The 131,648-nt window shown below is 41.8% G+C and overlaps 5 protein-coding genes across 5 annotated transcripts; 1 reads left to right on the top strand and 4 right to left on the bottom strand.

The window, feature by feature from the left end:
* Positions 1 to 15,765: 15,765 nt before the first annotated feature.
* ACTA1 (actin alpha 1, skeletal muscle) lies at positions 15,766 to 18,114 on the bottom strand. The gene is made up of 7 exons (XM_083857779.1): positions 18,001 to 18,114; positions 17,778 to 17,920; positions 17,304 to 17,628; positions 17,000 to 17,161; positions 16,595 to 16,786; positions 16,295 to 16,476; positions 15,766 to 16,183 (listed from the first exon to the last, which is right to left on the bottom strand). Exons 2-7 carry the CDS (start codon positions 17,904 to 17,906, stop codon positions 16,040 to 16,042), a joined length of 1,134 nt encoding a protein of 377 aa, XP_083713905.1. The 5' UTR covers positions 17,907 to 17,920; positions 18,001 to 18,114; the 3' UTR covers positions 15,766 to 16,039.
* Positions 18,115 to 22,027: 3,913 nt separating this feature from the next.
* NUP133 (nucleoporin 133) lies at positions 22,028 to 52,099 on the bottom strand. The gene is made up of 26 exons (XM_083858179.1): positions 51,888 to 52,099; positions 50,637 to 50,755; positions 49,744 to 49,847; positions 48,619 to 48,726; positions 46,862 to 46,993; positions 46,282 to 46,452; positions 45,455 to 45,610; positions 45,294 to 45,364; positions 44,539 to 44,686; positions 44,105 to 44,252; positions 43,331 to 43,488; positions 42,512 to 42,603; positions 40,104 to 40,267; positions 38,660 to 38,754; positions 38,319 to 38,543; positions 37,189 to 37,311; positions 36,640 to 36,739; positions 35,422 to 35,664; positions 34,098 to 34,231; positions 32,313 to 32,471; positions 30,743 to 30,878; positions 28,467 to 28,585; positions 26,914 to 26,994; positions 25,800 to 25,864; positions 23,386 to 23,474; positions 22,028 to 22,379 (listed from the first exon to the last, which is right to left on the bottom strand). Exons 1-26 carry the CDS (start codon positions 52,070 to 52,072, stop codon positions 22,243 to 22,245), a joined length of 3,462 nt encoding a protein of 1,153 aa, XP_083714305.1. The 5' UTR covers positions 52,073 to 52,099; the 3' UTR covers positions 22,028 to 22,242.
* Positions 52,100 to 54,653: 2,554 nt separating this feature from the next.
* Positions 54,654 to 77,342, bottom strand: ABCB10 (ATP binding cassette subfamily B member 10). The gene is made up of 13 exons (XM_083857134.1): positions 76,971 to 77,342; positions 69,979 to 70,179; positions 69,426 to 69,628; positions 67,615 to 67,749; positions 66,091 to 66,237; positions 65,203 to 65,338; positions 62,917 to 63,012; positions 60,251 to 60,460; positions 59,908 to 59,987; positions 58,004 to 58,184; positions 57,719 to 57,762; positions 56,196 to 56,230; positions 54,654 to 55,582 (listed from the first exon to the last, which is right to left on the bottom strand). The coding sequence occupies exons 1-13, from the start codon at positions 77,302 to 77,304 to the stop codon at positions 55,291 to 55,293; spliced, it is 2,094 nt and encodes a 697-aa protein (XP_083713260.1). The 5' UTR covers positions 77,305 to 77,342; the 3' UTR covers positions 54,654 to 55,290.
* Positions 77,343 to 86,593: 9,251 nt separating this feature from the next.
* TAF5L (TATA-box binding protein associated factor 5 like) lies at positions 86,594 to 106,053 on the bottom strand. The gene is made up of 5 exons (XM_083857473.1): positions 106,010 to 106,053; positions 101,796 to 101,940; positions 97,130 to 97,234; positions 93,663 to 94,387; positions 86,594 to 88,601 (listed from the first exon to the last, which is right to left on the bottom strand). The coding sequence occupies exons 2-5, from the start codon at positions 101,935 to 101,937 to the stop codon at positions 87,804 to 87,806; spliced, it is 1,770 nt and encodes a 589-aa protein (XP_083713599.1). The 5' UTR covers positions 101,938 to 101,940; positions 106,010 to 106,053; the 3' UTR covers positions 86,594 to 87,803.
* Positions 106,054 to 106,610: 557 nt separating this feature from the next.
* Positions 106,611 to 123,337, top strand: URB2 (URB2 ribosome biogenesis homolog; the record flags this gene model as incomplete). Its single annotated transcript, XM_083858106.1, has 9 exons — positions 106,611 to 106,736; positions 107,928 to 108,104; positions 109,344 to 112,707; positions 114,104 to 114,264; positions 115,465 to 115,575; positions 116,334 to 116,576; positions 116,959 to 117,049; positions 118,623 to 118,762; positions 122,602 to 123,337. The coding sequence occupies 9 exons, from the start codon at positions 106,611 to 106,613 to the stop codon at positions 122,797 to 122,799; spliced, it is 4,611 nt and encodes a 1,536-aa protein (XP_083714232.1). The 3' UTR covers positions 122,800 to 123,337.
* Between the last annotated feature and the right edge of the window lie 8,311 nt (positions 123,338 to 131,648).

Genomic DNA, 131,648 nt, shown 5'->3' with positions numbered 1-131,648 from the left:
ACTTTTCCCCTGAGGATCTTATTTATGCCTCTTAATCCCTATTATTGCTCTTCTACACATAGCAAACCAGGTGGCCAGGTAGGTCACAAGTTTCTGACCAGTTCCATGACAGATGACTGATTGATGGCAAACCCCAGGAGTCCCAGTTCCCTCCACTACCCCCATTTGAACAGGAGCATTATTCCCAGCAGGAAGGACAGCAGCCTGGGCTGGGAAACAGCCTTATTTCTGTCTGAAATAACCATGGTGAAGTCAAGAGCAGAGAGACAACCTGAGTTTTATGCAAAATGTAGCAGGTAATGAAAAACGAGCATGGATGTTATTTTGCAGAGTATGGTCCAGAAAAACACTGGGTGATCACATGGGTAGTTTACACATGGTTTTGACTTGCAGTCTTTTTGCCGTTGCACCTCTCCTGAGCTCCAGGCAATAAGGGGAATAATGGACAGTTTATATGCAGTAGGAATGGAAAAATTACATGTCAACACATCTTTCAGACTGGCTTCCAGCTGAATCAGGAGCTGTCAGAGTCTGAAACTGGGCTGCTAAATTTGTTTGGGTAAAGTCTGGAGGAGAAAGAAACCTGGGAAAAATAAATAAGCTGCTCCTTAAAGAGAAATGCGTTTTAAAAGTATTTAACAGCATAAACTCCAAATCAGCAAGAAAATTTTGCCAGACAGGAAAAAACACAATCTTTCTAGACCTATAAACACTGCTTTCAGAGTTTACAGGTCTAGAAAGATCAGAGCGAATCTTTGCCAAATACTGGGGGTAAACTGTCCCAATTACCTCACAAAACAAGCTATCTGTTAATTGTGGCCTGGTTAATCCTGCAGATGCAGGTTCTTTGGTTTCATGGGCTATTATCCTTTTTGGGTCTACACCAGCTGCCCACAGGGTAACACTGTCATGGGAGAAGGATCAGAAGAGCTGGTTCAAATGCTCTTAGGGAAGGTTAGTCAGCATAGTGCACATGGCTGCAGAAGTCTCCCAGAACTGCCTGATTCTAGTGGGAAACTTGATCACAGCTGTTGTGAGTTCCAACCTGCTGGGGAAGCCCTGCAACCCATCTCTGGCAGCTCTGATCACAAATCCTGTTATTTGTGCAAGTCTCACATTTTCCTTAGAACAGCTTGAAGCTTTTTGCTGTTACACCTGAGTGGCTGTGTCCCCAAGCACCCACATCAGCAGAGCTCACAGCAACCTTAGCAGCTCCTCTGAGTGTCATCAAAGGTCCATGCTTTCCATCCACCTTGCTAAAAGATGAAAAGAGAGATGTAGCTCCTTGGGTTGTGTGGTAAGAATGTGGCCAGGAACAGGGAGAGGCATTTTCCACCCCTGAGTGTCTTCTGGCTTCTGCAGTCCTGTGTCTTGGACTAAGCAGCCAGAGAGGCTGGCTGTTCATACCACATGGTGTGACACACAGCTCAGCTCCCAGTTTTAAATTGTTACAGCAGCAAAGAATAAAGTCCATACTGCTATCAGCTCTTCTTTTCTCTTTTTTTTTTCTAGCCCCTTAAGGTTGCAAGGTTGCACACCACTGTTGACTGGTGAAGTGGGTCCCAGCAAGGGAGCAGATCTTACAGCCTGCAGCAACAGGGGCTTGTCCAGTCACTGCCCCCAGCAACATATTTGCAAGCTGCCTGCTCAGTCTGAGAAAAATCCAAGTTTACATGCCAGCTGAATAAAAGGTAGGAGAGCTGGGAGACATTTCCCTTTTTATCTCCTGCTGGAGCAGCCCCAGTGACAAGCAGGCTCACTGGTGACCCCTGGATCTCTGCTCAGCAGCTGCCTGTCCCATGGCCAAGGCAAGGAGCTGGCTTCCAGATGTGCAGCTCCACGGGCAGTGCAGGAACCCCACTCCCAGCTACAGCCTGAGTGTTTTCATGATGTATGTGAGTTTCCCACAGCTCTTTACAAGTAGTGGGGTGTGGGCACATGTGGACGTGACTGCTCACTAAATCTCTTTTTCCCAAGAAGCTAGTGAATGGGAAGTAAATCCAGAGTTGGCTGCTCTCTAAAAATCCACATGTATTCCCTCCAACCTAAAGGCTCTGCTAAAGGCTCAGGGCCACTGTGGGCACCTGCAGCCACCCCTCTCCTTCACCATGCTTAAAGGGGATGGCTCAAAACAAAGAAACCCAGCCTGAAAATGCAATCCAGTCTGAAAATGGGTTTTGAATGTGAGGAATAACTTGTATAATATATGAAGTTCCCCTGAAAGAAAGGATAAACAGGGGCTGAGGCAGTTCACCCTGTGGTGGGATCTTGCTCCCAAAAAGGTCATCAAGGCAGACCTGTATCATGCTCCAAGTGGCAGAGTCCAAAACAGTCACTTGCAATGTGCAAGAAGACATTGTTGAGTTCATGGTCTCAGTAGCACCTGCAGGATGCCACCTCCAGGAGTCAAGGCAGGAGGCAGCCTGAGGGTGGCCAGACAGGGAGAGACAGGCAATGGAGGAGTATCTGAGCCCACACATTTTCCTCCAGTCTTGTCTCAAGCTCATATGGCTGCCCAAAGCTGCTCTTGGCTCATATTCCCTTCCCTCTGGAGCTCTGGGGCAGCCATCTGGCCACTGGCCAGGATTACTTTTTTTGCTGTTGTTTCTGCTCATATTGCTTTTTCAATCCCAGGCACATCTTCCTCTCCTTCTTTTGGCCCTGGATGACACCCAAGAGGCTGGTACAGCATTTGCCACAAGCAAGGGATTTAAAATCTCCACCATTTAAAGGCTACATCTGAGAGCCCATCTGTCACTGAGAGAACATAAATTTTGGGGGCAAAACAGAGACAGCTGTGCTGTAACTTGCTCCCTATCCCACAGCAGTAAGGGAGTGCTGCTGAAATTATGAATTCTGAAAGATCAGTCCTTCAGACCATCACTGCTGGGCTAGAGCCAGCCTCTGGGTGATGGGGACAGAAGATATTTCTGTGGCTTTAGGACATTTCTTCCAGCACAGGAACCCACATGCCTCACAGTTCCCCATATGGTGGCCCAGTGCCAGTCCTGCATCTAACAGCAGCCTGCAGGGATGGATCAGTTTCCCAAGCAGTAAATTGATGGGTAATAACAAATGATCTGTAGAAAATAATCTAATGCTTGAAAAAAACTTCACAGAATTTGCAATGGGAAGGCTTGGGAACAAGGCTGGCTCAAGTTCATATTACTGAGTCTGGTTTTAAACATCAGAAACTATTGGGAGCTCAGTGCTGACTCTGGGCTGATTTCACTGTCAGTTTGTGAAATCTCTGTAACCTAATCTCTTTGTTCTGCCCCCTGGAAACCAGTGAGTCTTCAACACAAAAAAAACCTCATCCAAACATAAACTCCTTTTACGGATCCCAGTGCCGTGACCATGTGCTTTGAGATCATTCACTGAAGGTTGATCTCATTTTTTTCTGAAGCACCTCTAGCACCAGTTGAGAAAAACTAATGTTTTTGAAGTTCTTCCCCAGACCTCCTAGAGCAGCAGTCCCAAAAGCCCCTCCAGATCCTGATGAGCACATGGGGTGGAGGAGAATGCCACAATGGGAACAAGAGGAAAATCTATGCAGGGAGCTCCTGAGAGGTGTTTACCTGCCCTCAGCAGTACCCTGCAGATGAGCAGGAGTCCCAGCCTCTGGGTGGGGGCCTGCAAAATTTCATCCCAAATAAATCCAGTTGCATCAAGGGTTCAGCTCTGAACAAGGCTCAGCTGCTGAGATGAGTTTCTAAACACTTCCAGAATTGCACAGGGCCAGCAGAAAAAAAAGAAAAAAAAAGGAAATCGTTATGAGGAAGGCAAAGGCAAGCTGGAAAATCACAAGCAGTAGGCTGGGCACAGGCTGACACCTCCCCCTTCTCTCCCCACTGGCACCTTGGCTTGTCCTCACTTACACCCATGTGGGATGAGTGCTGGCTTGGAGGACAAGCAATGGGATCCTGTTGTCCTGGCCTCTCACCCCAAAGATGCTGCCTCTTTAAGACAGTGCAGGGGGAACCTTGCAGGGAGCCTTCCTACAGGGAATGTGGTGGAAACACGCAGTTCAGACTCAGAGAGAGGCATCCCTAATATGGTCTCAGCCACGCTGACTGGCTGGGGGCTCCTGGGGGAGGAATGGAGCCCCTTATAAAAGTACCCAGGTCCTCCCACAAAGGCAAACCTCCCTGGACTTCAGCAAAGCCACAGTGAAGCTTGCTTGATATGGGAATTTCATCCACCCTTTGGAGATTATCCAAGCTTTCTTGGGTTTCATATGGCATGAGGTGGTGGCCTGGTCTGTGCGTGACCTGGCGGGTGGCAGCAGAGAAAGCCCCTTTTCAAGCAGCACACGGCTCCTGCCAGCATCACTCTGGGAAGGAAACCTGCTGGTATCCCCCTGCCATGGGCTCCTGCCTTGCTCCCTGCTCCCCTATCCCTGCCAACACATCAGCAGGACATGCCTCAAAGGGTGCAGACCAGTGCCACCACACCAGCCCCCACTCTGCTCCACAGCAGAACCCGCAGCAGCACCTCTTTGCTTCTGCTTCTTCCAAATACGCTCAGGTGCCCCTTCATGTGCTATAACCACCCCATCCACACCCTAAGCAACCTCCTTGGCCCCAGGAGCCGCGTGTGGGAAGTTCCCTGACCTGCAGTGCCGACCAGGGCCGGACCCTCCCAGCACGCCCAGTACAAAGGTCAGACCCCTGCCAGCGGCTATAGGGAGGTGGCAGCACTGCCATTATATATATATATATATAATTCGTTTAGAGAGCAGCTCCCTGACTTGCTCGGATATATAAGCCCATTATCTGCTGGCTGTGTGTCGGGGCAGGAGCACCACACACATGCCAGCAATCACTGCAGTTGCTCGTTGGGAACAGGGCAGCCGGGGGCAAACCAGCCCTCCGAAATAGCACTGAAAGTGGGGAGCCAGCCCTGGGCTTAGGAAAGAGAAAGAGCCTTGAACAAAATGTCAGCACCACGAAGGCATTTGCTCAGGTCTCACGGGGGACTGTTAGGATGGAAATGCATGGCACACCTTTAAATGGACATAAAATGTGCCATCAGCGGGGTGGGATCTATTTTTAACCCCTTGGAGTCTGCAGATGTGCAAACCCCCTGAGAGCAGCTCTCGGCAGCTAGAAAAGCTTGTGATCATCCTTTTGGCTTGCGGGCTGGGAAATGCCACCGCAGTCAGGCTTCGTTTATCCCCCAGTGAGGAGGGAGATTAAAGTCTTATCGTGCCCCTTCCTTTGCCTCAATAGCAACCCCGGCCAGCAGCCTGAGCACACATACGTGCTAAGCACTACCCACCGCTCACCAGCTTTGCAGTTTTCTTTTTGGAAAAGGACTTTCTGGGTCTGGGTAAATAACCTCGGCATCCCCCCGGGTCTGCCCGTGGGAGAGACCTGGAAGAAATGCTGCTGCTCTCCATCCTAACCCACTCCAGCAAAGCAGCCTCCTCATGAGGACAGTCACCAAAAAGGCCAGCTGCAATCAAAAAGCAGCTGTGGATCTTGCAGCATCCCTACAAGAAGGGTACCTCAGTTCTGCTGTCACATGGCTTGACACTCAGATATCAGTTCTCAGAGGATGGGGAGCAAGCAAAACCTGTGCCCAGTGAGAGAAGCCCCAGCTTGAAACACAGCATCCCTCCGAGGCACCAGAAATTATCTTGAGAATGGTTTTGATAAATGGATGCTCTTGAAAAGAGCCTGTGCACCACTTGTGAGCTGCTCCCCAGAGAGTGCTGACATCTGCATATATTGTTTATAATGAATTATCCACTCAGCACAGGGAACCTGTTGGCTCTGGAGAGTGGTGTCAGGCTGGCTTTCATCTCCACAGCTTGCTGCTGGGAATCCAGCTTGAGCTTCCTGTGAGCCAGACTTCTCCCTGCAAAAATCCACTGTGGTGCCCTGACCTCCTTCTCCCTGCCACCCCACACAAAATGAGCTATCCATGTCCAGGAACACCACTCTAAGCATCAGCCGGGTTGCTTCTGGAAAATTGTGTGCTGATTTTGCCACTGAAGGGAGCCAAGGGTGTTGTAGGGGGCTGTTTCTGGAGTAGAAAAGGAGCTGGTTGTGGAAGTTGCCAGATCCTGCCCCAGCACTGACCTTCACCTGCTGCCCCGCTTGCCCTGGGTCAGAAATGATGGGCACTGTGAGGAAACTTGGGGGATACAGAACCCAAAAATCTTCACTAAGCCAAGCTCACAGGAGAAGCTTACTGAGCAGGGCATTTTTCTAGCAGTGGCTGATGATGTGGCTGGCTTTACTCCTGAGAGAGGAGACTGAGAGTTTGGGACTGTGGCCTGCGCTCCTGGCACTCCCACAGCTGTGTGGGCATCCTTGCCAACCCCACAGTCCTGCTCCCCATGCCCTGCAAGACCAGAGAAATATATTCCTCTGGTTCAAATGAATAAAACACTCCTTCCTTTGTAATTGTACAGCCCTATGTGACTGCTGCCAAATGCTGCCCCTGTGGTGCTCAGACCCATTGTCTGCTCCCAAATCTCTCTGGAGGAAGGCACTCAGGATAGGTGACTGAATACTATGGCAGTGCTGCCTTGCTGAGCTGGACAGGAAAGAGTCTGGCTTCCTGTGAAGTCCTTCAGAGCCAAACCATGTCCAGCAGAAAGCAGTTAGCTCCTGCACACAGAAAGAGGTGAACAGGAATAAAACCAGTTCCTTCAGTCCCTTAAAGTCTCAGAAACAGGAGGTGCTGTAACCTCACTGATCTGCTTTCCAAGGTGCTGATTTTGGCTGAGGTAGAGTTAATTTTCTTCACAGTGGCTGGTATGGGGCTGTGTTTTGGATTTGTGCAGAACACAGGGTTGATAATATCAAGATATTTTTGTTATTGCTGAGCAGGGCTTACACAGAGCCAAGACCTTTTCTGCTGTTTCTATTGCCCCTCTGGAGAGGAAGGTTGGGGAGAATGGGAGTCTGGGAGGAGACACAACCAGGACAGGTGACCCAAACTGACCAAAGGGATGGTCCAGACATATGACATTGTGTCATTATATAAACTGAGATGAAGGAGCAATGGAGGGACGTTGGCAGTGATGGCATTTGTCTCCCCAGGTAACCATTACATGTGATGGGGCCCTGCTTCTGCAAAGGCAGACTCAGGATGTACATGTGTCCCACATTCAGCCCTCATCTCTCATTTGCCCAGACATTTGGAGATAACCACAGTGGAAAAATGACTGACAGGGAAAAAATAAGATCATGCATGCATCCAAACCACTCTTCAAAAGCAATTTGCATGTGTTTGTCCCTCCTTGCCTGTTATCCGTGAAGAGGAGATGGACAAAAGAGGTCAGGACTCTTCCTTCTGCCTTTAGTGGCACCCCTTCTGTGCTTCCCAGTACAATTTCCATTGCATTCCTCATGTCCTTTTGCCTCATCTCCCCTGTCCTGCATCTACTTGATAACCACTATGTTATCAGCATTTGGAAACACGCTTTATTGCAGCTCCAGCTGGAGCCCTGGGGAGGAGGATGCAGCCCTGGAGATGTGTCCCTCCTGTCCTGCACATCTGAGCCCTGTCAGCACCGAGGCACCCCCTGGCCACAGCCAGCCAGGGGGCCGTGACCCGGAAAGGGCTCCCTGTGGGGCAGGGACCAGGGCAGATGCCAGCAGGGACCCCCACTGAGGCTCCACTCCATTCCACAGCTGCAGCAGCTCCCCAGCCTCCCTCCAGGCACTGTGCACAGGGAGAAAACCACTGGCTGTTGGGTTTGTCCCTGGAGTAACCTCCCCCTGCTCCTCCACACATCCTGGAACACCTGCAGGGGCTCGCCTCAGACAAACCTCCACTCTACTCTTCTTTCTCCACCTTCTATCCAGCAGACTGAAGCCATCCACACCTGCCTCCTGGACGTTTTCATGGTGGAAAAGTCTAGCAGCACATTTGCTGTGGTCTTCAGAGGGCAGTCAGCATGCAGTGATTTGTCCTGTCCTTTCTGACTTCCCTTACTCCTCCGAATTATTCCCTGGTTCCCACACTGTGCCACTAGAATCCCCTCCACAACTTGACAGGCTTATTTAGCCTTTAGTCAGATATAGCAAGGCATGACTTTATAAATAGAGAGGGGCATGGTTGGGGACTGTGCAACATGACTCACAAGTCAAACTGCCAGTGCAGAATTTATCAGACATTTGCTTGAAATCTTCATTTAGGAATACCAAGCTGTCCTTACAGTTACACCTACCATATAAAAACACCCTTCCCATAAGCAGTCAGTGTATTTATGTTACTTGCTCCAAAACTCTTCCAAAGCCACTTACCATTGTGCTGGTCAGAGATAAACCAGAGTCAGAAAGGAAAATACCTCCTTGGAGCTTGAGCCTGCCATTGCTTCCAGCACTGCAACTCAGAACTCTTTCCCAGAACAAAGTGAATGGCATAATGTTTATGTCATAAAACATTTTCTCTTTTAATGCTTCTTTTCCCACCCATGTATCTTATTCATCAAAACTACAGCTCCTACAGAACACCTGTGGTCCAGACTTGGGTCTTACTACTCTTCAGCTTTTTTCTATACCCTCATTTGCTCAACTGATCCTCAATTCAGACAGATTCTTCCACAGAAAAATGGAGAAAAATAGATGTGAATTACAAAATGAGCGATAAAATCTTTACAGAACAGGCAACTCATTCAATGCATGCATCTTATACATTCCATGGTCTCAAGCCATGCCAGGTTCCAGACCTAGAGCAGCAAAATTAATTACTCCTTCTTTCTTTTTTCCATTTCCTCTTGTGATTGCTTTTATTGCTGTGGCTTTTTTACTTAATCTGGGACCTGATCTTTCAAGCACTTAAAAATTAATCAAGTCTGCTGGTTCCCCCCTCAGCTTCAGTGGGGCTGAATCAACTCCAGCATGTTTGCATTGCAGCAGAGGGCATCTGAGACTGGGTACATGGACTGAAACTTGGCTGCAATGCTGAAATAGAGCCAATCTAACACGCACAAATAGAAATGAATACTGAGTGTAATGTCACTACTGCACCCCAGAGCCTTCTCCATTACTTCTGTGCTGCAGAACATCCCAGACACCTCCTCTTTACGTGGCTATGCCTCCATCCCAGTATTTGTGTTGTCCTTGCTCAAACCCCCCTGTGCAGGCACGAGCCCTTCCCCCGCCATCTGCTGACCTTGCAATATTTTCCGTGTTATTCTTTTCTCTCCCCTTTTTATTTTTAAACAGTGATGCACATTCAGCAGGTGCACTCCCTGGGCTGCCTGCAGTCCTGCCGCAGCCTTTGCCATGGGAAGCTGCAACTGGTGAAGAAACCAAGCACCTCCAGTTTGGGCAGAGCTACACCTGGTTTCTGGATGCTGATCAAGATTTTGTGACAGGAGTTGCACACCTTTCTGTCAAACAATTGCTCCTCCACTCAGGAACTTGTGCAGCATGCACTACTACTACTACTACTACTACTACTACTACTAATAATAATAATAATAATAATAATAATAAAGCAAGGTGTCAGCAGAAGCTAAGCACCTTAAGCACCTCAAGGATTAAATTACACCCTTTTTAAGATGACTTTGGAATTCAGCTCCAAGTTCCACTTAATACCATATTTTGCTGTCTAAGCAGAATTAATATTCTTTATTAACCTGTCTGGCATTCAGCCCATCAAATGTGAACAGAAGACTTCATAGCACCTTGACCATGCAGTCTTGGCCAGGATGGACTGTCTTCAGTGGACTGAGGAAAATCAAGGAAAGAGGGAATAAATCTCAGGGTAGAAGGTCTAAAATCAATCACCATGTTTCTCCTAAAAGATTTATCCCAAGAAAGATTTCACATATTCTCCCTGAGTAGACTGGTTTGAACACTGTAATTCTCTTAAATTTGCCACTTCTATTAGGTTTGAAGAACAGTCTTACCACAAAGGGCTCTTGGAGGCCCAATATAGAGGCATCACATCCAGAACACGGACAGAAATTGCTGCTGTTTTGGGTTGCTGGTGGGAACAGCTTGGGAGGGAGTGGGAGGTCTGGGCTCTCAGCAAGGCAAAGGACTTGCAGGAGGCACAGCCAGAGAGCCCCAGAGCCACCTGAGGCTACTGCAGCCTCCAGCTCATGGCTGCAATTGGAAAATGTTCAGATTTCAAGACTTTCTCTGGTATTTGTGCCAGGAAACTGGGCTGCATGACTTTCAGAGCTAAATTTAGGATCACAAGTATTTCACATTCCCCAAACACCTTCTATGACAACATCTCAAAACCCTTCATGAGCATTAGCTATTCCTCTTTATCTTCCTTTGAGATGGAAAATAGAATAGCCACTTTGCTGGGAACAAACAGAGCTATGAATGTTGACTTGCTCGTGGTCACAGAGGAAAGCTGTGATGAAGGCTTGGTACAGAAAGGAGAAAGGGGAAAGGAGAAAGGGGAAAGGAGAAAGAAAACCAACTTTCCAATGTGAACTGTTTGGTTCCTGCAGTCACAGAAACACGGCCTGTCACCTGCTGCAGTGCTTCTGGGATTACATAAGAATAATGCCATCATTACTTCAAAATTATTGGCATAAGGAATTTCTGGTAGCTCTTGATTGATTTGTATTTTTTTTTTTTTTTTTTAATTTTTCTACTGTTGAGGATAGGGGTTCCAGGACAAGAAATTCTTAAAGAGAAAATACCCTGCCTTTGGAAAACTGCCTCAGTCCCTCCACACCACTCCAAAGAACTTGTGGCAAGAAAGTGGGCAGCTTTAGCACCTGGACCTCCTAATTTTCCAGGCAGAATGTACTGCAGGACAGGCAGAGCTCCCCACGGTGCCCTTTGGTTGTGCTCTGTAGGCAGGCTCGCACAATGCTAGCAAACTCAAACCTATTTGGACTCTTATGCTTCTGTTATTGTAACTATTTTTTGTGATTATTGCTGCTAAAGGGAATTTAAGAGCTTTACAGAAGCAGATGCAGTTGCCCTGGGAAACCCTGTGGGCTTCTTTTGTGTTGATCTGCTTCAGATCTCCTCCTGCTTGCATGGTCCCGTCCTTCCCTCTGAGGCAGCCTTCTCCCTGCAGCACAGGGAGGTTTGGGAAGGGCAGGACTGTTCTGTCACTGTCTGCTCCCTCAGCATGGCTGGCAGTGCTGTGGTTCTTGCATTGCTCCTGCCTCCAGCCCTTCCCCCTCTCTGTGGCTGTCCCCTTCCCAACGCTGACCTACCCAACACAACATCAGCAGCCCAGCCCCAGCCACCATAAACGGCAGTGTAACTTCATTTTACATTCAAATAGATTAGATGATGTCTGTGTGCAGGGGGTTTGAGGAACCAGTGGTGTGAGATGAGGGGTGACTCTCCTGTGACCACCAACCTGCCCTGGGAGCACCCTTGTCCCTGCCTGCATGCACCAGGCACCAGGGCAGCTCTTCCCCTGGGGAAAGAACAGAGCTGCAGCCATCCAGAGATCTCCCTACACACCTGCACCTGAAGCCTTACAGCACCTCTGCTTTGGAAAGAAGACAGCCCAGAAGAAGTGTGACAAGGCATGACTGCCATTGCAAATACAGCCCAGGTCCTCGTGCCTTTGTGGGCCAGGCTCAAGGGCTGATGCCTGCTGATGCTGACTTTGGGCTGCTCATCTCTGAGCATGTGTGAGAGTCTTCTCACAAGGCGATCTTCCCCCTTTTCCCTCCTCCCTCCAGCAGTAGATTTCTCAACTTTAAAGCCTTGTTTACCCTGGAAGAGAGAGAAGCTGCTGGAAGCCAAGCAGTGAGGGCACAGGGGAGCAGAGAGTGTTTGTTTGGAGCGAGTTATGGTGGGAGTGATGTGCCAAGGAAGAAAACTGCTTCCAGGGATCTATATATATGCAGCTCCCTGAGGTGGGGTTACATAGAGGCTCATTCCCGGGCTGCCTGTGGCACTCCCTGAACATCAACAGCCAGAACTGCCTCCAAGCTGCAGCTTTATTTTCAGAGCATGGCCTTGAGCAGCCAAGACAAGACGGGGTTTGGCTGCGGTCCCTGCAGGCACAAAGGATGAGCTGCCCAGAGTCCCACAGTGCAGGGTTTTGCACACTGCTGGCCCCAGCTCTGCACAGGGCAGTGTAGTTTTGAGGCTGAGAGAGTGCCCTGGAGGGGGGAAGAAGGAGACAAGTGGGGAAATGAAAGATTTCTCCAACATCTGCTCATCCCCATCACACAGAGCACACAGCCCTAGTGGGAGCCAGCAATGCTCCAGCTTTCCCTGCTGCACAGCAATCAGCAGCTGCTTTATTTTTCAGATCCCAGACAATGAAAAACAGAATCTCTGCAAGCTGCAAATACAACTACTCCCCAAAGCCTGCAGCCAGAACCTTTTGGTCCCTCCAGAATATGTTCTGGCCATGAGGGTCTGGAGAGGATCCCCAAAAGTCCCAGCAATTCCCAGGAAAGTGTGTGAGGCTGGGGAATATTCTGAATGGTCCTGTTGCTAAAGCAGCCCACACTGACTGGCATCTGTCCCACGTGGGAGCCCTGCACACCAGCACTGCCTGCAGTTATCCACTGGCTGATCAATAGGTTACAGTCACCCTCATGAACTCCATTTTCCAGCCCCAGGAGATGAACCATGAAAATCTAAAATCTATACAACTACATAACTCTTTTTTTTTCTTTTTTCTTTTTTCTTTTTTTTTATGCCTGTTTGATTCAAAAATATATAAATAAACAAAAAAAACCCCTAACAAGATATGTTCTATTCATTTTTTTTTTCTTGTGGATTATTGAAATAGACGCAGCACAAAATTTTCCTAGAAAATAAAGTTGTTTGAATCTTTGGTCTTCATTTCAATGCCTCACTTTCAGAAATAAGGATTGCCATAGGACTTTTTGCTTAGGAGTTTCCTGTGAAAAGTGATGATAATTTTCAAGGGGCCTCTATTTTGTCCCTTTAGTAAAACACACTGAATAAATATTACTGGTCAAATGTCCATGGGGGACGCACAGTCAGCACAGTACAGAGTGAGGCTGTTCTGATGTCAGGTCTGAGGGGGTGTTCAGGTCCTCTCAACAAAGCCAAGCCCAGTAAATACTGTGGGTCAAAGTGCTTTTTGTTTCTGCAATTTTGGAACATAAGGGGTGAAAAATATTAGGGTGCCAGTTGCTTTTGCACAAAACCATCACCTTTGTGGGAGGGTAGCCCATCCTGGGCCACATTCTGCTCTCTGTGCAAATGCAGATTTCCACTTTAGCAAAATATGTATTAAAATAGAATTAGGAAACCCCTCCAGCGTGCTCATCTCCTCCAGGATTTCCTTTGCTCTTTTGTTCAGAGGCTCCCTCAAGACTTTCTCTCAGAGCCCAGGTTTTCCCATAACTCCTTATATCATTAAGGTAATGGCCCAGGCATCTGCAGCTCTGGGGGAAGCTTACATCAAAACCCACTCATGACTGTGCCTCCCAAGCTCATCTAAACAGCCCCATATAATTTTTGTCCTTTCAAGGATTCCTCCTCTCCCAAGGATTTTACATCCCTCGGCGATATTTGGACAAAGGGCAGCTTCTTGTATTGCCCACTGGATGTAGAGTTAAGTTATGGAGGGTTGTCCAGAACTGCTTCAGCCCTGGATTCAGATGGCTGTGGAGCAAGCAGTGAGCTACAGCCCCAGAGGATGATTTTGGTGCAGGCAAGAGCCATTCCCCTTCATTACCTTCCCTCCCACGGTATGTGAGTGTCCTGCATCCTTCCTTCTATCACCTTTATTTTATTTATCCCTTTGCCTTTCTCAAAATAGAGGATGCTGGTCTTGGGGATCCTTTGGGTCTTGGGGATCCTTTGGGTCCTGAGGATCCTTTGCCTGCTGCCGACAGCACTGTTAGAGGTGCAAGGAGGGTAATGAAATTATTGAGAACTGCACAACAAAGACCAAACCCACGCTGCTGTGCACGAGCAAAATTTTCCAAAACACCGTCCCAACAATGGGGCTTGTGAGCCATATGAAAATCCAACTCACCTGTTTCCAAACAATTTGTGCCTTCAATTGCTAAAAATATTAAGGAAAACCCGAAGCTCAAATAAAAGGCTGGTTTCAGAATGAAGAGAGTGTTTAAGTTTGAAATTAATATCTGAACAGGGTGGTTTCATAGGCTTAAGACTCAGGGCATCCTTGTTCACTGATAAAGCAACAAAAACAACAAACTAATCATTTTTTTCAGCTGTAAGAATGTCCTTTAGGGCATTTGTCTTCAGCTGGATGAAATTGGCACTGAGGCTGTTGAGAATACCTGATGCTGTGGGTTAGAGTCAGACCAAATTCTGCTGTTAAAGGCAGCAGACAATGATGTGCCAGTGGCAGCATCAGCCTCTCACTGAAAGGCAGTGCTTGTGCAACACCCAGACTGCTGAAGGACTCACCTCTGCCCACAGCTGTGCTCATGAGGGGTCCTAAACACAAGTTTGGTACTGCACAATATAGATCTTTGTTCAGAAGGTGTATCTCCTGATCCCTTCTATTTTGATCAGGCTGGAGAGAGTGGCTGGCTCAGCATCACTTCCCCTTTCAAAAATCAGCCTGTTCTATTGTGGGTTTAAGACCATAAATTAATATTTCAGGTGAGAAAGTGGAGCTTGTGAATGCTGTTTAACTCATAAGGCTGCTATCCTAAGCTAACTAAAACAGTCTTTTAATTAAATAACAGAAGCAGGTCCTAAAATCCATCTCATAACACCACCTAAGCTGCAACTGAACCTGAGATCAGGGGTCAAGTACTAAGGACTTAATGTTAAGCACCTCCCAAAATCCCAGTAGGGAGCTGACTGATGGAGTATGTGCCACTACACAAATGGCAATAGAAGTTTGTTTGCTTTTTGAGAGGCAACTGTTTTTTGAGAAGCAACTATTTTCCAGTCCATCCCCAGTCACTGAGAGCCCTTAGGGATGCTCTGTGACCCTCCCTGCCCTCAGATACCAAGGAAGGACCAGGGCAGCTCCTCCCACAGGCTTTTGCTTTGGAATAGCGCTAAACAAAAAAAGTGAACTCATGTGTGGCTCTCACTTTACTGCAAGTAAAACCAGCCAAAACACGGGGGGACGATGTACGTGAATGCTGGAAATAAAGGGGGGTCCCCGGAGCCCTCTCGCCCCAGTAAGTGAGAGATGAGACAGGCCAGGAGCATCTTTCCCTCCTCCCGTTCTGCTCTGCCTCCCCATCGGCAAACAGGGCAGGCAAAGGCCGGCCGCAAGGGGAAGCCCCTGGGATTTTCCTTGGGGCTCCTCGGGAGTTCCTGAGTACAGGATGTGATCCCGGGAGGGGCTGGGTGGTTCAGGGGGGCAGAGGAGGGGGTGGTCCATCTGAAGGCAGCTCCTGATGCGTGACCACTGCCAAGGGCAAGCGTGTCAGGCAGGGTGAGGAAGTGGCCCTGGCTGCCCTCAGCCCTCCAGGGACAACACCATGGCAGGTGGGTTTCCCATAAGTGGAGTGGAAAGCTCTTTATTTAACCTGCACCCGCCACCTGCCCTCAGCCCCAGCCTTGCCTTCCTCGGGAGCATGCCAGGGCTACTTTTTTGGCAGGCTGAGCCAAAAGAAATATTTTGCAAGCAAAGGCTCCAGGTAACCCTTTCCCGGCTGGGACCAGCACACTGCAGAGTGTCAGGGCAGCCCCTGCAGCAGCGTGATGCAACACACAGCCACCCTCGAGCAGCCTGCACCCCAGGGGAGTCACAGAGCTGGCTGGGGTCCTGTCCCCTCCCCAGCACCCCTCCTATCTGGAGATTTCATCCCCACCACCCACTGCCCCCAAACTACGTCCCCAAGTGATGGAAGAACCGAGCAAATGACGACAGACAACAGCATTAGGGGTGTGACAGAATGACTGGTGATTTAATGCTTCTTGAAGTTTTTTGTTTCCTTCCACAGGGCATTGGTTTTAAAAACAAACAAAACGAGATAAAATAAATTAATTTATGTACACTTTACATACACTGTGTCACATGGAGCTTTGCAGCAACAGTAACCAGAAATTGTTACAAAATAGAAAGTTACATGGCTGTTGCAGGCCCTCGGCCGCCTGCAACCTCGAAGGTTGTCATCCTGAGCGTGGTTGGCAAAGTGATCATGTAAACATGTTTAGAAGCATTTACGGTGGACAATGGATGGGCCAGCTTCATCGTATTCCTGCTTTGTGATCCACATCTGCTGGAAGGTGGACAGGGAGGCCAGGATGGAGCCACCGATCCAGACAGAGTACTTACGCTCAGGTGGGGCAATGATCTGGAAAACACCAAGAGAGCTGAGATCAGTAAACACGACTCACCTGCGGGTGGCAGGCACGGGGGCTGTGCCTAGCCCCACACTCCCAGGACCTTCGTGCTCCAGCCTTACCTTGATCTTCATCGTGCTGGGGGCCAGGGCTGTGATCTCCTTTTGCATGCGGTCAGCAATACCTGGGTACATGGTGGTACCCCCAGACATGACGTTGTTGGCGTACAGGTCCTTCCTGATGTCAATGTCGCACTTCATGATGCTGTTGTAGGTGGTCTCATGGATACCTGCAGACTCCATACCTGGAGGCAGTGGGGGGAAACAGGCAGGAACAAGTTTAGTGCAAAGCAAGAGCTCCACGCAAGACTCTGGAGAGAGGGGAGAGCTGCCAAGGGAAGAGAGAGGGAGGGGGGCACACACCAATGAAGGAAGGCTGGAAGAGGGTTTCTGGGCAGCGGAAACGCTCGTTGCCGATGGTGATGACCTGCCCATCAGGCAGCTCGTAGCTCTTTTCCAGGGAGGAGGAAGAGGCAGCGGTGGCCATCTCATTCTCAAAGTCCAGAGCCACATAGCACAGCTTCTCCTTGATGTCACGGACAATCTCACGTTCAGCTGTCAGAGGGAAGCAAAGGCATAAGTGTTTGCAGAGGAGGAACAGGGAGCTCTTGCACCACCTCCATAGGTCTACTGGGACTCCAGACCCCCAGCCACACATAAGCTCCCACTGGGGACTGTTTTTGAGGCTCGCAAAGAGGTGAGAGCATCTCTAGAAGTGCGAGGGTTGGAAGCGAGAGGGAACTTTTTGGAGGAGGGAATAGTGCTTACCTGTGGTGACAAAGGAGTAGCCACGCTCAGTCAGGATCTTCATCAGGTAGTCTGTGAGGTCCCGGCCGGCCAGATCCAAGCGCATGATGGCGTGGGGCAGGGCATACCCTTCATAGATGGGGACGTTGTGTGTCACACCATCACCAGAGTCCAGCACGATACCTGCGGGGACAAGAAGCAGCCATCTGAGAGATGTGGCCCACACAGGGTCCTGCCCCGGGGGGCAGAGTGCTTGTCAGATGTAGGGGACCAGCTCTGGGCATCCTTGCTTGGGGAAGAGGGGCCAGCAGGACTCTGCACTCACCAGTGGTACGGCCAGAGGCGTACAGGGACAGCACAGCCTGGATGGCCACGTACATGGCAGGGACGTTGAAGGTCTCAAACATGATTTGGGTCATCTTTTCACGGTTGGCTTTGGGGTTAAGGGGGGCCTCAGTGAGCAGGGTGGGGTGCTCCTCTGGGGCGACACGCAGCTCATTGTAGAAGGTGTGGTGCCAGATCTTCTCCATGTCGTCCCAGTTTGTGATGATGCCATGTTCAATGGGGTACTTCAGGGTCAGGATACCTCTCTTGCTCTGGGCTTCATCTCCTACGTAGGAGTCCTTCTGACCCATACCCACCATGACGCCCTGCAGGGGAGGAAAGCAGGGGCTCAGCACCCTCTCCACGGGGCTCCCCAGCGAGACGGGAGGATGCAGAGGGCCGGGAGGCAGCCGGGATCCGCAGCCCCGGCTGTGCCTGGACGTGCGGGGAGGCTGGAAGGGGGAGCGCTCCGTACCTGATGGCGGGGGCGGCCAACGATGGAGGGGAACACGGCCCTGGGGGCATCGTCCCCGGCGAAGCCAGCCTTCACCAGGCCGGAGCCGTTGTCGCACACGAGCGCGGTGGTCTCGTCCTCGTCACACATGGTCTCGGTTGTGTCTGCGGGGGCACAGGGCACCGGGGCTGAGCCTCAGGGCCGCCCGGCAGCCGCGGGCGGTGGCGGCGGGGCCGGGGCTTACCTGGGCTGGCTGCGGGCTCCGCGAATCGGGCAGAGAGAGAGGCTCCCGCTCCTCGCCGGGTCACTCGTGGCCGCCGCGGCCGCCGCGGAGCCTTTTATCCCGGCGGGTGGAGGCAGCGACCGGCCCCCAGGAATGCGGCCCCGGCCGTCCCCATATTTGGGCGTCGGGCCCGGCGCGGCCCCGGCCCGGCGGTGCCCAAAGAAGGCGCTCCTGGCCCCGGCCCAGGTGAGCCGGGCCCGGCCGTATAAGGCGCGTCTGCCGAGCCCCCCCCCCGCCACCGCCCGCGGCCGGGGCCGAAATAATCCCCCGGCAGCACCGGCCCCGTTAAGGGCAAAGCAGGTGCGGGCGGCGGGAGCCCCGCGGGGCTCGGCGGGGCCGGGGGCGAGCGGCCATCGGGCCCGGGCCACCACGTGCCACGGCTCGGGGCTGCCCAGGGAAACGCGCCTCTCCCGGGTCCTTCCCGTGGCTATGGGTGAGCCCAGCGGAGAAAGGGAACTGGGAGAGAAGTGACAAAGTAGATCCCTGGTTTGCAGGGCCCGTGCAAAACCCACAACTTTACACATCGAGTTGAGCCGCGCATCCTTTCCTGGCTGTGATTTAAAAATGGAAAATAAATGCATAGGATAACTAACATCTGTCAGACAAATGCCCAAAGAGAAGTCCGGTAAAGGATTAATCCTGGTCTGATCCCAGGAGCCTGACGTAGTGGTGAATGCTGGTGTCATTACAAGTGCCCATTGCTGGGCGCTGAGCTGGGCCAGGTAACACAGGAACCCTTCAGCCATCCCTGTGGCTCATCCTTCCCAAAAGGAGAAAGGTCTCACAGGCAAGTCATCTCTGACGAGCTGAAGGTACTATGCAAGCGAAAAGGAACAGTTCATCTCCTTCAGCTATGGGTATTTAAGCAGAGATTCCATGTGGGACACTTGGAAGATTTCGTAGGTACTTGGTTTCCAACAGAAAGAGGAGGGAATAGCTCAAGTAGACTTGCAGCCCTGACACTATGTTGATGCAAACCAACTTTCAAGATCTTCTCTGAAGGCACAATTGGTCAAGCGTAAATCTTCTGAAAATTTAGGGAGTCAGGCAAGAGGGAAGAGGAATGGTAGGCTGGAAGCACTGTGCTGTGAGGAGTCTCCTGAAAGTGAAGGTATTTCTGCAGGTGGTTTCGTCTGCTGCAAGGCAGAGAAGACAGCTCAACAGAGAAGCAGACAACTTTTCTTCTCTGTTTAACTTCTGCATCCTCCAGGTTGGCAGCATTCCTCTTCACCTCTGGCAGCCATCTAATTCCTTCTGCTATAGATTTTGAATTTTTGTCAAGTTATTGTGTTAAAATGTGCTCTTCTCTTGCCCCGTTCCTCAACTCATATTATTCTTCAGTTCTGTCATCAACAACTGGCAGTACAAAAATCGGAAGCCTGAAAGCACTTAAAGGCATCACAGCCACTAAATCTATTTACAGAACCGTAGTGCTTCATTGTGGTTTCCAAAATCAGTCGGTTGTGTTGAATCAGAAATCTAGTAACAGAAACCCTGACGTCGCTGAAAGATAAACATCCTTAATCCTGCAATGAAACATGATGCAAGCATAAACCCACTCTATCCCTTCTGTTCCCTTTTACTTTCTCTCTACCCCAATCTAGTTTACAGCAAAGTGCCCAAATGGCAATGGTAAATTCTCCCACTTCTGAGTAAAATATCATTTTCTGCAGGTAGATCTGATGCTTATCTGGATTCACGAAATGAATGTGGTTTCTGTCTCAAGTCAGAAAGCAGTTGGAGTTAGTTTCCAGTGCAGAGCACAAAGAACTCATTATCCACCATAGCATAGCTTTTGAAATTGATCATAAATGACAACTGATAAACTTTCCTGCTGCTCTGGTGACAACAAAGAATGCAAATGTGTACCTCCCCTACTTTGTGTGCTTTCCACACAAAGAAAAAATAACTATTTAAGAAACAATGTATACTCTTATTCAAGAGGAGCTATCCATCCCCCTTGGACAGTTTTAATCTTCATCTTTTTGTCACAAGTTTGTTTTTGTTACACTTAGAAACAACCTAGAGCTGTGGCATTTGCCACCTTCCATCTGCAGTGGTAAATGAAGGCATCCTCCTGGAGCAGTAATCTGAGACAGGAGTTCTGCACCAGCACAGTTTATTACATAATGAAGCAGAGGGCAGAGAGGAGAAATAGCCCTGAATCCCAGACTCTTCAAACTTTCCAACAGAATAGAGAACCAGTTCAACATTACTAGTACAAGAACATTAAACATCTGTTTAGACATGGAAGTTATTTTAATGAGGCTTTGTTTAAGTAAACTCATTGCAAGTAGCCTTCTGTTTTGGCAATAGTCAGATGGAAAGCCATTGTATAAATGCCAGCTGCCTCCCAACCCAGCAGTAGAGTAGAACAGTTGAAAACCCTACACAACTCATCCTTTCCCAAAACCCAGAATGCTTTTACACCAACCATGATAAACATGACCCAGCCAAGAGGCCAGGCACTTTGAAATGATCAGAGTGATCAGAACTGCTTGCACCTGGAGCAAGCTTTCCAGGGCTTGCCCTGCCGCTCCTGACAGAATACAGAGATCTGGCCAACAGTCTAGGAAGATATGAGATATCCCCGAAGTGATTTATGGTGGACAGTCAGTTAGAGATTCCTCCTCAAGCAAAATTTAAGAGTCTAGGAAAAGTTAAGGCAGAACATACTTTGGGAGGGGCCAGCAATCATTTATTCCATTGGTCCCTTTCTTCCAAAACCCTGCTAAAGTTTCTCAATGTGAAACCACCCTCAAAGTGACATTCAGGCGAACACGTGGAATTCCTTCAAGGCTTTAAATGAGCGACTCCTTTGAAGCCGGAGCTGGGAGTTACACTCACACTTCTCAGCCATGCAAGACTGCAGAAGAGCAAAGTTCGCTGCTCAGAACAATCTTAGAAGATGACTGCTAGTGCATTTCTTTCCCATATTAGTTTGAACCTCTCTACATAAATCTATTCTTCCAAACATGTTCAGACTCTCAGCCCAGCTTACTGTATTAGTACAGGGAGGAGGGAAAGCCACGGAAGGAGAGCTGTGCTTTTAAAACTAGAAACTGGATTCTCTTCAACCAATTTAACTTCTGACCTTCTCAGCTGTTAGATCAAGTTGTTGCAGCAGGCATGGAGCCAGACAAGTAAAACATAAGGGCGTGCAAGTTCCCCTGCAGTCAGTTTCTGGCTCTTGAGCCACATGCAAAAGAAAGGTGCAACACATCAGATTGCAGTAACTTTTATTGAAAGACTAAATGGTCCTGTTAATCAGAATAATTGAGAAATTGATTTATTATTATTCTCATGTCAGAGACAACTATCTGGGGGCAGTGCAGTTAAAAAGGAAAGAAGTAGTGTCTACCAGTAGAGGCCAAGGCATGGAAGTAAGGAAGATCATGCTGTACTCCCACACTTCCATAACTGCTTTCGAGGTTTCTTCTGAGCCTAGCACAAGCAGTTGCTGTGAATGACTGCAGGGTGAGCTGCTAATCCCATTTTACATGTATGCTAGAAATAGCTTAAAGGGAAGTCAAATGGATACAATACTAAAATGTTTGGGAAAAGTTTAACAGATATGAACTGAAAGAATGGAGTATTTACTGGACCAGAAGGCTCTGAATGAGAGCTGCACTTTATTCCTCTGTCAGACAAGCTGAGTGATCAGTGACAAGCCAGTTATCCTTTTTGTGCAAGTAACCTTTGATGCAAAACTGAAATTACCTGGTTTCTACAGCAGTAAGTGTTGTACAAGGAAAGAGTGGAGTTACTGACAGAATAACCTGTTGCTGCCTAAGTAATGTACACAGTCCCCCCACATTAAATGTGTTCAGTATTTTCTCTGAACTGAAACCACAGCTCCAGTGGTAACAACATAAATTTCCCACCCTCTGCAGTGGGTCCCTGCATTTCACCCTGCATGTCTGTGTGTCCTTGAGTCTCAGATAGGACACATTCTAATCAAGATACAGAACAAAACAACAAGTTTATGAAAGGCACAGAAAATGAAAACTTTATTTTTACTTCGCCTGTAAACACAACTCTGCATCCTCTGACTAAAGCATCAATGTTTATGCATTTAAGACCAAGTATATTACTCATACAGACTTTATCACAAATTTTCAGCAAAAAAACAAACAGAATATAAAAAAGTAAACATGAATTCAAAAGTTCTTTAGAAAAAATATTCAAAAATCCCAGTAAGAATCATGCTTGTCCCTGAACGTAGAGTTCATAGTTTGCTTTTAACACAAATTCAAAGTAAGAGTTGTGTTTCAAGCTGCCGAGTTCGTTTGCTTGAAGCAAGTCTTTCACCTCTGGTAAATACTCACTTAACTGGACTCCTACAAAACAAAACCATTTATTACAACCCTGATTAAAGTACTTTGCATCAGCAGTTAACACTATTTTTAAGTACACACCTGTGCCTGCCTAACAGCTAAATTACTCTTTTGGAACTGGGAAGCTCTGATTTCTATTGAGAAATACAATAAAGCTTAAATAGCCTGTAAAACAGAGTTAATTTTTTTTTTTTTATCCAGAATTCAGCAATTTAATGATTAAGCCAAAAATCCAAGTCTTTATGTAACCCTTCACCAAAATAAAAATAAAAATAAATAATAAATAAAGGAAACAAAAAAGAAAGCTCAGTCATACAATAACTATACATCAGTTGCAACAGTTCCAGCATAGGGAGTGGAAGTCTTATAAATGCAAGGAAATTGACACAAAACTGAAATTGTTCTGAAGAACTTAAGTTTTGTCTTTTTCACATGAAGCCTTATATGTTCTGCAAAACGTTCCTATGAAGTAATATTTAAAACAGGCTTTGACTCTCAGTTGCTTCCTTTCTCTCTCTCCCTTCTCCAGCTGTAAATTCCATGGCCGTAACTTCCTATAGTCAAGTTTAAGTGAAGAATGGGAAGTGTATATTTTTGTTTTAGCTTTTGGAGAGGGGAAACAAAAGCAAAAAAAATTTTGCTAAAATAGATTAAGTTCTACTGAACGACAGTCAATTAGCTATTATCCTGTATTTTACAGGAGACATATTTACCTCCAGAAGACCTACTTTACTGTACAGTAAGCAACTGCTAAAAATCTGTTGAGTGCCTTACTCAGCAAATAACTTAAAGATACTAAGACCATAATCAAGAAATCTGTTCATCTCTTATCCCTCTGAACATTTTACAGAGATAGAATTAGCCCCAGATGATTTTAACTGCCTAGTGGAATGAATTCTTTATTACTCTGAGAATTTAATAATGCTACTTTTTACATATTAGTATTGATCTTAAGCAGCTTTTGAAACAACCATTTCAAGATATTAAATTATATTTAACTACACTTTACCTTCTTTCAATAGCTTTTGTAGTATTTTCACAAATATACTATCTTTAGATGCTTCAATTGGATCATCACTACCATCTGAACAGGACCATCTGCAAATCAAAGAATAATTTTGGGAAAGAATTACACAGACAAAATAATAGGAAAACTAACAAGTAAAAAAACCACACGGGAAAATTAGATAAATTATCAAAGGTAACTAATGCATGTCCATATGTAAGTATTAAGTGCTTTGTTACAGCTCAAAGTAAGAGTTTTTTTGCTATCCTGTGTTAATTAGTCTTTATTCCGAGAGTAAAACCGGAATCAAACTGCACTACTATAATGTGATCTAGTTAGGAGGAAAATAAAAATGCTTCCCATCTTCTAAACCATTAAGAATCCCAACCAAACAACATCATTTCTTTGATAAAAGTATTATCCATTGAGATAAGAACTACCTATTCTCCATAATTCTATTTTACAAGTGAGGTGATGAAAGTGTAGATTTATTTTTTTGGTAGAATAAAGCAAGAGAAGCAATTCTCTAATGTGAAAAAAAAAATCAAAACAAAACAAATTAAATATGAAGAAATGAGGAAAAAAAATTGCAAAATCTAAGTTGCAGGCCTGTAACAGCACACACAGTCACAAAACAAATACTAAGTTTATCTACTTTGTGATTAAATGCGAAGACTCATGAATACCAGTTTCATCTGTGGTAACAATCACAAGCAGATTTTTCTAAGAGGAAGATTGTTTTAAATGACAATTTTTCATCCCTGAAGAGCTTTATATGCACCAGTTTGAAGTCAACAGCAACCTAACTTGTTTTGCTGTGGTTCTAACCTTTCAGTTGTTAAAATTTCCTGTTGCATGTGCTAAGCTGTCAGACAAAACTGGTTCTCATATCACTCTTTAAACTACCATGGGCTCGTGGGACATGCTTGTAACAGATCTGGACCTGGATCCAGAAGCTATTATTGACAAATCCTCTGTACTTCACTGGTTTTACCCTGGGTGTCTCTTCAGCTCCTGAATGTCTAGGATTACATCTTTAATTCCACGGGGAAGAATGTGAGGAAAGGAGGGAGGGAAGGGGGATTTTCTCCCCTTGGGCACAGAGGAGGATAGTGCATCAGGAACACACTCAGCAAGACTCTTCATATTACCCAGCAACCTTACCACCATTGGTGGCCCTCAAGTTAGAAACCACAGGCCATCATTAAAACTAGGTACTGTCACATCTCAAATGTTTACTTTGCACACAGATGGAAGTTAACACCGCCTCTCTGTAAGCCTTTGTGAGCCTTGCTGGACTGGAAACTCAGCTGGGACATCAAGTTTTCTACCCTGGTTAGCTGCCAGAGTGGCCAAAATCTTGTCAGCATTGTACATGTTTGAACTGTTAAAATACCACATTCAAAACTCTGTGCTTGTCCAGGGTAGATAGAACATAAACCAATAACTGGACTGGCGCCACGCAGGAGTTCTGAATTCTTCTGTCTTTAAAATAACAGGAAAGGAAAACACTTGGAATAGTGTGAACCTCTTTCTGCTTATTTGTGTTATATGTGGACATAACTTAGTCATGCAATTAGGAATTATTTCCTAGACACCACTGCCCTTTGGAATCTATCCTATGCATAAGTGTGATCCAAATGCTGCTTATTTCCATTTTAATTACAAATGGCACAGTGCATTTGGAATATATTCTCTCCTCATCTTTTCTTTCTTAGGTCCCTCTTGGAACATAGGTGGGAGTTAGGAAAGTAGGAAGACTTCTGAAAGTTAGAAAGGAGAGGGAGGAAATGCTATTTGTGTTATTTAACCTGGGAGAGAACTGTACCACTGTTTGATGAGAAGGTTCTTGTGGCCAACTGGACTCTGCCTGTATATGGTTTTGAACACCCCTGAGACTGACTTTTCTAAGCACTATTTAGGCTTTGATCTCCTACAGTCAAGAATGTAGTATTAAATCAAAAGGTCATGAAATTGCCAGTGTGGTTCAATGGCAAAACCCAAGTGAAATAAAAGCTTGCAGGAGTGACCTCTGCCTACGTTATCATATTAAAAAGCTTCTGTTTGAGATGCTTCAAAGGACAAAAGGAAAAAAAAAAAAAAGGTTAGAAAGGTTCAGCATTGGTCACTTCTTTTACCTCAGGAAAGGGTGCAAGAACAAAAGCTACATGGGTTCATTTCTGTGTCAGGTGCCAGGACTGCACAGTAGATTGTCAAGTGAGATAAACCAACAAAGTACTGCAGATTTTTTTTTGCCATGGTTTCACTTTACCAATAAGAATACGTGTTCTGATTTGACACATTATACTTTACTAACCTTATCCTGTGAAATTAAATCTTTTTGGTAAATTAGAGAATAGTACACTAAAATATAGCTCTGGAAAAGCTGTGTCTCAGTAACTTATATTTATACTTACCCATCTCTTTGGAGAGCCTTACAGAGAATTTTAAGTTTAAGATCATTTACATCTACTTCTTCTTCCTTCAATTCATATGAGGAGAAAAGACAGGCAAATTAAAATTTTGGGGTTTTTTTACAAAGAAATAATCACTCTGTCACATAGATTGCACTGATGAATTAGATTCTTCAATCACCAAGCATCATTTTTAACATATGCTGTTTTACCAGATGATCTGATCGGATTGTTGATATACCAAACACTGTTTCCATTTGAAATCATGGATTCAGACTTTCTACATCACCACTTGACTACTGAAGACCAACTAACACAGTTTGGAAAAGGCACATTTTAAAATACCAATTTGTAAAACATTGTATTCTAGGCAAATTTTATTTTTACCATGTGCTAAATGATGAGCGGAGTCAAAGCTCTTTTTCCAGTATGGTCAAGTTAACTTGACCATTAGTGTCCACATTAGGATATATGTTTTATTAATATATTAGTAAATGTTTTCAGAGATACACATTTGATCTGAAAAGGGCAGTTTCTTCATTGCACAGAAACCACCACCACTGATTTGTGCTGAATGGTTCTACACAACTTGTTAGAAACGTTAATATCTGTGGGAAAAAAAAAGTTTTGAAATTGCATGGGTTTAGAGTAACAGTTATTTTACTGAGATGACAAAAAATACAGTTGGAAAAAAAGCAGGTGGCAAATCTGTGGTTCAAAGCTATTTATACATGTTAGAAAGTGGTGACTATCCTACATTACTTCATGACAATCAGTGAAACTGTTAAGAGGGAAGACATAAGAACTAAACTACTAAAACCAGTTCATCTTTGTCCTGTTTGGAGACAGCCTGTAGGGAGGCAAGGCTCTAAAAAGAAACTATAGACTATAAATGGGAAGTGAAGATGAAGAGTGTAATTTTTCTTAAGTTATCTACACCACATTTGGCATTATGTCTCCAGTGGCTTGAAAACAAACCAAAAAAAACATATCAGGGGTTGCTTTAATTACCATACATTAAGTTAATATGTAAATTAACTACAGATGCACCACCCTATCTTAAATAAGAATAATAAAAAAGTCTCTAGGTTAGAAAACCTTTAAAAAGTTTTCCTACCTCATCAATATATTCCAGCAGATCAAGTGCTTTCTTGAAGTCATATTCATTTGCTCTTCTGTTCTCATCACATATGAACATCTACGAAATCAGAGAGAATTAACATGGAGAATTATTTTTAGCCTACAAAGTAACGTAACCGGTATCAGGGACAACCCAGTGCAGGAAGACCACCACGTATTTTCTACTTGCATGACCTTCTCATGAAAATATGTCTTGATTCAAGTGCGGGTATTTTTATAGTAAGGAATATACTTAAGGTTTTAGAGCAGCATTCCATCTACGTGACAATGGTCTGTGGACAAATGATACTGGATACAAGGCTGCTGGGTTTCAAATTTAAGTGCCATTTAAGGCTGTAACATTCCTGGACTACTGTAGCCAGAGCTCAGCTCCACAAATAAGCTCTCTGAATTATTTTGGTAATTAAGCTCAAAGCAGTACTTCAGCACATGTGCTGCCTTTCACCCCTTAAAAACAAGTTCCCCTCAGTATTTCATATCCCCCAATTATAAATAAGTACTTCAAATAAAAATTCACATCAACACTCTTTTAATTTACACTGAGTTTCATTTTTGCATTGCAAGTAGCAAGCATTAACACTAGTTTAACAATAAGAGAATTCAGAAGGAAAACTGTTGTGGTGCCAGCACTTGCCAAGTCCTGACTGACAGTTCCCACCCCTCCCTAATCCCACAGATGGCCTTACTTAAAGACACAGGTAAGGGCTTCACAATCTGGTATTAGCACAGTTCTAAGAAAATAACAAGAATGTAAACAAGCATATTTGTATACATGCTAACTTTTGAATTTTCCACAGGATTACAGAAAACCACAGAAAAATTGACACCCAGATACAAATGATTTACAATGTGTTGCTGCTATTCATGCAGTATTTTTTGTGTGCATCACTGGATGGTAAAAAAATGTGGCAAACAAGGCAGAATCAGTAAGGCTAATGGTTCCTGGCTGATAGCAGAAAGGAGTGTGAAAAAGGACTCAGCACTATTACTTATCCCAGCACTGGAACATTTCAAATTTTTGTTTCACTATGGGTTGGATTTTTGTAAAAGAAAACAAAAGCAGAAAGACTTATGGTGCCTCTTTGCAACAAGTGGCCAAAAGCCTCTTCCTACTTCTAACACTTCCTTTTTCTAGCTTGTAGCATCCTTCTCCACTGAGGTAGAACTGTTTGTTCATTCTGCCTTCCAAGTTCTGCCTTACCAAGAATGTAAAGCAAGGTAAAAACTGTCTCACATCCAAAACCTGGTTTAGACCAGTAAATCAACTTCTGATGCTGATCTGATTTGCTTTTTCTCCTAGCAGCACTCCAAGGCACACATTCAACAGAAAAAACTAGGACTAAACTCATCATTCTGATGTCTGCTGGCAGAAAAACTAAGCGAAGTTAAACTAATCCATACATCAGATCTTTAGGTGCTTAGCAAGTCATATAAGGGATAAAGGCAGCTGTGACCTCCTCATTTATCACAGAGGGGCAGGAAACATACTGGAAGTTTTCCTGTGTAATGAAGAAAACATGAGACACTTACATCAATGAGCTGAGATGCAGACAGCACTGGCATATCGTTGAGGTTCAACTGTTTCTCTGCCAGGAGTTGTTCGGGAAGTGTCTCCTGATGTAACAAAAAGCGCTCCTGCTCTGATATTTCTTGTAGTCATTTAAGGAAATGAATGTTTCATGTTATTAAGATGTAACAATAAATTCTGTGGCACAACAATAACTGTCAAGTCACAATATTATTCAAGCCTACAAGCGTTTGTTATGAAGCATTCTATTTGGACTCTCATACATGTTCCCAAAGCACAGAAATGCTCCCACTTCAATACTGCCATCCCAGGGAACTAGTCCTTACTTTCTACTCATGTTCCCAGTGTAATTGTCCTGGGTTGACAGTGCTCTCTATCCCATAATCCCATATCGTGGACACCCTTGTTATGTCTAAGAGAGGTGTTCCGTCCCCTTTAGGGGGGGGCGGGCACTGGCCTGGGGGCTGGCTCCACTCTGGCTTTTGGCTTCCCTGCTTCTAGTCGCTTCTAGTCGCTCGCTGTATCGCAAATTTTTCTGCTAGTTTCTTGCCCTTTCGTTCTTTTGTTTTTTCTTCCTTTCTTTCTGCCGCCTCTGTGCTCTGTTTGTTTTTTTTCCTTTTCCTCTTCTCCTCCCTCCCCCCCCCCCCCCCCTCTTTAAGATTTAGGACCGGCACCCGGAGCTGATCTGGCTGGAGGAGTCCGAAGATCGCCGGGGCTTGTAAAAGACGCTGCGCGCCCCTCCCCTCACAGTAACCCGAGCTTTTTCTGTTCTTTTTTTTTCCCTTGTGTCGGGGGGTGTTTATTCATTTGTTAATAAACCGGTTTTTTCCACTTTGTGTTCAAGAGATTCCTTCCCAAACCCAGGGTTGGGGGGAGGGGTGGTAGAGGTTTTGTTATTAGGGGATTCCTTGGAGGGTTTCCCCTAATTCAACCCAAACCAGAACAGTAATGAAAATGCATAACGCTAATTTTGTCTCAAAATTTCAAAACTAATACGGAAGATTGGATGGAAGCTGTTGCACTGTGCAGGAAAATGAGCTGGCTGCAACTTTAAGGAGCTGTGCCATGGATACATTCCATCTCACAAACTGTTCAATTTTTGACTCTTTTATACTTGCCAGTATGGGCTGCTTTAGGATGAGAAACTTGCTAGTCTGAGACATTCAAAATGGAATAATATCAACCACCTATATGAACCCTGTCCTTCCCACCAATTTCCACTGCATGCTAGAATAGGGAAAATAATTCTGTGGAGCATTTCATCTGTTTAGAGGAAAACCCAAAATGTGGCAGAAATAATTAAGTCTTTCTTTATCAAAAGGAAAGTGATACACTTTCCTTTTAGAGTTTAAGTTTTAACAACTACATCATGTGTCACACAGAAACGTGTAGCAGAATCAAGTCCAGAATAAATTTTGAGAGTCCTCTACCCATTGAAATAAAGCTTTGATTATCTCATTTGTAATTTTAAAATTTTTAAATTCTCTGATGTGAGATTCCTCACATCAGCATAAACATTTTCACAGTGGTAAAAAAATGAATTTAAACTTCAAGATTTCATGCAATGCTATGCAACTTAAAAGGCAGATAATACATTATTATTATGAGCTAAAAATAATTTTTGAAGCCTACTTAGTTAATGTAATTACTACCAGGCTTTTTCAACAAGATTTAAGAACTATTAATTACACAGATGGATAAATACTCAGATAAACACAAGTAAGCTTGAGCAGCAACCCAGAGTCATATTCCAAAGCTTCCCCCTGGTGGCCAGAATCCTTTAACCAGTAGTGCAAAATTGCTTTTTCTCAAACTCTGTGCTGCACATGTGCTGCACAAACAGTATTTTCCAAAGAGATAGGAATGGCAGAGCAGTGGAACCATTGCATTTGGTAATGAATTTTCCTGTTCACATCATTTCAGATAGAGTACGATGAAACACTGTCATGGTAACCTTTCTAGATACAGAGCACAAAAGCCTGAGAAAGCACTTCTTGATCACAACTGTATGTATCTGCAATTGTATTACTGCACTACAACACAGTTACAGGATTTCCTTGCACAGACTAAGAGCCTCAGGACTTGAGAAGAATTCAAAAGTGAAAGCCATTCTATAAAACAGGCTCTAAAAAATGAGCAAAATCATCAGCCCATTTATCCTTACCACACTAAGTCAGCACCCTCAACAGGAAAAATCAATAATCTCCAAAATTAATGAGATTCTAATTCAGTAATTTACTAAGTCTTTTCTTCACTTTGCCCTGTTTTTATTTCTTACCTTCTATTTTCTCCTGTAGTATGTCTTCTGAGAAGTCCGATGCTAGGGCAGCTAATTTACTCAAGCCAAGAAGTGTTTTCTTCTTTGCAAAATATCGTGTCTCCATATTTGCTAAAGTCTGCAATGTTCTGTGAGCCTACAATTAATAAAGATGTTAGAAATAGTTTTGTAAATTAGGATCAGAAGGCTAACAGACAAGAATTTTACCTGAACAGATGTCTCACAGCTATTTATTGTTTGTAATACTATAACCCTTAATTTTAAAAGTTGTACAGTTTGCACAGTGAAACTCTGCATTACAGTCTTCAAGAAGAGGCTCTCTCCTTCAACAATATATTTAAAAATATTTTCACTGCTAATAAAAAAAACCTACCTCATTCTGAAAGGATAAATTGCAACTTCACACATTGTATCTCTATGATCTAATTCAATACTTTGCAATAAAAGCCAGGCAAATACGTTTTGACAGAACACTTTTGCATGCACTGATTTACCTGTTAATTTGGGAATTTGAAAAAACAGAATTGTGTATAACTGCTGCAGTAACCAAATACAAAGGCAAGAATTTGTTTATCAGATAAAAGAAACAGTTTCTGAGCACTTACTCAAAAATAAACTATCTATACTGAATTAACTGTATCTTTTAGAATCTTTATCCCCTCTTCAAAGTGCTTTGCAATGACATGGAAAACCTCAATTGACACAAATGGAATATTACAGTATTCTCAGAATAGTTTTTCTTTGTTTTGGTGGGAGCTGTTCAGTAGGACTTTTCTGTTTGTTTAAGAGGGATTTGGCATTATGAACCTAGAATTTGGAGTAGGATAAATATTTCCATGGTTTTTATGCTTAACATAAAACAAACCATTGAGATGGTTTGAAATTGAATTGGATTGAAACAAACCATTTTTGATTTGAAATACTTTTAACTGCTAAATGAAGTGCATTTTTAAGTCTAGCAGAAGGATGAAAAGACTGACCAGCAAGAAGAGCAGATGTAACTGGAAAGCCCAGAAGGCAACAAAAGATCATGTCTAAAAACAATGTCACATTAATCTATCCACCTGCACATTTCCTATTAAAAATACTTTAAATTATGAATATAAGTGATTAAAGTAATCAATAGCTGTTTTACTTTCATAATATCTCCAAATTCCTTAGCTTTAATATGTTAAGTCTTGAAAGAGAAGTTGTAGTTTTCCCCTGGCTGGATAATATTATATTGCTATTGATATTCACTATACATTTCCAATTCCACTGAAGTAGTGATCACATAGCCAAACCAAACTTCCTCAGTAGGAAGTACCAGCTACCGGTCAGGGATGAAAACCAGCCCTTATTTGCATTACATGGTGCAGTGGCTTACATGAGATACCAGATGGTGCATGAAGGGAGGCTTCTGGTACTCCAAAAGTACCCTATTAATTATCTGCAATCCTTCCCCTAACTCATATGGATAAGTTGTCTTTGGATGGGGAGGAGTCATAACTTGGTAAATTACCTACTTGAACATGTACCTGACCTGTTCACCACATGGTATTTCCATTTGGCTGTATTTAAGAAACCCTACCTTTTGGAAATCCTGGCTATTGATGTCATGTAACCAGCTCAGATGTTCATGTGCTTGCAGGAAACTGGCCAGCTGTCCATGCTGAGCAATAGGCTGAGATAACAGCTTTCCTCGCTTTCCTTTTTCCAGGTACCAGCGAAACAGGAAATCTGAAAAGTTCTGAACAGAACAGAAATAGGAACAAATTTTAAAAGTTACATTTCAGTATCTGCTTTGCCTTCGAAGTGCTTTATAAAACACAATTGGTAAGAAAATAGTAAGAACCTGCTTGATAAAGCCAGACACACACACAAGACATAAAATACAGTGTTGATAAAAATCCCCGTAAGAGTCCTGATAGAAAGTGTTTAAGCATTCATGATGCTGATAAACACAGAATCCTTCAATTAAAGCGATGGAAGTACCAAAAGTAAATTCTTCACATTAATATACAAAAATAGAAACAGATATCACATCAATCACAATTCTTCTCATCTTGTTTTCATACCTGTTCCTTTGTCCCCCTTGAAATTCCATGCTTACTATTTCCTTTCATAAACAAGTTTACTTCAGCTGTCACTGTTTTTTAAGCATTCCCTCCTACCGACAAGTTAACCTGCAATTCTCCTTCTCTCAAGCACTGTTTAAAAAAACCCTGTCATTTTAAGAGAAAAAACACCCTATTTTACCCTCAAAAACTTCAATGTGAAATAACTAATCAGGATTTCTGTTCAAGATTTAATTTAGTCTTTTCAGGAAAATATTAGACTAACACTAAAATTCAATTCTATTAACAATTTAAAAATGAAGTCTGAGGAGGCCATCAGTCTGATAGTCTATCCATTAGACATATCTGTGCAGCTCTACATTTGCCACAGTAACAACTTTTCAGGAAGTTTTACATTTCCCCTTTAAAATAAAGCAAGTGAAGAGGGAAAAAAAAGGTAATTTATCCCCTTTGACAGTCAGGCTGAGTATTTAAGATTCACTACTTAAAAAATTTGCTATGACTTCTGTCTATTACTGATACTTCTGGTTTTTTGTTATTAGAACAATCTTTATGTAAGAAACTTTCTAGGAAACATGTAGACTGCAGGATTTCTCTTTCTCCAGTAGTTGTGGAAAGCTAGACAAATTCATCTCACCAATTCTCACATTAAGTCCCTTTTGTTTCAGCTGCACACATTTCAAGTATCTCTACCACCTCTTCCTTAAGCTTTCTAATATTTTAGCAGATATTTTTACACTAGATTTTAACAGACAGTGGAAAAGCTGTCCAACAAATATGTAGCAGAACAATGCAAAAAACCCCAAAGCAACAGCCCTATCTTCCCATTCTTCCTAACTACTTTTATAGTTATACATGAATTACTTTTCTATTTATACATTTAACAACTTCATCTCTTTTGAAAATTATCTCCATTTTATATTTTGTTGGTTTAATAAAACAACAGTGTAATGACAACAGCACCTGGGTGAAAAACAAGTCAGAAAAAGCTGAAAAATGTTAAAAGTGAGAAAACATGTCTGGGCCACAAAAAGGTCCCATGAAAAGGCACTGCCCATACAGGTAGTACCTTTATTTCTGCTGGCTAGCTTTCTCTTCCCAATGTAAAATACTCCACTGAATATTTTACAGTGAATATCGACTTCAATTTTCCACATTACCCCTGTCTGTATACATAATTACATACACATTAAAAAAAACAGGAAAAGAAACCCCAAAAAGAAATAATAAATTTTGCAACAACATTTAATTGCAAGCTTATTATGAAACACTAGCTAAAGGAAATAGAAGAGACTTGCCTGATCTGCAAACTGAGTCATGTAGCGTTGTAATCTGGCCTGGTTGTCTGTCTGCTCACACATTTGCACCAGGATGTCAAAGTCGCAGTACTTCTCTGCTAAAGCAGCTGCCAACTGGTACTGTCCCAGGGAAACTAAGTAACAAAAAAAAAGAAGCTTTATCAAACAAGCTCACCTTTGTCTGAGACCAGAAAAATGAAAACAAGTTTCAAGTTTCTCATCGAGGAGATAGCCACACATTCCCAAAGGAACATTCCCCTCCTGCATACATCTCCTGTGCACACGTGTGCTCACAGACCTACCATGTCTGTCACACAGCACAAGAGGGGAAAAGGGAATACTAAATGGCACCATGTTTTCTACTTCCTCTGGAAGTAAGTATCATCTGCTATTTGCACTGGGGGAGAGAATTCCACCCATGAATGAACATCTACAGTAACAGCCACTTAAATGCACAAAGCAAAAAAGCAGCAGCCATAGGCTTTTGAAAATGAACAAGACAAATAAGGACAATTGGGCTTGCATTAAAGAGAAACTACTTAGAATCTTTCTTTTCATTCAGTTAAATATGTAAGAGTTGGCAGAAGACTTAGTTTTGTCTGTAAGGAAATATGAACCTTAGATTTAACATAATGATATAAAATGTATTTATAAGCTAACAGAGCCCATGAATGTCAGGAAAATGGACAATGATAACTTTATGAAGCTTTTTCTAAGAATGCTCAAAAATTATCATTAGATTGTTCTACTTATATAATTTACTTCAGTGAAAAAAATTAAACTTTCCAAAGTTACTAAAATGCATTTACAACTTATTTCCATTTTAAAAGGGAGCTTTCCTATGGCTTACTCATTCAGGACTTGACCACATCCAACACATTAAACAATGGGCACGATTATTAAATAATTTGTATTCAAAAAGTAACTATTCACTGATTAAACACCAAACAAGCTTTCAGGCACATAGGTTTATCTCAACTTGCAACAATATAAACATTTAGAATCCATTTACAGGTTACTTTCTGCCAGGCAGCCCAAGATAAAAAAAATCCTGCCAGAAAATGTAACAAGCAGAAGACAAACATTCAAGCACCCAGGCATCTAATAAGAGGTACACACATGGAGTGCAGTCCTGGATGCTGACTTGTAATCTGCTTATATTTTGTAATTATCTCATTAAATCATAAACCAGCCATTTGTACTCTGAAAGCAACTGTGTAAAGCAAGCAGAATACACACCCAGATGCCATTTACTCTATGAAATCAGTGCCATTTCCTCATGGACCATACACCCTTCATGTTCAAGAACACAGAGAGCACTCACGGAGCGGGGACAGGAGCTCGGATCTTTTCTGCACATATTCCATTTCCACGCTGCTGTAGCGCTCCTGATCAGCCAGACGATCCACAGACTTCAGCTGAGCAACGTAGCCATCCAGGAAGCAGTCCAGGAGTGCCACCAGCTGCTCAGTCACGACGCTGCGGAGGTTGCTGTCCACCTGGGGATACACCACCTTCAGGATGATCCCGTGCTGACGCGCTATGGCCGCGCGGAGGCCGCTGGAGGCTTGGGAAAACAACACGGGGAACATCAAAGCAATAATCCAATCACCACAGCAATCCACACCACAGCAAAGCATGAGAAAAACATTACTATGTATAATTAAAAAAAAAATAAGGAAAAGAAGGTAATAAATGTTTTTATTTTGAAAATTGAAGTAATAGCATCACCACTCCACCTCCACAATAAACAACTACTCCCATCTACTTTTACATATTAAACCAGGCGAAGACGTGGTAAACAAAAAGCTTGAACTAGGCAGATCTATGCTGCCAACTACCAACATCAGCTCTTTTTCCAGAAGAAAAGAATTACTTGCACTATTTCTAAGCAAAGTAAGAGAATATACACAAGGAAAAGGCAACTTCTCTTAACTTGATTTAAATACTTTGATATAGTGATTAAAACACAAGATCAAAAGAGTTTCCATGGGTCCTGCTTTTGTGAAGAGGAATATGGATTGCAAGACTTTTGCCTTCGAAGCACTAAACAAGTGTTTTTACATGTAGAAGCTACAAGAAACTTAAGCACCAACTGGAAAGTGCTTGCTTGTGGTAACATTGTTCTGATAGTTTTTCACACTATTAAACCATCAAAACAAAACACATTTATGCAAGTAGAGAATCATCAGTCCCTTTAAAACAGCTACAGATCATATTTTGTGATTTATTTTAATGTTATGTACCCTACAGATCTGCCAACCAGAACCAATGCATCAAAAAAATTATAAAAATTATAAAATTAGTTTTGTTTCCCAAACTTGTGGTTTTATAGCTAAATTTGCAGTGCAAGTTTTAAAAAAACATCATCATTACTACTGGACAAATTAACTGTTCATTGATTCATCCCATCTCATTCCCCAAATGAGAACTTCATTTTCCACTTACTGACAACCTTGTAGCAGCTTTAACAGTAAGTTTAAAATTTAGACTGAATTTCATGTGTTCTGAAACTTACTAACTTGTAATAGTATTTTCTCACCTGTCCATGGAATATATTCAGGTTCTCTTTCTGGAAGTTCTCCTGTTTTATATAAAGAGGCTCTAGACTGACGATACTGACAGGCAGCTTGTAGCATATCCTATTGAAAGGCAAGGATGTGAGTACTTTCAAGTCTACTTCACTATACATAGACCACAAATGATGTTGTCTTTTGTAATTCTGAAATGTTCTTTTAATATTCGCTTTCTTTCTACACCACTTTCTCAGCTGGACAGAAAGACTGACTGAGCAAGAAACCCCAGTGCTCAAACACAAGCTCTTTACTCTTTGCTACGTATTCATGACTTCACAACTTCCAACAAAGCTGCAGCTTCTCAAATTATCTTTAACAGTGGCTCAGGAGGAAAAGGAAAATCCCTAATTCTGCCCAAGGCTGCCTTTTCCTTCCTACTCTATTTGGCCACGTGAAAAGCACATTCACTTTTCTTCTCATGTCAGTAACTCGGATGTGCTTCACTCAACTTGCTCTGTGCTCTTCAATGTTTATCTTGCCCTCCCACAAACATCTTGGTTAAGGCAGTTCTGTACCTTAATGATGTTGTTCACATTGACAACTATCTGGGCCCACTCAATTGATTCAATTGGCATATCTTTCAGGATTTGTTCCTCCTCTTCTAGTAAGGATTCAAAGATGGAATCTATCTGGGATACCTTGAAGACAGAAAGAAAAGTTACACTGAACAAAGCATGTCCACTGTCAGCCAATACCTGAAAGCCAGGAGTTGTATAGAAAAATAAGTACATTAGTATAAACCAATAAACCATATAAATAGCCAAAAATATTAAAAGGTATCAACTACCCTAATGCAAAATGAGATCACCAGCTTATGGGTCATACAATACTTAAAACTACAAAAAATACTCTCCTTCTGGACTTCAATCTGAAAGGAAAAGAAAAACATCGTCATTTCTGAAGACAACTCCATACACTTCCATTAAGCATAGTCCTCCACGATCTTCTGAAATATTTGGCAGCAGAATCTTTGTTAGATAAAGTATACTGGATAACATATCTGCTTTAAAATAGCAGACTATTATTTCTGTTTTCTTTTATATTTATTTTTCTCCCTTAGCAACTATTGTTCTCTGCAGTAAAAAACTTCCTAAGAATAAATGTTTTGTGCATAGTTCTTCTCAAGAAGGAAGAAAGAAATAAAGACAGAGCACTTGACTGGAATGCAGCATACACTGAGAACTAACTTAGCTTGACTAATCTTAGAGAGGACAAAAATTATAAGTGACTGAATTAATATAATTCCATCCAGGACAGCTCATCAAAGCAGCTCTCCTAGCTGGAAAGCTTCATAATCTTCAATTCATCCCTTAAAACTTATAATTTAGCATGCACTTTCTTATCTGTCAGAGAATTTCAGTTGTCTTTTTCATTGCTTATCCATATTGGGTAGTTGGAAATTGTAACAATTTTACTTCTGCTACATCAAATTTGTCACAATTCATGTTTCAGCCGCAGACACAAAATATCCATATACTAAAGTGAGGAAAATAATACCACATTATCCCTATTTAAATGGTAGTTGTGTAAGGTTGAATTTATTTTTACAGTTTCACAGGGGAAAGTTTCAAAGTACATTTCAAAGCACTGTGACGTTTACTACATGCAAGGCTATACAGTAATTCAGGAATAACAGGTTTCTTACCTCCCTGAAGAACACATCAGCAGGGGTAAGGCTTGCTGGAACATCACATTCCCTCTTGTTTAATGTCATCAGTATAGCAGCATTCACCAGCTCAGGCAGCCTAGAGTGGTGATTCTTGAGAACAATAGCTGCTGCCAGTTTCTCTGCATGCTCACAGAGCAACAGTCGAGTGGCCATCGGCATCCCTCGCACTGGAAAACTGCCCAGACGTTCAAACACACCAACCTTTTATTAAGAAAAACCAAAACAAAACACCCCATGCACTTTAAACAGTGTTCTAGAGGAATCAAGACAAAGTAATAAACTGTGTGTGCTGATAACAAGAGAACAGTAGGACTTACCTGATGAAGAAACTCAACGAAGAAGGAGTGTGCTTTTGTCTTATCCTCTAGCTGATGAAGAAGAATGAGAGATGTGTTGCTGAAACCAGCTGCTTCTAAAAAAAGCAAAATCTTAGGTCAGAGCACCTGATATCTTCATTTCTGAATAACTATGTTTTTTCCCTCTGAGGTAAACTGATCTGTCAATTTTTATAGTGGTGCCACACTGGTACTTTTTACACTCTATGCACACATTTATATACTGCTTATCATGCTATTTTTAACCTGTTTTTTTCAACTCTATCATGGCTGAAGTAAAACTTTTAGAAGAAATAAAGTATCCTTAGATCAGTACTAGTCCAAAACTCATTATGCTGCTAAAATAGCAGCTCACGAGCATATTCTAGTTTCAGTAGGATTCAGACTAATATTTTTATCCTCATGGTGGACTAGCTATTGCTAAATTTATTATGCCCTAGACCAGAGCAACCAAAAACTTCAGTGTTAACAGGGATTCAGATCTAATTGACTCTGCATCCAGATTTTTTGTATAAACTATGTGTGTGTATAATATCAAGCTAAAAAACTTGGAAGAGCTATCACTGAGCAGAATTAGCCATATGATTTCCAAGAAGCTATCAATTTTCATTTCTGGCTTTAGTCAGGAATAAACATAGACAGGCTGCCAAATTAAAAATAAAGTTGAATCAGAAAATAGTAAGGATCTGAGGCCTGACAATTTCCAACTGGCTGCGCCACACAGCAACAGGAAACATCATCCATCTGGAACTATTTATATGAACTTCCAGATTAGGCCTCTACTCTGTAAGTGGCAACTACCACCTAGAGGTTTGAGGCCACTTTGAAATTAAAACCTGTAAGAGGCATCAAAGCAAGAACAAAGAAGTTTCTTGCTGAAAACATGTTTGCTTTAATTCTTTATGTACAACAAATATTTGTAAGCCAATTTCTCTTGTCCTCCTTCAGGCAGACATAAATACCAAAGCCCCAGAGGAATACAAACTCACTCTACCCAGGATCCAAGGTGATCAGAAGCTGTGCAGTCACACTGACAAAAGAAATGGCTAAGAATGAAAAAATAAGCTTTGTCTTTTAACACATCTATTTTTTTGGAAAATTATTCAAAACTACACAAGGAGTCATGGAAATACTAAAGCACCTGATCCTTGCACTAAGTACCCTTCTCAGAAATGTATTTTTCTTGCTGTTTGTGTTTACTGTATGAAGTCAAGAACTAATCACAGGAGACTGCAAGTTTATCTGGTAATATCAAAAGATGCATCTTTAAGTCTTTCTGGAAGTGTATCTAGTGGTGACAGAGGGCAAGGAACACCTAACCTTAAAGTATAATGTTATCTAGAATATTACAGATATTGTTTCCAAACAAAAAAACAATAAAACTCAAACAAACTAAACAGCTCAAACCCCAACACATTACATTTACCTTCAGGTACAGATTCTGCCCATCTTGGATCAGAGGCAGGGTAATCATCCATTAAGTCCACACTGATCTGAGTCACTGCTCTATCCAGTTCAACATCAGAATCCAGATCTGTATTACTTGGAAAGAGCTCAATTACCAGGCTTTGTGCATTGACTATATCTTTCCTGAAATAAAGAAACAAAGTATTTTAAATAAAATCAACCAATAGTATTATAGAAAAAAGAACCCCTCAGTTGACAGGATTTTTTTATACACTTTTCGTGAAGTGCTTTAGATTATATACATCAGGCATTTTTGCACTCTCTCTAAACTAACTGTGGATAAAAAGTATTCCAATTCTTTAAAAACAAGTAGGCAGTACAAGTTATAAATCAAAAAAGCACAAGCCAGGAGTCAAGGCACACTTTTCTATTACCTCTATTATTATTTAATAGAAAAGACTCATCACACAGAGCTAAGCCTGGATGTATCTGGTAGTTAAGTCACCAAATTTCTATTGCTTGCTTTAAAATTTTTTCATTTTCTCAATCACTCCCACTAATGGCAATAGAGGGAAAGCTTATTAAAGCTCTCAGGAAAATGCTTCAGCAAATATAATGCATTATTTTTATTTCCTGTAATTTCAAATAATCTTCTCTTATTCATATCAATAAGTAAAAGAACAAGAAGCAACCAAACACAGACTCCAAAGTATGAAGTTGGTATGAAGTTGTACTTCCGTATAAGGAACTATGCAACATACACAAAACCCAGGGATTTGATTTTGTGACTAAAAAATTGTAGTATTCTGAATGAAAAGGGACATTGTGAGTCCCATACTAGAAGTACTTACACTTTTCATGAAACTTTCAGTCTGAACACTCACATGATCAAGATGTCTACAATTTTTTTTAAAAAAACAACCCAGCAGTGCATCCAGAAATTGCACAAAGGTAAACTAAAGCAAAGGATACTTTTGAAAAACCAGAATATACTGCATCTTCTATTAAAAAAGAAAGTCCCATCTTTATTACCCAGCAGGATGTGTTTCTAAGGAAATCGCATGGGACTTTATTAGCTCCTTCAAATCATGAAGTGCCTCAGAAAGGGTCAACTTGATCTTTCCATAGAACTTCCTATCCCCTCTAAAGATCACTAGGTCTGTAAAGCTGCCAGAGCTCACTGTACAGCTGGAACACTTTACACTTCCAGTGGTTGCACAACCTTCATTATTTGGTCTGCATCAACTCAATGGCCATCTGGACAGGCCACTGCGACTTCTGTTCTGTGGAAGACTGCTCCATTCATTTTACTAGACTATTTTTTTTTAATTCAGAGTAACTATTATATACACAAATTATTATTTTCTTCTAGTTTCATAAATTTTATCCAGATTTTATTGAAACAACTTCCAATACTGTTTCACAGTATTTTCCTTACTAGCTCCCACTTCCCTCTGTTTCCAACTCCCTTGTACATATCCTCAATGACATCATGTTTGTTAACCATGCTCTCAGACCACAGCTATTCCAGCCTTCTTCAGCAGCACTTCTGTTTAATACACTTCTGAACACATGCAGAATTTGTCTAAATTCTGTGCCTGTTAACAGATCTTGTATTGGTATCCCTTATTCTCTGTGCCTAATCCCCTTCATTATCTTCTACCTCACATGAAGTTCTATGCAAAAGCACTCCTACCTCTGGTTATCTTTCCAAGTTTTAAGACTCTTTAAGGAGATTAGTCCTTAGAGGGTTTGTGGGTTGTTTTTTAAACACATAAATATTGAAAACAATCCCCTCTAAATATAATTAATCTAAGCCTACAGATCTGTTTATCTTCTTTTCCTCCTCTGTTTACATCATTCATCTCAACATCAATCCTTTCAGGAACACTGCATGCCTCCCCACAATCCAACTGTTTTAATCAGGATAGTTTGACAAACAGGGTATTTTTTCCCACTCATTCTTCCATATCAGCCAATCTGAAAAAAATGTCATCCTGCCCAAAGTCTGCCACACCAGTTAATTTTCATGGCCATAAGTATATTCAAAAGTATTACTGAAAACAGCCAGGCAAATAAAAATGAGGATGAATAAGTTTTTTCAACAACAAAACACTACTTACTAAAGAATAAAGAAGTGAAAATGCAAAGCTGAAAGTTGTTTCACTGGCACAAACATACCCATAGAATTTACAGAGAGTAAGTGACAATCGATTGAGATTACAGAACTCTGCTCCTTTCTAGCACGCATCCCTTCTTCACTAGCCCAAGGCATACTTAATGCTTTCCTAATAAAGATGTGTGTCATTTAAATAGCTACAACTAAAATAGCACAGGAATATCCTAACCAAGGGAACCTCTTACTCAAATACCAGAGTGCCTTCAAAAACAGCAAACAAAGTCTCAAAAACAAAGTGCAATTTCTACCTGCAGTACTGTAGAAAAGCAGCTTTCAGTAATTTGGTTTTATCTTCTTGAGCTATAATTTCTAGCCTACCAGTTGCATCAAACGCAGGACTCTGAAAATGCAAAATAAAAACTTCAGCTGAAAGACAAATATGAATCTTCATCATGACATGAAAACAAAAATTTTAAGTAGTAATGCCACGGATTTAAAATAAAATTATCACCTTGAAGCAGTTGTGTTAATTAAGTCAAGCATAAACCTCTAAGATACATTACAATGAACATCACACACGTTTGACCAAAACACCATCTGCAAAGGAACTTAGACCAACTTACTCTGTCCACCAGATTTTTTAATGACAATTATTTGAAGATTCAAACCCACCATTTTTGGCTGGATTTAAAAGGTATTCCTGAGTACTGTCATGCATAGAAACAGTTTAACTGTAGATAAACTTAACTAGAAACTAGTTTGTTAAGAAAAACACAGTTTCATCTGGGCAATCACACCATTCCTTCCACTAAAATACTAGTTAATAATAACAACTGACTATAGTGTTTATGGGCCTAGTGATAGACAGCAACACACCTACAAGGAAAAAATGAAAATTTCATGGAAACCTCAACTGTGAAACAAGGGGGGAAAAAATAGCCACCCAAACTGGCAGATGTAAAAATTTTTGTTCTGAAAATTGCCTTCATTACAAGCATTGGAGTCGCTATTTAAAAAACCTTTAAAATCCAAACAAGCCAGGATTTCCACTGTGAAAATTCAAAAGTGACATAAAAAACCACTTTGTTTGTACCCTGTTTTCAACCAGGCAAGCAAATAACCATTACCTCACTTCTTGGTCCAGCAATAGAAGAGGACAGGGCATCTTCAAGGTCTTCAGGAAGCACAGAAATATTTTCCCTGGACAAGATAGTGAGAAGTCCACTTTTTTTGGCAAAGAAGATGGGAAGGCTATTACAGGAACCTGCTCCTAAAATACTATCTCCTAAAATAAGGAGAAGAAAAAAAAAAAAGTAAGAACATAGACACCACTTTATTTTAAAACCAAAACATAAGAGTTTCATAGACAATTACTGACTTTTGTCATTAGTCAACCCACAGTAATTGATAACTGCCTCTAACTTAGAAAAATTAGAAAAATTGTGGAACTATTTGCTACTCTAGATGTAGCTTCCAGATACTGCAAGTGTTTAAAAAAAAAAAAAAGGAAGAAAAGAAGAAAAAAAAATCAAAACACCTTTGAAAGTCATGAATGACATACTTAAAGACATCTGGCACTGAGTTAACTTCAGGGAAAAAAAAATCAACCCACAGTGAATGTTAGGAAAGAGAAAAACCAAGGAAAAAGCCTCACAAGCAAAACCCCCATGGCTTTCATATACCAAAAACTGGGATCTGCTTAATTTTCATTTGAAACACTGCAGAGTAACAATACTGCATGTCACATCAGCACTTCTCCATATACTCATGAGAAATCCCCAACTTGAAACATTTAATAAAGAAGCACAAGTATGACACTGCTCTCTGAGATATCTAAATACTGTAAAAATATTGAATTAGGAGGTACCAACAAAATGTGATTTCCCTCTATAGCAAGTTACCTTGTATGCCAAATATGATTTTTTCCTGTGGTAAGGAAATTCTTCCAGTTCCAGTGGAACAAGCAAACACTTCATCTTCCTTATAAAGGTAAGCAGCGTGGCTGAAGTAATCTGGGACTACCAGGCAGCACAACACTTCATCTTCTGACTGGAAGTGTTGAATACAAACAATATCACATACACAATCAATCCCTTCAACATGCTAATCCATGCTGCCTGAACTTTTTTTAATTTTTAACAATGAGGTATGAATGTAACTTACAGCCTAAAAACCCAAATAAAATCACTTTTAATTTACCCTAGAATTTTAGATCCTGGGTTTTTTCCCCTTCCATATGCATTATATTCTTGCTAATTTCACATGGAGAGGTAAGTAAACAGATCAGTTATTCAACAGTTTTCTTAAGTTGGTATCAGAACCTCCATTAGCATACCTGAAAAGTTGGATTATACTGTGTGACCTCCACAACAACATCATCAGACATCTGATAGCCTTTATCCTCTACAGTTATCAGAGTGTAGTAGACAAGACATGGACAATCTCCAGGATGCCATGCTGCAGCAAGTATGACCAGTCCATCACTGTTCAACAACAGATATCACACCATTGAGAGATGATTATTACATATTTTACTTGCACAAACACTATCAATTAAAAAAACAAAAAAAAAAACAAAAAAAAAAACAAGTAACTAACTACAATCCTACAATCTCAACTAGATATTGTTCAATCTTTTATTCCTTTACAAAGAAAAACTATTCTATTTGTTCTTCCAAGTTACTTTATTAACAGCATTCATGTTGCAGTATGAGACTGAACCAAGGCAGTTTTAATTTCATGCAATTAAATCAAATGCAAGAAATACTAAATTCTCTGCATCTGCTGGAACAAGTTACAGCTGTTTATTTTTTGTCTTTGTAAAATCAAGACAAAACAAATACACAATTCTGATAAAATGACACTAAAAAAAGTAGAGGGAATTATTATCAGGTAAAGGATCTGTAATGCTAAAATTATGATAGCATAAAATGTAGGATAACTTTATTACCTAATATAAGGTGCTTATTTTATCAACAGTTCCACTCCAGTAAAATTAAATTGCAATTACTTAATGAAGTTTTTGCAGGAAAACAGAACAGATTTATCTCATTATTGAAGGTCTTACCAGATGCAAGTGTACTTCCTTACCGATTGTGTTGCAAATCCATGTATTGTATATTTACTCCTCCTTTAATATCTTCATAGTTACTTTCAGATCCCTAAAAAAAGAAATACATCTTTTGTGTAGCTGTATATAAACAGGCTATCAATTAAACACACTAACTCTGTCCAGCTGGGCTGGCTCTTACCCAAATTGCATCTGTAACATGTTCTTTCAGGATTCTGTTGATATCCCAGCTGAGAATGTAACGTTCTGACAAATCATCAATCTCCCATTTGTTTAGATTTGAACTTGTTAGCATGTAAAAGCTTGATCTCTCTCTATCCCAAAGAACATTAGAAATCTGCATTTAAAAAATGAAAAAGCTGAAAAGGTTAAAGGAAAAGGAAAGCCTGAATATTTGGGTAGAATAATCTAAACCACCCTCAGTCCACAAAAAGAATCACTTCCTTGGGCAATCTACAAAAGTTGCATTCCAGATGGGCATTATGATAACTTCCAAGAGAAGTCCTATTTTACAGATGAAAGAACATCTATACTAAATACTAAATAATGTACATTTCTTGTACTTCCTACCAACTTCTGTGGAGTTTATTGACAAAACTCAACCCAATCATCAATCCCTCTGATTTAGCAGTGCTAAATCAGAAAAGAAGAATTACAGGCTGGTTTCTTCAATTAGTAATGAGGCTATCACTAGAAAGGGGCAGGACGTGCAATCACTGCATATTCCCCTATATATTGCATATATAGGAAGCATTATTATTCCAAAGTTTCCTTTTATTCGGAGCTGAAGAGTAAGCCAGCATTTGCCTTCACAAAACATACAGATTTATTTGGTTTCTGTCTTTGTTTCAAATGTCAAAGAAATATAAGTTACATAAATGAGCTGAGTGAGTCTTGTCCTTTTCTGATGTCACACATCCTTATACAATCTCTTCTTTTTCTTTTCTTAAAACACAGGCTAGAAATTACAAAGAGAAAGTAAAGAAGATGAATGTTTCTCAGGCTTACCACAGCATCACTTCCAGGAGACAATATACCCAGGAGAGAAGAAACCTTTCTACCAATTCCAGAAAACATGCCCTGCCCCTGTGGCAGAGCATGTTGATGAATCTTGCCAGAACCATCAGGTATCAACCGGATTAGTTGACCTCTGGAAGAGGATAAAATAAAGCTTCCTCCCTAACAAAAAGAGAAAGCAGCTCCATTAATAAAAAAAATAAAAACAAAAAAACTTTAAAAATCACATTCCAGAAAACTCTACTGTCATCTAAAATTCTTTATGCTAGCTCATATGGGTAAACACTGAACAGACACAAGGCATTTTTAGAAAAAGACCAACATCTCACGGGTACTTAGCACTGGCAGAAACTAATTTTCTTAACTTTATGTGACATTTTTATCCATGAAACTCAATTTCAGTTAAACAACAGAACTAAACTCTCACATAATCCTTGGAATCTAATGACAAAAAAATAGTGTTACCTTCAGGACATTTATTACAGATTTAAGACTAATAAAGTCGAACATATTTTTCCATCTTTAGATTAGGAATGAACCCAGTATTTTAATATAAATCATATTGTTTTACCTTTACTGCTGTGAGGAAACTGCACAGAGAGCCTCCAAAGTCTGTGAAAGTGTCTGTATAGGATCCTTCATGTGCAAGATTGGGCCAGTAGCGCACAGAACCTTCACTGGTAGCAACCATTATTGCCAGAGACTTGAAGTGAAAAAGTAATTAAGAGAACAGGCAAGATGATGATGATGATAATAATAATACTAAATCAGATTGCAGGTTTAACTAAAACACGTTATTTTACATATCAAGATTGTGGGTGACAAAGACACGAGAAAGTAGCAAATACATATGGATGCACACTGACAAACATGCAACTGAATCACAAAAACATTCTGCAGCACAACTTAATTCGTGCAGGGAATGCTATAGTCATTTATTTTCCTAATGAATATTTTCTACTGGTTCTTGATCCTGATAATTCAGGGTCTGCTGCTGAAATGCAAACAAAACTTAGGGTTGCAAAACAGGGAAGAGCCTGTGGAGAATTTCAGATGCCAAGCTACTATGGAAGACTTCAAACGCAGACTGTAATCTAACTAAGAAACTGCTCTACTGTCTTTAAGAGAAATATCAAATCACATGGTGGCTCTTCTCTTCAAAGGCATAGGCATATGGCATAACCTAGGAAATCACAGATACCAAATTAATAGTGTGAAGCAAGAGGCTGTTCAGGTAGAGATTTAGAGAAAAGCGTTCTATTTAATTTATTAGTTGTTTAAAAAAAAGAAAAGTAAAAATCAAAGAACAATAGATCTGTTACTGGGAGTTGTTATCGAGCTCCTTGGAATTTTCTAACTGAATTTTTACGAGACACTGACTTTCAGTTCACAAGCTAAAGATCTATGAAATTTAAAAACACAGTAAATAAAGTATTAGGGTTAGGTGCATAACTTCTGCTTAAACATCTTCGGATATGACTAAGTCAGAATATTTCGGGTTTCATGAGATAATCCCAAAATACTAAGATTGCTTTTTTTCATCTGGAAGAGTAGAACAACAACAAATCAAAAGAAAAGATGGTATTACATATTCTGTGCTGCTTACTTCCAAGACAGCTTCTTAGCCAGTTTTATCAGAGCATCAAATAGATTAACTGAAATCTAAGCTGAAGAGAGATTCTTTTCATGAATGATAGTAACAGGCACATTAACACACTTTCAGAACAAAACTGATCTTCTCACCCTCTAGCACAGTAACTTACAAAACGCCACTCAGGAAACCATCAGTCAAGACAGATTAAGTCTGTCCTTGCATAGTCAGCTTCCTTACAAAGACCAGCCAAGGGAGGGTGCTGGGGTTTGCCTCTCATCTATGGATACTGGGAATTATCCACTTTATTAAGCAATGCTTTCAGCCAGCACTTAAACTGCACTTGGTCAGATCCCATTTTTCCCTGCCCTGGTGTTTGTTAACACAAAACCTCTTAGTTTACTGTAGTTTTGTTTGTTACAAAAGCATGTCAACTAATCCTTAGAAAAACTATTATTTAATTTGATCCTGTAAGATGCACATGGTGCAATTTAAAGGGACAAGCAGAAGTTTGTTTACTTCAAAGGTATTTACTGCTATCAATCCTGACTTTTTGAATTAATGCTATACCACCAAATGTTTTCAAATCCTTTGAATTTTTTATTATATTATGAATATATTATTGTATTTTGAATATATTATTATATTATGAATTACATTACCTTTTTGATAAAAAAAGGATATTTCAAAGTTATTCTTAAGGCTCTTTTAAACACTAAAATTTAAAATTTGATTACCTGAAGAGAAGATGCTTCACCTGAAGAACTGAGACAAGATATAGCTGCTAAATTAGAACTCCATGGGAAGTCACTGGGTGGCAGCTGCAATTCCTTGCACAGAGATAACTGGAAGAAAGAAAGACATGTCAGAATAAATATAAGACTGGAAGAATTTATTCCTCTGCCACAAAATCTTTAGACTTTTTGACCCTAATAAAAATTACGTTTCAACTAACCCAGACACTGTGCAAGGGAACCAAAAAAAGGTCACGAAAAAATTTCAACAAGGTTATCACAGCCAGCAAACAGCTAAAAAACACCTTCAAATTTTCAAATATCACTGGTTTCCTTTAGTTATTTCCGAGTGTTTCTCACAACATCACAATACTGGAGATTATTTGACCATTCCTTAATACAATATTCTAAAAAAGTTAAACTAGAAACACTTGAGAAAACTTATTAGGTACTAATAGGGTAGAGAGGGGAAACACTCCTCAGTCCCCTGCACCCTTCAAGTTAAACAACCAGAAAAATTTTCATCTCTTGAAAAATCTCTCCAAGTGCCAGAATGTGTCTACTTGACACTCCCCTGTAGATGCAGGACCTGTATAATTAACATACATTGTCCTGATTGAAAGAAACTGATTTTGTAACTACAGTTTTTCTCACAGCATCAATGAAATGATGCTGGAAGAAACACTGTCCAGAGGGGATATAAAAACTCTTGAGCTAAGAAATCTAGGTGAAACATATGTTCAGTACCTCTCAAATTACCCATGTTTTTGGGGTTTGTTGCAAGTTGAATATTGGTCCCAGAATAGTCTAAACCAACCTGTAACATATCAACTAGATTTTGACAATTAAAATAAGTTTTATCAAGACTATCTAACCTAAGAGCCACACCCATTAAAATGTGAAGAATTAACCTTAGTGTCAAGGTGACAATTAAAACTGAAGAGAGAAATACAAAAAGTATAAGCTCTCTCAAAAGCTTGAGTTTCAGTTACTGTTGTTAGCATGACTTCATATCAATCCTGCTGCTTTTGGGGGAAACCAGACAAACTCCAGTTGAAGAAAACCCCAACTCCATAACCAGTTCAAACAGAAAAAAACACAGACTTTCCATCTTGACCCTTCAGTTACCTTAGCTACTGCAGACTGGCCAATCTTCCAAATAATCAGCCTCTCCTTATGAACCAGCCAGGCCCATCCACTTTCATCCACTTGAACGCTCAGCTGGTCATCAGCTACACAAAAAAAGTAACTTTCTTAAAGCATTCAGATTTTTAAAACACTGCAAAGTAACCTTTAAACCAATAAACTTTCATTCTTCTATGAAAATAAGAAATATTTTCTATTAAATTAGTTTCCATGTTAGAATTTCCAACAATTTGATCAACATAGCGAATTACTACATCTAGTTTAAAAGTCCATTTGATAAACCCTTAACCTGTAAGAATGAAGAGACACCCCTAAAACTCATTTCCATGTATTTACAGCAGATTATAATAGCTTTGTAAATCACTCAGCAATTTTAACATTATTCTGAAATACATATTTGGTTCCTCTTGTATCTACTATAAAGGGAAAACTTATCCACAGAGAAAAAATTGCTTAGGAGGACAATTTCTTGAACTCAGGGAAAGGTTTGTATCACTAGAGCTTTTGGAAGAGATAACAAATGGGAATTGAAATTTAAAAAAAAATTAGGCATTCACTCTAGGACACAGCAAAATCAAAACAAGAAAAAAGATGAGAAAGAACCAATAAGTAAAAGTTACTAAAAACCTACTATTAGCTTTCTTTATACCCTTGGCTTTTTAAAATTAATTGCATAAGCAGCACCAGGACACTTCCATGCATTCACACTCACGTGGGTATTATTATAATTACTGTTACATAGATAATCAGGCTGGATTCAAAGCAAGGCACAGACATTTTAGCTTCCTCTGCAAATTCAGCCTTTCAGTGGCATCAACATAATAAGAATTTCTCACCTATCAATTTTCATGGAGAAAAAAAACATCAATTCTTACCATCAGCCTTCTTCAGAGCTTCCATAACCTTAACAGGCAGAGAGGATCCAAAAGCCTTAACATCATAGTTAATAGTCTCAGTTGCTGTAGGAAGCTGGATAACTCTGGTAGGAGTCGCTCTTAAACAAAATAAAGCTACAGTTAACTTTTTATTGCTTTTTTATCAGTTTCAGCAGACATTTACTTCCAGAGTATTTATTTAGAAACAGATTTATGTAAAATAAACATGCTTCCTCTGGGAACACCACCTAAAGCAATAATTTGGTGGCTTCCTTGCAAGGTGCTAGCTGTCATCAAATCCTTTAAAGAGCTGACTTTGAATGTGCATTATTCCACCAGCAACAAACTCACAGCTCAACCTCTCTGTACTCTGGTTATCTACAGGTAAAGACAATCACAATTGTCTCAGCAGAAGCTCTTCCCTGACTGCAGGGCCTAGTTCCATCCCTGGCTCTGGTACTGCTGGGCAGTACACACTGTGCAACACTTTTAACACCCATGACAGCCTGGATCCAACAGTGCTTCTACCATCCTTAGTTTGCTGTGCAGACTGCATTCCCTACCTGTTTCATAATATAATTTATAAAAGCTGCTTTGCATCTTTCCCCACTTTCTCCCTCGGGAACAGCACAGCTCTGTGTTGTCTTTTGAACACAATTAGGTGGGCAAATTTGCTTATAGAAGTTAATGCCCTCTTTTTATTTCTACTCACAAGTGGAATGATGGCTCTGATCGCCCCGTGTGAAATGGAAAAAGCTGATCCATAGCTAATATAAGACAATTCTGACATCCAGTGTGCAAAAACTGTTAAGCAGACTTAAAGCAAAAGTTCCCCAGAACTGAACACGGGCAATCCTCTTTACCTCAACAACACAACAAACAGCTGCTCTGAGAAAAGAGATTATGAAGCCTGAAACTGATCCCGGGCTCGTGCTGTATCTCAGTTTTGATCCACATGGAAGAGAGAAGAAAGGGGAAGAAGCTGGGGAGAGGGGTGGGTGTGAAATGCCTGAACTCTATTTTATTTTCTTTCAAACACGGGAGCTCTTATTATTTTCATAACTCATACTTGTATCACACAGGGATACATTTGAGGAACCCGCGGATTCAAAACCCATTAGGAGGCACTCCTAACTGTGAGCACGCGGTACCGATTATTTACGGCTTTAATGTACAGTAATGCCACCTGTAACCCTGTAACCGGCCCGAGCACCCACACCGAGGCCGCTCTGGGGCAGGGGCGGCACTCACCGCGCCGAGAGGGAGCCGCTCCTGCGCGCCGCCGGCGAGAACAGCACCGGGGAGGCGGCCGCCGCCACCACGGGCAGGCCCTTCTTGCCGCCCGGCCGGGACAGGGGGCTGGGGGCGGCGCTGCCGAGGGTCCTGCGGGCCGACCCGCCCGGGGTCCGCGGGGAGGCGGGAGCGGACGGGAACATGGCTCTGGATGCGGGAGCGCCGCCGGCCCCGCGCTCCCGCCGGGCGCCCGCTGAGCGCGTCACCGCGGGGCGGGGCCGCGCGGGAACTGCCGGAAGCCGAACGGCGCCGAGCGTGACCGGGTGGAGCCGAACGGAGCCGAGCGGAACCGAACAGAGCCGAGCGGAACCGAGCGCGGCGCGGCCCCTGCCGGGGAGCAGAGGAAACCCCACGGCAGGCGGGGTGCCCGTCCCGGCCTCAGGGGGGAAATGGGACCGTGGGTTCCCCCTCAGCCCCAAACTGGAACACGGTGCTCCCGCTCAGATGTTCCTGAAGCTGTGCTTGGTCCTTAGGGACGTTCCCAGGAGGATTCACAAGGGAGGGTTTGGGTACAAATCCTCTCTGAGTTCATGCAATTAGCTGGCAGTAACCAGCTGGAGCAGGGAAGGCTGGATATGATCAAAAAGTGGCTGTTCAAAGACCATTTGGAAGGACGTATTTTCCACTAAGAGCTGCCTTATCTTTTAAATAGCCTGTGCATACCTGTGTTTGTCCCCAAATTTCTAATTAAGTAAATAAAACCACAAACGCATATTCCATGCAAACCTTGCACGTTTCCCATCTTATGGTAAATAACAACCGTGCACTACAACTATTCCAAGGTATAGCAATAGATTTTAACCCTAAAGGGGGACTAAATGCTCAATGGCATCGGTTTGCATGAAAAAGCTTTTAGAAGGTAAATATGTACCACCCACGTGGGGAAGAAGTTGAATTGAATGTATATTACCAACCAAGCAAACCAGTTAAGATAAAATTAACTAAAAATAGAATATTTTAAAAAAATCACATAACTTTTCAAAACCGTATTCTTTCATAATAGATTTAGGGCTGTTAGGTTTTCTATGTGGATTGTGGTCCCGTATGGCTGAACCCAAATCCAGAAGAGAAAAGCTTGAGATGGTTCATCTGGCAGGACTGAAGTATGAGGCACCTGTCAGTGTTAGTGCTTTGTCTTTTTCATTCAAGAAAGCTCTTTTGGCTTTTATTTTATGCAAAAAGCAAAATACCAAAATTTAGTGGAGCATCACTATATTTACAATAATATAGTATCCTTCTATATAGCCTTCTTTGTACATATGATGGTAAATCATCATGTTACTGTCACTTCATCAGGAAAAACAAACTAAACCAAACAAGGAAATGCACACACAAACAAGCAAACACAGAAAAATCTGGAAGAAAATTCAGGCTGACGTTTACATTTCCCAACGTTCATGATTGGTGGCATCCAAATTATTTTAAAAACTGAAAGCTCCTCTTCACAGCTCATTCCTAAAATATTTAAAATGATGCAGCATGAACGGTTGTTCTTTTGCTGACCGAACCCTATCTGTATGCAGCTACACTTCCTCAGGGAATTAGTCGGCTTCCTTTTGCTGTCCCAGCCCTCTAAGAGCTCCATCTTCAGGAGAGAGATACAATTCAACATTCAAATCTCATTTTCGACACAGAAATAATTTGTACTGATACCAGTTAGAGACTTAACCAGTTCTTGACTGTCCCATAAATATCCCAAGGAGTTTTTTGAGTGGTTCTACTTCGAATAAAATCTGCTAACCAATATGTTATGACAAACATTTGCCTTTTGGTGGACTAGAGCTTTTGTGTAGCTTTTCATACTTCTCTGTCACACACACGTGCCAGGACAACTAATGAACAAAAGACATGAAACACTCATTTGGTTCAGCTGCAAGTAATTCCTGTAACCCGTGTAAATACAGGAATAAAGGGGCTTGTTGGATCCCAGGTAAAGAGAAATTACATGAGTGAGGATTAAAGATGCAAACCTGACTAAATACATTAACTAATAGTCAACTTTGAAATGAAACTTTTAAAGTCAGGAGTATTTTTTGCATATCTTTAGTACAACATATGCTTCTAGGCAAATTTTATCTGAAGATAAAATCACATCTGGTTGTAATTTTATTTTCATTCTCTAATATTTTGACTATATTTCACAAGGTGCCATTAATGGGATTTACGCACAACATTTTAAGCTTGCTCAGCACTAGGTATTTCAGCTATTGCCATAAGGTCTTCAGCAACAAATCTTCCTAGCATGGATGAGTTTTAATGTGACCTGGAAAGTTTCTAGCTTTTTAAAATCTACATGTGGGGTTTTGCATCTTCAGAGATTCTATTGAAAGACACTCTTCAATCAGAAACATGAGGCGAACTCTTCACTGCCAAACACATCCCTCTGCAGTTATTCTAATTAATGTGATGCTGCTATTTTACTAGTTGTCCTTGAGAAAGTTGTTTACTAGTTTTTTCTATAAAGTAGTTAGGCAAAAGTCATGATTTCTATCACTGAAATTTTAATTAACAATACAAAACTTACATATGCCTTTAAGAAGGACAAAAACATATATGGGAGGGCATGTTCTTTTGCATGTCAACTTAGAAAAGAAGTGAAACTAAAGAAATGGGAAAATAGAAAAGGGAAGAAAATGCATGCAAATTTTAAATTTTCCTATGTGATTTCATATAGTAATACACTTCCTTTATCCTTATGTAAAGTCAGTTTTATGTTTGGTTGCCTTTTTTTTTTCCCCATTGGGTTGTTTGTTTTATTAAAAAACTTTCCTCCAACTCATGCTTTCATACTCTCTAACATGTGTTTTAATATGTAATTCTCTACAGGAACTGTAGATGGAGATCGCAGTCAAGTTCAGAACACATGATCACATTTTGGAACAAACAGTAGCTGGAAGGACAGTGCAGTGGAAGTCAGAACTTTCCGTGTGTGTTACTGTCATGCATTTTCCACCATTTCCAGCAAATTCCAGAATTTTAAGACTACTGACAAGCACAAAACACTAAAGTTCCTTGGAAAGAGAGAGACAATGATATGAAAATGATGATTGTCATTTAATTACCTTTAAAATACTGAACTTACTTGAGAATGGAGCACACCTTCATACAGTGCATTACAGCAAACAAGATTCTAGACAGTCTCAAACTAACACACAGAGAAAAATCTATGCACTGAAATTATCTCAGTGCGACAGATAATTTTAAAAGTTACAATAGTTATTAAAAAGCTTTCAATAAAAAGTTTAAACACATTTAAGTTTCAAAAGAATATTTTGTACATTTTGGAAAAATATAACATTTACTTTACATAACTGAAACATAAGTTATAGTCTTTGTAAGTTTCCATCATTCATACATTGCCTCATACATTTTCTTTTAATATATCCTTTTCTCTGGATTGTAAATCTAATGCAAAAGTATCACTGTTCTGAAGAAAAGCTTGTTTCTGCATTAGTTTCCTGAAAAGTCCTTTTGGATTTGCAAGTAGTTCCTCATGTCTCCCACATTCAAGAATTCTACCCCGGCCGAGGACTGCAACAAAATCAGCATTTTGAATAGTAGACAGACGATGAGCGATAATTAGGACTGTCCTCCCTTCCATCAGCCGGTCCAGAGCTTCTTGCACTAGAAACTCATTTTCAGCATCCAAAGCACTAGTAACAAATGGGGTGGGGATGGGAGAGAGGAGGATATTTGTTATTGTAAGACAGGTTGGTTTTGTATGCATGAGGCTTATTTTGCCAAAACTGCAAACACTTTTTATTTGTGCTGAAGATGAACCACTGGAACTGCAGGAAAGTTTTGTGAACATGCTCAGTGCTCACATCCAAGTAACAGGCATTACATTCTCATATGGAAAAATAAGCATGGAGAAACACCAAATTAAGTCAGTGGAAAAAAAACAGGTACACTGCAGAATAATCCTATATTTTACACTAGGATCTAAGTTTAAACTAAAAATACAAAAAGCCTTAAGTAGATGTTTCAAAATCATGTTACATATTATGAATCTAACTCCATGAAAAATCATAGTGTACCAGCTATCCTTTCTGCTTTGCATAAACAGCTTTTATTATAGGTCTCCTAACCAAGTCCCACATTCTAGAAGGCACATTCTTTTTTGTGAGTAGAAAGCAATAAGGGGCTAGATAATGTATAATGACATGGAGAGAAAGAAAGAAAGAAGAGAGAACAATTCCCAAAGCTGAGTTTTACAGGTTTACAGTTTTACATAATTTTTAAGTTTCTATTTCTTTTTCTTCTTACCTTGTTGCTTCATCTAACAGAAGAATTTTAGGATTCTAAAAAAGAAAGTAAAATTTGTTATAATAACAATTAAACAAGATCTGAATATTTATATCAGTAGAGAACAGGATTCATATAGCTTAAAACTCTGAGTACCTACTTCATCAAAAGAACTGAGCGTCATTCAAAGCATTACTTCTAAGAAATCTAAATGCTAAGAGGACAAAACAGAAACAACACTCCTCCGTTTTCAAATTTTCCAAACTAAAACAGCAGAATACTATTCCTGGATAACCATTTGAAAGATACAAACTAAAGAGGGGAGATGCACTGCGGTCAAAAGTTCTACATTTTTATGTGGCTCTTTCCCAGAGGCTCAGCTACCCTCTGCTCATGGTCAGTCTGCTATATAAAACTGTAACAAAGCCCTACCAACAAGCAGTATTTCAGTCACAGGTAAAACATACAGTACTGAAGAAGCAGCATTTAAGAACTTCTCCCAGACAGATTATTTAAAAAAAAAACCAAAAAACGTCAGCACTCAAATCCCTTAGAAGAATTCACTACTGAATTACAGAAAATAACCCAAACTTCCTTGATTAAGTTGAGAGTAAAAGCTTTAAACTTTATCTGGGACAGATGGGACTCCACTAGCACCACCACCTATCCCGGTACATCAACTACTCATTTATTTTTTACAACTTTTTTACTTCCTCAAAATAAAGTCTTCAATCCGAAGAAGATATATATATATATCTGAACGATATAAAATGCATGGCTTGAAATACAATCAGCTTTTCAGCATTTGTGGTAAAAGAGAACTGGTAAAATGAAATTCCTATTAATCTAGCAGAACTGGGCATGACAGAATGATAGACACCTGTGTGGCTTACCATGAATGTAAACTGTGCTCAGCAAGGACCAAAACTTCCAGCTGAACATCAGCACCAAACTGCCTCCCTGCAAGGCCCAGTGGCTGTCCCTGAACCAAACTTCTGATCCTCAGAAGACCCCTCAAATTTGTGCAGCACAGAGCCTGCCCTGAAGCTGGACCCATACCAATCTTCAAAGAAAAACATGACACTACATTGTGCCTGAACTATCACCTTGTCCCAAATCCAGGCCACCTCCCCTCAAAGCCAAGATGAGGCTTCTGAAGTACTAGTAAACTGCAACCCAGAAAAATTAACCCATGAATTATCTGAACACAGATGTGTCACATATGCATTTAATAGCACCACATTCTTAAAGTCTTCCTTCATTCTTGACCTCATCTTATGGAAGTGGGCCATACAATGATTTAACATCAGTTTTGGCAAGAACTATCAAAAAAAAAGCATGGTTGAAAGATAGGAAGAAGCACTGACATTAAGTAAATTATCATTAGTTAAGCCACTCAGCCCTTTCAAACTTCATTAACATAAAAGATAGTTTTCCCTTTTTAAAACATTTTCCTACCTCTCCCACTGAAATACCTCCTCCTTGTTAATCCTTCCTGCCTCCCCCCAAGCAGCAGTTAAATAGTTGTTTGGGTGCTGGCTTACCTTGAGCAGAGCTCGAGCAATTGCAATTCGTTGCTTCTGTCCACCTGGGGGAAAAGAATCAGTAAATTGAAATAGAAAAACAGATGTCAGGTAATTTTAACTGAATGCCTGGGCTGAGCAGAATTATGCCCATGTACTTTAGTGGGGAATGGAGGTGAAGGGTGGATTCTTTTAATACTTATGGCAGACTACAGCTTGGAGAAAACAGCGGTAACAAAAAACGATGGAATTCTTACATCAATGAACAGCATCAAGATTTTTTAAATAAGCAACATAAAGACATACCTGAAAGCAAAATGCCTTTTTCTCCAACTACAGTGTCATACCCTTGTGGAAAATCTCTGATAAAGCTATCAGCATTAGCTATTTCAGCAACTTTCTGAATCTCCTCTGCAGTCACAGTAGAAGGATCCTCTGCACCATAGGCAATATTTTCAGCAATAGAACAGGAGAAGAGAATTGGTTCCTAACAAACGCAAACACACAACTAATATGGTAGATCTGTAATTGTATGCATGTATTATCTATTACGTCAGATAATATAAATCCCACTTACAAGACCCCACTTACAATATCCATACAAAGAATAGGTAAGCTAGAGTTATTTGAATTAAAGACTATTAAAAAGCCTCCTCCCTTAACAACAAAATTAACAGTGAAAACCAATTAAAAATTAAGTTGCTTTTTTAACTGACAAAGTATAACTTTCAAATCCTAATATTTTAGGAAGAGCTATACATTCAAACATTAAAAGCCCTTCCTTTGTACTTTGCCACATATCATCATAATGGAAGGGATGGAGCACCTGTCCTGTGAGGGAAGGCTGAGAGAGATGGGGCTGCTCAGCCTGGAGAAGAAGAGGCTCCAGAGACACCTGATTGTGGTGTTTCAGGACTTAAAGGGGGGGCTCTAAGAAAGATGGAAACAGACATTTTAGCAGGGCCTGTTGTGATAGGACAAGGGGTGATGGTTTTAAACTAAAGGAGGGTCAGTTTAGATTAGATATAAGGAAGACTTTTTTACAATGCAGGTGGTGAAACACTAGAAGAGGTTTCCTAGAGAGGTGGTGGCTGCCCCAGCCTTGGAAACATTTTAGGTCAGGGTCATTCAAGGATGGGGCTCTGAGCAACCAGATCTATTTGAAGATGTCTCTCCTCAATGCAGGGGGATTGGATTAGATGACATTTAAAGGTCCCTTTCAACTCAAACTATTCAATGATTTGCAACAATGATGATTCTTTTCTTAATCTCTTCACAGGTTCTATGGCATTATGTGCATTTAATCTGTATTCAAGCTTGCAACAGAAAACTGTGAAATAGGACAAGTGATGTACAATGGGAAAGTGTCTGAAACAAGGTAAGTGAGCACTGTTTTAAAAGTAGAGTCATGTTCTTTGAACATCAGTATTGACCTCCTGCTGCTATTTAAACAAAATAGATTCTTTCAAAAGGAAAAGTGCTAATATGCCAACAGGAAAATAATTTTTGCACAAAATATTTTCGTGGCATTATTACATAAAGAAGTTGTTTTGAAATGCAACAAATACACAGTTACTCTTATGCTTTTAACCAGAACATCAGCCTATTAATTGCACTCTGAAGTATCTGGGGAGATGAGGGAATGAACATTTTAATTGATGAAATAGTTTATTTTTAAGACACCACTGACTTCCAGAGTCTGGAGGTTGCTCAGAAGGTGGCACTATAAAAGTAAGTGCCAACTGTACTGTGTTTTCATGCTTTCCTAATGGAATTATGTTTTCCTGGAAACTACTCAGAACACAGAAGGTCAGTTTTTTAAATGGCTGTGTAAAATATGATTGCGTGACTTCCATCAATACAAAAGGTAATTAAGTATTACAATTTTTGTTACTTTCTTCAACAAATTATAGCAAGCATTAGGTTGGTCATACCTACACAATTTACAGCAACTTACCTTCCAGTCTCCACATGCACACTTTTCTTCTAAACTAACATTTTGGACCTCTGTGCAAAAACAGACTACAGAATACTGGAACTAGCTCTAAATACTTATTTTTAGAACAAACCATGTGCAACAGCAGTTATGGTGAGATGGAAGGATTTCACTGAGAAGCAATATGACGTCTTTCTAAAAAGAAGGAAAGTGAGGAAAAGCTAGTTCATCACAAAATTATTTCATCCACTTGAATTTTTTTTTTCTTCCTTACCTGACTTACTGTTCCAATCTTTGTCCTGAACCACAGTGGATTTAACTGACGGATATCAAAGCCATCAACGGTGATAGTACCTTAAGTTAGGAAACAGTGAAGTCAAGCGTGTTTGACACGTACTGAAAAGAGTCTGAAGGAACAGCTGGGACTGACAACCCTTGGGGAATCACACACTGTACTGGTGGATCAGAAATCCAAAGCTATGCAGGCACCACCACAAGGTAACCATACAGCCCAGAAGGAAACATGGACCTCAAGCACAGGAACCCCAACTGTTTATAAGGTTTATCTGAGATGCAAATACTAATTGTTGCAAATGAGAGCAACACACAAACCATACCTGAGATAGGATCATACAGCCTCAGCAGAAGGGATACAATCGTTGATTTCCCTGTACCACTTGGGCCAACGAGAGCCATAACAGAGCCAGCTGGAATGGAAAGGCTGAAATCTTTGAAAATTGATGTTTCTGGACGTGTTGGATATGCAAATTCAACATCTTTGAATTCCAAAGCACCTCTGAATACATCTTGGCCTAATGTGATTCCCTCTATATAACGAAGAATAAAATACAGAAATGTGAACAGAAACAAAAATTAGCTTAGCCCTCCTAGAACTTGTTTTACAGATACTCAATAGAAATAGCTATCTTCACATTCAATCTCTGGATAACTGCAAGCCACAATTCAGGACCACAGTAGTCATACTTCAGCCACAAGAGAATCAGTGTGGTATACCAATCATTCCTGAATGCAATTTCAGGTTGCTCACCAGCACTGAACCTGTAGGCTACATAAAGCAAGAGGGAGAATTTGCATCTTGCTAATACCTAACCACTAGCAACAATCACTTCTCACAGAATTATCTAAATTAGTGAACATAGTATAAGCAATTTATGCTTTGTCAATTAGGAGCAGTGAAATAAAAAGGCATTGGAGAAGGCCAAAGTCCCGTTACCATAGAACACAAAAAGATAAACATTGCAAATAATTTATTGCCCTTTCACCAAGCCACAAAAGTCACCTGAAGCACCCTCCTCTGAACAAGAGCAGCTCCTGTCACTGGAATAAAACTGCTGCTAGGTTTGGTGCACTAACAGACAATTTTTAGTTTTATTTTCTCCTTTCAGTGGAAAGCATATTTAATAAATTCAAATACCAATCTGAGGCCTAACTCTTAGGCAACAGTTCACTGAAATAAAAATTTCAGTTTGTGGAATTTTCCATGAATAAAACCACCATGAATGAATAACTACCAAAATTAAATAAAAACAGCTTCTGTCTGGAACACAGCATTTGACTTAAACAAGTATCTTAATACCATAACTAGAAAAAGCTGATAAATCGTTAAGACAAAGAAACAAAATTTCTTCAAGCCCTGTTAAAATGCAGTGACACATCTCCATACAAAGCAAATTAATTGGACAGGGGCTGCATTCCCAAAAGACAAAGTTCCCACCAACTTTGTGAAAACTGGCAGTACTAGAGCAATACCCAAGTCATGTTTGTTTGTGCTGGAGAAGCAAAACTCAAACCCTTAATTCTTTTCAGATGCACACAAGTAACTCCCAACCAGCCACAGCACAGGGTAGCATGCCAATATTTGGTTAAACAGTAACCATGTATAGGAAACAAAGACACCCATCAGGAGCAATCAAGATTTCACTAGCTCTGCTCTTTTTTTTTCAGGTTTCCATCTCTTCTCCAGTCTTTCAGTTTAATAATAGCAGCATTGGAGTGGAAAGACAAGAGCATACAATTCCAGATTCCTTTCCTGACTTTAACCTATGGACATACACATTGTAATGTTTCTACAATAGTCTGTAAACCTCCTTTTGGGAAAATAAATGCATTTGCTAAATCCTGTGTTAGCAGCATAATCCTTATTATTACCACAGTAGCAAGTAATCACTTATCTTAAGTCTCAGTTCCAGTTATTGCACAGTCTATCCATGCCCCAAAACACTGAATCTACTGCAATACAGGAAGTCTGCTACCACAAGTCCTTCCTCTGTATGTTACTGTAAAAATACCTAAAAGCTACAGACTTGTCTCTTGTTTGGATTCTAGACACAAGAAGAAAGATATTATTATTTGTTCCCAAGATATTTGTTGTCACCAGCAACAACCAGAGTTGTGCAAAAACAAAATCTTGCCCCCTCCACAAATAAGGAAGAAATGCGGGTAGTATTACTGTGAGGAGAAAGGTGCAAACCACTCAAAAATCAACACCTGCTGCAGTTGCACATCCACACTATCCCAAGAAGCAGAAGTCCCCCTATCAGCCCTACACTTTACTTGCTTTTATTCAGTCATGCCTCAGTCTCTGATTCCTATGGCAGAACAACTCAAAAATTTAGTTTAGTATGTGTTGCTAAAAGGCCTCAAACTCTGTTTGCAAGTTAGGATTCAAATCAACATGTCTTACTATGGGCTGATTTTCATTGGATCAGTATGAAATGTTTAAACTTGCAATACTCTTAATGAAAACCACTTGGTTTTGAAAGCTTCTCTGATAATTTCTTAGCCATTAGAGATGAGCACAGTAAACCTTTCAGTGGAAATATGAGATACAGCCATCTCAGAGCTCCTCCCTTCTTTCCTTTTTCTTCTTTCCACTCTTTTCACTCTAAAGCTGAATCAAGAGGAAGTAGTGATGACATTCCAATCCAAGAAAATTCCAAAAAGCTAGAAATGACCATGTCCTCAGTCACACAAATTAGAATGTAATATGATTCAAAATCATACTTTGAATTAAATAAATAAAAATTAATTAAACCAAAAGTAATTAATTATGCCAAACTTTTGTCTTCTAAAATTTTTTATTAAAGGAATTTTTCATCATCTGTTTCATACTTAGGTAAAGTCAGAAGGATTATGACTATATCTAGTTTCTTTGAAGAGAATGTAAGTCAGTACTACCTTTAAGTGTTACACACACCCTTCTAAATTATTGCTGACCTGTAAGAGAAAATCAGCCTTTAATAGTAACGAACCAAGAACCCACCATTAAATGGAAGTTGGGGTTTCCTCTCAATAAGTTCCCAAAGACGTCCACCAGCACCCAGTCCTTTCATTAGCTCAGAATAAAAGGAACTTAGACCTAAACAAAAAGCAGAACAGTATTATGCATCCAAATGCAACGGAAGACATGGGAGAGATAAAATTAGCATTATACTTTTCAGCAGCAACATTGAAGGATCAGATGTGTAGGGGATCTTTTATTTCAACAAACTGTTAAACCCTATCTAGTCTCATTTTAGTGCTGCCAATAACCCTTATTCACCAGTTAATACACTTCAGCTTATGTATGCCCTGACTGAGTCAGTCATAGTGGAGAGAAGGCACAAAACCTTAGGCTGAAGATGCTTGAGAAGGTGTGTGGAGAGTGGACAATGGAAAGAAATGTGTCTTCATGCCAGAATATTTCAAACAGTACTGGAGAAGGCAAAAGCTAAGGACAAGGCCTGCACTTAGTACTGGGTCCCAGCTCTTAGCAGCTGTTCGAATCATCTTGAAGGTAGCTTAGCTGAAGGGCTTTCCAGCTGACATAAACACAGAAACCACCATAAACTAAACTTTGAGTAGTACATACATATAAAATGTTCAATATCTTAAGTTTCTGTGTGCCTTTCAAAAGAAAGAAAGAAATCGACTTAGTGATCTTTGAATTCCAACAGAAAAAACATACACTGTAAAGTGCTTACAGTATTAAGAGTTATTTCAGGAGGGCTGAAAAAACAGGGTGCATATAAATATATATATATATATCTAAATATTTATATAATGTATTTACTGGTTTATTTTTGCAGAGCAAGAAGCTCAGCTCAAGGTCACAAGTCTGTAAGTGTAAGCAGGGTGTTTCATCATGCTGCTGCTGAGGACTATCTGCAAGTTTGCAACACTAACCATGGTGAGAAGCCGTCTGCTTGGAAAAAAGAGCCAAAGCATCACATCCTAGAGCAGGGCATGGCAGGGGAAGGCATAAGCCTCACAAAGCAACTTCAAACTCAAACACTGAGGTTTTCAAATTCTTAAAAACCCCATTATATAATATGGACAGCAAATACAAATTAGAAAATGTTTTTCTTTTTCATAACCCATGTTCTGTGTTTGGAAGAAAACACAGCAAGCTTACAACAAAGTGGGCAAAGTCACAGATTATGCAGTGAACTTCCCAGTTGTTGCATTGACTCCCATATGCATTGATGACATACACAGAGCAGACTTAGCGCTTGGAAGATTTATATGCCTTGTAGGCATCTAGGAAGGCAGGCCTCCTGCAGCAAGACACCTCTGCTTCAGAATCCCCATGAGAATGAGCTCTGTGCAGAACTACATTCTACAATAATCTGAATTAGAATTTAAAAATATGTTTTTATAGCAAATAAAAGTTAATTCAATTATATTTTAGCAGTGCTTCTACTCTTCATTTAGTTAAGATTAGCTTGTCTCATGTTTCAAAGTGCCAGGTATCTCTCCATTGACCAAACTTTAATGATTTAAGCAGAGAAGAAACAGGGCTGGTAGTTGGAATGGGTGCCACTGGAATTTTGATATACAAAGAAGCAAGTTGGTTAAATTTTGCCCTCAAGCACATCTTTGTGCTTTGTGATATCAGGCCTAGTCTTAAAAAAGAAAAATACAGGCAAGCTGCATCGCCCTCCTAGTCTATCAGAAGTAACAGACTCATTTTAAAGAAGGCGGCCTCCAATAAGCTGCGGAACTTCTGAGCAACTTATCTTCATTTCTGCCTGTATGCAGCTGTGAAGACAGCTCTGCCAAAAAGATGAACAGCTTGTTGCTGGGCCAGAAGATTACAGAGTGTGGGTTTCTAGGAGTCAGTGAGAAAGGAAAACCAGAAGGTTAGAACCAAGTGCTCTGCTGGCACTTTGTTTACTCTTCCAGCTGAGGACACTCTATACTGAATTACAGCTAAATGTTACATGCCTTTCTAAATAGAGTATGCTTAACATAGACCCACATATTTTATTGCTTTACACAATACAGCAAGTATCTTAATTTAGTCCTGAAGAAAATTAAAGTAATATATACTGTCACATGCACACATTGAAAAAAAAGGATCTTTCTTTTGGGGAAAAAGAAAGCTTATATTAACTTATAGATTATTATTTTCATAAACTCTTCAGAAAAAAAGTAATTATAATTTCTCGAGAAGTTAATTTGGAAGACTTTCTAAGAAAGACGGATTTTTTTAAGAGCTTCTTTCCTCCCACCCTTATAATGACTGTAATGCTTTGAAGTGAAGAAAATCTAATTTCCTGTCCCATACCTCCAATGCTTATGCCAACCCAGAAAGCATACATTAGGAAAGATGAGAGTTCACCAACTGTCATGTAGGCACTGCCCATTAGTAATCCTCCTTTGTATAACACTGAGAGGACAATTAAGTTCCCAGAAAGGCCAGTCTGAGGAAAAAGGAAAAGGCAGATTATGTCACATACATCTTGAATTTCATCCTCTAAAATGTTGTTTCAGAACTTCCTTTGTAATGAAAAGAACTCTGACACTATAGGTATCTAGGCTTTTGAAGGATTGTAAATTCAACAATTCTAATGTAGAGCCAGCCAACAGCCAGCCAGATATCCAGTGGCACTGTGCTGCCCAACAAAGTGTTCAAAAAGCAAGCAACTCTTTTTTGGCTTTTTTTTTTCCCCCAAGGTGAAAAGGAACACTAAACATTATTCTCAACCATCATTACCAATGAAGAATTGTCAGTCTGCAGTTATGTTCCAGTTTTAGAATTCAATGAGACAAACAGTTATGGAAAAATCCAAGCCTCCCTCCCCTAACTGCGCACTCCCCACCTTCCTATGCACTGATGCTCCTCTCCTTGGGGAGCCAAACCTGTAACTGCTCAGGGTAGAAGGTTTCCGCTGGTTTAATTCCTTGACCACAAAGTGTGGCCCCAGATAAGCACTCCCAAGCTATGGGGCGTGGTGCAGAAATAGAGGCTTAAAGTGACTTTATCATAGCATTTTATCTTGAGATGCAGTTTCACAGCAATTTAGACTGATTTAAGTCCAGTCTTCTCACAGTTTTATGTAGGTTCAATTTATTCTCAATCATTTACTTGCAGATTTTTAAGTATCATCGGGAGTTTTAAAATAATTGGTACTTTGCATAACAGGGTTGGCTTACTTTCATTAAATCTACTTACTGCTCCGAAGAAGCCTGCCCGAGCTAGTGCCTCTTTTTTAGCCAGCTGTAGCACATAATCCACTTTATTCGTATACTTCTCCATTTCAGCCATTTCTTGTCCAAAAGCTCGGACTGTTCTGATGTTTCCGATCCGCTCTTCAGCTAACTGCATTGAAGCAAAGCACAAAACAGATCCACAGAGACACACAATTTGAAACACTCACATTACAGAACATCTGAAAGTTAAACCAATATCACTTCATTAGTCTACATGTCTTTGGATAGCACTGGAAAATTTCTCATGCCTTCTTCTCCCCACCTCAACCCCCTTTTTAAAAAATTCCATTAAATTTAAAGCAAACTGCATGCCCAGGCAGTTTTAAAAAACAAAACTTCAAGATTGTCTTAAGTGCTAGCAGAGACAGAAAAATATAAAAGTAGAGTTAAAAAGTTTGGTGTGAACAACACCCATAAGGAAGTTACCATTCACAATACGCTATAACAATGTGGGAAGGGAAAAAATAAAGAATATTCTGTTCCATACTAAATCATGCAAAAAAAAGCCTGCAGTTATTTCCTAAAACAATTCCACTCATTTGATCTAAGCAATGCTGGGGAGTAATTTAGCCCAACTACTAATATCTCATTTCAATTCAGTATTTTAACCTCTGAACAGCAAGGTATTAATTCTAAAATACCTCAACTGTAACTAATTACATTAAGTTGTTAATGGACATTGTGATGGTCTTAGAAAAAATAAGTTCCACTTTTATAAGTAAAAGTATGATACAAAAATATAATTCTCCTTCTTCCATCTCCCATTCAACCTGAAAATTTGAATGGAACACAACAATTGCTTGTTCATATGAAGTCCCACACCTGGTTTGCAAAGGCAGGAGCTTCCCACCAATGCAGTCTGAGGAAGAAAAACAGAAGAGGGCTAAATTTCCTTTTTCCCAGTTCTACAAAGGACATCCCAAGTCTATAACAGCTGACAACTGTGACTATTTTAACTAGAGCTTTCCTAATTATATTTCTTGCTTTATAATAATGTTATAAAGCCCTAAGCCTTTGAGGAAAATGTTTAAGAAAGAGGCCCATAAACATTTAAGAGCTGGCAGTAATGCATCAGGGATGCATTTCAGAGACAGACTTGCCAGCAAAGGAAGCATTCATCTAGGATGCTCCTGAGAGCTTCAGGCTTAAAACTGTAATCCAAGAAAGGTGGTTTTCAAACCCAGGTACCAACTTACACGGGACTTCATAGGCTGATTTTTTTATGCTCTCACAAAGCTAAAACCTAAGCTCCTTGTCATTTTGTACATTTCCAAATTTTCAAGGCCTAATATCTCAGTATTGTATTGTTATGAACAAAGAAAGCATGGTTGTTTTTGAGATCTGTAAGTGTTACTGCATTTACCTTTCATACTACTCAGGTGCAAAACTACAAAACTACAGTACAGCTGTCTTCAGAAGATATGTAACTTTAGAGATATTAACCTAAATACATTACAGCAACTTTAAAGTTAACTGGAAAGGTTACCTGTGTTGCTTCTGCAAGAGAATCTTGAGTCATTTTAGTAAGCTTTCGCAAGTATCTGCCGTAAATCACAGCCAGGACAGCCAAGGGTGGCACAACACTCAGAACAAATGCAGCAAGGCTAGGGGAAACAAAAAACTAGAAGAAAAAGGTATTGTCAGAGTTAAGCATTCAGATTAAAAATAATCTCTGGAGTACTGAAGTGCAACTTCCCTTGCTACTTTTCTAAAACTAGTAGGGATTTAGTGCTGCCATGCTTTCATTTCTCATGTTTTAATTTTTTCCAGGCAAAATATCCATTCTTCCACAGCATTTGGGAGATTGGAACAAAGGACTATAAACAAAGCTGTCTGGATTTAATTTCTAACTTTCTTGCTGGTTCACTGGTGGTCGTAGTCATGCATCTTAACCTGCCGGTAAACAGGCTTACCAGGAAATCTCTTGAGGATGCTGAAAGATACAAGCTATTACACAGTTTCTAAAGTGCTTTCACAACTATTAAATAGATGGTGTAATACAGAAACTCTGAGTAAAGAAATATCATACAGGACTTCTGGGTAACTGAGGAACAAACAAATGGAGTCACCAGTACTCCCTAGCACCCACAAATGGGTGGAACAGGGTATTAAATTTATTGCTACAAAATTTATTGCTTGTAATGATCATCATCAAAGCACCTAAAGAGGTTCTCTCCATAAGATTTACTGACGTTAGATCTAATGTGTTTTAATTTCAACTTGCTTTCTGTATTGAAAACAAAAATCTCCAGAAAGATTCAAAATCAACATAATTGACAGACTTTAAAATTATTTCATAATAATATCTTCTTTCTTTTCTTGGCAAGCTTTTATAGTCCACCTCTTAACAACTGTCTCATGGTAGTATTTTGGAGCAGAATGCATTTTAAAAAGTTATCTCATTTTATCTGTGGTAAGATAAAACCTTAGACTCCCTTCATAAGAGAGTACAGAAAGCCATTCTTATCAGTAATTCTTATGAGGGACAAAATAGTAAAGCTTTAAAGCTTCATATAGGAAACTCTTAACAAATTCTAATAATGACAATATTGGATGCTTGTTTTTACGAGGAGACTATTTGCTGTCTGTTTTTAACTCCAGGTAGGCAGCAGAAATTACTACACTTTCATTTAAGATAACTGCAACCAATACAAAAGCATAAAAAAATTATTGCCACAAAAAAAAAAAAAAAAAAAAAAACAACACCTCAAGAGAAGTCAGATGTTCATGTAATCCAACTGACCACCAAGGAATACTAACAGATGCCCCGAACAGAAGTCTTGAATAACAAAGTTCCTACATAAACATATTCTTTATTGACTGACTAAAGCAGAAAGACTAATGCTTATAAAAGTCCCCAGCATTCATTAGACATGCAGTGCTGCCTTTGCTCACCTGGGCTTTAACAAGAATCAACCAACTTTAATGATTTTCTGTCAGGCCCTTCATACCATATTTTATCTACAACCATGCAAATGTAATCACTGGTTTTAATATCTTTTGGTAAGAATGGAATTCAGCAATTTTCCTACTACATTTTGCTTGATAACTTTGGGTAGCAACAGGAGTTAATGTCAGTCCATCATCCTCCAAATTTTGTTTGTGAGTAAACATCAAGCAGCTGGCTACAGGCACATCACCTATTGCAATAATCTCTGCATCTGTTGTAGATAACTGATGTAATACACTTGTACCCAAGGGCACATGATTGTTCCTGGACTGATTCACACTCACCTAATAGAACTGAAACAAATGTGAAACTACAAGAAGCATCAAGCAAGTAAGAGAGCACCATACCATCATTCCAACCCCCACAGATGCTTGTGCTCCTGCCCTGAGCCCATCTGAAAGGTTTTCAGTCACTGAGCGGCCCAAAAGGGCTGTATCTGAAGATAAGCGGTTTATCAGCTCTCCTGTTCTGGTCTTGTCAAAGAAAGCCGTTTCTTGCTTCACAATAGAGGAGAACATGGTTGCTCTCAAACGTTTCACAATTCTTTGTCCTGCCAAAAACATAAGTCAGTCAAGCATGACACCAGAGACTTTGCAGACACCAACAATATAAAAATCACAGGATTGCACAGCACTGAGCAAGGTGCATTACAGGGAAGAGAGTCTGGTAAGATGTGTTAGATGGGATCTTTAAGATCTCACCTAACAGCAATTAAAAATGAACAATCATTCCAGCATACTTATCTTTGCATTATTTGTTTACCTTAGCTCTGGTTAAAAAAAGCTATCAATTCCAAAATCATCTCTTGGCTATTGCCAAGAACTTGTTTAAGATCATTAGATATCCTGACTCTATGAAAAACAAGATGACTCTCAGTACCACTTTTACTTCTGTTTTTACCTGCAGTCTGCATGAGGTAGACACGAGTAGCATTAGCAGCACCACCACATAAAAAGATTCCACTCAGCAAGGCACACAGGCTGGTCAGGCTGTCAGTGAAATCCTCACTGGGATTTGTATAAATAATGTCAATAACTTTCCCCATAAAGAAAGGGGCTGACATGGTAATGACACTGGAAACTGCCAGAAAGCCAACAGCAGCTGCAAATCAACAAGAAAAAGCAAAGTTATTCTGAACTTACAAGATCATTATTAGCACAAATGAAATGATTTTTCACTTGAAACTTCTATTAAGCTTGCAAGTGCCAATTGAAATAATCAGCACTCTTTTACATCCAGTTCTGAACGGGGTATTTTAAGCCCCTGTATAAATTAACTTAGCAAGGCACATTTTAAGACTCTGAAAAGCCTATCTATACAATCACAATCCTGGAATCACTTTATGGGTTTTATTATTCATGCTTGTCACTGTATGGAAGCTTCTAGTTGTCTGTTTTTGAGATAACAGTGGACTGAAATAAAGATCTGATCTGAGAACCATTTAGCCATACAATTTTATTGGGGAAAAAAACCCCAAACAACCAGAAACAACAAAAAAAACCCAAATTTGATTTCTTCTTAACTGACAAATTTTATAAACATTTCATTTTGTTTTACTCTTTACTATTATTGGTCTAAAAGAAAAATAGTGTAAGTCTTTATTAGAAGTACATTTGCTGATGAGCAGAGCTCTTGAATTCAAGGTGCAGGACCACGCATGGAACAGTCTGTGTAGCTTTTTCAAGGTGTATCACAAAGTATGAAAATCACACTGGACCAAAGCTTAGCCTTTTGAACTTAAACCTGCAAAGAAATTTATTGAGCCAAGAACACAATTTAATTCTAAAATGCAAGCCAAGCTTGGAAGGCTGAGAGCTAGAAAAAACCACATCTTAATTGAAAACTGGACAAACTTGATATGAAAACCACTGAACCACAACAAACAATTACATCCATATAGCATCATTTTCCAAGAACCAACCACACACTTAAAGCAACCATTCTTAGGATTGCTGCAAAACTACTGGCAAATAATGTCTTTGAAGAGAAATATATACAGTGCTGAAAGTCCTGAAGTTTAGTTCCATTCTACTTAGCTTCTTGTATCACTTCTATGACAAAGACAGCAGCCAGCCTCCCTATTGCACACTGCCATAAGCAGTATTTCTAACACCTGACACAGATGGTTTGATGCCTCTTACCACCTTCACACACACGTGGAAAGCTTTGTTTCAATTTTTACTTGAAGAGTTAATACAGCTGTGTACTCAGTAGGAAGAATTCAGAGCACAAAAAATGCATAGCTGCAGCCTTGTGCTTCTTAGTCAAGATTTGTTTGCAGACTTTCCCTTGTGTTACAGCCAGGCCAGCAAGTGTGTGAAAGATACAGGATTTGGATCTTCAACTTGAAGCTACAGAAACTATAAGAAACCAGAGGAGAAAGTGAAACACCTTCTGGCGCAAACTTACTGATCTATGCCATAGGCTCACCTCGTAAGGATATTACTTATTAGCTAAAAATTCATAGATGACCTTTCTAACAGGCTGGTAGCACTGGTGTATTGAAGCTGTGAAGCAGCAGGGAAAAATCCAACAAAACCCAGGTTATCTCCTGTCAGGAAAAGCTGGTTGGTCTCCAAGGCAGCTGGAGATAGACAAAAGCACTGATTATAAGCACAGTGCTGTATGGCAGCTCAGTCTCCATTAGTCCAGACAATTTCTCAGTTATGGATGGAACAGTGCATATGAACTGCAGATATAAATATTCACAGAAGGAAGAGGACTGTACAGCTAAACCCCCCATATGTTTCTGTCTAGTGGCTTGAATTCATTCAGCCAGCACAGGTTTCACTGTAATTACTTCCAATAGCCTTAACTGAATGAAGAGCAAATACTAGTACCTAAAGCAAACTGAAAACTACTGAACTAAGCAACATACATGTCTTTATTAATTTAATCACAAATCACATGCAAAATAAGGTTCCCTAATTGAAACTCTCGTGTTAATTACACCAGCAGACCAACTAGAAAATAGCACCGTTGCCAAGTGGCTGCTTTTTTTGTTTCTTTTAAAATGCTGACTAGTTGACAAAGTAGGAGCCAGCAAACACTCAATGCATTGCCTCCTTCAAAGGAGCTGTCATGGTGATAACTGGCTAAGGGAGGAGTTCGATGTGTTCAGCAACCAGATATGAAGACACTCCAGTGACACTGAAGGTTGTTGCTGATCGAAAAAAAAAGGTCAGAGTAAACTCTATAGTATTAGTTGCACATGGCTTACTCTGTTACCCAGAAAATTACATCAAACAAAGCTTTCAAAACGCACCCTTTTATTTTTTAAAGTAATTTTTTTTGTAGGCTATGAGATGACAATGAAGAAAATGCGAGGCAGATCAGTGGAACTTACAAAACCAGGACTTCAAAGTGGCAACAGGAGCAACAATAAGGAAAGCTGGCTGCAACAGCAGCTGAGCAACCCTCTTAGAGACATTAGGCAAACATTTTGCTTGTCTACTTGCACAGAAATCCAGATTGCTGCACAAAGTAATTCCTTTATCACTACTAAGATCAACACACTCTCTGTTAAGGTTGACATGGGCTTGCTTCTTGATGGCAAACCTGCAACTTCCTTGGAGGACAAGGCTGCCAACCGATTAACCACAAAATTTACAAATAATAACTAGACAGAGCTATCAGAAATCTCCCTTTAGAATGTAGACAAAGTGACTCCAAAAAGTCATTAATTAATTTTCTACACACAAAACCAACACCAAGACAGTGAATGTTTCTAATTTTGCTGGTTCCTTTCTCACCCAGTATAGTATGTGGAAGTGTATGAAGACAAAATACTTGTAAGCCTGTTTGGTGAGTGGCTGTTTTGAAGACAAACACATAAGGATTTTACCTCAGGTGAATTAAGCAAATCCAAGCCGATCAGGGATGAGAAAGGCAGAAAAACAAGGTATTGATGAGATCTAGTAGTGCACAGCAACTCAGCAACAGGTCACAGTAGCTAGTTTTTACTATTCCATAAGCTATGAGTGTAACCTCCTGAAATCTTTTAGGTATTGTACTGATTTCATTTAAATATGGGGGAGAGGTTATATATATATATATATATATACACACAGCAGGTCAGAAGCAAGCTTTAAATTTGTGAGAAAAATCCTTCTACCAGTAACAATGAATGTCTGTCCTTTACCAGTTATCTGTGCAGTTTTATTTAATATGTGGGGAATTTTTAAGCTGAACACTGACTGGCTTTCCACAAGGGCATTTGGAGTGATGGATAAAACCTACCATATGATCATGTGCATTCAGGAAAATTAGGCTCTTCAGTTGTTCTTTTATAGGAGAAAGATGCACTGGTAAATTTTATATTTGTTGGTCAAATAAAGTTCATTTTCTTTCGGTGAACCCTGGTTCACAATATTTTGGGGTATCAACCTTGAAAAGAGTCAGCTCAGCAAATACTAGGAGATAAAAATCTTCCAGAGTACACTGTGAGCACTTAACGGTGTTCTGTATAGTTCTAGGTTAGGTATGAGTGTTAAATTCATACATGACATCTACACATCTGTTATTATTCTTTTAGAACCACCCTCCTTACATTGTTAAGAACAACTGTGTTACTGTGCTCAGAAAAAAAATGCAGTTCACAAAATGCTAGAAAGTAACAGAATCTAAGTTTAGAGGAGAGAGTACAGTTTTTTTTTTAGGGGGTGTTTAACAGTAAAGCATTTAACTTGTTCATATTTACCTTGTATAGAAGACAGTCTTTATGTCAGACCAACCTAGCTATGACTCCTATCTCCACAGTTCACACAAATAATGCAGCAACAACACAAGGAAATAAAAGTCTAAGCACCTAACTGATCACAGTGATAAGCAGCTACTGTTTCTGCAATATCTTACTTACCACCAGTTTAAAATAAACAACGGTCACCAATTAGGCACAGAAAACCCAACTTTCTGTGATAAAGCTACAAGGCTGCTTGGACATTTGTGAATTTCATTTTCACCAAACACTGACAAAATCAAAAGGAACACTAGTGGGAGAAACAACAAAAAGCACCTACCCTATATTTTATTGGTGCACTGCACATGAGAAAACAGTAAGTTACCTCTACATATACATACATATAGGAATTACGATTTTAAAACCACAAGAATTGCCTTCCAAAAAAAAAAAAAAATCAGTGCATCACCTGGTGTAATTTTAAAGTAAAATAAAATCCGATTATGAATAAGGCATTGCTCTTCTGACTTAATTGAAATTTTAATCCATAGGAAAGCAGCTATTGCAAACTTTCCAAAAATTATCAAATAAAACTTATGAAAAAACATGTCTTGAATGCCCTAAAGAAGACCTACGTACAAAACAAACCTTCTTACTAAGTGCAAAGAAAGTTTTATAGAGGGAAATGGCACACTTTGCTATGGGATTAAAAATTTCAGAATTCCTTGTACTTACTTTACAATTCAATACAACTATTGTTTCCTTCGAGTGTGGTTTGGATAAAGTGCAAAAGACAGATTCTCACGGGGAGAAACAGGGAGGCAGGAGGATATAAAAGGGATCATTTTGAAAAGGCATTTTTGTGGTTTCTCACACACAGAGCAGGATTTAATAATTCCAACTATGGCCCTCTCCTCTTCCCCAGGAACTGAATTTAACTGAAGATGCAGGTTTACCTCATCTGACTACACCAGATCAGCTAAAGAATTCCGACAACTACTTCTCTCCTTTGTTAAACCTGGGAGGTATTACGGGATTTACAAACTCCTAATCGCTACACAAAAGTATGGTCACTAACAGAGTAAATTCCCACCACAGTATTTGGGCTTCTTTTTGCCACTTAATTGCAAACAAAAAGATTTAACATACGTGTCCCATTTAAAATATATTCATAGCTCTACCCTGCGGCAGAAGTAACTGGACATGGAACATATTACATACTTCACCTTCTGTGACAGTGAATTGCAACTCCAAGTGCAAGGAGCAGACAGATCATCAGGACTTGTGTGCCATGTGGAATGGCAGGAAAGGTGGCACAGCACTCCACATTGGTACTGCTACACCCCTATGTTACCAGCCACTGGTTCTATAAAACATATAAATCCTGGAAGAACTCAACTTTCCTGCAGAACGTAACAGCACCTGTAACCTCTGAAGAGATCTCACATCATTTGCTTAATGGTTATACAGACTTAGAGAGGAAATTAAATTGTTCACCCTTGGTTCATGGTTTCATATAGTGAAACCATTAACCTTCTGCTTTTTTTGGATGGAGCAAACCCAGACGTACTAGGTTTTTAAGGACTAGTTTCTCAGCACAAAGCCGCAACAGGAAGAAAATAAGACATATTTTAACATATTTTAGATACAATGGGTAGATACAATTTCCTTACAACCACCTACAATGCATTTTACCCATACTTGTTATTCCTGCAGTCTGTAATGACCAAAAGCATTTTCCCTGTTAGCTTTTCCACCTAATTACAACTTAACTACAACTTTTCCCTTAAGCAGGGTGTCAATAAAGAAGAATCTTACATAAATTCACAGTCTCCCAGAATGAAGACCAACTGAACACTGAAAAGCAGTTATTGCATGTCCAGATTTTTTTCCATCCTCATGACTTGATATCATCAAGTGGTTGTGTTAGGTTTTTGGTTTTTTTTAACTTTAATTCGGGCCATTTTGTTATCTCAAAAGACAAAACTGCATGTAACTGGTTTTTAGTAACTGTGATAGCTGATTACTTAGATAAAACCATCAGCAGACTGCACAGATTAAGAATACATTGCTCCATTTCAAAACATAATTACAAACAACCATCCCCTGCCTGTGATAAACAAACTGGCAGCGAGTGCCCAGTAAAGTGAACTAAATTAAATTTTCAGTTATTTAGAAGCCTTGGGTCCTAAAAGTCAGCCTTAAAATAACTGATTTATTTACTTGATTAAATTCAAATGGGAAAACCACAGACTTTTAAAACTTCATTGTAAAACCAGCAGGAAGTCTAAAATCTATAAACATTCATTTGGATCCAAATTATGTTGGCTATATAATGCCAACATGTAATGAAACTCTGTAAATACCCACTGTGAATAAAATCTTGGGCAAACTGTTTGGTATTCCACAAACCACCTCTTTATACATCTGACTATCTCTCCTCTCAAACACCATTTACACATTCCATGAGAAGTACCTACATTTTTACAGAGGACTACAGGCCTCTCACTGATGAGACAGGGCACATGCTGTCTGCCAATAAAGAAGCTTTAAAAAACCCAAAGCACGTAATAATTTGACATTGTTTTCTTACCAACAGCTATTACCATACTAACCCATGGGAAGCAATGTCAAGAAAAGTCCGTTTATATTCTGTTGAAAATACCAGTCTTGAGGGTGTAATTTATACAACCATGGCGTTTTGGTTTCGCTACACAGACACTAGGAAATTAACAATTTTCAAAACACCTTACAAAAGTTTTAAGGAGGGAAAAAAAATAAAAAAAAAAAGGGGGGGGGGGCAGAAGAATTCCAATATACTTAAAAAAAAAAAATAATAAACGCATCAGGTTCCCCTTTTTTACTTAATTTCCTGTAGACTTGGGCCCAAATTTATTGCAGGCAGATTGTGAAGCCAGAGGCATTAAAAAACCGGAACAGAGTTCTGTTAACTTCCAAAACTTTTACCTTCCCTTCAAAAACCAACGGATCGAGAGGCAGGAGAGTGAGGAGAGCGGGGAGATGTGTGCGTTTAGCTTTTCACACGTTGGGAGGCTGGCTCGAAGGCTCGGCGCTGTGCTGGGATGCCGCCAGCAGGGCCGGCTCTCCAGGGAAACGCGACCTTCTCCTCTTTGCCCCGGCCGCTCCGGGGTCACCCCCCGGCCCCTCCGGCCCTCCCGCTCCGGCAGAGCCCCGGGGCGGCCCCGGTCGGTACCTGTCAGTCTCCAGCGCTCGGGGTGCGCCAGGGCCAGCAGCCTGCGAGCCTCCAAGCGCGGCGGGCCGCCCGCAGCCCCCCGAGGCGGCTCCGCGCCCGCCGCGGTGCTGAGGGAGCGCGGGGCGGGGAGGAGGCAGCGGCGGTGGCGCGGGGAGCCCGGCGGCGGTGGCAGTGGCAGCAGCGGTAGCGGCGAGGGCAGCGCCCCGCACCTGCCGGGCAAACGCGGCGGAGCGCGGAGCCCCGCGGCCGCCACGGCCACCCGAGCCCAGGGGGGCGGCGCCGCCCGGCGCAGCAGCCAGGGCAGCCAGGGCAGGCGCGGCGCGTAGCCCGCCATGCGGCCCGCTCGGCGGCCCAGCTGCTGCTGCTGCGGCCGCGGGTCCCCGCCGCGCCGGTCTGCGGCGGGAGGAGGAGGAGGAGGAGGAGGAGGCGCCTCCGAGCCGCCGCCGCCGCCCATGGGCCGGGAAGGCTCGGCCGGCGGGCCCGGCCCGGCCTGCGGCGCGCTGATAAGGCTGAGGCGGCCTCCTCCTCCCGCCCAGCGCCCTCTGCCGCCGCCGGCCCGGGGAACGGCGGGCCCGGGCCTGCCCAAATGGCGCCCGACCAGACAGAGGGGTCTCGGGAGTGGGGAGGAATATCTCAAAGGCAGGTGCCAAGAGGATGGGGCCAGGCTCTTTTCAGGGGTACCTTGTGAAAGAGACAGGGCTCCTGTGTCACCTGCTTGAGGTGACCCTGCCTTGCCATGGGGTTACACTGGGAGATCCCCAGCGATCCCTTCCAGCCCTGACAAGTCTGATTGTTTGAGCCTGCCCTGCCCTGCCCAGCGATGGCAGAGACCCGCCTGGGAGGGGACGGGAGCTGAGGCAGCTGATCCCAAGAGAAGGAAGCAGGGACTTGGCCCACTCCCATTCCTCCTTTCCAGGCCCCCGTGGGTCACAATATATCCAGACATCTCAGGATCTTGACGGCCTGTGTCCATGGGTTTGGTCTTGGTCCAAACAAGGGAAAACGTCCATCCAGAGGACAGCTGCCTTTTGGGGACACTATGTACCTGATCCCATGCTCAGGCTGGTGTCTACAGGAGCGATATAAACTGGCCTTATGTGCCCACGGGATTGGGCTGAGACCGCAGGATTAGAAGGACGAATGGGTTCAAACAGAAAGAGGGGAAATTTAGGATAGATATTAAGAAGAAATTCTTTACTGTGAGAGTGGTGAGACACTGCAACAGGTTACCCAGAGAAATTCTGGATGCCCCATCCCTGGAAATGTTTAAGGCCAGTTGGGATGGAGCTCTGGTCCAGTGGGAGGTGTCTCTGCCTATGGCAGGGGGATTGGGACTAGAAGGTCTTTAAGATCCCTTTCTACCCCTTAACATGACTATTTTCTTCACATATCGCTGCTCAAACCATTTACCAAACAGTCTCCTGCCCCAAACCTGATTTAAGAAAAAGAAACCAAGTCACAGCTTTCCTGAGGCCACACAGTACCAGCAGCCAGAGCAGGGAACTGTCCTGTTTTACCCACCAGAGTGCCCAGTGTAGGGATACCCATACTTCAGCTCTAAATTTTTGGGTCAAGCTCCTGTATAAATTAGTTAACATCGGTTTGTGAGACTTGCCACACTGGTTTGAACAATCACACTTTAAAGTCTACAATTGAGTAAAATTGTATTAAAAGATCATGAGACAACATGAACAGTCTCTTGCTACTGCAAATGATACAGCCATATTCACAGTATTTAGGGAAATCAAGGGGTTAGCACACCCAGCAACAGTGCTGAGGAATGGAGCCTCATCCTGGGAAAGCCACAGGAGTAGTTTCCCTTGATATTTCAGTGAATTAGCATAAACCTCCCTTGATACTTGAGTGAATTCACATAAACCTTCCTCGAAGGCCTGCAGTGCAAGGGCAGCAGATCCACAGCCTCACCCCAGTTATCTGGGTTTCCTCCTTTCCCACACCCAGCCTTCCTGCCCTCTATAATGCTGCTCTTAGCACTGCTAGGGAGGAATGGTGTATGCACTGTATATTAAATCACAGAGTGGGTCAGACTGGGAAGGACCACGGGGAGTCACTGGTCCAACCTGAGCAGGGTCATCCCAGAGCACATGGCACAGGATTGTGTCCACATGGTTCTTTAACATCTCCAGTGAGGGAGACTCCAACATGTGAAAAATGAGGTTCATTTTTTGGTAAATTTTAAGAAATATGTTTAATAAAATAATTAAAACAATTAGGAAATTTTAAAAAAGCTAAGTACGGCTGGCTGGGTGACTTGGCATTTAGCCAAGTCCACACTTTGCTATCTCAGAGACATTCTTTAAATACCCTTTCTGTCACATCAATTTATGAATATTCATATAATTCTATAAACTAGTTTTTATATTTTAGGAACTGTTTTGTATGGTTCCTCTTTGGGTTCGCTTGTTTAGAGCATGCGTGTTTCGTGGCTGTGTTTTTATTATCACCTTCAGCTTGGGCCTTGGTTTGTGCTTTTTTGAGGCGGTAGATGCTAATAGTTGGTATATCAGTAGCAGAGTCTTCTTTACATGTTTACTGGATGTTATTTTGACCAAACAGATAGTTTAAGCATACTTACATCAACTACTACCACTATGCTTAGTCTTCTTTTACTAATAGCAGAAATAAAAAACTTATATCTTTACCACAACGTTATTAATTATATAGTACACATCTTGCGAAAAGCCAATTTTATAATACACATTCATAACAAACCTCTCTGGACAATCTGCTCCAGTGCTCAGTCACCTGCACAGTGAAGAAGTTATTTCTTATATTCAGGTGGGATTTCCCGTGTATCAGTTTCTGCCTTTGCCTCACATCCTATTGCTTGGCAGCACCGAGAAGAGCCTGGCTGATCCTCACACCCACCCTTTAGCTATTTATACGCATTAATGAGGCCCCTCTCAGTGTGTCTTGAGCCTAAACCCCGTCACTCGTTCCCAGCTGGAGCCCCCAGGGAAGTCAGGCCGCGCCGGGCACAGGCGGCCGCCAGGGGGCAGAGCCCGCCCCAAGCGGGGCTCCCGCCGGCGCTTCCCGGCGCCTCTGGAGCTGCGCTGGAACAGGGACGGCATCGACCCCTCGGGGAGCACCGGGACGGGCTGCCCTCCCTGTGAGGGGCGGTGGAATTTTGGCGGCGCTCAGCCCATGCCCAGGTTTAGGGCAGGTTTTTTTGGTAATTCTCTCCCGTTGAAAAGGCGGTGCACCGCCCTGCCGCTTCCCGCGGGCCAAGAGAGCGCCCGCGCTTTTTGGCGGGATCGTCCTGACCGAACCCGCGTTTCCCAAACAGAGGGGCTGAATCCGTTGGTTTGGGAAAGGTCTCTGCGACCATCGGGTCCAGCCTGTGACCAAACCCTGTCCATCAGACCCTGGCACCCAGTGCCACGTCCAGTCGCTCCTTAAACATCTCCAGGGACAGTGACTCCACCACCTCCCTGGGCAGCCCATCCCAGTTGTCTAACCACCCCTTCTGTGAAGAAACTCCTCCTAACGTCCAACTTTAAACCTCCCGTGGCACAGCTTAAGACTATCCTCTTGTCACTGGTTTCCTGGGAGAAGAGGCCAACTCCCACCTGGCTACACCCTCCTCGCAGGTGGTTGCAGGGAGCGATAAGGTCACACTTGAGCCTCCCGGAGGCTGAACAACCTAGTTTTGGGAAATTCTGGTGTAGTTTTGGGGCAACACTACACAAGGCTGTTAAAGAGAGAAACACTCAGTATATTTTAGTGACAGGGCTGGTGAGTTGACCCTGTTGTGGCCTGAGGAGCCTCCCACCCCAGGGCCAGCACTGCGTCCTCCACATCAGCCCCAGGGTGGCTGCCCCCCATCTCTAGGGGCTGGGGGTTAAATGAGGTCTGGGACACAGGACAGCAAACTTCAAACCTGGGTATGATGCCAAGGGCCGGGGCCTTTGCTGCAGCACTGGCCCCTGCCTCTGTGGGGTGCTGGAAGGTGCAGAGGGGAAACCCGGTGAATGCAGGGGAGGATACAGGTGAGAGCACCACAAGAAGGGCACACTCAGGAAAGTTTGCAGAGATGAGAGTTTATGTCTTGCAAGTGAAGCATCAGGTGTTGTCAAACCTGTACTGTCCCCAGGTTATCTGTCTGTGTGTACGAAAGCTGGTGGGGTTAGATGTTGTAGATTAAACTGCAAATGTTAAATTTCTATGTAGTTATCGCATGATACTGAAATAGTTTTGCAGCCTGCACTTTCAGGGAGAAAAAAACAGGCACTTCAGGACAAAAGTCTTTGCATTGAATGAAGCAAGCAGTACAAAAGCAACAGAGCATTGAAACTCCTAATACATGTTCTTTCAAAGTGCCGTTTAAAGGAAAATGAAACATTTCCATTATGAAATCAAACCTGAATGAAGCATACAGTTCCCAGTACCAGTCACCCGAGCAGTGAGGTGTGCAGGGTGGGGCTCTGGCATCTCTGCAGGTAGATGTCACTGAGATGTGTGATCTCTCTGTGCAATAAAACAATCCATGGAGACACAAACTGTGCTTCAGAAAGGCAGGTTCTCAGCACTTATGGCTATTCTATGCTCGTTGCAGGATGAGAGCTTTTGGAGAACACAGGATGTTTTCGCCCAAGAGACTTTGGAGAAGTGAGACTTATGGATAAGTCATTTCAAAAAGAAAAAGAGAAAGCCAAGCAATCCCCACCTCCTCCAGGACAAGGAGATCTGCCTCACAAAGGCACCAGAAAGTTTAGGTGCAGCACAGCTTTACACTCCAGTTTAATTTAGGCCTTGTTTCTGGGTTGAAAAATAATATATAAAACCACAACCACCTCCATACTCACAGATGGTTATACAGTCATCCTAAATGGTCATGAAATAGTTGCACTAGTGGAGTGGAGTTGCCAGGGGGGAAGAGAGTGCCTAAAATTCTGGCTATTCTTTTCCAGTCTGTTAACCACATGCAGATTGCTCTGCTATTGCCTTAAGCAAAAATGGCAAAAAGCAGCAGCATGCAGACCTGCAGACCTGCACATGTCTCCAGCTAAGCTAGTCACCAATTAAAAAAAAAAAAAGTGCAAACATGCCTTGCTTCAACTCCAGTAATGGGCTGAAGTTGTGATGTGCTAACCTAAAATACTACAAAGTCACATGTGCACTCACAACTCCAGTCCCTGGGAGCGAATGTTTAGATGTTTAGGGCTTGGCGGATTCCTGGTGTTGAACACGCAGCTCCGGAAGGATCTGTGCTAGTTCTAAAGGGCAGCTTGTCAGTACACGAGTTTTGTTGTGCTTTTCTGGATGCCAGACAAATGGCCATTCTCCACATGCAGTTGGCACTAGCTTGTCTGGAGTCGTCTTACAGCATGACCCCAGTTTACCACTGCAGCAGCACAAAGCAGTTTCTGCTCTTATTTGCCCTGTCTCTCCCCATGAACCACAAAACATCAGTGGCTGTTGCAAAGCCAGGCACAGGGCTGGCCTAAGGCAAACGTCAGAGAGCACAGGTAGTGTCACTGTTGTCCAGAGAACAAGAAACACCTTCTGGCAGGAGTGGTTTGTTATCTAGCAGCCTTTTTCCCCTTAGTGTCCACCTACCTCATCTCTTCCAGGAACTTCCCAAGATTCTTGTACAATCCAGCCTTTGGATATTTCAGTGGGGTATTGTTGTGTCTCCTAATAGAACTATGGCACTCACTGCTTGTCTAAGTGTAAAAATGGAGTCTGATCTGGCATCTTCCAAATTAGGGGCAGAGGGTTCAAGATATCCGTGAATATCCCAAAGAATATCCCAACATCTAAGGTTTCTTTCAGATGGAAACAGGCAATTCAGTCTGCTATAGCCTACCTCTGTTCAATAATTTTAAGCCACAGGAAAAACAAAATGAAAACCAAACAAAACAACAAAAAAAGGCAAATAAAAATCCAACAAACAAAAAAAATCAAAAAAACCAAACAAGAAACATCCCAACCCAAACTCCAGGATTGATATTTACAGGCCATTTACAAGGAATGCAGGGTGATAATTTCAATTAGCTGCCTGACCAGCCCCACTGCTGCCTTACCAAGGCTGGATTAAGTGTTGATGCATGATGTGCAGCAGAGTGAACAGAAGCATCACAACCCGGTGGGGGAAAGGAGTGATAGCAAAGAAATAGAACTGGATAGCATCATGGTTCTGGTCTGGTGCCCTGACACTCACAGCTTCTGAGCTGCCTCCCCATCCCATTCCCCTGAGCTGGGATAGCAATCCCAGCATACCTCCTCCCTTTGGCAGCCGGTAGAGGGATTAGGATGGAATTACCTCCTCCTGTTCTCAGGCAAAGTGTCAAAGGAGCACTGCCCATGTGCTGATATGCTTGTACAGCACCAAACACTATAAAGCCCTGTTGTTAGCTGATCCCTCATCTGTATATGCTAAAATATTGTTGTTATCAGGCTTGTCATAAACAGAAAACTACAACTTCAATGAAGATCACAAACCTGTGCAAAGAGAAGACAATTTTATCCTAAAAGGAACTGCAAAGACCTGGACTAGGTAGGAAATCAGGGCTACTGATAAAGCAGGCTTTTGAAATTGCCTCCTTCCTCCCCTAACCCTCAGCTTAATCCAAGAGTAACAACTGCAATATCAAGTTATAGAATTTCTACAGCTTTCTTGTTCAACTTCCTTGTCTCAAGAGACTGTTTCTTCAAGATAACACACAGTAGATAACACCTTGCCTTAAACTGTGGACTTAAAATGTATCACCTTCTCTGTTCACCTGCTGCTCAGTGCTGTTGTGTAACAGTGTCCATGAAACAAAAAGCCAGATGGAGGTTTAAAATTGTTAAAAGAAATTACCAGTCCAGAGGAAAATTTTTTTTAGTATTTTGTACTTGAAGTACACCAAAAAGGGTGAACATTGTTATTTCAGTCAGTTTAGGCTCCTATCCAGTACTTTTTGTAAAAAAACCCCACAGCTGATATGCAGCATGCCAGGATAGTCTTTGGCAAGGGACATCCAGGCACTTAATTTTACTGTCACATCGGTGTCTTGTAGTGGTACAGTTTTAGAGCCTGGCTCACCATAAGCAACTAGACACCACTCAGAAGAAAGGCCATTTCAGGACTTTGCTGAAGAACCCACAGAGCCCAGAGGTCTAACAAAAGGCAGCAAGTGTCGAAACAAGGTTAGCAACATGGTCTGAAGTTCTTTTTGTTTCTCTTGGTGAACCCAAAGGACTTGTTAATAGAAATAACATTTCTGTAAAATGTTTTTAGACATAAAACACTTGTAAAATACAGTCTTTTCACAAAGTGACAAGAATGGGGAGGAATAGGATGAACTTTACCATTTCAGGATTAAGACATTTAGACTGAAGTGTGGCAGCACACTGCTTGGGAGATGCCTGTGTTGAGAGTGAGAAGGGCAACTTTAGTATAGACCTGTGAATAGGTGTAGCAAATTATTACAGCACATACCCTCTCCTTTCCTCAGTATTCAGTGACTAAGCATGGACTTTTACCTTACCTTTGTCTACACCTTCTGTGGCCTGGACTACCCTGGAAAGGGGTTTTGCTCTTCATTAGCTTTATCAATTCAAGAGGTTAGGGAACAGAACAAAATCATCAGATAACAAATGTCAAAACCAAGGACATTTATTTTTCCCCCCTCATAAAATCAAGGTGTAGAACTTCTTGCTGCAGGAAACTGTGGAAGCTACAAGTATATAGCTGATTAATAAAAGAGATGAGTCAGTTTTAGATGAAACTAAATACATCAGCAGCAGCTACATAGCCTGCAGTGCCAGTGGTCTATTATAACAAACCCCAAACCCCACCACACTTAAGGATCGTGTAAATCATGAAAGGACCGCTGTCCATTTGTCCTCTTTTTCTGAGTAACTCCTGACAGCCACTGGCTGGTACCATGGAGTGCCTGGTGCCCTTGTGCATCACCCAGGAGGCACATGAAGTAAAAAGTTTTGCAAGGGAAGGAGGACTGAGTTACCCAACTGAGAACTATGTCACACATGGACACACAAACTGCAAGATCCTGCTATGATGTTTCTAAATGCTTGAGTGCTTAACCATGTTAACTTAAGTGCTTTTCTGGTTTTTGGTATATATTTAAAATAGAAAGTGGTCTGTGCATGCATACTTATTTCTGAACTAGATAGCTAATAGAGACTACAGTCTGAATTTTGCTAGACTTTATGGTATTCCTTCCCTCCACTCATACTTTCCTCCCAACTCTACCTTGAAATTCAGCTTGTCAATCAACTGCAGATGTTTTTTATAGTCTAGATTATTTCCTAGCTTCCTTCAAAGAGCACTAAAAACTCTCCACACAGTACACTGTTATTTATAGGTTTGAAGCAAGTAATTAGCGATTGTTTTTCCAACAATTCAGGAATCACTTTTACATCTTTTAGCCTATGTGCATATAACAGGATTTGTTTCTGAAGTCTCTTTACTCTTGCCACTTCTACATGCAATACTTCAGAGCAAACCAAGTAATAAAGAACCCAATTCTGCTGTAGAAGTAAGATGTTAATAGCAAATTTTGTTCTCTGCCCATTTTGTTCTTATTTCTGCCTCCTACCCCCTACTCTCTCCCCCTCCCTTCCTCTTTTGGTTGCTGTTTGCTCTACTTTAGGGCCAAAACTCCAGCTGCTCTAAATCTAAACACTGCTCAGGACATATGGCAACAAACAGCAAAATGAGTTCCAGTGAGCACTGGTGGGCCATATCCTTCCTGGGTATTCACACAGGCATTCAGCCAAAACAGTCATTTCACAATGAAATCTTTGGGCTAGAATCTACAGAACTGAGCAAAACCACTCAAAACAACTAGAGGGATTACTGAAGGTTGAAGAATACCATGTGTTTGGTCTGGTGAGCAGTATTGGCTCAACAGAGCTGAAGGGGGTCTCTGTAGAGACCAGAATAGCACAAAGCATCAGCAACACAACCATCTTCCATACATTTTTCTTCAACATGCCCAGTCCTGGTCTGGGATTGTTAAACTGCTTCACACTTCTGACATGCAGCTGTCACAAGATCATTAGTGCCATTCAGCTCCAGGTGTACAGAGGAGTTTTGGGTACTCCCAGCACTGAGGGCAGCACATGCCGGGCTTAATGTCAGAAAGGTCAAACACTTTCCTGGTAAAAGATTTATACATATAAAATGAAATTGCAACAGTGAGTTGTTGTCTGAACTCTTAAGATTGTTTAGATGTTCAAGAGATTTTTCTCATGAAAATCCAGAAGGGCTGAGAGAAGCTGATGGGAATTATCATTTAATACCCACAGCCTGTCTAGAAGACATCTGCTTGTAACAGCCATTTTGAAAGATCAAACCACAAAGTAAAGGTCATGTAGTGCTACAGAATGAGGCCTTTTGGTGCATAGTGTTAACCTCAGGGGATACCTAGATCCTCCACATACACATCGGCTGACCTACAAAGCTGTATCAATAGCCCACACCATGACATGTCCCATCAGCTCTGTGGAAAGCAAGCAGAGTGACATCAAAACAGTACCAAGTGAGCAAGATCACCAGATTCAGCCTCCAAGTGGGATCTGGCAGTGTAGGGGAAGCTGCTGTTCTCTTCTCATACAAGTCAGAGCGAATCTCCCAGAAAGGGACCAAACAACTTTTATTTTTCTTTTTAAACTAAATGCTTTTAATAGAAAACAAAATACAAAATAACTCTTTCCAGAAAGCAGAAATATTTAATCTCTCCAAATGACAAACTAGAACGTGCTTTTTCTGCAGATCCTTGTAAATGCTGATGATTTATCTCACAAACTGTTCATGAAACCGGTATTGCAACATTTGAGAAAAATCCAACACTGGCAGAGCTGCCTCTGTGTACACACAATAATTTAGTAAAACTACTTCTTCCCATGTCATTTTGTGTGTTTTTCCTCATCCCCCTCTTCCTAGACTGCCAACTTCCATTTATGGAAATCTTTCTGTGAGGTGCAGTGGTGGGTTGCCATGCCCTGTTTCCATTAGGAGTCCAAACTTGGCCGTTTCCGTTCTATGGTGCCCTCCCTCTAGACAAGGCAAGTTGTTGTTCATTATCCTTAAAGCCACCACTCTGTCCCCACTGTCCTCCCATCCTCAAAACACAGTGCAACCAGAGTCAGAAAATTTCCTAATTAATGGAACATAAATACACATAATCACAGCTAGTACCAGGAACCAAACCCAAACAACAATGCAGAGATGGGCCCCAACTGAGGTCAGATTTCCTTGCCCTTACTAAAAAAGAACAAGGCTATTTTCTACTTATTTAGTCCAAAATATTCCAGAAGTGCTATAGGGAGCTGAAATATTCAGGACCACTATCACTGTAGAAAATATATAATGTTCTTTTAATAAAAGGGTCTTAAAAATGCTGGTCCTCTGCAATACCAGGAAAGCAAAAGCAAAACAAAATAAAAACCACTGGGCCAGTAGTTCTCCACACACTCAAGCCGAATTAACAGTAGGTAAGATGTGCCCATCAATCAATGAAGGATATTTAAGTGCAGGTCACCAGCTTATCTGGTTGGCAGTTTCACTTGTCTGGACCAAGCTTTCAGTTTCCCCAAGCTACTGGATTTACTCCCCTTTCTCCCATTCCTACAAGTACAAAATTAGAATGTATATGTATTTTCATCAATCCTCCTTTTTTTCCTTATTCTGTTCAACAGCACAGGCATTTTTGTGACATCTTAAAGCATTTGCATCACTCTGAACATGCCTGTCAAGGGGGAAGAGGAAGAAAAAGTGTTTCACAGTCAGTAATCTCAGTTTGCAATGGACTCTGGCATTGAAGACACCCACTCACTTCCCTAAGACAAAAAGCAGAATTAATGTTCCTGATTTTCTTGTGCAATTCCAGTCACTAGAAGAAGATTACAGGCCATAAACTGTACGCTCAGTACATTATTCATCTGTCCGGTATATACACCAACCAGTTCACTGGAAGACCCATCCGCGGGGGCGTTGCAGTAAGTGTTCCGAATGTCCCAGACCCGAACGGAATTGTCCATTGACGCTGAAGCAATCAAACTACTGTCAGGGCTAAAAGTAAGGCTGGTTATGTTGTCTGTGTGCCCCCTCAGTTCTTTGTAAAGAGTTCCTGATGCCAAGTCCCACAGCTTCAGCCGCTGGTCTTCGCCTGCCGATGCCAGGTACTTCCCGTTGGGGGAAAACGCGAGCGCCAGCACGGGGCCCCGGTGCCCGGTGAAGAGCCGCACGGAGTTGCCCTGCTGGGTGCTCCACAGGCGCACGGTTTTGTCCGTGGAGCCCGTGGCTAAGTAGTTGGAATTGGGGTGGAACTTGATGCAGTCCACGTCGGCCAAATGGCCCGCATATATTCGCAGCGGGTACGTCCGATCAAATGACCAGAGCCTCGCGGTGCGATCATGGGAACCGCTGGCAAAGTACAGGCTGCAGGGGCTGATATCCAAATCCCAGACGGGATAGGCATGTCCTTGGTACAACACAGTGTTTGTAAAACTTCCGAGGTCCCAGTATCTGATGGACATGTCCTCAGAACAAGATAAGAGTCCTGAACTGTCTGAAAGGAATCTCGTGCTATACACAGGTCCACAGTGTCCTCTCAAGATCTTCATTTCTGTGCCTGTGTTGTCATCCTCTTCCTCCTGGTCATTAAGAAGAAAAAGAAATAAGGAAGGAAAGCATGTTTATTCATTCAACAAATATAAAAAACTCCACAAGGTTATTAATACAGGAAGGTATTCATAAGAAGGAGTTAGATGATTTACTTTATTTACTTTAGATATGGCACAGTTTGTACAACTCTGAGACACAACACTGCTGGTGCATTTGCTCCAAGTGAATACTGAAAGAGATGGTGAGATAAGACTTTCTATAAAGGCATTATCTTCAATTTAGGTAGCCTTATGCTCAGTCCAGAAGGCATCTTAACCTCAGACTGCAGGCACAGAGGGGAAAAAATATTTAATGACATTTTTCGTTTTGCTAAAAACATATGCATAGTCTCCATCCACTCTACTAAAAACATTTGGCTAAGATGTTAAAAACGGATCTTGGCATCTACTCTTTTTGTGTGGTCATTGTTGGAAGTGAATCTCACAGTAGAGGGAAACAATCACAGATGTCTTTAAAAAAAGGCAAGAGATGGAAAGACAAGGCATTTTTGACAAGCTGTCTACTTAACATTCTTTCTTAACCCTGTATGTGAACAGAAACTCAGCGAGGCTCTAACATCTATTTCTCCCTGCAAGCTGCATCAGGATGCTTTCACATCCTCACTCTCAAAGAACAGCCTTCAAGAACAGCAAAGGTATGCAGCTTATTTAGGTCAATGTATCTATTTTGGTGTAGGAGAAGATGAATAATCACAAAAAGATGGCACTGGAAACGTTTCTATCCTGTTATTCTTCAATTCAAGTACCAGGGCAGATAGTCAACAAGAAAAGGCTTTTGTGTTTAAAGATTATTCAGTGAGCTGTGCTAAAGGAATCTCCCGATGGAAGGTCAGAGTCTCTAAAAGCCTGCTCAGGTAGCACCTCTTGACATTCAAAGGCTACAGACTACACAGGGTTCAACAGATCTCAGAGATGTCCTTGCCTGACAAGCTGGGGTCTCACTGACAGTGCAAGATAACCCTTGCTTGGGGTGCACCTGTGTAGTAGCTTGAGATCACCTCTCCTCAGGGCTGTCAGGCAGACACTGTTCCTCAGTACTGAATCAGTAACACTCATTCACAGACAATCTCTGCACATCAAATTCAACACAACATCCTTTTGTTTGTGAGCAGCCCCTTTAACATTTATCATCTTAGACTGGCCCATTTCCTGCAGAAGGAGCACTTCCTGCCTTGAGAGGAAACCCAATTCCCCAGGGCTTCTGGACTGTTGACAACCAGCAGAAGTCAGAGCAGCAGAAGTCGGTGTGTTGTAAGCAAGTCTCTATCTCCCACCTCCCTGACCTCAGGACTCACAGACAGTTTGGCTTCAGACTTAGCAATAGCCCAGAAAGTGCTTCTCATCCAGTGGTTTCAAATTTCAGGCTGGAGGTGAGCAAACTCTGACTTGGCTATCTCCTTGCCTTTCTCCATCTCAGCAGCATGTTACATAGCAGGCAGCAAGCCATATTTAGCAACGCTGCTTCTCTTCATAGTCAGTGCCCATGGGAACTTTATGATGCGGCTGGAAGCCAACTTCATCTCTGCTACGGAGGTGAGGCAGAGAGAAACTGCAGGCTCTGGCATGCAAAGCCCCATTCTTATTCAAATTGCTTTTCTACCTCAGATAGAGCATGGCACACTGGAATCCACAGCATCTCTAGACTGTGTTACCACATTAAAGGAGAATGGCTGATATCTGCAACATTTTATACTATTTAATTATGACCATAAGATTCCTGACAAGTTACCAGTGGAAGCCCATTCAAGCAGCCTGTATTGTACTATGTTTTCTGCAAATTTTTCAAGTCCGGGTACTTAATGTTGTGCATTCAAATACAAGGCTACATGGGCTGTCTGCAAGCACCTCCTCTTCCCTCCTTGTATTACCAGGAGATTTGACAACACCTTCTGCAGCATTGAAACCCACACTCCTATACGGTCACAGGTAGCAAATCTTATCTTTCTGTTTGACACCCATTGAGCACAACTGCACACTCCTGTCACGGCTCACTGAAAACACTACATCTATAATGCTTTGGAATCACCAGTTTTCAGTTTCCTCCCTATGCAAGTTAGTCTGCTGACCAGATTAGCAAGGCAGCTGCAAGTGCAGCCACCAAGCCTCAAAAAGCAACAATGATAGCCTCAAAGAAAAACAAGCCATAATCTCACATTCCTCCCTTTTTTTTTTTTTTTTTTTTTTTTCTAACCAGTACCAGGTTTTCCTGAGTGTCATCATCTCTCTCATCCTGCAGTGCTCTTAAGATGTCAAAAGGGAAGATCTCTTCCTACAGCAGAGATGCCCTAGCAAGGAACGATGAGGAAGGATGGCTCTCTTTGCAGGAGATTTTTTACTGCTCCTTCCAGAATTCCCTCCCATCTGCCATCAAAAAAGGTGTCAGCATCATCCCCACTCATTACCACTTGAAGGACCACCGCTACTTAAAAGCAGAACCTTAGAAGCAGAGCTAAATGGGGTCAAGTCTTAGTCTTCACAGGATTTAAAGGCTGGCACTATTGTGGCTTGGAACACAGCATTATTTTCTGATGTTGATTTATGGAGTACCAGCAACAAGCATGGTAAAATTGCAAAGAGACAGACAATACACCATTTGTACAGCTACAAAACTCCATTTTTATACTGAATCCAAAGTAAGAGAGACTATAAAGTAGCATTTGTGAGATAATACTATAAAACAGAATTACTGTATCCCAAAATAGTAAGCCTCTCTTATTTGCAAGAAGTAAAACTACACTAGTGAAGTACAGTGCAGCACCACACTGAGTAAAATTTAGTAAGACTACATCTACAAGACGATTTTGACCTTAGTGACACAAAGGCTTCACATAGACTAGGAAAAAATGTTGTTCTAACACATTTGCTAAGTCTCAACCTAATTTATATATATATACACACACTCCTTCACAAGAAGAATTAGTGCCACCTTGAACATCCACTGAAACTAGCATGATTTTAGACCTTTGTGACTTCATAAAAGGAAGGATCTTTTCCTCACAGAAAATAAAAAAAAACAGGCTGAAGACTACTTATTTAATGCATTACGTATTTAAATACATTATCCAAAGCTAATTAAACAACAAAGAAATCAACCAAACCAAATTTTAACATCCCCACAAGTTATTCTATGGAACTCACAGAAATAATGTCAAAGCACATTCAGAATTTTTGTTCTATGTCAAAGTTTATATCAGCTTTATCCCTGTGAATTACTACTGATCAGACTGCAGTGACAATTTGAAATACACCCTCTGCTCACACTGAGCTGCAGCCCAGTCAAGGTAGTCTGGTTTGGTCTTGGTATCTTTGGCTTCCTCTCCCATGGCATCAAAGCAAGTGCTGGCCTGTTCCCACCTGCAATGCTGTGGGTGCCTGTGTATTTTCACTTAGGGCTCCCAGATGACTGAATGCATTTCCTTGTAGTCAAGGGGCTTTCATTTGCATTTGATAACCAAGTTTGTGTTCAGGCTGATATTGGTATCCTCCCTCAACTTTGAACTCCTGCTCAGGTCACTATTTGTTTTGTCAGTGGTGGAAATTTTCCAGGGCAATGATGTGCTGTTTGATCTGTGCTGGTTTTTGACTAGTTTTTGGCTTAAGACCTGTGCACAAAAACTGCAGGGCAGACAAAACATCTAATAGCCACCAAAAGCTATTTGCATTCAGGATTTCATGGCTGTTGCCTATTACATGTACAATATGCAAGTCGATGACTACCTTCCAAAGAAAGCCAATACACACGGTCTGATAACCTGGTAATATTGCACTTTTCCACAGTCCAGAGCCAAAGAAGTTAACCTGCTGATTTACCAGGCAAACTCTCCCCTGTTGCAAGTTCCTAACATTTGACTTCCATGATGGGCAATACACAAAGTCACATGCCCTATGAACTCTTGCAGTTTATAATGATAATAAGTCCACAGCTCCATTTTGTGCTAGTCTGACCCACTTACCTGCTCACTCTGCAAAAAGGGTTAACCTGGGAAGTAGTGAACATGCTGCTGTGCTGCCTCACCTTGATGCCTGCCTCTTTCCTCAAGCTGTTTAACAAAGCAATCCCTAATCACAGATCCCTGAATACACCAAGCTCTTGGCACTCTTCTAAAAAAAATAGAACCTTGCCACTAAGTATTTTTTAGAAGAAAAAACAGTGAAAAAAAGGGTGTCTCTCCTGCTAAACACCCAACACAAGAACAAATGAGTTGTTTTTTTTAACGAGAAAAGCGATTAAACAACGGAAGACTGAAAATTTTGATCACTAACTAGATGTAAGTTGCTACTTGGGCAGTTGTGTGGAGAGGAAAGGAAGGGTGTGACTAGAAAAAAAAAAAAAAAAAAAAGGTCAAGCAGAAGTTGCCATCTAGCATTGCATGTAAAGTGAAGGTACAGGCATCACTATCCTCATCTCCAGCACTCTGGAGTAAGAAGCCTCTGAAGTTTCTGCATTTCAGATTCCTTAACAGAGACATTTTGCATAATTTTTCCATAACTCTTGCCCTCTGGTAAATGAAGGTGATCCCTGAAATACAGCTTTGCACACAGGCATCTGATCAGACTTCTTTAGCTCTTTCCTTACTATGTCTCTATTTTCCTCTTCCTGTGTCTCTGCCCTTCTCTCCACTCTTCTGCCTGGTTGTTCTGAGCTACTTTCCTTCATTGCCTACATTCCCTTTTTTCATCCTCCCATCCCAAAGAAGGCTCCATGCTCCTCAGGGAAGGGAGCCTACTCTGGTCACCTGTCCTTTCTTGGTTGCCTGTCTACTGTCATCTGTTCAAGGACAGCTGGAGGAGGGGGACCAGCACCTAGGACTAACAAACTATGACATCAGCACAGACTGATTGCACCTCATTTTAGCATTTACAACCACTGCATGGAAGAAGGATGAAAGTAGGTTATAAAATCTGTGTATCAAGGCTGACAGGTTGTGCAATAGCCTCAGAGTTCCCTAAGACATTAGTAGATACTCAACAATCCATGTTCAAAACAGGTCAGCAGAAGGGGAACAAGGGGGAAAAAAAGGGTATCCAGACCTCCTCATCCAGAATGTCACAAGCCAAACGGATGCGGGACACATCAACAAGGTGGGGCTCAGATTTCAACTTCCTGGAGCGCAGGCTCCACAGCTTCACACAGGAGTTATCGAACCCAGCAGCGAGCAGCTTGCTGTTTGGTGAGATCTCTGCAGTGTTCAGCAACTGCTCCGTGTTGTAGAAGGCATAGAAACAGATGGTGGTTAAGGAAGGAGGCCCGTCCTTGACACGTTTAATGCTGTCCTGCAGTAAATCCAGCGCTGCCTCATTCTGCAGGATGGAAGCTGGCACGTCGCTGGGCTCCAGGCCGTTGCTCTCGTTGCGTGAGGAGCTCCCACCGGCATAGAGCTGGTAGTCAGTCCTCTTGGCAGGCTGCACATCCAGGTGAATGTGCAAGGTCAGGACTTTGCACAGGGCGTTGTTGTTGTCACTTTGGAGGTAGCGAAGAAGGTAGTTGTAGCTGTCCTCTTGAAGGCGGATGACATATTTGTTGTCCAGAAAAGCCCGGAGCTTCAAGTTGGACAGGATATCTTGAATAGTCATGGTAGTCTGCAACTGTTCAATGATATCCTTCTGGCTGGCATTCTGCAAGAACATGCCATGGAAGCGGCTGTAAAAACTGTCCACTGTGCTTTTTAGGCCATTCTGGACCATGTTCAGATGGAGGTAGACAAAGAGGGGATATAGAAGAGGCATCACTTCATGGCTGTGCTGAGAATCTGAATCTATACAAAAAAAAAACAACAACAATTTTTGAATGACTGCTCAAACCACTTCCTACTGGGAGTAAAATAGAGCAAGGATGACTATTGAAAAAGCCTTGACAGCGACATCAGAGAGCAAGCAAAAAGAGACATCTGTTGGCATATCTAAGCGAACCTCTTCTGTCACCTAAAGGAGGTACAACAGAGATTGCCACATCAGTGAGGAATCTTGTCAGAACAAAATGCAGAGATTTCAAAACCCTTTTCAGGTGTGGGATAGCTAATAATATACCACCTCATAAAATACATTACATTGAATGTTCCCCATTTATTTCAAGAGAAATAGTATGCCTTTTGTACCCTTTGTTTATCATAATAAATTAACTTTAAAATTTATTAATTATATTTAAAAGAGTATTTTAAGTATTTAAGCCAAAATTATTTATCTAGCTTGACTGGTCTGAGCTTTGGTGGCTTTTTTTCTCTCAGCTTCAGTAAAATGTGAATGTGGTGCTTTGGATGGAACTGATTAGTCTCCAGGGGAAAGGAAGCTACAGTTTCCAGAATGTACTGCAATATGCTGTACTCTTGTTTTATTTCTGTGCCTACTCGTGTACATGCTTTCCTCTCTCTGCCAAGGCAAATCCCAGCAGTAATTCCTAGTACACAGTGTAACAAACCCCGATTAGGCTGTGCTGTACCTTGCAGAGGCTGATCTGTGCAACAGCTCCAGCCCTCCTTCCCCAGCTTCTCTGGGGCTGTTTGCCAGCTGCAGGGAGCTGAGAGGAGTGGAGCCCTGCCCAACACCATAGCAACAAACAGGGCTGCAATGAGTTACTACCACAGGACCAAATGGTCCAAATTACTGGAAAACAAATAGGCACTGCTGATCTTCAAACATGTGTTAATCTTCAAAATGCAAAAAGCATTGCTGCTTTTCAACATGCTCTTCCTCCTGCCACTCACCAATGCATATTCTCTTTTCTCCCTTTCCATTAATTTATTTTTCCTTTGTGCTGAGCACTCTTTCAGACTTTCTCTAGTCCATATTGTGCCTCTCTCATTTCTACAGGAGTAACTACAGAGTATGTGTGCTGTGCAGTGTACACATACATAATTGCACGCTTGAGCATCACTCTCCTTCCTATCCCACTGAAACTGGGCCAGAGGCAGTGAAAACAGTGGTCTGCATGTAGTAAAAGCCCTAAGCAGTCAGCAGGTCTCTTTTTTTCCACAGGTGAACTAGTCCAAAAATGAAACTTTGCAGTAGGGGAAAAAGGGAAGAGATGGGAAGTTGGCAGAAACAGGAACAAAAAAACCACGTTCCCTAGGAACATAGGAAGAGGTTACAGGAGTTGGTTCTGTCTAGTCTGAAGAATAAGGGGGTATTCAACTGCTTGCCTTCAGTACCCAGTGGGACATTATACAGGAGAAGGAGCCAGCCTCTGCCCAGAGATGCTCAGTGGAAGGACAACAGGCAAGCTGCTACAAGGAAATTCTCACTGAATTGCAGCAGGGCCACAGAGATGCACAGCAACCTCCAGAGTGTTTGATTTTCTAAACCTGACTGAAAAAGGCTCTGAGCAACCTGATCAAACACCCATCTTGCCCTGCTTTGAGCAGGTGGTTGAACTAAAGACTAGTTAGTTAAGTTACTCCATGTCACTAATCCCCTGCCCAGTCCTCAGTGGGGCAGGCATCACAGAAATGGGAAGTGTCCTGCTGTGCCTTGTGGCTGGCTGGCAAGCCTTGAACAAACAGAGACAGTTCATGTGTGTAAGATATCAAACTAGAGCAAGAGGGACAAAAAAGATGAAAAGTCAACCTGAACACCAAACCTGGCACTTCATCAAGCATTAAGCAAGCACTTCACCAAGCACTGAACGCAGCTATTGTACTTCTAAAAATCTATTAAACCATAAGGATTTACTTCAAATACTAAAGTGCAAGGGTACTGAACTGCTGTAGGCAGCAAGGCTGCAATAATTCACTATTTCCTGCCTTTGCCTTCCTGCTCCCTTCCCTTCCAAAACTATCAGAAATAATAATAACAACAACAATAATAATAACAATAATAATCTGGATGTTATGCACACTAGGATCAAATCTCTACTGGACAAATGTATCTGCTTTCTTCTTCTCATGTTGGGGACTTATAGAAGAAATAAGGACATTCCCAAGAGTATTACCTTTTAAAAAAAGATATAGAATAATTAAAAAAAAAAAAAAAAAAAAGAAAAAGAAAGAAAAAAGATAGATTTGTCTTCTATATCATTATGGAGTAAGATTTTTTTTTTTACTTTGCTGAATTGCTCCAGTCTCAAAGCCAGTACAGCTGAATTTACAGGAACAGATTCTCCCTTAAAAATCCAGACCATCATAAAAACAAGGCAATTATGAATAAAATTAAAAATATTAAATTAGGAGACAACAGAGAATGACAGTCATTTCTTAGTTACCTGCCTTTCACATAAAATACTAATTTTCCTTCCTGTCCTGTGTAAATAGGGTTTTGTCTAAAAGACCTACAAAGGGCAAATGCTTGAACAAGAAAGAGCAAAGAGCCAGCCATCTACAAAACTCAGAGCTATTAAGTACACAGAAAACAATTAAAAAAAAGAAAAATTAAATATTTCTAATTTAATTGCAATTTCAAAACTAGAAATCAAAACATCATTAGAGACATGATTCTGAATTTTAGCTTTACTCATTGAAATGACAAAAAAAGCCAGCTACTTTCCTCTTCCTTGCTTCCTGATTTACCTGTCAGAAAATTGCGTAATCGTCCAAACTGTACTTCATATTGCTGTGGCTCCGCCAGGCAGGGAGCTGCAGACACAACGTTGGCACAACCAGACTCAGATTGGACTGTGAAACACAAGGAACAAAAATTACATGAGGATTTAAGGATTTTTACACATGTGTCTGAAAACAAAACCTCTCAAAATTTCCAAGGTATGCAGCCACTCAGATGACATTTCATCTTTCAAACCATCCAAGTACGACACAGTCCAAAGCATTTAAACATGGCATTAACCACCTACACAGATCATGAATGAGAAAATATATTGAAAGCCAAACCCCACTCTATAAATCTCAGCTCCACCTAGAATACATTTTCAAGTTTTCAAATACAACCTTAAATTCCCAAGAAATTCAGAGTTACAACCATCACAGACCCCTTAGAAGTTCTACAATGGTGGTTTTACAACTTTATGCTCAGAAAAGAGGAGGAAAGCAACATACAACTTTCTCCAAAATACAGTTTCCTTTTCAGTGAGTCCCACCAACCACCATGAACAGGTCTAAAGTGACATAACTTCAGATTCTCAAATTTCTTGTCCCAGTCATTATAATTGTTATCATTCATTAACTCTCACAGAGGTGGTGGAGAAAACACTCAATCTCTAAGCAAACACTTAGTAATTTTTAACCAAAATGTACCCTCCTCCCTGAGGATTTTAGGTTAAGGGGTAGCTGGCAACTGACCACAAACCCAGTTGTTATGGTCTCCTCAGACTGTGTTAAACTGTTTTTCAGAACCAGACTCTGGAAAAAGTTCTTCCAAACTGTTTAGAAAGGGAATTGGCTTCTCCTTCTCTGGCACCAAAGCACTGCTGTTCTGCTAACAGCCTGGAATTTGCAGGGGACTTTGTGCAAGTTTACAGACATGCATCGAGAAACCCCAAGCACATGCAAATACCAGTGATTAGAAACCCAAGTTCTGCTGTTCTAAATAGAGCACAAGAGGGCAAGCAGTTTAACTATTTTCCCTTCCATTTTTTTTTTAATCATGAACCTCTTCCCCTCCAAACTCCCTATTTTTATTACTTTCACTTCAATTTATTTCAGTCTCCTTTGCCCTGCCACCACTTTCCATCCTCTGCCTTTCTACTCCTGATTGATTGGGGGGCTTTTTGTTCCAGCATTTGGCTCATGCACAGAGGCAGAAGTCTGCCAGCCCGGGAAGTCTATAAACAACATTATCAAATGTTCACACGCTGAAGAGAGATAGGCCAGGCTCCAGCTCATCTCAATGCCTCTAATTAGAAAGAGATCAGCACATGGTACACAGGCAGCCTGTCACTATTCTTCCCCTACTCCTCTCTCTCTGGTAAGACACAGGTTTACCTTCCTTCAGCTTATATAAATACAGGAGGTATGTCTGGCAAGCTGAATTCAGCTTTTGAAACAGAGAGATGGGCTGAGCTCATCATCCTCTCTTGGGAAAAAAACCAAAAAAACCAACTCCAACACCAAAACCAGATTCCAGCACCAGTATGATACCATCTCTTAAATCAGTTTAGATATAAACAAATGTAACTTGCTGAAAGGCACAGCTACACTGAGCTTTCTACAGCCTGGCTGCTTCAGAAAATCAAAGATGTTAAGAACTCCAGGCTCACATACTGGTACTACTCAAAAGCTAAAGTAAAAAGCTCTGCTATTTGGATGCAAAATTGACTATAATCAATATTCAGCATGAGAAAGTAAACTGCATTATGCACACGTAATAACTCAAGAATACTTAGTGACAGTTTCCAATGTCACCCATATAACTCTTTGTAAAAGCAAAGAAATACAGAAATATGAGGGCCTGTCTCTTAGGCTACCACAGGATTACATGTAACAGTCAACTCTTCACAGAGATCTGGTGGCCTCATTTCTGCAGGAATGGGAATGCTCTGCCACCTTCCTCATGCTACACAAGCACAACTCATTGGCCTGAGACATTTTCTCCATGCCACAATTTTCTCTGCATAAGCAACCTAATTCCAAAATTAAGGTGTACTTCAAGCTACAGAAAGTGGAGTATCATCTTTGTCTACCTGTCCTGAAACAGCCACTCTGGGCAACCATTATTGCCTATTCTTTCAGTAACGACGCTAAAGGTCATTCCTATCCAGCAGATGGTAAATGAACCCTACATACCAGACAGTTCTAACAAATTCCAATTCTTTGCCTTCCCAAAACTTTAAACCAATTAGAACTGTAAAAAGGATCAAGAAGTCAACTGATTCCAAAGCAAGAGTAAAATTTCATGCACATTTTCCACCTGGTAGAAATAAAACACTGCCTATATCTTTTTCATACATTAATAAACCTATCACAGTTTCTTTTCCACCTTCCCCAGTGGTCATAAGAACATCTATTGGAAATATCTGCTCCTTCACATCCAGTAAGCGCAGCCAGCTATGCAACCTGATAGGAAATTCAAAGGAACTCACTCCTAAATCAGGGATATGGACAGTACCCACCTGGTCTTGTGTGCTGCCTACTGGCAGAATTGCTTCTGGCCAACAAATGTGGGGCTACTATAAATGTTCTGTAACACCAAATAATTCCTATTTTAGGTGAGGGTAATGTATAATTGTACACTATTTCAGCTAGCCATATGTGCTAACAGGGCTATGGGCAGTATTAGAGGAACCTGTTCCTTGGCCACTCACTCTGTCCTCAGATACTGTTCTTGTTTTCTAGAGAAATATGGGATAATCACAAGGAAGCTCTGTGCTGTATTTTACTGCAGATATAATCAGATAGAATCCTAGATAATCTCATCTGGGCTCCCTTTCCCACAGAAAAGGTTGGACCAGGTAATTTTCCAAGGTCCCCTCCAAAGTGTCCCATTCACCCAGGCTAGTAAATTTAAAAGTCAAACAAAAGAGCTGAACATAAAAAGCAAGGTGAGTTTTGCTAAGGAAAAAGCAAAAACATCTCAGAAAAACACATTTGCTCACTTTCCCCAAAATAAAGCACTGCAGGCTTTACAATCTGCTCTGCTTTTACTCAGTTTGCAAAACTAAGATGACTGCAGCAGGAAGTATTTTCAGCATCTGTTGTCAGATTAAGTAACAAGCTCGGGTTTGCTTTTCTAACAGTCATTGATGGAGCTGCAGCATGCTCACTGACAGCTCACTGCAAGCACGTTTGATAAGAAGTAGTAAGCAGCTGAACACATGAGAACAGCCCATTTTCAAATGAAAACTGATGACTTAATTCTCAATCACCATCCACAAAACCTGTGCACTGGCAAGAGGATACAGATTAATATGAAATTTAGTAATAACATTTGGTGGAAGGTCAGTAAAAAAGACAAACCCCAAACACACACTCATTCACACTCTTTATTGAAAGGCCACATGCTCATGCAAGGGCTTGTAATCCAGTTCATCTCCACTACTTCAGACACTTCTGTGTCCTCCTCATATGGCTGGTATCACATTCTGAGCATGTTTTGACACCAACCTTTCTACCCATTTCTCAAATAAAATCTCCCATTGAAAAACAATTCATCAGTTTACTATGGTTTCATTCTTTCCCCGTCTTCCCCAGTACTTTTTTAGGGATTGCAATAAACTTCTGATAGTTAGGCTGAAAAAAGCAAGAAAATGAAAAGAACTAAGACATTAAGTTGCTTCTAATAGTGAAATATTGTCCAATTTCCTCCAGGCCACTGAGGGAGTCTTCCTGGACACTCACCTACAGGTTACTCATCTTTGGATGGTTAACTATAATAAAATACTCTAAAGGTGGAAAATCTGTTCCTGCATCCAGTCTTATCTAGCCACAAACAGTTACATAGCCACTAACATTCTGTCAAATCAAGTTGTATTACAAGGACCTCCACCACTCACCTTTGCCTGAGATACTGTCATAATCTAAGCAGTTTCATTGACAGAAAAAAGTTTCTCCTTGCTTTTTTACCCCAAATGTCAGCCCGGTATTTTCTATTACTTTTACAAGTAAATTTAATCTCTATAATGTCCACATAGCTCTCCAATACTTATATGTGCTCAAGGAGCAGAGGAATTTGTTAAGACAAAAATAATAATTACAGTGAACACTGTCACAGACACAACTTGGAAAGCAACAGTGTGACAGGATTCAAAAGTCTTTAAGAAAGAGAAGAAAGTTTATCACCCTGCATGCCTTGTCTCATCCACTGAAGATTTTGGGTTTTTTCCCCCAAATGACAGAGCAGACTTCTCATAACTATAAAGCTGACTATGCCAGAAAAAGATACAGCCTTATCACTTTAATTTCACATGATATAACTCTGCTGGAGTACAAAGGTACAACAGAATTTCCTGCTTCTACTTCCTTCTCATCTAGGTTCTTCTTCCCTTCATTCTAAAGCACCCCTACTCACCAGATTTCACATTATTTGGAATAAAATATATGTATTTTCCACTACACTCACATGGTATTTCAGCCTGATGTTTCACTGACTACAAATGTCACCTTGTTACACTTCCACCCACATTTTCATTCTTCAAAAGATCATAATTCACTCCAATTTAACAGTGAGAAATTTCTTAATTTCAAAAGGCAAAACGTCCATATGTGCAGATAAATTCATATAGCTGCCAGCACACATGCTCACGACTCTGCCAAGAAGTAGTCATGGAAAATAGAAAAGGATTACCTGTGAGATTAGCTGCCATCTCTTCAGCAGTCTGACACAGCCTCAGCCCTTGTTTTAGGGGACCTTCCGAGTCCACATATTGACGGCGCTTGAGGTAGCAGGACACTGCCATCTGAATCTGCTCTGTGCGTACGCGTTTCATGACCTCAAAAGAAAAGAAAGAGGTGATGAGACTCTAACAGGGTAAGCTGAGATCAACTTAGAACCGTAGTTGCATTAATACTGACAGAAAACAAACACTTCTGTATTTTCATTGCTGAAGTGTGAAACAGAATCTTCAGGGATTTGTCTCTCAGCACTATGGCCTAACTAGACATTTTGTAGACCCATGAAGATATTTTGCTGCCTAATTCTACTGATTTCACAGAGGAATCAAAAATAGTTTTGAACATTCTGGACTAAAACTGCAATGGCAAACTGAAGCATTTTTCTTAAAAACAGCTGATAAAAAGGGCATGTCTTTCCTCCTTGAGTTTCAACAGCAGCAGTTTGAGTAATCTTCAGTCATTTTCTGCTTCCTCTGCTTGACCGACCAACCAACAACAACAAAAAACCTACAGAACATTCAGTGGAATCAGAAATTAACATACAAAGACAGAAATTTTGGAAACAGGGCTTTATATAGCAAATCTAATTGGGGAGTCCAAGAAGCAATAGCTTATTGGCTGAACTTAAAAGTTAGAGCCAAACTTCTAGCACTTCATTCAGATAGGTTCCCCATGAAAAAAGAGAGGGACATTAAAAGCAAAGCCTTCTGTCTTTGTCACCTGCCTTGACCTATCCAGGCTTCCCTCCTACAAAAGTATGAAACAAAAAAAGAAACCTTTGAAGGTTTTTTAATATACACTTAGGAAGCCATCGTCACAAACACCACTTGGAAGCACCTCAAAATCAAAGTGAGCCCAATGCTACCTTTTAGCCTCTGGCTTGTAATAAACCTCAGTAAGATTAATGCAATAGCTCCCTTGCTATTTGAGCAGTCACTGACTGCACCAATCCTTCACAATAGCCACTGACTTTACACAAAAGTCTAGATAACCTAAAAGGCTTTAAATAAAATAGAGCTAAGCCACTGGGTTTTTTTTCCTATCACACCACCAGGTAAAGGCTGCCTGGAGATAGTTCAACACCTTACAGCCCAACTACCAATGACATGAATGTTTCCCGAGTGCTAGTGCTTCCTGGTTTGAGCAGCTAAATCTGATGAAACAACTTCTCTGAAAGAGACAAGGATGCCCTTCCTCCCTTTGTAAGAACCATTATTTCTACCAAAAGAACAGCTTTAAAAATATTATTACAAATGAGTTTTTTCTAATACCCATGCACACTTTAGTGCTTATTCCACTTGTTAGAACAATAACTCTTCTGTGAAGTTAGGTAAAAGTGGATGAGGATGCAAGGTTTCAGCAATAGCTCACTTTCAACAGATACATGGAATTGCAAACCCACATGTTTGGGTGAAAACCTTATAAAGATTCCCACAGGTTAAGTAACTGTTCAGGGTGTGGAAGGGGCATCAACAGGTGGGAGCTTTCAAAGCATTTCCAGATAGACCCATTAAAATAAAAAGGAAAACACCTCTTTCCACTCCAAAAGTAAACTTTCTTTTTATCTTCCCTGCAATTAAAGAACTTATATCTGAGACACTGTCTCAAGTGTAACACTTCTGCTGCACAAAACTGTAGGAAAACCAGAACTCTTATCAAGACCACAAAGGAGAGTGGACACAAGGACAGACCAGAAGCTTAGCATCCTCCTAAAAAACACCCTTAACTAAGCTTCACAATGTATTGTTACCATTCTGCATTTCAGCCAGCAGCATGGACTCACGTGCAAGTGATTTGTCCAGGTCCACACCGAGGCATTTAGGCAATAAACAGAGGCATTTATGAAATCTGTACAGTTTCTTGCTACCCCGTGTACTCCCCCCTGCAGTCACAGTAGGGGATGGTACCAGCAGTATCTCAAGAATTTTTTCCCTGCTCCCAGGTGACACAACAGGAACTACCTTAAGGAAATGCATCTTCACCAAGAAACACCCATTGGCATCAGACACACTGTCACCCACATTCTAATTTCAGCTCTTTGCTTCTTCCTTCACTTCGCCTTCATACTTCACATTCAGCATTACAAAGAACAATGTCACCGAGGCAGGAAAAGCATTCATGAAAAGTGCAAGAGCAAAACCAACACTCCTACAGATATTCTTTATTGAGCCCTTTATCAAAATTAGAGTGTATCATAAAATAAACATAAGGATGGAAATGCCTTCAGCCTAGTTCAAGCTATGCCAATTCACAACAGGTCAATAATGCAGAATTTAAAGGCATAAAAGGACGAGCTTGCCATTTTTAACTTTCAATCAATTTTAAGACTTTGGCTCTCATAACTGAAGATAATCTCTAAAATATGTAACAAATTGAAAGCATATAGAGTTCCTTGTCTACAAAATGCATAAAGCTTGAAACAATTGTTCAGAAGTCCCAGCTGTCTCCTTCTCCTTGAACAGGCAAAGAGAATAACAAATAGTAATGTCATTAACTAATTTTACTGATAAGCAAAATACATAAGGAAAGAGAGAGGAAAGATCACATTGTGAGAATGCAGAGCTACAATGCAGCATCTTCTGCAGGGTTCCAAACTGGAGCACTGAAAAAAGGTTAAGGTAATTTCTTCTGAGGAACCAAAACCACTAGGAAAAAACCCAGAGCAGAGGCTAATAATGCAAAACACATCGCAAATTCCTCCTTCCTGGAAAAGCTGGAAATTAGTTGTGAACTAAGCATTGGGCCAAGGAAATTATTTTCCCGCCTATGCTACATTTCAGGTACAGGTTTAGGCAGATTCCATGGGTTTGAAATAATCCCAGTACAGACATACTAAAAAGAGCTTAAAAACTAGCACTGGAAACACTGCTTTTAAAGACTCTGCACTCCTGTCCTGACACTGGGACACCAGTTTCTTTCTTCCAACAGACTGAGGAAAGGCCTGTGAGCACCAGAGAGCTAAGTTAAAAAACCCTAACCCTACCCCAAACCAATAAAAGCATAAAACAAAAGCAGCTTTTGAATGTTCCCTAATAAGAACTCTGTCTAAGGCCTCAGTTATGGACAGCGAAAAAAAACCTTTTATCCTTTATCACCAGAGATGAAATTTGGGGCCAACCAACAAAAACAGGTCTTAATTTTTAAATTTGTGACATTGGGATAATCTGAAATTTACAGAATTTCAGAATGAACGAGATAAGGATAAATTGATATGAAGGTAACCATGAACTCAGAGCCAAGGGATGTCACACATGCAGCAGCTGCAATTCACAAAAACAGACAAGTAAACGAGACAAGTTGATTTGAAGAGCATGGTGGTGGTGGTGGTGGTGCAAAATAGGAAAATAGGATAGCAGGAACTATAGAGAAGGCTTTTGCCTGAGCAGTGGCATTCACGTGAAGAGGCAGAAAGGGAACAGCTGTGATTTTAAAAGAGCATGAATCCATTTGCATTTGGACCGAGATCTGGCTCACAATCCAGGAATGACGCTTTGCCAATTCCACATTGTTTCCCCCCGACCCCTCCGCGGCCCCAAGGCGGTGCCAAGCAGCGCTTCACCCACGTCCCCTGCGGGACAGGCTTTCCTCCAGCCACTTCACACCACCCCGGCTCCAGCCCCAGCCCCGCCACCCTGGGCCCTTCCCGGGCCGAGCGGGACCGGGCACGGCTCGTTTGGGCCCTGCCGGGGACAGCGGGGCCGGCAGCCCTGAGGGCCCCACGCCCGTCCTGGGGCCGCTCGCTGATGAAGGGACGCCGAAGTTAAAGCCTCCTCCTGTCAACATTTAAAAAAAAGAAAAAAAAAAAAAAAGAAAAAAAAAAAAAGGAGGAAAAAAAGAAAAGGGAAGAGAGATGGCGCGATAAGAAGACGCTCGCTAACCCCACGCACTTTCCAAGGGAAAGGAGGATATCAGAGCAGGGGCCCCCCAGCGACCTCCCGGCGCAGGGCAGGGCCGGGCCCGTCCGCAGCCGGGGCTGCCCCAGGGCCGCGCCCGCCCGCGGTGTCCCCGCCGCCCTCCGGGAGCCGCGGGCCGGGCCGGGCCTGTGAGCCTCGCCACGAGGCGGCCCCGCTCCGCCCGGGCCCCGCTCCCGCCGCCGGCCCCGCCCCCGCGCCCCCCCGTTCCCCCGTGCGGGCCCCGGGCCGCGGCCCCGGGCCGGTCCCCACTCACTGAGCATCGCAGGCGGCGGCGGGCGGCAGACGGGCGGGCGGGGGCCGGCGCGGCCGGGGAGCGCTGTCACTGCGCCCAGCGGCGCCGGGCGCTGCCGGCGGACGCGCCGCCGCTGCCGCCTCCCCTGCGGGCCGGTGCCGGTGGCGCGGCCGGTGGTGCCCGGGGCCCGGCGGGCGGCGGCGGCCGCTCCATGGCCCGGCTGACACACGCCGGGGCGGGCGGGAGCGGGGCCGGCGCCGCGCAAGCGCCCTCGGGCCGCCAATGGGCGCGGGCTCCCCCAGCGCGCCGCCTCCCGCCCGGGGCTCGGCCCGCGCCGCTCGCCGGGGACTGAGGGCGGCCCACGGGGCCCGGCCGCACCGGGAGCGGGAGCGCCGGGCGGGCAGCGACGGCCCTGCCGGCCGCGGGGAAGGCGAGGGGCACCGGGGGCTGGCGGGGAGAGGCAGGCGCCGCGGAGCGGGGCCGTGGGAGGCCGGCGGGCGGGGAAAGGGCGCCTGGGCCCCGCCACGTGTGTGAGGGGTGAGCGCCCGCCGACCGCCTCCCCTGGCCCGGCGTCCCTTCCAGACCCCTGTCGGCCTCCCCGCTGTCCACACGTGCCGCCCACATGGCCGCCATCTACTCCGGCATTTACCTGAAGCTGAAAAGCAACAAGACTCCTTGGGAGGACAAACTCAAGCTCGCCCGGTTCGCGTGGGTGTCTCACCAGTGCGTCCTGCCTAATAAGGAGCAGGTGAGTGCTTTTTGGTGGTGAACAGTGATGAAAGGAGAAAATACCGATGGCGGATTGCTGCTGTGGATGAATCAGTTGGTAAAATCCAGATCTGGCTTCTAGCTAGCTGATAGCACTGTAAATATAGGCGCTGATTTAGGATTGTCATCAGCTCTTGTTGTCTTTGTCGTTACATGAAATGTTTTTATAACAACATATTGCAGGTAGCTTCAGCACAAAGACCTGCATTCGTGGGAGAAGGAAGAAACTTCCTTGCAGAGAGGATGGTGCCTGTGTTCTGTCCCTCAGAGACACGAGAAATCATTGTCTTTAGAGCTGTCACTGCCATTGGTATTATGTCCAGTACAGGATGCTCTGAAGTCAGATGCTTTTGGTCATAGTTAAAAATAAGAACTTCAGGACAGGAGGAATGACTATAGTTCTGTGTGTTTTCTCTGGTGCTCAGAACTTGTTGTGCCTGAGTAAAGAGCACACAGTGCATTCATGGTCTGCTGCTTGGAAGGTGGTTTTCTCTTCATGCAACCTGGTATCTCCTAAGTCTTTTGTTTTGACCCCATTTCCTGAAGGTCTGTGCAGTGTCCACTTGGGTTAGAGGTGTCTTGTCCCATTCCTCCAGCCCTGATAGTACTCTGAGGTCTGGAGTTTGCACATCTGACAGAGATCTGTGTTTCGGGTTCTTGTTATTTCAGTTACTTAGAATATTAAACTTAGCCATACACTACAACTTCAGTTTTAAAACAGTAATTAGTAGATTTCAACCTTTTCCAGTTAGCACCCATCTAAATTCCTAGGCCTGAGTTTCTAGGTACTGAGTGAAGTTAAGGATGTGAGTGGAATAGCAACTGTCAGAAAGTGAAAACCAGCTGATTCTCTGAGCACTGATTTAAAAGACTGTATTTGCTAATGTGTATCAACTGTTAGAATTAGAACGTTGTCAGATTAAAGATGTTCACTCCTGAAAGCTGTTTTGGGATGGTACATGCGAGCACAGGTCCAACATTAGGTATAGAGTGTAAGCTCTTAGGAATTGACACCTTTGGGAGCAGACTTCTCTGCTCACTCAGAGGCTAGTCTGCTTGGATGTAGCACAGTTCTCAAGGCACAAATGCTGTAACTGTGAAGAGGTACTACTTTTGTCCTGTTTTTGCTTGAGGGTTGTTAAAGATTTCTTGTTTTCTCTTCTGTTAACAGGTTTTACTCGATTGGGTAAGCCATACGTTGGTTTCCAGCTACAACAAGAGACTTAAACTGGAGGATGAATTTGTTGAAAAACTCTGGGCATATCTTGACAATATTATCCATAGTAAAAGGCTACAGGATCTCATAAAGAGTGGGAAGACTGTTGGTCTCAGTTTTGCAGTTGCACAGGTAACTATAATTGTGGATATCTGGTAAAATTCTGGATAGCAATATCTGTCTCTTACAGTACTCGACTCTTACTCATAGTGTCAGATGTTGCATGAAATATGTATTAATCTGATTGTTTGCAGGACCTATACTGAAAGCTTCTCTATTTCTGTCCTGCAGTGCAGCTTGTATTTGTAGAGCATCAAGGTTAAAAATAGCAGAATTAGTGCGTGGCCGCAAAGGCAGTGGAAATGACTGGGAAAATGACCCTTTTGGTTTTGATCAGATTGAAGTGAAGCAAGAAAAGATTGTCTTTACATGTAGAAATTGAATAATGAAGTACGGAGAATTGGTTGGATGAAATCTCTGCTTCAGAGATATTACGCAGAAATTGTGCCAAAATTAAATGTGGTCTGGGTATGAAAACCTGTCTGGATGAAGATTAGATCAGAGGTACAGGACAGGGTGGTAGAAGGTCAAATGGGAAGAATTTAAGGGTCTGTTTTAGTCTAGCAGTGTTCCAGCTGAGGAGATGAACCATCCACAATAAGGTGTAAGGAGACGGGTGAGGTTTTTAAGGAAATAGAGGCAGATTTGTAAATTGTTACTGAATTTGTTTGCAAGCATTATCTGATGATAAGAAAAGGGAGCATACAAAAAATGGATTGAAGGAGAAAATACAGTTAAAAAGCAAGGAAAATACAGATAAAGTTTGAGAAAAGGAAGAGAAACACAACAGTATTTCTCTACACATGTGTATCCCTCAAAGAGAAAAGAGAGTAGTCTTTCACATTTCAGATATCAGCACCAGAAACTGTCTCCTTTTCAAGTATAAAGATGATATTTAGTCATGGACATTCTTACTAAATAAGCTCCCTGTATCAGAGCAGGGACGTGTATTCTGTGTGGTTTTTTTGTTGTTGGGAGCATAATTTTGAGGACCATTCAAGTAGGGAAGAAATTTACCCCTACTCCATTTCTGCAGGATGAGCTACTAGTATCAAGTATGGATAGTCTTATGCTGTTGCCAGTAGGGTGCATGAGGGCTTCTTTACTCACCTGGTGCTGCAAACAAATACAAGGACAGTGGAGCTTCTAGTTTGAAACCTGGGATGTGAGAGGCCCAGCAGGAGCTGTTGGCATGTCCCCCTTGCTTGCAGCCACAGCTCACAGAAGGTGTTGCTGGTTCATTATGATGGCCTTTATCTTTGTATGCTAAATTGATTGGTTTTTGGGGTTTGTTTTTGTTTCTTTTTTCAGGTCATAAACAAAAGGTTATCGGAGGCCTGTTCTGAAAAAACACAGCAGAACATTGGCACCGTGCTGAGCTGCTCCAGTGGCATCCTTTCTACTCCTTCACTGTCCATCATTTACACAACAAAGTGTGATCTTTTGGTTGATCTCCTCAGCAAGCTGTCCAAGCTGGCATGTCAGCAGCTGGCTTCTGACGATGCTGTGGGCTCCCAGTTGTTTAGTGTCCTCCAGCTTACCTTTGCTCAGTACCTCCTGTTCCAGAGGCAGCAAACCAACCGAACACGTGTGTTTGGGCAAGTGACAAGTCACTTACTGCAGCCATGTTTGCTCCTGAGGCACTTGCTGACTGTGAGGAGCTGGACACAAGCAGATGATAACCACGTGCGTCAGCACCTGAGCAGAGAAATACGAAGCCAAATAGAAACTTTGCTGCAGGCTGGGTTATTTCAGCCTGAGCTTTTCTCATCCTACAAAGAGGAGCTGCTGCCAGAACTGCACAAGAAGAAAGGATCTTTCAAAACTCCCTTGCTACCAGTCAACACAGTGCAGACCAAGCTGGGCAGTGACTTGTGTGAACATGCCCTCCACACGGCGGTTGTGGCCAGTTCGGTATCCCTGCTGTATAAGCTCTTTCTGGACTCGTTCTGTAAGGCAGAAAACCACCTTGTGTGTTTCCACATGCTCAGCAAGCTTTTTGTCTGTCTCAGGCTCTCTGACCTGCAAGAGGAAGGGGGGAGGGATATGCTCTCCCCTATGGACTGGAGCACAGAGCTGCTTGCTTTGGAGCAGCTTCTGAGCTTGGTGCTCAGCAATGATATCTATAATGTCGCCAGCGACCGCATCCGGCACAAGGGGGTGCAGTTTGGGTTTTACCGGAAGCTAGCACAGGTGCTGCTGACACACTCCCAGCCTTCCATCCCTGCTTGGTTCAGGTGTCTCAAACTCTTGATGTCATTAAACCACCTTATAGTAGAGCCAGACCTGGATGACTTGGTGTCATCAGCTTGGATCGATGCCGATGCGTCTGAGCCACGTACAAAGAAGCCGCAGGAGAGTCTGATCAACACCATATTCCAGACTTACTCCAAGCTGAGGCAGTTCCCACGGCTCTTTGAGGTGGTGCTGACAGTCATTTGCAGGCCAGCTGTTGATGAACTGAGGCCGCCTGTCTTCTCTGCTGGCCTGACAGTCAAACTTCGTGAGTGCCTTCTTGAACTGCCACCCAACCAGATTCTGGACATTCTGTGTCTGTTTGTGGAGAAATGCCAGGCCCTTATCATTCCAGCTGTTGAGGGGTCAATTGACATGGCCTTGAAGCTGATGTCATTGTGCTCGGTGCTGCATGCTTTTCTGTTCAACATGAGGAGCCTAGATGATGTCACTCCTTCCCCTGTGGTGCTTCGCACTCAGCGTTTGATGGCAGACATACAGAACGGAATAACTCAGCCACTGATGGAGCTGCTCCAGGCTCCTAGGAGAGAGGAAGGAAAGTCAGAGCTTTGGCTAAGAAAGGCCAGTGATGCTGCCCTCCTCCTTGTTTACACTTGGGTTGAGGTAGACACTCTGTTTGGTATTAGCTGCAGTAACTATGTGTCTCCAACAGCTGAAAATGCTGTTACTGAACCTGCTGCAAGGCATTGGGGCATTTCAGCTTTTCTGCCTGCTGTGAAGGAGCAGTGCTGGAGGACAGTTACGGAACTTGCAAGTAGTTTTGCCTCCACTAGTAAATACTGCTTAGAACTACTGGCACTTCAGAAAATGAAGGTGATGTTAATGCAGACTGAAGCTGACCTGCAGGCCTTGCAGCATGCTGCAGCTTTCATCCTGGAGTCTGGAAGATCCACCGTGAGCAAAGAAGAATCTGAGCCGTGGGATGGAGATATCAGCACGGTAACTGAACTTAACTACCCCACTGCACACTGGCACCTCATCATGTCCAACCTGACTATCCTGTTGCCATATATTTCCTTAAAAGATGTAGAGTACATTGCAAATGTGCTCCTAGAGACGTTGATGTTGTCCAAACCTCAGGAAGCTGCCACAGACCAGGAGCCTTCCATCAGCATTGGAAAGATATCCTTTGGTTTGATCCACAGCTCTCTTCTACCAGAAATGAAGGTCCTGCACTGTGCTTTTATGACCTGTCTTATTCACCAGTTTGCTATGGTGCTGCCCACTGCTACCAGGGATTCAGTAGATCTGCCACTTCAGCAGCTGTCTGTGACTAATATTCCTTGGCATGAAGAAATTCTGGCTGCTTGCAAAACTGTTGACCTGCTGGAAGTACCATCAGAAAACAAACTGCTGAAGAATGAGCCGAGCTTGTCTTGGAAAACACTGGAGAAAGTTGCCCAATGTATAGTATTGTTAGCAAAAAATGGCTGCCCTGTCGTTCTGAAAGAACGTCAGCTACAAAGATGCCTGGATTTGCTAGAAATCGTTTCTCTCCTGAAGTTAGACAGCTTTCTTCCCTCTGATTGTACTCGGTGTTTTCTGGTACTGCTGTCCCTGCTAGTTAATACCAAGGCTAGTGTCTCTTGCAGCAAGTTGTTATTGCTGAAGGTTTTAAGCACTTGCCTCCACCTCCTGAGGTGCCTGCAAGCTGGCAGGAATGCCAACTCTGTTTTTAAGGTGTTACATGCCAGCGATGTTCTTGAGGCTGTCATGACCTCCCAGTTTACAGCTAGCAAATTCTTCACTGATGTCTTGACGGTTCCTGTTTGGGCACAGTATGTCCAGGAAGTCCAAGAGTTTTTGGAAAACTTTCTTCAGATGATTATTGAAAGAAGACAAAGTGTGAAGCTCAACTTGGAAAAGTTCATGTCTTTCCTGGTGAGCTGCAAGCCAGACACAGGTGCAGCCAAAAACAAAGACTGGAAAAACTGGAATCCTGCAGCTGAGCAGTTACTGCTCACAGCATTCACCACACTCTGTCATGTCGTCACACTGCACCTCCAGCAGCTGCCAGAAAAGAAGCTGCATTCTGTGGATGTGCTGTCTGCTCTGTTGGAACCAGTAGTTCTGCAGATGGTCAGAACTATTCAACATGGTCTTCAGGGTAACACCCCAAACCAGCTTTTGCCTGTAACATTCATACCATCTGTCACTACTCTCCTCAAAGCAGATCTGAGCCATCCTGTCAAGAAGGACTGGCAGAAGGAGCCCAGTGGGTTTTTGGAGCAGCCCCGTATTAAACTGTACCAAGAGTTTTACTCTCAGATACTGAAAGAGTTGCCCTGTGCAGGGAGTAATCTGCAGTTCCTTCAGCCTGCCTTGCAGTTCCTGACTGTCTTCTGCTCCGTGCCAGAACTGTGTCCTGGAAAAGAAACTGCAGTCATGGTTGTTTTTGCTATAAAAAAGCTTCTCTCTGGTATGAAAACTCTCTTTCTCCACCTCCTTTGCTAATTTTGTGAGTTAAAAGCCATTTAGCAAAGTATACAGCTTTTTTAAAAGTCTGTATGTGTTTACTTGTGTTAAAACAGCAGGCTATCCTTTTTTAAATGCATAACAGGAAAATTTTCAAGGGTGCAATATTGTGGTACCTGGACCACAGCCACCATCTAGTTTGGTAATGATCTTCTGATGGGTGTTAACATCTTAATAAAGTTGAGATCCTGTGTTACTCATCCCTGGTGGAACATTTTGAAAGTAACTGGAACATGGTGATATTTCTGGCAGTAGGGCTGAAGTGCAGTGTCCTGCTCATGTAATTGGTACAGTAGGCACCAGTGAAGCAGCTGATCTTCATCAGGCCAGATCTTGCAGTAAAATACTCATCTGCTTTTGTGTCTGGTAGGTGAGTTTATAGAACAGTGGAAGTTACCCAACTGTTAAGGATGCTGAACACCATGTGGTAATTCTAAAAAATTCTGTGGGATGTTGGCAGGTTGGTTCTTTTATCCTCATCAAAAAAGAGCCAGGGCTGGAGATTACATGAAAAACCTCTGCTGCCGGCTGTGGGACCTAATGGCTCCTTTATATTTCTCATTCAGAAAGGGAGACAAACACAGAGGAGGCATAACTGTTCTCTTTGACTTCTTCAGACTGTTGGAATTTGTCAGACTTATTTACTGGCATGCTCTGATGCAGTGGTCTCCAAACATTTTTGATTGCACACACCTATCATTAAAAAAACTAAGAAATTGAACATACAGCCTGAATAAAATTTACTTGTAAATTATACATGTGCTATTCTACTACGTACATTACAAAGCACACATATAGAAAAAAAAGTTTAAAAAGCATGAGATAAGGATGAAATAAACACTATTTAAAATATCTTTTTATATTTATTAAAGATATTTTACTTATAATTCCAACACCCCAGTGAATCGTCTTGTGCACACTCTGGGGTATGCACACCCTGCTTTGGGGACTACTGTTCAAATGAACTACAGTTGTGATCTCAGCGTTTGTATTGCCATTAAGTAGTCATAAAAAAAGCTTTATGCTTTTGTGATTTGTGATGGATCTCTGGCCACTATTTGTAGAAAAGACCTGTGGCTTGTTTAGCCTGCTTCCTTGGCTTGTGCAGCTGCTTTGGTGTGGTTGTTCTGTATTATTGAAAACTTTTTATTGGTATGATATACTTGAGATCATCAAGTCATTGCACTAGGGGAGAGAAAGGTAAAGAGAAAGTATTGATCCTTCTATGTATTTGTATGCTAAAAAAAAAGGTACTCCCAGAGCTGTTTTATTTTTACCTATTCTTACCTGTGGAAGTCCTTGTCTTGGAAATTGATTGCTTTTGTTTCTTGAATACACAGGTCCTGCAATTACAACCCAGGTGATCCAAAGTATGGAGATGGAGCTGACAGAGGTGCTTGTCCACGTGCTGGGAAACTGCTCTGATGAGGAGTTTTATGCCATAATGAGGCTGGTGCTGCAGGGACTGGAAGTGAAGAATATTTGGCAGCAGAAGGCTAAAGTAAGCCATCAGCTTAATGTATTGTCAACTTCCTTCTGCTGTATCTTGAAAAAAGGTTTGATTGACATTTGTTAAATACTTTTTGCTTCTTCCTGCTTTATGTTCAGTGAGCAGGTGAAATTAATTTACGTGGATAAGGGCTTGGTGACTGTGCTATGTTCTGCGTGTAAATTGAGAGGTGGAAAGGTCATGGAAACCTACTCAAAAAACTTTCTGTCCAGCTTAAGGACTCAGCAGTCTCAATTCCATGTATTGTCAACAGAAATCACACAGCTGTGGTGTTACAGGCCATGCTGAAAGTTCTTTCCTACTTGCTGCTCAGAGCTCTTGTACAGCAGACGTGGGCAGTCAGTGTTTGCTTGTGGCTTTTTTTTTACAGGGTTAAAGGCGCTTTTAGAAGTGCTGGTGTTTTTAAGTAAAATCAAAACTGCACCTGTGCTTTTGGTACTTGTTGCTCTAAAGACTACTCAGCAATAACCAGATAGCATTCAGTATCTTTTTAAATTCTGTGCCCTTCTTCAGAGCAGCTTAAGCACCATTGGTTATGTATGGAACACTTTTGGCCAAAAAAGTCAGCTGTGTGCTCCATAGGAAGCCCAGTGACTTGAGAATGACACTTGGATTAAAGTCAAGGGGTTATCCTGCCCTGTCTAATTTGCCAGAAAGAGACGCAGGGTGTGTTGCATCAATTCTTGATGCATCTTTTTGAAAGTGGATCTGGAATTCCTGAACTTCACAGATAATTCCTGCCACCTGTATGCAGCATGCAATATGCTTCTTGTATCAGTCTGTATAAACAACTAGCAAGTAAAAAAAAAATCCTGCTGCCAAAAGCAGCATTCTTAATTTATAGTGTACTGGTATCCTTGTATTGCCTCTGCTTCCCTCTGTTATCTAATGGCAGTTGTACGAGAAAGCTTTCCTTTCTTAAAAGTCATGTAAACCTTTTTGTACAGTAAGTTGATTGTGAAGCAGATGTGGTGTAAAAAACATTTGGGTCAGTGCTGCTCAGTGCATTGAATTCTGTTGAGCTGCTGCTTACTTCACAATTTCCAAAGAGAGGTATTGGTGGGAGGCCTTTCATGTGTCAAGGCTCTGGTAATGCTCAAAAGTGCCACTGGCCTTGAAAGAGCTCTTCTGTACTTGAAAGGAGCCAGTGTGCCTTGTACCTCTGAGTGATGATCTGTCTGCTTTCTGCAGGAAGTATTGTCAGCTGTTAAGCTAACCAAGTTATTGCTCAGCTGCCCATTAAGTGGAGACAAAGAGAAAGCTTTCTGGTTTGCCAGCCCACAGATAATCACAGCTTTAGCTGTAAGTATCTCTTTATTGTAACTTCATTACCTACCCCTCCTATCTGTTAGAGTCTGTAGCACTTATATCTAACATGCATAGAGGCACACACAAATGAAAACGAAACAAATTCATGCCTGATGCATCTATCCTTTCCAAAGGAAAAGATAACTGTTAGCCATGTGTTGCAGCAGAAGCCAACAGCAGCGAAACAAACCAAGTGCTTATAGAAAAAATAATTACATAAGTTCACTGAATTATGAAAAGGAAACTTAACCAAAACTAATCAAACCCAAGTTTCCTGCCCTTCATTTGTACAGCATATAAACCTAGTGATGTAGGTTTTTCTTCTCTTGGGATGATATCTCTAGGCAAGAATTTGTCAGGTTGGTTCTGCAACCTCTGGGAATCAACTGCCTGGGAATCATAAGCTTGCAGTTTCTGCCCTTTTTGATAGGTCTGCATGCATGTAACAGAGTGAACTTCATCAGTGGATTCGTGTGAAGAGGTGCAAAGAGGTGCTGGTTTTCAGGGGGCTGGGGAATAGTTGCCATTCCAGGTATGCTCACAGCAGCATTTGTTTGAGATGCGTTATATGCATCCTCACACAGGGCACAATTACATGAAAATGGCTCAGGTGCAGGAGTCTCCCTGCCAGTCCAGCTAGCACAGGTCTGGTTCCATTGTCACACCAGTCAGAGCATTAGGGTTCTCTGGTGTTCCAACACTAATGATAAGTGGCTAATGCATATCTCACTGTCTTGTTTCCTGTGTTGTAGCTGCAAACCAAAGAGGCCTGTCAGGACCAGTCACTGATTTCCATCATAGTTATACCTATTCTGGAGACTGTAGCAGCTCTGCTGAGGCAGGGAGAAAGAGTTCTCGTGAATCCACATCATGTTTCATTGGCATTCAGCATTCTTCTAACAGTCCCTCTGGATCATCTGAAGATAGAAGACTATCATGGTATCTTCATGGGGGTCCATGAAGTGCTCTTCTCTATTGTGCAGTGTCATCCAAAGGTATATCTTTGAGGGGCTGGGAGAAGGGGAAAAGGTTAGAAAGAGGAAATGTGTTAGTGATGAAATTTTTTTAATATGGTTTTGAAATATTTTGTCTTGCTGGTATGAAAGTACATTGTACTGCTTGTCATTTAAAAGGCTGGGAATCTCAAAATCACATAATTTCAGTTGCTCACCTGCTTTGCTTGTGCCTGCATTGTTGTTCTTTGGCAGTGGATTGCTTATCAACATCTGATGCTAGATTAGGAAAAAATGTTTCCTTTTTCTATGATTGATTCTAGAAGCACAAGTGGCTCAGGCTGCAGAATGAAAAGGTAATTTCTACCCGCTCCACTCCCTCTACTGTGTAATCTCAGATGTTTTTATTTCATGTCTTTTTCAGGTCCTATTGAAAGCAGCACCGTCTTTTCTGAGCAGTTTCCATCGTCTGGTTGTTTCTGTCATGCATGAAGGATGTCAGAAAGGAGACAGAGGTACCATATCTTTTCCATCTTTGCGTTATATATATACTCTAGAAGAGGAGATGCTGAACAGGACACAGTCCTCAAAACCTAGCTGTGACATTGAAACTGTCAGCCCTATCTGTCCTTTATGAAAAATTGGGGATGAGCTTTGTGGTGTTGAGGGCTTAGGAAGATAACTATGGAGCTGCATGCAGACAGCATTATTTTTTGTGGATAAGTTATTCTTCACTGACTGGCTGGCAAGTAGACAGAAGGCAGTAAGGCTTGCTGTGCCCAATTTCTGCTCTTCCTATCAACCCCTCTGTCTGCAAGCATGGTGGCTGTGAGCTCCAGTGACTCATGCTAATATGTGTGAGTTATAATCCCAAATGGATCCTACTAAATGGAATTTCTTGAGACTGGAACTACGTTTACTACAGAGCCAGGTTGTCACCATTCTGTGCGAAGTATAAGAACTCTATGTATCTGAAGCATCAGTTGGGATTAGATGATACATCTGTATGGTCAAGGATTTGGAATAAGTGTAATTAAATATCCTAAGAGGAAGGGGAAAAAACAGACTTGTTACTGGAAGTTATTAAAGAATTTACATAGTCAAAGTAGACAAATCAGAGATGTCCATGATGATTAAGATGGTCAGAACACAAGTATCCTGTCCTTAATAGTGGAGAGTTTTGAGACAAGTTGACTTCATGGCCTGAAATTGATTATATCCCAGCTTTCTGCTGATGTCCTGTGCCATGTTCAGATTTATCTCAGCTGACATATTGCCCACAGCTGCGGGCAAATGTAAGTGTATGTATTCATTGTAGAGGAATATATTAGCTGAGGCTCAGTGATAGAGGAAAAGGCATGTTAAACTGGTGCCAGATTCAGAGAATTTTCTGGTTTCTGCAGTTTTTTTACATAAAGCAGTCGTCACAGGAAGCTTACAGGTACATGGCATCCTCAAGCTGAAAATGATGCTGTTTATCTTTGCAGGATTGTTCTGGTTTTGTAACAGATAACAGGAAAGTAATTTCTGGATTTCCCTTCTCCCTTGTTTGTACTAGCTCTCTTCATTCTCTGCCTACTGAGTTAATTCTCAGCTGATCTCACCAGTCTCACTTTAGATATCTCCAGTGATGTAGCTTTTGCTGCTATATTCCACACAACAGAGCTCATCAGAAAGCTTTGTTACTATGCTGTTTCTAAGAAATGTCTTCTGATTTTCTCTGGGTAGGGAGTACAATTTTCTTGTCTCCTCGTTCTCTCCTCCACAGTGCTAGTTGGGACTGAATTGTGGAAGGGACTTTAACTGCCATTTTGAGCACTTCAACATCTATAACAAGTAATTCTTGTCTTGCAGTGCACATGAAATTGGAATCAGTATGCTCTTACAAAACAGCCATTCTAAGAGATGTATTTTGTGTGTCGTGGGATGTCTGTAGCTGTGGCTTGCCAAGAAAATTGATAAAATGGGCAAGCTGTCCTTGACCTCATGTAGTTCAAGGATCATGGAAGACTGAGTAATTCTTTGGGGTTTTTTTTCCTAATGTTTTTAAGCCTCAAATCCCAGGCTTCATCTCCCTTTGTGTTTTAGGCAACACGGATGAGTTTGAAATTATACTGAAATGTGCACACTTGGTGGAACGGATGTATACTTACATTGCTGCAGAAATGGAGGACTTCACTGTTTTTTCTGCTTTCATTGTGTCTCAGTATGTGACTGAATTGCAGAAGGTATGTTCTCATCCATCTTGAAAGTGCCATAGTATTGTGCTAGCTTTGGAATTTCTGTTCCAAAGGCAACTCTCTTAAATTTTGTAAAATTTGTGAAGTTACAGAAGTTGTTATGCCTCATGGAGATGCAGGTTTGATCTAGGATGTTATATTATGCAAGAGTTCCTGAAAATCTTTCTTACCAAACTCCTGAAAAAAAATTTTTAGAGGGCTGTGGGTTTTTTCTTTTAAGGTAAAACAATGCAGTGGCCAGGGCCAGGTACAAAGCTGCTTTGCTTTAGTACCATGTTGGGTGTTGCTTTTTTTCTTAGAATCATAGAATGGTTTGGGTTGAAAGGTTGAAAGATAGCCTTTAAAAGTCATGTAGTCCAACTCCTCTACAATGAGCCAGGATATCTTGGCTAGATCAGGTTGCTCACAGCCACATCCAACCTGGCCTTGAATGTTTCCATGGATGAAGTATCCTCCATGTCTCCGGGCAACCTGTTCCAGAGTTTTGCCACCATCATTAAAATAATGTTAAAAATGTCTTCCTCATACATCTGGTAGTAAAGTTTATCTCCCAAATAGTCTCAGTCCAGGACTGATAGCAGTTAAGGCTCCATCTGGCAAACTAATGGTGGAATATTCTCCTGGAAAATATCTTTTAATATGGTCTAAATGATTAGGTGAATGGAAAAAATGTTACCAAGGGAAGAATTGTTAGCTTTTCAGTAATTCTCCTTCTGTACCAAAGATATCATTCTGATCCTTACTGAAAGGAACTATTTCTGCTCTTATGGATGCCAGAGCCAGATCAATATTTTCTGTCATACAGAGGTAACTTCAGCTTGTCATTTTCTTCAGCCCAATATATTGAGATTTCACCAGGGTTTGAATGCTGCTTGAGGTGCAAGTACGCGCAAACTGATAACTGATAATTTGTGGTTCTGGCCTGGGCATGGATTGAAATACAGAAAGGAAATTTAATCTTTGTTTTTAGGCCCTCTCACAAGAAAAAAAAAAAAAAAAAAAAAAAAAAAAAAAAAAAAAAACAAAAAACCCACAAACAAACAAACAAAAAACCCCCCAAAAAACCCCCCTGGTGCTATGTTTCTGAAGGATTGTTGTGTAACCAGTGTAACTAACCATGAAGGTTATTACAGAGGTTAAACTTTGCTGCCTTCTCTGTCACCTGTCTTTTTTCTGTCTTTTTTTTTTTTTCAAGGGGGGTAGGGGAGCAAAACAGTGAGAGATGTCAGATTGTAGCCATATTATTTGGTGTTCTTGGTTAGTTGGTTATTGTTTACATCGTGAACATAGTAGATGTAGGGAAAGTTGCTGTAAAGTCAGCTTCTGTTTCCTTTAACCATCTGTGAATTCTGTAATCTGGTCATCACTGAATGTAAGTCTGAAAGCCTGACTTGAATTATCAAACGACCTTTTTGAGTTGAAAGGACACTTGTCTCAGTATTATCAGGAGTACACAGTCTCATGAGACTTGCAGGAAAGTTTCGTGCAAGATGTTCACTGAGAAATGGAAAGTGATGGATGATAGCTGAAACCACAGATCAGTAATGTATGCATGGAACCTTTGGGTGTGGAAGGGGGAATTGGTGTAGTGAGCCACCAGACACTGTGGCAAAGGAGTGTTTTCTGTCTGACAGAGTAGATAGATCACAAGTAGGTGATGATTTATTTGCTCATTAGACTGCTGAGAATTGATGGATATCAGAGGAAAGGGGGGCCTAAGATGCCTGTCTTAAATGGGGCATGTACATATCTTTCATGTTGCTCTGCAGAGGGAGAGAAAAACTTTTAACCATTCATCTCTACTGAGTCAGGATCCGTGGCTTTCTCCCTGTGATAAGAACACCCTGAGGGTCCATCAAAGATAACTGAGAAAAACATGTTAGTAGATTTAAGTCATTGCATAGGCATCTGCACACTTAACTGGAACCCTTTTAAGGGTCTGCGAACTAGAACTGATGAAAGCTACTGGCCTAAGCAGTCACTTGCCCCTAAAGTGGTTGTGTAACAGCTCCCTCAGTGCTTCCTCTTTATACCGCAAATTATTTTGTATTAATCTAGAAAGATTCCTCACTGGAGTAGGTGGCATCTCTTTCATACTGTTGGCAGTGCTTTCTGCTTGTTGGCTGTGAGCTGTTGTTTAATTCAGCAATGGTGAAATACCTCTTCACACGTTTAATGTCTCGCATCAAGAGCTCTGTAATGCTTGACAAATTGGTTTTGCTAACTGTATAGACCATAAACCACTTACAAGTATAATTAACTGCCAGCCAGTAGTGGCAGCTGTTTAAATCTTTGGTTCTGCTTCCCATGATGTTACTGGTTTTTATAGGAAACTGCAAAGCAAGAATGGCCCAAATAAGGCATGGATCCAGATGAATTTGTGATGTGAGGAATGCATTTCCATTAACTGCAGCTCTGAGGTAGCTGCTTATCCCAAGTGGGCCATCTGGTCTGTATTGTCAATGGCTATAGTTTTCCTGTCCTTATTCTCTGCAGTCATTTCTCTGCCCTAGGAAGGGAGAACCAGCCCAGTGAATTCACTGGGAGCTGTGATGCTCAGCTGTTCTCCAACTGTATTGCACAGTGTAGGGAGAAATAACATCTGTTTTAAACGAACGAATTGATCAACTGACAGAGAAGAGAAAATTTACAACCTTTTGGACATGCAAGCTCTTCAGGGTCACAGATCTAAAGGAAGTCTTATGTGCCTTAATGCCTGCTATATGTTTTTCTCTGCTATGTTAGTGGATCTAATAAAACATATTAGCTGTTCCACATTTAGGGCAGAAAGACAGTGAGAGCCTGTCACAGTGATGAGGAGTGCACTTCATTAGCAAAAAGTTTATTAGTTGCCTAAGGAAGAAAGAAGCCTGAATGTTAATGACAGCTTTTTATGTAATTTTCATGAGGCCTGGAGTGCAAAGACTCACATCTGGAGGCATAAAGCTAATTTTGGGATTGAGCAAAGATAAGAGATGGTTCTGCAGCAAAAATAACACGATGATCCCCGAGGCCAGCACTGTCTTGGGCAGTGAAGTATTTAGCAAGTGATTTGTGAGCACAGGACAAATTTCAATTGGCCTAGAGCAGTAGAGGACTCCAGAGTCAGCACTGATGTTCCTGGTTGTTAGTGGCAGTTCTGCTGGTTGTGGGGTTGAGCAGAGGTAATGAGCAGGGTGCTGAGTCCTGAGTCATTTCTTGTATTCCTCCAACTTTCTGCATGACTTCAGGCAAGGTACCTGATTCCTGATGTTAAAACAGATTAAGGAAATACACATCTTCTGAGACTTTTGAAGGCTTCTTTTATAAAGCTTGCACATTGAAGTACTCAGAAAAAAATTGTTTGATAAATATGAAATTGTGAAGTGATAAGTTAAAATTGTTTGACTACCCAGTGTAAATGAGATAGCAGCCTAAAGGAAGTGCTCATTTGAAACTGATTTAATAGCATACAGCCTGTTGGAGACATAGAGAATCTACTGAAATGTGTAATCCAATGCAAGTATTTTAGGGGTTTTTTTTAATTACAGTTGTTGTGCTGAGGAGTGTCCGTGTCATTCCAGGATGATTAGTGTCTTTGCCACCACAGCAATGTGTATAGTACTCCTGAGGATTTTACTGCAAGAACTGTGCTTGTTTTGCAAAACATGTTTGCAGAATTCAGGAAAATACTGCACAAGTCAAAATCTTGGATTTTATCTAATGGGCTGTTCCAGATGGTCTGATGCAAAGGATAACGTTGTCAGCATTTAATGTCTACCGACTGTGGAAACAGTGTTTTCTTGTCTTTCTGTCTTCAAGTTTATGGCAATTTTTTCTTCTTGTAGGTGACTTTGCACCCAGCTGTGAAGACACATCTCACAGAAGGAATATATCACATCCTTGACCTTTGCATTGAACGGGACATCAAGTTCTTAAATGCATCACTCCCAGCAGGCGTGAGGGAGGTCTTTAAGGAGCTGTATAATGATTACAACCACTACCACAAAGCAAAAAAGCAGGGGGAGGAAAAGTACACTGCATGATGAATCCTGCCTGGTGCTGCGGGATCAGTTATGAATTGATGTTGCAGTGCTCAGAGGATGCTCATTTGCTGTTTGAGTAAGATCAAACCTGAGGAGGGTCCTAAACATGGATTGCATTTATCTCTATACACCCAGCCTTCATAATGGGAAAAAAGGGAACTGGGGAGGGAGAATGTGCTATGCTGTTGGTTCTGGTCCTGCACTGTGCCACAAACGGCAGAACTGCTGTGCCTCTGCTGACCCCTGGTGAACTCTCTTGGGAGCCTTGGGGAGCTCACTGCAATTTAGCAGCAGATGTCAGGCTTCAGGCTTTGGCACATCATGGTGCTTTCCTGTGGAAGCAATAGTCTGGTCTAAAAGCCAGTGAGGGATATAACCCCTGCTTTTGCTTACATGGTAAGCAGAATTAAAGCAGTTCAAGTGCTTATTTTTGTACCCTGTAATTTTACAATTTTTACCTGAAGAAATTTGTCAATGTTAAACAGCCATATAGTAGGTTACTGTGGAAACCTGCAGAAGTAACAGTAAAAATTTTGAAATATTGTATCTCTTTGCTTGATTGGTTTTGCTGTTGAGTCCAGCCCTGGGCAACCAGGTCTGACCTATTGAATTTCCTTCCCAACTTTATTATCCTCTGATCTCATGATAATCAAAAAGACTGACTACCTGGAGCTCTGGTCGATTTACTGTCATTAAGCAATTACACTTAGTCATCTGGGCTGTGGTCATTGTCAGTGGCACAGTACAGTTTTAGCTTGTGACAAATGTTAATTACCACTGTCATTACCTGAGACCCTTCTTGGTCTGAGCTGAGCCTTGTTAGGTTAAGAGTAAGCCCTCGACTTCTTGCAGCTCTTCTCAGCTTCTGACAGGAAGCTTTATTGTTTTATCAATAGCTCCCTTTCATTAGCTAAATGATGGAAGTTTATTTTTTTGAAAATGACACATACTAAAGATCTAAATTTTTATGTAAGTGGTAAAACACTCTTCACACATACATGTAGGGAGTAGAAAGAGCTCAATACTCTCATATGAGTATCTGCTTTAATCTATAGATAGAGGGTGAGCAGAGGGAGACTGGAATGTGGCTTACCACTTTGCTGGGTCCATCTGCCTCATAGCAAGCTCCAAAGGATGAAGTTGTCTAGGGCCAAAGACTCCATGTGGTTCAGATGAGGGAGGTGACCAAGGCTTGCTAAACTTCATCCTTTGGACTGGAGATGACCCTTGTCTCATCCTGAAAAAGCATCTTTGGAGGGCTTTGATACTGTACAAGCACTGTTCAGAAGTAACAGTGCTAATTAACGTGTTCTAGTCACAAATGCAAACCACAGTGGCATTTAGGCTGCCATGAAGCAAGTTAACTCTATCCAAGCTGGATCCTGTGCACCACTGGGCCACTTGTGTATTTTGTTTCATACGGGCCAGCAATGAGGAGTTACTTCTGCCCCACCAGGAAGTGGGACAGTGACATAAGTCCCAGAAGAGAAACATGGAAGAGCTGAGGGCATCCAAAGGGGTACCAAAGAGGGGAGGTCTCCAGAGTGGAGACAGTTAATATACTGGGAAACAAAGGGAGGTTTTGAGCACTAGGAGAGGATGTGGAAAGAACAGAAAAAAAGAGATGGGTTTGGAGTGGGGGAGGAAGGAAGTGAGGGAGGAAGGAAGTGAGGTAGCATCTCTGGCGTGTAAGTGTCAAGGCTCCCCTGATGCAGCCATATGGTGCAAGCCACACACATAGCTCAAAAGCCTCTGAGTGCAGACCAGAAGCAAGTTATTTAGCCTGTTTGGCTAAATAACGTTAGCCAAAGGAGGTAAATGAGTTGAGATCAGTTTTATTTCATTAATACTAACCTTTAAAATGTTACCAATTTTAACCTCTTGGCTTGGAAATGAAAATGTGTGACTGGCTTAGATGTACGGGGTGATGGAATTAACAAACCCCCACTTATCAAGAGCACAGTGCTTGAATGAATGAAAATCTGAAATCCTGCCACAATTAAACCTTTATTTCAAACACCCCGTGCAACTGCCACTTATCCCACAGCCCCCCTCTTTCTCCATGCAAAGCAGTGGAGTTCTGAAGCACAAAGCAGCGTTTCTGTGTAGAAGTGACAAAGGGGTTAAAAAGAAGGCTATCTTTCACTTGCTAATCCCAGGTCTTTGTCCAAGAACTGCTCCGGATTTTTTTTTAGCTAGAATAAATTAAATCACTGGCAGAGGACCACCTGCTGAGAAAGCAGGCTTTGTATTCCCGAGTGCATTCCCACGTGAGTGCAGTTTTCCTCTCTTGTCACACGATGGGGCCATCCTGCAAGGGTACAAAACACCGTCTGGAATCAGTTTTGGAGCCCTTCCTCCTAGGCTGGGTTAGTTTACAAGCTCTGAACGTCAGGAAGGTAAAGGGTTTAGAAGAAATACCATCTCAGGGGTAAAGGCCAGGAATCACGACTTTTCTTTCACTGGAGCGTTACTTTGTGCGAGCGAATCTCCAGGCCTTACAGGCTTCTGCAACAGATATTCTTGGCCAGATTTCCAATTTCCAACATCTCTTCCGAGGGCTTTTCTTGCTGCACCATGGACAAAAATTTCTCCTGTAGGCAGAATTTGGAGGCTGGGATCTCAGGGTTCTGCTGGCTGTGCCACTGGCTCAGCCTGTGTCTCTGTGTGTAGTGTTTTTCCTGGTGCATGGGCAGTGCCTGAGTCTGCTATGCCAAAACTGGCTCAAATAGCAAGAAACAGGAAAGGCAAGAAGAACAGTCAAGACTAACAAAAATCACACTGGGTTTATTTACCTCTTATTTTTGTGTAGCTGCTGTGAAAATCAGCTGATTTTTCTACTTACCTGGTGGTGGGGCTTTAATACTTGATTTACCTTGCAATCAAAAACGATGATGGTTTAAGACGTTAGACATTGTGTTACTTATTCAAAAACTATTTTTCCTGATACCTTTTGGGAAGAGACTATGTACTGAGTGCTAGGCTTGAAATTAATCAGTAGCTTCCTATTTGTTTACTTGATGCAGTTCTGGAGCTTCTGGATAACAGAAGGCTGCTTCCAAAGCTGGCTTTATGGGTTAAAACATAATAATATGAATAAAGGAGTACTTTGAGTAATTTCTATTCCATTATTACTGAACTGTTAAACATCTCCAGTGACACAGTTTGCTGATGATATTGAACTGAGTGGGGAAGTGAACACTTGGGACAGGAGAGCCAAGCTGCAAGAAGACCTGGATAGGCTGGAAGGCAGGGCTGTGAAAAACCCTGTGAAGTTCAACAAAGACAAACAGGGTCTTGCACCTTGGAAAACATAATCCAAGAGTCCAGCACAGGCTGAGATCTGCCCATGTGGGGAGCAGTTCTGTGGAAAGGGACCTGGGAGTCCCAGTTGTGATTTATAACACAGTGGACAACAAGCTCAGTATGAGTGAACATGGGCTTCTGAGGCAAAGAAATCCAGTGGAAAACTCAATCCCATCAACGAGGGCATCACAGCAGAGAGAAAGAAGTCATTATCCCACTCTATTCAGTGCTGCTCAGGCCACACCAGGAGTAATGTGATCAATTTTATTCCCCACTATGCAAAAGAGATATGGACAGGCTGGAGAAGGTCCAGGGAAGGGCAACAATGATGATCAAAGGACAGGGAAGCTTTCTCCATGGGAGGAAAGGCTGAGACAACTGGGTTTGTTAAGCCTTGAGAAAATAAGGTTTAGAGGGAGATTTTATCATTATGTTCCTGTATATAAAGGGTGGCTACAAAGAAGATGAAGACTCCCTTTTTACAAGGAATCACATGGAAAGCACAAAGGCTAATGGTAAAACTGGGGACGTTCCAACTGGACACGAGGAAAATTTTTCACAGAGAGAACAATTGGCCATTGGAGTAATCTCCCCAGGGAAGTGGTGTATTCCTCAACATAGAACAGTTGGGGTTTTTTTTCAGCTAAATGACTGCATGATTTTTTTCAATGAGAGACATGCAAAAGTGCCACTGTAGGCAGTACTGACATTTGCTGCTGAATGATGTATTCTGCAAGCAGTCAAAATTTCCAAAAGGGAAGAGGCTCCTGTTATTGTATCTACCCAGTAATATTTATGTCACAGGCAAGCAGAAGAGAAACCTGACTTGCTATGGACCAGTCCTGATTTGTATTCACATACCTTTTTTAAAAAATACTAAAGTTTTTGCTTTTTAAAATAAACTTTAAAGTCTGGGAAATTTGTGAAAGAAAGTGTGTCCCTGTGACCTTTTCAGAAGTTCTAGTCTAGGAGAGTCCTTTAGCAAACCCGTTGGCAGTCCTTCAAGAGAATCTGGGAAGAATAAATAAACGCCCTCCAAGTGACTAAGCTATATTGCCATCCCTTTACTTCCAAAGAAGGATACTGATATTTTTGTACCTATTTCTGAAGATGTTAGCAAACAAAAATGACCAAATCAGTTTTGTCTTTTGTAGGACTCTCCTAATGCAAACATAGAGTGGCAAGAAGTACAGGCCATGGCTTTCAAGTGGTGACTGCTTGGTCCTTTCTAGTTGTAGACTTGTTTGTTTCAGGAGAGCTTCATTCTGACATGTGCTTCTGAGGCTTCTCTTTTAAGATTGGTAGAAACCAATTTCTGCCCCAAAGCAGTTGTCATTATTTTAATTACATTTTGTAGAAGTTGGATTCAGAATTGCTTCTCAAAGTTTGACAGATAATCTGCTCTGAATTAGACCTCTTCATGTGGAGGCTGCTGCAGGGCCTGGACCCTCTTTCCAGCTGGAAAGTCACTGTAATGCCTTTTCAGTTCTTCCCCACAACCAGAGGACAGGGTGTTTTTGCTGATAGCTGACAGAGAGGATTTGGAAAGCAAAGAATAAAAGGAGAGGAATATTAGGGACAGGTCCCCTGCTGATTTATCCGTTCAAGTTTTCTGTTAGGTTCAGTTGTCCCTGCTTTTATTTTTACAGCCTCTGCTTGAGGGATTGGTTCTCCAGGTTTTCACAGAGCTGCTCAGGAATGTGCACAAAGCTGACATATAGCTGTCCTAAAGATGAGGACCATGGGCTGCTTCTGCTGTAGGAAAGGGGAGAAGAAAAAGAGCAGGAATGGAGGTCTAGGATGCATCCAGTCTATTGTCAAGACTCTGCTGAGATTACTTTATTAATGAGTTAATTTTGGGTAGGAATCAGCAGCTTACAAGACAGAGAGAAGTTTCTGGTAGCTGAAAGCAGAGCAGCTTTAAAAACCAGGCTGTTCCTGATTTTCTGTACATCTTAAGCATCCATTGCTTTATTTGGTCTGCTCCAAGCACCTAGAAACCTTTCTGGGCAATGGGCCACCACGTGTGCAGTAGTGTGAACTGTGAGCGGGCACTCGCTGTCCCAACACACTGCCAGGTGTGAGAGACGGTGGGTGGGAGAAGAAACAACACTGTAGGAAGAAGTGATTGATTTGTGTTTAGTTTTTTATGCCAGTTTTAGAGCAGCATGTGGGAGTTCCCTCCAGTAACCCCAGGGAAGAATATTCTTGGGTTTGGGGTTTGTTAATGTCTGAGAAAAAGAAAGGAAGAGTAAAGCACTGTGTTAAAAAAAAAAAATAATGTTGGGGCATAAGCAGACAATTCCATAAAAGACAATTTGATCAATGCTGCCATTGGTAAATTACGTGGTCTGCACAAACAAAGCCTCAGCTTTATCAGAGAGTGTATTAACTCATGGAGGGAAGGCTGATTTATCACTCTTCATCCAGTAATTGTCAGCCCATAATCCTCTGAAGGGAAAGTAAGTGATCCATGCTTATCACTTGAGGAGAGATACTAGAACAAACAGATGCTGATTTTAGCCTGGCAAAAAAACACTGCCTGAGCACAGCTGGTCTGCCCAAATGCAAGTGGCTGCATTTCACCTGCATATCACCTGCTCCCGAGGTTCAGGAGTGCACCTGATTAAGCACCCATGGCTGGGAGTAAAGCTTGGGTGCTGCAGGTCACCTGTGTGCTTTGCTTGCTGAGGCCTTGCTTTCTTTGGCCTTTGACACAGACAGGAGTCTTCCCCTTAAGAGGTCTGTGAAGTTTGCAGAATTTTTAGTGCTCTGTGGGTATCTAAAGGAACTGAGATTTTTTTTTTTAAAACTGCTACAGAGATGAGTGACACAGCATTTTTAGCTGATCCACAGTATCCCCAATGATGACCAGGAAGTATGTTGAGTGACTGCATAATTTCTGCCCCTTTTGTCTTCTCACAAGATGTAAGTGAATCTTACTGTTGTTTTAGTGCACATTTTACTCTCTTTTCTAGGCTTTGTTGAGATTGTTCAGTGTTTTCAGGAGACAGCTATGCAAATGTCAGCTGCTAGTACCTGATTCCTTCAGACTGAAATTTAAATATGCTTGTGAAAGTTTTCATAACCTAAGCCCATAATATTGAGAGCCTAGAATATGTGCCTCCTGGTACCACATGCAAAGGAAGTGTGACTAAGAAACCTGTTATTAGCAGCTTGTATTTTGTTTGTGCAGTGACATCTAAGGGACTTTCTAAGCAACTTATTTTCCCTTGCTGTAAAGGAAGATTTCTTACTGCAGCAAGAGGCAAATCTGTTCTTCAGATCTTGGCCTGTGCCATATTGTCTGGATGAGGAGAAACCTGTGGAGTAGAAATAGTTTTGTTTCTGAGCCATGGAAAATTCAGCAGCTGGAAACCTCCTTTGACCCACATGTTCTTTCCCTGCAGTAGCACCATCCTCTGATCCTGTTTTTCGGAGATCATGTAGCTGTGTTGTCTTAATGCAGGCAGTATCTGGAAGATGGGCTCATCTCTGCATCCGGGTCTGGGATGTTGAGGAGGAGATGTGGTACATACATCTGTTTCTCTGCCACACTGCTAAGTGGTAATGTTTAGAATTAGCTTCTGCACATGATTCCTAGGGATTTCAGAGGGCAGAAACCTGCCCTTAGAGCTCCCATTACTTTTCATCTTCAAAGGGCATTATAGTCATTAATACATTAATTAGGCATTCTCCCCCTTCCATCCTGCTAACTAGGTTTATTAAGCTGAATGTATTTATCTTTGGGCAGCTTCTACAAGCAATTGAATAATGAATAATTTTCCTAATAACTTTAGGAGCAAAGACATGAAAAGGAGCAGGGATGATGAGAACAGCAGATGAAGGCAAATAAAGCTGTTCTGTGAAAGGAGAGAACAATTCGATTCCAGGTGTAATTCCACCAACCCCTGCAATTCCCAGCTGACAGCTGTGTAGGCTTTCTTGCTTCTGTCTTCTCTAACCTATATGGAATTTCATCTATGTAACATTTATAGTAGCACACACAAATGCAAAAAATGAAAAGGAGGTCATGGATGACTGGGATGTGCAGAAAAGGAGAACATGAAAATAGCTTGCAATTACAAGGTGAAGGAAGCCTATGTAAATGTTTGACTTTTACATATGCTTGTATCTTAAGTGTTTTTATGAGAACTTGTATAGTCTAGTGTTTTACACTATAATCTAGTGTTTCATAGTGAGTGAGCTGCAGGGATGGAGGAAGGTCATGAAAGATTGTCAGGGAGTTTAAAGTGTTGAAAACTGTCATCTAAAGTAAATGAAGTCCTGTGTTCCTTCTCCATCTTTATCCTTCAAGAATTGTTGCTCATGTCCTTAAAGCACATACAAATATACGATGTGTGATGGTTATCATACACATGCAGTTTTGCTCATACTCTCACAGTAAATGTTAGTAGAAGGAGGTAAAAGATTTTCTCTGAAAAAGTACATGCTCCTGGAAAAGTTCAGAGACTCAATGGCTTAGTGTCTGGGGTGCTGCACTGTGAATTTAGTGATTTTTTTTGCAGTGCTTTGCCATTTGCCAAGTGATTTCACCTCTGTCTTCTTCCTGTCTTGTTTATTTAGATTCACAAGTTTAAGACCAGGAGGGACTACTAGATCATCTTGCCAGACCTCTTGTGTATCACATCACAGTCGATTGAGCTTGATATAGTTACTGCTGTAGTGAACCCAATAACCTGTGGGTGGTTGCAGCATATTTTCCATGAAGCCAAATTTTTGACATTAAGCTCTTCAGGGCACAAGTTGTGTTCTTATTCAGGCTTTAATTAGAGATTCTCAGCAGCGCTATTAAAGCAGTATCAACACTAAGAAAAATAACACTAAGGGTAATACCAATAATATTAATTATAATAAAATCTATTAATATTTTATTGGTTAAGTTTGTTAGGTTGATTGTGTTGTTTTGAATTTTCTTTTTAGCTGTGAATCCAGTCACTGTATATGAACTGTAGCTTTCAGAAAGGAGACTAAGAGGTGGCTTTTCAATTCTGGTATGCAAATACTTCTGCAGAGCAGCAGACCAGGTCTTGGAAGGGCTCTTTAATGCAATGGAGGAGGCTGTAAAAAATTCCCCAAACCAGCATAGCCAGGAGCTGCTCTCCAGCAATGCAGATTGTGAGTAAGTTGACCTCCATACAGCAGTAAGGGAGTAAAATGTTACTGCTGATGGCATGCAGGTTAAATTCTCTGAGTCTCAAATGCGGATTTTAATAAACATGGGGAATCAGCCCCATTCTTCTATCTCTTAATTTGCAATTTAGGGATCAAGTAATCTGCCCTGTGCCGTTTTTATTGAAAGTGGATGGCCAAGTGGAGCAAGTTGGGGTTTTTTGTAAGAATTCTTTCAGCTAACGTGGATTTGACACTCCCACAGCTTTGCTCAAACTCTGTCAGACCAGGGAGATTTTGTCAGCATCCTCTTTTACTGGAAGAACTAACCTAGTCTGAAATCTTGAAGGAATAAAACCTTGACTTAAAATAGAAGTGTTTGTGACAGGACGGAGTGATGGGAATGGAAG

The sequence above is a fragment of the Zosterops lateralis genome (genome assembly GCF_965231275.1).
Source record: "Zosterops lateralis genome assembly, chromosome: 3".
Taxonomy (NCBI): domain Eukaryota; kingdom Metazoa; phylum Chordata; class Aves; order Passeriformes; family Zosteropidae; genus Zosterops; species Zosterops lateralis.
Note: the sequence above shows the minus strand (reverse complement) of the source record. Positions and strands in the feature narration are given on the sequence as shown.

Excerpts from the sequence above, each read along its gene's own strand:
- ACTA1 (XM_083857779.1), bottom strand. The coding sequence starts at position 17,906 with ATGTGTGACGAGGACGAGACCACCGCGCTCGTGTGCGACAACGGCTCC. Across the intron at positions 17,162-17,303 it reads CGCCTCTGGCCGTACCACTG|GTATCGTGCTGGACTCTGGT; the intron begins GTGAGTGCAGAG and ends TTGTCCCCGCAG. Across the intron at positions 16,787-16,999 it reads CTACTCCTTTGTCACCACAG|CTGAACGTGAGATTGTCCGT; the intron begins GTAAGCACTATT and ends TCCCTCTGACAG.
- NUP133 (XM_083858179.1), bottom strand. The coding sequence starts at position 52,072 with ATGTTCCCGTCCGCTCCCGCCTCCCCGCGGACCCCGGGCGGGTCGGCC. Across the intron at positions 45,611-46,281 it reads CTCCTGGAAGTGATGCTGTG|ATTTCTAATGTTCTTTGGGA; the intron begins GTAAGCCTGAGA and ends TTTTAAATGCAG. Across the intron at positions 35,665-36,639 it reads TGAATATATTCCATGGACAG|CCTCCAGCGGCCTCCGCGCG; the intron begins GTGAGAAAATAC and ends TGTTTTCCCAAG.
- ABCB10 (XM_083857134.1), bottom strand. The coding sequence starts at position 77,304 with ATGGCGGGCTACGCGCCGCGCCTGCCCTGGCTGCCCTGGCTGCTGCGC. Across the intron at positions 60,461-62,916 it reads ACCCCAACTTCCATTTAATG|AGGGAATCACATTAGGCCAA; the intron begins GTGGGTTCTTGG and ends TTCGTTATATAG. Across the intron at positions 57,763-58,003 it reads AAAAGGCATTTTGCTTTCAG|GTGGACAGAAGCAACGAATT; the intron begins GTATGTCTTTAT and ends CTTTTCCCCCAG.
- TAF5L (XM_083857473.1), bottom strand. The coding sequence starts at position 101,937 with ATGAAACGCGTACGCACAGAGCAGATTCAGATGGCAGTGTCCTGCTAC. Across the intron at positions 94,388-97,129 it reads ATTACGCAATTTTCTGACAG|ATTCAGATTCTCAGCACAGC; the intron begins GTAAATCAGGAA and ends TTTTTTGTATAG. Across the intron at positions 88,602-93,662 it reads GTGACATTCTGGATGAGGAG|GAGGAAGAGGATGACAACAC; the intron begins GTCTGGATACCC and ends CTTAATGACCAG.